This window comes from Oncorhynchus kisutch, linkage group LG12 (genome assembly GCF_002021735.2).
Source record: "Oncorhynchus kisutch isolate 150728-3 linkage group LG12, Okis_V2, whole genome shotgun sequence".
Taxonomy (NCBI): domain Eukaryota; kingdom Metazoa; phylum Chordata; class Actinopteri; order Salmoniformes; family Salmonidae; genus Oncorhynchus; species Oncorhynchus kisutch.
Window position 1 is genome coordinate 14,864,388 of NC_034185.2, and position 101,330 is coordinate 14,965,717.

At 43.1% G+C, this 101,330-nt stretch overlaps 4 protein-coding genes across 11 annotated transcripts; 3 read left to right on the plus strand and 1 right to left on the minus strand.

The window, feature by feature from the left end:
* Window positions 1-1,660: 1,660 nt before the first annotated feature.
* Window positions 1,661-8,509, plus strand: LOC109900572 (T-cell activation Rho GTPase-activating protein). Its single transcript, XM_020496246.2, has 10 exons — window positions 1,661-1,822; window positions 2,667-2,751; window positions 3,725-3,778; window positions 4,327-4,390; window positions 4,519-4,688; window positions 5,423-5,584; window positions 5,714-5,823; window positions 6,305-6,485; window positions 6,722-6,818; window positions 6,990-8,509. Exons 2-10 carry the CDS (start codon window positions 2,725-2,727, stop codon window positions 8,144-8,146), a joined length of 2,022 nt encoding a protein of 673 aa, XP_020351835.1. The 5' UTR covers window positions 1,661-1,822; window positions 2,667-2,724; the 3' UTR covers window positions 8,147-8,509.
* A 12,040-nt stretch (window positions 8,510-20,549) lies between these two features.
* rsph3 (radial spoke head 3) lies at window positions 20,550-26,887 on the plus strand. Its single transcript, XM_020496247.2, has 9 exons — window positions 20,550-20,812; window positions 21,201-21,288; window positions 21,383-21,524; window positions 21,646-21,791; window positions 22,222-22,425; window positions 23,063-23,225; window positions 23,701-23,787; window positions 24,201-24,307; window positions 25,510-26,887. Exons 1-8 carry the CDS (start codon window positions 20,700-20,702, stop codon window positions 24,275-24,277), a joined length of 1,020 nt encoding a protein of 339 aa, XP_020351836.1. The 5' UTR covers window positions 20,550-20,699; the 3' UTR covers window positions 24,278-24,307; window positions 25,510-26,887.
* A 949-nt stretch (window positions 26,888-27,836) lies between these two features.
* On the plus strand, window positions 27,837-79,151 carry ezrb (ezrin b). 3 transcript variants are annotated; one of them, XM_031836958.1, is made up of 15 exons: window positions 27,837-27,966; window positions 29,084-29,193; window positions 37,066-37,149; window positions 49,775-49,870; window positions 51,679-51,801; window positions 51,913-52,064; window positions 52,577-52,660; window positions 52,875-53,021; window positions 58,481-58,577; window positions 62,559-62,722; window positions 64,343-64,473; window positions 67,753-67,913; window positions 74,269-74,361; window positions 75,075-75,347; window positions 77,315-79,151. In XM_031836958.1, exons 2-15 carry the CDS (start codon window positions 29,182-29,184, stop codon window positions 77,477-77,479), a joined length of 1,782 nt encoding a protein of 593 aa, XP_031692818.1. In that variant the 5' UTR covers window positions 27,837-27,966; window positions 29,084-29,181; the 3' UTR covers window positions 77,480-79,151. The 3 variants fall into 3 exon arrangements, with proteins under 3 accessions (XP_031692818.1, XP_031692819.1, XP_031692820.1); XM_031836959.1 differs by having other exon boundaries at window positions 29,088-29,193; XM_031836960.1 differs by lacking the exons at window positions 27,837-27,966; window positions 29,084-29,193; window positions 37,066-37,149; ... (6 more) ...; window positions 62,559-62,722; window positions 64,343-64,473 and adding an exon at window positions 65,096-65,217.
* Window positions 79,152-79,854: 703 nt separating this feature from the next.
* Window positions 79,855-94,639, minus strand: sytl3 (synaptotagmin-like 3). 6 transcript variants are annotated; one of them, XM_020496253.2, is made up of 17 exons: window positions 94,516-94,639; window positions 88,354-88,409; window positions 87,883-88,156; window positions 87,193-87,408; window positions 86,271-86,338; window positions 85,832-85,883; window positions 85,188-85,254; window positions 84,365-84,443; window positions 83,614-83,735; window positions 83,125-83,247; window positions 82,639-82,811; window positions 82,342-82,444; window positions 81,966-82,136; window positions 81,706-81,814; window positions 81,374-81,479; window positions 80,463-80,665; window positions 79,855-79,962 (listed from the first exon to the last, which is right to left on the minus strand). In XM_020496253.2, exons 3-17 carry the CDS (start codon window positions 87,978-87,980, stop codon window positions 79,871-79,873), a joined length of 1,782 nt encoding a protein of 593 aa, XP_020351842.1. In that variant the 5' UTR covers window positions 87,981-88,156; window positions 88,354-88,409; window positions 94,516-94,639; the 3' UTR covers window positions 79,855-79,870. The 6 variants fall into 6 exon arrangements, with proteins under 6 accessions (XP_020351842.1, XP_020351841.1, XP_031692824.1 ...); XM_020496252.2 differs by having other exon boundaries at window positions 88,261-88,409; XM_031836964.1 differs by having other exon boundaries at window positions 88,024-88,156; window positions 88,261-88,409; window positions 94,516-94,638.
* Between the last annotated feature and the right edge of the window lie 6,691 nt (window positions 94,640-101,330).

Sequence of the window (101,330 nt, forward strand, 5' to 3'; positions counted from 1 at the left end):
TGGTGAGCAACAGCCATCCTCCGTGTCCATACATGAGTGCCCACTCATACTCACACATGTGCAAACACACACAGACGCGTAAGCAGACAGGCGCACATGCACACACACACACACACACACACACACAGAGAGAGAGACATATGAACTGGCAGGCACACTCTCAGATGGAAACACGTCTCTTTTAACTCAGTGAAAAACATTTCTCACTCATCGTTCTCAACATAGACATAACAAATAACAAGTGATGTTTCTCTGTTTTTTCTCACTACTGACATTACATGACAATGACTAATTCTCTGAACTCCCAAGGTTTAAAGGTTAGAAAACTACACAATGAGCCATTACTGAGCAGTAAGTTCAGCTTGCTGGCATTTCAAAGTACAACTATTACAATAAGAGGATAATAGAGTCAACTCTATCATTCATAAGTTCAAATTCAAGATTCAAATGAACAGTTCCTTTAAGTTAAGTTTGACCCTTTTGGTTTTCCTGGGAGATATACTGTGCACAAGCAGCACAAAAATCCAGTATCCTTGGATTGACCTAAAAACATATTGAGGTTCTTCAGAGATGCTTTCCATAAGGTCTTGAATGAAATAGGGAAGTTAGACAAATCTACACCATCACAAGATAATGGCTGGTGAAACAGGAAGTGTGAAGCTGACCATCAGACCTCAGGTCACATGTCAGAGGCTTTACAGCAATGGACTTTATCAGGAAACCTGGGTCTTTCAAATAAATATAGAGGTTGGAAATTGCATGGTCACAAATGGAGACAAACAGACATAACATTGAATGGAACAAAATTGAAGGGTATTGAAAAGTTATTTAGTTATTAATGTTATAAATGGCTAATAACAATCAGTGCCTGTTTTGATCAGGAATGATAGCTATCCCTTGTTGGTGTAGATATGGGTAATTTAGTCATGTTATTGGGGTCTGAGTCATAGACTCCCACGGTTTCTTGTCATACAAACTAGTCAAATAAGTGTGACCGTTGTTGACTAGAGTCTGGGGTTCACCAGTTCATCAGCCTACTGTTTACCAGTAAGCACCAACTGTACATGAGCTGGTCTTTTGGGAAAGGGTATGTAAAAGCCTCTTTTACAGCTCTCTTTTACAGTAATCCAAAAGTATGGTCCCTAGTGTAGGCCCTAATGTGGGCCAAAGTGTAGACCCTAGTGTGGGCCCTGATGTAGGCCCTAGTGTGGGCCCTAGTGTGGGCCCTGATGTAGGCCCTAGTCTGGGCCCTGATGTAGGCCCTAGTGTGGGCCCTGGTGTGGGCCCTAGTGTGGGCCCTGGTGTGGGTCCTAATGTGGCCCTAATGTACTCCCTAGTGTAGGCCCTAATGTGGCCCTAATGTACTCCCTAGTGTAGGCCAAAGGTGAAGGAAAACAAAGACACCAAAAGAAAACATAATTTCTAAAGGCCTCACTCAGACATCCAGGCTTCCCCAGAGTGAAGTGATCCCCTTTTACAAATAAAAGTATTCCTATCATCTATACAGGTGATTGAGGCTTAGTCTCCACGTGTCTCTTTCCACATGGCGATGACAGCAGGCAGCCCCAACCCAAGAGGAAGTGGTGTCTTTGGTCGGGGGCCGCCATGACGCTGCTTCCTGTCCCCATGACTGAGTTAGAGTTTCCAACGGGCTGTAGTTAAAAGAGCCAGAGGGCGTGCTGTGTCTCTTCAGTCTGTTAGTCTGTCTGTCCGTGCGTTTGGTTTGTTCCTCTTTCACTGTGGATTAGTAACTCACGCCACGCTGTTATTTTGCCTGCAGCTTGCCTGAGGTGAAAGAACGCTGGTTGGATACACTTCACAGGTAAGCACTACTATTTTGTTAGTTTTTATTGGACCTTTATTTAAACAGGGAGTCACCATTGAGACCAAGGTCTCTTTCGCAAGGGAGCCCTGCACATACAATGCATAAACAAAAAAAACACAGAAAAATAAAGAACTAACTAAAACACAGCACTATTACCTCTATAGATACTGTAAATGTCCCTTGATTGTGCCGTAAATGGCTAACCTGGTTACTGGGTTATACTATACAATTATTTATAATAACCCTTTTATTTTATTTTTGGGGGTCTCTGCTTACGTATTATAGAAACATTGTGGGATCTATCAATGTATTTGCAGTAACTTGCAGTATCAATGGGACTGTACTGTCTATGTCATTCAATTACATACAGTATAAGATATAAAATGCTTGACTGTAAGTCTCTTTAGATAAAAGCGTCTGCTAAATGGCACATATGATTATATTAATTAGTATTGGGCTAAGTGTAGAATTAGTATTGAAAGGTAGTATAAAGACATCTGTGATGGAGATAGGAACTGTATTTTAGTTAATATTACCATTCTTCATGATATCACAACTTATCGTATATAGTTAAACATTTTCTGTCATACAATTATTAGTGGTAATCATCCTTTTCACTCATAATCACTCATACATTTTCACTCATAAATAATAATAAAGATTTTATCATATTGACAATATCCATTTGACCATCTTTTTGATGGTCCCCCCCCCCCCACCCATCTAAACAGGGACTAGTCTCTATCCATCTTTCTCCATTATGGCTCACCAGAATAACTAGGGATTTACTTGAGGTCAATCAAATATTAATATTTGTATGTACGTCTTTTAATCTTTCCAGGAAAATTAAAGCAGCAACAGAGAGGGCAGGTTCTATCACACCCCTCCCAAGTGTTCTGATGAAGGTGCTGAGCAACAGTATCACAGTAAGTTTCTCACTTAGGGTCCCATCCCAAATGGCACCCTATTCTGTATACAGTATAGTACTGAACAAAACTATACGGAACAGGGTGCCATTTGGGATGAAGCTTTAGCTTACTCTCCAGTGTGCTAAATATACAATAACAGCAATTAGAACAGCTGAAACAGAGAAGAGCTGTGTGATTTATTACCACATACTGTGTCGTATGTAGACCTATTCCCTGATACCTCACTCAGATTCTCCTTACCAAAGGGGGTGATGGCAGATACTGTAGAAAAGATGGATCTGCTTTCGCCTGTCTGCAGTCGGTCATTGATATCGAGATACCGTTGTATTGCTCGGCTATTGATTTCAAGATATCATTGTGTTGCCACTTCATAATATTCACTCTTATTCAATCTATTTCTCTTATGTTGATGGGCTTTGATGGCTCTGAAGAGGAATATACTGTAACCTCTAGAAAGGGCCATTATCAGTAAGGTTATAACCTCTAGAAAGGGCCATTATTAGTAAGGTTATAACCTCTAGAAAGGGCCATTATCAGTAAGGTTATAACCTCTAGAAAGGGCCATTATCAGTAAGGTTATAACCTCTAGAAAGGGCCATTATCAGTAAGGTTATAACCTCTAGAAAGGGCCATTATCAGCAAGGTTATAACCTCTAGAAAGGGCCATTATCAGTAAGGACGGAGTATTGGACATTCTTAGAAAAGCACTCAATGCAGACACACATTGCAGTACGTCAAAACATGATCTATGGTCATTCAGACATATATAGGCCTTTGTTTGACACCATGTAAATATAGAATTAGAATGAGCATACATTGACCTTTACCGAAATATTATAATTGCTTCTGGAAGGAGTCAACTTTATCTTCAACAACTTTAATCTGCATTATAGATAATTATCTCTCTCTCTCTCTCTCTCTCTCTCTCTCTCTCTCTCTCTCTCTCTTTCTCTCTCTCTGTGTGTTTAAGGCTAAAACTCTAACAGGAAGTGGCATGGACCCGTTTATCGAGTTTCCCCTTGATGTGAGTACCGTACAGTACAGACCCTGCTTCTGCTTCTCTCATCCATGTGTCAACTGTTCTGGAAACACCTTTGGTTTCCCTAGACCTCAGGGGGAAAATATCAAGTTTATTTTTAGGTTTAATGGGGGGAATTCTAACTACTGCAATCTGTTGCTCAGATAATAAGCACTTACATAACACAAGTGTATTCGTTGTAACAGTTGATTGATACTGTACAGTTATGATGCTTTTTGGAGGGTTTGTGTTGTTTCGTTCAAATGGAGAACCTAGTGTTGATCTTGAGTACATATTGGTGTGAAAGTGGTGGGTGTTTTGAGGGGGGTTTCTGGGGGGGTAAATTCTGAGGGGTAAATTGTTTGTGATGGAGGAGTTTAAGGAGGGTGTGTGGGCGAGTAACACTCTTACCACCCTGCACCCTCACATGGAAACAGGCGTGCAGACACAGGGGGTGTGGTTTAGGGGCATAGAGCAGAGGCTCCTCCCCTCCCTCCCCTGCCACACGTTCCTCACACATTCTCATGACAACATCTCCTGTTTTGTGTTTCCAGGGCGGCACAAAGATCCCCACCCTGCCCAGGGAGTTGTGTAACGCAAAAGCAACGCAGCCCATTGGTGAGTTTGAACATCGCTGAAAAACAACGTCATGGTATCAGTTAGCATTACTGTATACTGTGCCCAATACTGCACACTACATCTATACCTACTCAAGTTCTCTAATCATTTGGCTTCTTTCATAACAGAAAAGGGCGGCAACAGTAAGAGAAGCATCAGCATCTTGAGGAAATTGAAGAGGAGTTCCACCCTCAACAGCATGTCCTCCTGTCCAGACACAGACTCCAAGAGCCAACTGTTTGGACAGCCTCTCTCCAAGATCTGCCCAGAGGATGGGATGCTTCCCAAGCCCATCACAGTACGTCACTCTACCACAACTATCTTGGTTCTGTACTATCTTTGTATGTCAGCATTGAGTGAGAAAGATTTGATTGATTGTGCGATATAACATAACACTTTCAATTCATGAACTGAACTGCCATAATGAACTGCCATAATGAGTTGTAGTGAGAGCAATTGATTTGACCCGCACCTCATTCTACCAAGTGTCTGTTAGGTAGTGCCCACTAGGTAGTGCCCACTAGGTAGTGCCCACAAGGTAGCGTCCTCTAAAATAAATAAACCCTTTTAACTAAACACCTTTGTAGAATGAGGTGCATGTCAATTCAATAGTTAGGAATCACTAGGAATCATTATGGTAGTTCAGTTTATGAAGTGATTTATTGATTAGGGCACTTGATTAATCAGGTCACTAATAAGTGCAGTTAACAAAGCATTTGAAAATGGTTGCTAAGAACCTGCCTGTCTGCAACCCAACCATTGATTTGATTTACATGTGATGTTCCAGCTGATGAACACGCACAATGCACCAACCTCCTGTCTCACTCTGACCCTGCCCTCCCCCTCACAGAACACACACACACCCACACACACACACCCACACACACACACCCACACACACACACACACACACACACACACACACACACACACACACACACACACACACACACACACAGCAGGTTGTTTGATTTGTTCATGCCTTTTCTCAGCCTGGTCTGACCTCTGCTTGTTCTTCTCTCTCCCCACCAGGAGATATTGGTGCTTCTATGGAAGAAAGGCCCCTCCACAGAGGGGGTGTTCAGGACAACATGCAACAATAAGACCCTAAAGGCCATCAGGGAGCAGCTCAACAGTGGGACGGAGGTGGAGATGGATGCCCTGCCCGTGGTTCTCCTGGTGGGTCTACTCAAGGTAAAGAGTCATCCATCTGTTCACTCATCTGTCCCATCTGTCTGTCCATCCATCCATTGGACACTCTCGCTACTTATCAGCAGTCTTCCATTGTGTTCTAACCACCAACACCTTCCCTCCTAATTACAGAGTTTTCTGAACGAGCTCCCGGGACGTCTGCTAGTGTCGGAGCTGTTTGAGACCTGGATGAAGGCCCTCGAGAGTGAGGATGTCCACCAGAGAGGCTTGCAGCTCAAGAGGTAAGCTACCAAACACTGATGCTAGGCTAAAAGTAGCATTAGCTAGCCACTACAAGGACCAACTGTTAATGCTATGCTAAATGTGGCATTAGCACTAGCTACTATAGCTACTAGCTACTATACCACCTGTCCAGTCACCCCCATTGGTGATCTATAAAACTGTAAGCTATGCTAATGTAAGACTAATGTAGGCGTTTGGTTGAATACAAAAATCCCTGAACTTTTCCATTGCTATTGTAGGTGTGGCAAAGTATATATTCAAGGGGCTTTTGAATGGGGTTTTTCAGAGATTCAGATAAAGAGGAAGTAGTGTCTCTCCCCTCAATGTGTATATTTCAGACAAGGCACTTCTCTATTTTCGTTGAATTCCCCTCTCAAAAAGAGAAGCTTAAAATAATAATTTTAAAAAAGAGCGGCAAACTGATCTACATTTTCTTCCTGTTCTTTCTCTCCTCCCTTCTCTCTTCCCTCCTCCTCTCAGGGTGGTTGACAAGCTACCAGGGCCCAACATCCTGCTGCTGCGGAACCTTCTGTGTGTGTTCCACCACATCACGAAGAGCGGGCACGCCAACATGATGGACGCCAATAATTTGGCAGTGTGCATCGCTCCCACTCTGCTGCGGAAGGACGACATGTCCTTAGACGTGCAGACCGTGGACAAGGTGAGAATACGGTTTTAACTGGACTCTTTGAAGCTGCCAATGTGGTTTTCATGCACTGAAAACCACAGTGTGTGTATGTGTGTTTTGTGTGTCTGTGTATAGGCCTGTGGTTTCGCAAGAACTTTACCCTACAGTAGTCTGCACTGAAACAGGACTGAGTTGTTCAGTGAAAGGAGATGCCAACCCTCTTTCTAAGTAATGTTGACCTTTTATGTTCTTTGTGATGTTTCCTTTAGGTGGTAGAGCTGACAAAGTTCCTGATAGAGCATTGCAGTGAGATCTTTGGAAAAGACATCCTGAGCCTTTTGGGAGATCCTGATGAAGATAGCTCAGGTAAGAGAACTGGGCTGCTTTAGGCACCACTCTTTGCAGTGCTACACATTGTATCACAGAAAATGAAAACATTCTGTGAACACAGATTTCTGGGAACATATATCAAAGTAGAACGATGGGAATAGGAATCATACACTGCAACTGATCAACATTCTGCCTCTTTCTCCTCAGAATCTGTGTTGTCACAGCGGCACGACTCTGCCTATGACAGCACTGACCCGGACTCTGAGGGGGACAGCATGGGGTCCATGCAGGGAGAGGGGGAAAGTGGCAGCTCGTCCCCATCTCTCCTCTCCGCGTGCGGGATGGAACATGGCACTGTCCCCTCCTGCCCTACCAATGCCATCTTCCACACCTTCACCAACAAGACACCCTTTAACCGCCGCTGCTCAGAGCCAATCATCTTCCCCTCTGCTGTGAAAAGGAACCTGGCCCGTAGCCATGACGACTTCTCCGTGGAGGGCCGGGACTTTGAAGAGCAGCCACTCAAAAAGCAGATCTCTAATGACTCCTTCCTGCTCCCGGGGCATGGTGCCGCTACCAGGCCTGCCGCCACGCTGTCCCTTCCCAAACTCGGCGGCAGCCATCCGTCATGCTCGTCATCCTGCTCCCTGGAGAGCACCACCTCCAATGCATCGGAGGGTTCTGTGTTTACCAGCTCGCCGCTGGCCTCCCCGGGCTGCCCACACAGGGCCCAGTCCACACATCCGAGGGCGGACACGGTGGAAGTGGCCAAGCGACGCACCCAGTCCATGAAGGTGAACAGCAAAGCCCCGATGACGACCAAGAACCTGGGAACCTTCGCCCGAATCAGTCTGAAGAAAGGCCACCTCCAGAAGGAGAAACCTTTCCCCTGTGGAACCCTCCAGGAGGACTCCCAGAGTGAGGCCGAGGCTCTTCTCAGGCAGAAGCATCCCCTGTCTGCCATGGAGGCCTTCCAGCAGGTGGATAGCAGACTGCCATTGCAGCCCCCCTCGTACGAGCAGGCAGTCCAGAGTGTGGCTCAGCTCACCCTGTCACATTACGGCTCCATGACTGTCAAGGCCGCAGCCGCCACTCTTAGCAGGAATTCCCGCCCAGCTTCTATGAACGCAAACTTCATGTACTCCTGTACCGTCAATCAATACACAGACTGCTTCTTTCAGGGGACAGACAGTGATGATGTCACCGCAGTCCAACAACATTCCGGAGGGTTCCGCCAGCGAGCGATGTCTGAGTCTGTGTCGAGAGCACGCCATGAGACCATGTCACACCATGAGACTGTGTCACGGAGGTGCAGCCAGCCTGTATTCGAGGAGTATTCTTACGCCAAGGAGTCCTACGTTTAATGACCTTTTTCTGACATTATATCTCACTTTTCACTTTGAATGTACACAAACTATAATGTACAACTGCTAGGTTGAACTTGCTGAGTAGTACTGTTTAGAGTACAGAATGAAAGATATTTCACCTGAAAAGCTATTAATGAAGGTAGATACTCCTCTAGTGTATCTACAGAAAAGCTATGTAAATAATCACAATCTGAATCTGCAGGTATTTTGGATATATCTCCTCCAGTTTTACTTTTGTTAATATACTGATATGTACTGTACATAAATGTGTAACTTTGTAAAAATGTGTGTATTTTTGTGTCTTGACTCTACAACATATTTCTTTCCACTACAATAAAGCACCTTTATGTTACAATGTTACTTTGTTCTCCAGTTATTCAAGTCTGTACACTTTTTGGGGGATTTTTGGGGGGGAGGGAAGCCCTAGGAGCATTCAAGTCCTGTGACTTTGCAGCTTTGGCTAGAATCGATTAGCCATTGCAACCCCAAGCACGCAGTTCCACTCAAAAACAACCTTGTGTGCATGCAAGTACAAGAGATGAGCTCCCATACATACATAAGCCATACTGCTTTCTCAGTTCATCCCATGGGCTCCAGCAACATTAACACAGCCATTTTAGAAGGATTGTAGGCTTGTAGATGTTTGCGTTGTCTTACTATTGTCACACCAAGAACACACAAACCAATCTGGAACCAGGCTAGGTTAGATGGACTTCCTCTCACCATTCAACTATGCCATTAGCAAATGCATTAATGAGGAACTAATATGGGCCATGCGGGGTCGGGGCTGTGAGTATTAGATCAGTTAGGCCCGGCTTTCTTCTCCTTTTTAGGCCAGTTATGTAACACAATCTAACAGCCTTCATTAAGAGAACAGCATGTTCTGGCTGGTGGCTCGCAGAAGAGGAAACCAGACACTGATCACGTGGACGGATTTGGTTTTTCTCTGAATTGCTTGTTGTCGTGGCTGCCTTGATGAGCCAATCCGATGCCATGGCTTCCCTTTCCTCTCTCAACTTTTTAGTTAGATGTTTCCTCTCTTAGCGTTGGTCTCTAATTCATTAATGGTGTTCAGTTCTAGTAGGCTTTCATTTTCCTGCAGGGCAAACACCCTTAATGGACTAAAGTATTCATTTAACTGTGATTATTAAGGCCTTACCTACTCATGACTATTCTCACCAAGAAGGATTAATTTCCTAGAATCTTTCCTAGATGAATATACTAGGAGCATGATTAATTTCCTAAAATCCAAGATGCCTGTTAGGCCAGTAGCCATGATGAGAAAGAGAGTAACCGACCAAGTGCAACGTGACCGTCCATAAAAATCTGTTGATGTACCCTTGAGCAATGCACTTAACACTAATTGCTCCAGGGTCATGCGTATTAATACACACTTGCACATGTGTGAAAGAGGACAAATATAAGCACCCACCATATTATTATTTTGGCAAATGTCGTTACAATACTTAAACAATGGGAAAGAGAGAGGTGAAGAGAGCTGGGTTAACACACAAAGCATGCTGTTGGTTTTCTGAACACATTCTGGGGACTGTGTGAAGAGAATATGAAGTTATAGTCAAAAGGCTATGTGATGTTTTTCAGGTCCTGTAGACCAGGGCTGCCCAACCCTCTTCCTGGAGATCTACCGTCCTTTTTCAGTCCAACCCTAATTCAACACACCTGATTTGACTAATTAGCTGCTCAACAAGACCTTAACCAGCTGAATCAGATATGCTCAATTAGGGTTGGACTGAAAACCTACAGGAGAGTAGATCTGGGGCTGTCCTGCTCTAACCGCTAGCCTAACTGCCACTATACATCTGCATTTGACAGTTGAGGCACTAGCATCATGCAGGCGTTGCACAACCTGACTTTAGAAAAATGTTCTTATGTCCTGATGTTACCACAAGCCCGTCCTCCCCATTTAAGGTGCCACCAACCACCTGTGATTACAGTATATCTATTTATTTTTTTATTTTTTTTACAGCACATGAAGATCCAATGTTTTATGTTGAACCTAACCATTATGAGCCTTACTGACCATAGATAACAATGGAATAAAGCATGATGGGGACTGAGGCTGAGATTGAGACTACAGAGAAAGGGGTCAGCCAGGTTACTGTACCTGCACACATTACCTCTATACCTACAACTACAAAAGGTTAAAAAAAAGAAAAATATATCATGTGAAAAGATCTGATTTTATTGGTCAAAATACCAATTAGTAGAAAAAATATCAAAATTGGGCTGCCTGTGTAAACGCAGCCATTGAGCCTTGTAAAGTAAAGGGCTGGACTGAGTGATTGACAGAATTTATGGAAGTTTCTACGTCAGTATAAGAACATGGTGTCTACAGAAATGACTAATGAGCAGAGGCGCTAGGCCAATTGTGCGTCGCCCCATGGACCTCCCGGTTGCGACCGGTTACGAAAGAGCCTGGGCGCGAATCCAGAGTCTCTGATGGCACAGCTGGCGCTGCAGTACAGCGCCCTTAACCACTGCGCCACCCCGTAGGCTAAACTTTTATTAAAGTGTCCATGTGCTATATTGGGCTCTTGTCAGAATTGGGCTGCCTGTGTAAACGTGGCCTAAGGCATGTCTCATGCGTTCCAGTTGAAGCAGTTTGCACATATATTATGATGTTTTCTTTCGTTTTGGTGTTCGGCAGGTTTTCTTTCCCACTAATCATGTAAATGTTGACCCCATGACCCCCACAACTGATGTAGCCTAATTAATTTGCTTAGTGTTGTAACAGCTAATAACACACAAAAGAAAAAACAAGCTATTATGTTTGCTTTGCCATAGCGTATAAATTTAACACAGAAGGGATAGTGTGACAAAGCTGGCCGATGTTTCTCACATTAAAGAGTTTTACAATATGACTGGAACAGGATTTACTCAAAAATATCCATTTTAATTTTCCATAAATATAATAAATACACAGACTTAAAAAACAAGGATAGAAGTCACGATCCATGTCATCCATCCTTGCCTGAACTGAGAACCATGTGCTTCTCCCACACATAATTAGCAGGCCAAATCGGTGGGAGGGCTATTAATTATCAATGAACCAATAACTGTTCAAACATACATGAACAACAATTACACAATAAAGAATAGACTGAATGAGATGAAATGGTTGGAAATATATAAACTATGGTTTGAATATGAATAATGGAATATAGGCATGTACACTACATCATGTAAATAAACATTCACAAATACAATTAAATATGGAGAAAATGTTGGTGTGTGAGTGGTGAGGATCAGAGAACCTAATTTAAAAGATAACAGAGTGTAACCATAAATATCAGATCATTACTGTTTGTACAAACGTGCATAGTTGCAGCTAACCACTGGCATAGAACAAAGGCATAGAAATGCAATGTTTACCTTTACCACAGTGGTTTCACCTCTGTCACTACATAGATCTAGCCTGCGTCTACTTCCTGTGGCATATATTCCATTCTTTCACTTTTGGGGTTATTTAGGCTGCGTTTATACAGGCAGCCCAATTCAGATATTTGTTTCCACCAATTGGTCTTTTGACCAATCAGATCATCTCTGAAAATTGGTCAAAAGACCAATTAGTGGAAAGAAATATCAAAATTGGGCTGCCTGTGTAAACGCAGATTAGGTTTGTCTCATGCTTTCCATTCGAAACAGCTATCTTGAAAGGATTGACACAGAAGATGAGAAGTAGGTACAGGGAGTGAAGGTTTAATAACTGACAGACACAAAACAGAACAGGAACAGTGTCTGGACAGGAACACATAATAACAATTCATGTTGACACAGGGAACACCACCTAGGAACAGACAGAGGAACAGACAGATATACAGGGGCAATCAACCACGTGAAGAGCGTGCTGCGCGTAATGATAGTGACAAGTGCGTATAAAGACGGGCAGAGAGGGGCAGCGGGAGCATGCGTGACATAGCTCATATATTATGAACTTTCTTGACATATTTGTTTGTGGCAAGTCGAAGTGCGATAGCCGAAGTCTACGCCCCTTTTTCTGTGATTGGTCAACAGTACTACTAGTAGGAGTGGGAACTATGGACGGATTCTTGAATTAAGTGTTTGTTATTCAATGAGAGACGACTAATACTGTACCAAACAGCTTAGATGTAAAATTGCGCAACTAGTCGTAGTTGTAGATATTCCATTAAAAAAAGCTGCCGTTTCCAGCTACAATAGTCATGTTATAACATTAACAATATCTACACTCTGCAAAAACATCTAAATGAATTACATATTTACAGATTCATACAGACTATTCTGAGGTGTTATGGCTATGTTGTTGCTACGGTGGCTGAGGAGGGAACTACAACAGAAGTATTTTTTTTCCCCTTCAAATTTTTCAAGCAAATGTCTTTAGGGAGTATGCGAGCACAGACGTTCCTTTGCCTAGCCGAGTTCTGCTAGGAGCAAGCCAAACCTGCATGCGGACACCTTTAGAGAACTGATAATGCTGTTTGTGGTTGACATGCACATTTTGTTACAGTTTCATATAGTTTTGTTAAGCCTTTTTTTAAAGCCATATAAGCAGAGCAAAATAAAAACATTTCAAATGTGGTTTAATTTCACTCATGCATGACTAGTGTTCTCTCTGTTTACTATGAGACCACAACTGCTTCCTGGGGCCTGTTGCACAAAACTAGGATAAGGGATTAAGCCAGGATATCTTGGTGATCCTGGCTCAATTGATCCGTAATCCGGTTGCACTAAAGATGGATAGGGGGCAGGAGGATATGTTATGGTATAAATTACCATGGAGATTTATTCTGTGGAGCTAGCCTGCTCCAGACCAGGCTAAATTCCAGGATCTATTTAATCTCATCCCTAATGTCAGTCAGCAGTCACCACAAATGGAAACCAATAGTTATTTCACTGCTCACTATACATTGTTATCACATATAACTAGACCCACTGTTATTATTTAAACGTTTGTGATCATTAATTTCAATGATTTTGGATAAAAAATGATTTTTAGATGATGTTGCTATCATTAGATAATTTACAGTTTCCCATAGACTATAAGGCTATATATAAAATGATAGAATATTAGGGCCACAGAGGGGAAAAAAAACACAAGTCATAATATTGTAACCAGTTGTTTTAAAGGAGGACAGTTGTTAAAATGACAGATGTGGGGCATTTCGTGAAATTGTACTTCAGTATGGTTTCATAAACAAAGACATGCTGATGTGCCAGAATATTAAGTATCACATTGTCATAAGTATCAAAACTGTAAAAACAATATGTAGCTTTTCTGCAGAAAGAACCAGCCTCATAAATTTATGACTTTATCCTTTTTCTTCAGTGTGGCCCTAGTACTCTGTCATATAAACAAATACACATTCCATATGAATATAAAAACACAATGTGTAACATTATGTTCCTTTATTGAATAAGGACAAAACAAAGCAGGTAAACCATCAGCTCCTTTCGAAACTGAAGTCACAGTGACTCTACAAGATGGAAAGCACAGAATCCAAGCATATTATACAAAATGATACATACACATTCAAAGGTCTGTATATAACACACCCTGCATGTCTGCACACTAAAATAAATGCAGGACAAATCCATACACATCAACTGAACAGACAAATGAATGGATGCAGTAGCCTCCCTGCAGCCTTGTATTACACACAGTATACCGCACAAACATCATAAGAGGCCAAATTCGTCAAAAAACGAACCCAAAAAAACCCAAATTCCTCTGCCACCGCAGGACATATTTAACCAAAATTGAAAGCACACATACTAACTAAAATAATTCAACACATATTGGTCCCTCAGCAGCCGACCACTGTCGTCATCAGGGAAGATTGCCGGATTGTCCCAGTCCATGGCTGGTGGCACTCTGGGGGCCCTCTCCTTCCTCAGGCAGGCCACATTGTGGAGGACAGCACAAGCCACAGTAATATCACATGCCCTAACAGGGCTGACCCTTAATTTGTGAAGGCAGTGAAAGCGTGCCTTCAGGAGGCCAAAGGTCATTTCAACTCTGGCCCTGGTCCTGGCATGGGCATGGTTGTAGGCCTGCTGTGCTTCCTGGGGGTCTGTGAAAGCCATACCCCCTGTCTCCCAGCAACACACCAGAGAATTCACCTGTCATTACTACCTCATAAACACAGTGATATTCTTGACACAGCCATGATGGTTATAAATAGGGGTTGTGTGGCTTACCTTGTGATAGGCACTGATAGATTTCAGAGGCCCGAAAGATTCTGGAGTCATGGACTGAGCCAGGCCATTTTGCCACAACATTGCTGATCACACAGTCAGCATTGCAGACCATCTGAAATCATAAGATGAGGAATATTACACCAATCAATGCACATCACTGGCAATGCAGAGTGTTCGTCAATGGACAATATCAAAAAGTTATGTTCACCTGAACATTAATGCTGTGAAAGGATTTCCTATTCACAAAATCGGCCTCATGGGCACCTGAGGGGGCTTTTATCCTTATGTGTGTGCAGTCCACTGCACCAATGACATTGGGGAAACCTGTCACACAAAGTAATGAGTATCCTACTATGTGTTAACAGTTGTCCTGTAATTTGTAGATCCTCTTACCTGCAATCCTATAGAACTCCTCTTTGATGTCACAGAGTCTTCTGTGGCCAGGGAAGGAGATGAAGACATCTGCTAATGCTTTGATAGCCAGACACACACACTCCTTATTGTGCGGCAAATTGTGGCCTTGTACAGCTGTTCTGCATCCCCCACTGAGTACAGGAAGGCTCCACTAGCAAAAAAGCACAAGGCCACACAAACCATTTGCTCCACACTCAGTGCATGGCTCCGTGCAGTGCGGTGCTTAATCCTGGGACCCAGTAGTCTGCATAGATACCTGATGCCATCTGCAGAAAACCTGTATCTTTCATATAGATGGTCATCAGGGAAGGCCAGTGCGTCCAACCGGTCCCTGAAGACCCTTTCTCGCCTGAAGGCTCTCCTCAGCACAAGTGCTTCTTCATCCACCACATCTCACACGAATGGGCATGCCATTGTCAGAGCAGAAAGGAACACACAATTTTGGGCCTTCATATAGGCTAGTGGCCACACCTGGTGCTGGGGGGGTGGGCAAAAGAGGGCGATGCCTTATAACGATGACTTGGTTGTACTGATTGCTGGGAAAATAAAAAAAAACTTAGAAAGATGCCACCGTCCTGTGTGCTCACAATAAGAGCTCATATGTCATGGCTCACTTGACTTTACGAGAATATACCTAATTTTTATTTTAAGCTGTGTCATCTTCTTGGAGCTGGGGGAGGAAAGAAAAATAATGATTAATACATTTGTGTTACAGTTAGCATACAGTGTACATTGAAGGCATATCTCACCTCCCTCTCAAGTTTTTTTATTTCAAGGTCCAGTTTCCTAATTGTCCTCTTTTTTATTTCGAACTCCAGTGCAAGATTTTCCATCTTTTTCTTCTTGTACTGAATGTCTATGTCTGCCAGTTCTATTTGGCGCCGGAGGTGGTTGCCATACAACTTTCTGATAGCTTGTGAGCTCTGTGAACACAATACAATTAGCGCAGCTGGAATTTGGCAGGATGTGGTGTCCTTTTATTAATACGCACTATGTTGCCAGGCTGGTTTTCCCACTGTATAGCATCTGGGTCCTGTAAAAGAAATTAGATTTTTTGATTTTGATGAGGACTCCTCACCATTGTAGAGTAAATAGTACTTTCACAGTCTTAACATGATACCTCATGCCTTCTGGAATCCAGAGAGATGGTCTCCTCCTCATCATCGTCTCCATCATGTGCTGTTGCTGCTGCACTGGGGCCTTCACCCTATCACATTTAATCGGATTCATATTGAAGCTAGTAGACAAGACATGCCAGGCATAGTCTGGTGCTTGTGCTGGTGGCTCTAACAGGAACACAGTGCTGCCAGACACTGCAAGGCAATAGGTAAACCAAAGTCAGACAGTCCAAATTGATTCAATATGAATGTGGTTGTATCCCATGTAGAGATGGAAGGACATACCTTGAATGAAGCGGGTGGCATCTTGGGAGGAACCTATGCTCGTCTCTTTCCCCCCAGGGATCCCCTCTAAGACGGGCCTGCCTTTATTTAGCTCCAAGGCCATGTCCTCTGCTGGGGTAAGGTCAGCCTTTGGTGACCCACCACCCGTGCCTTGTCTGTGGGTATTCTTTTTCACTGCTAAAACAGTACAGACAATGTGTGAGCAGGCACCTTCTGGGTACAATATATGCTTGTGCTTTGTTAAATATTAGTCAGGGACCATACCATTCTGCAGAATGTTCTTGTATTTGATTTTGACCTGCTGCCATGTCCGTTTTGGCCCGTTCATGTTTAATCTACACACACACACACACACACACACATTTAATGGAGTCACACTGCAAAAAATTACTTGGTATTTTTGTCTTGTTTTCAGTAAAAATATCAAAAAATTTATCATAGCTTTATACAGTGTGATGGAGTTACTTTACACAATTTCACTCATATCTGCAGTGCATTTCAATAAAAAATTTAACCGTTTCATAATTACAGTACAACTGCATTTTTGGAGATGTGAATTAAATATTTGAATTGTAATTGTGATGTTTCAGCGGAGCGGTGAGTGTGTATTTGTGCACTACTTACGCATTCAGGCGGTCTGCAATACTTTGCCACGCTTTTTCTCTTTGCTTTATCACTGTGGCGGTGTTGCCTTTCTTCTTAATTATATATTTTACCTCCTCGTATGCCTCCATGAGGATTTGTGCTTCCGACGGGGAAAAGTACGCGGCTCTAGTTGCCATGGTAAATCAGTTAATCTGTGATCTGTGGCGGGGTCTATTTGAGTGAGCCGTGAGCGCGCACCTATCCAGGATTGGTTTCACCTGGCTTAATGAATCCGTGTCTGCTCATCCTGGCTTGGTCTTTGTGCAACCAATTAAGCCTGGACGCACATGTTTTGGCTTCATTGAGCTCAGCTGAGTCATTTATCCCGGATGTCTTAATTCTACTTTTGTGCAACAGGCCCCTGGTGTCAGTGAGAATGTTTCAAATGCTAAACAAAGTGTCAATTCAGGATACAGTATACCACTTATGTACATACAGTGCCATCAGAAAGTTTTCACAGTCGTTGAATTTTTCCACATTTTGTTATATAGTGGGATTCAAATAGATTTAAATTTCTTCAGGATTGGTGGGTCCCCTGCAGGACGGTTGGGCTAACGTAGGCTAATGCGATTAGCATGAGGTTGTAAGTAACAAGGATTTCCCAGGACATAGACATATCTGATATTGGCAGAAAACTTAAATTCTTATTAATCTAACTGCACTGTCCAATTTACAGTAACTAGTGAAATACCATGCTATTGTTTGAGGAGAGTGCACAGTTTTACATAATTTATTCATAAACAAATTAGGCACATCTGAGCAGTCTTCATACAACATTTTGAACAGAAATGGAATGGTTCATTGGAAGTCTAAAACTTTGCACATACACTTCTGCCATCTAGTGGTCAAAATCTAAACTGCACTTGGGCTGGAATACATTATGGCCTTTCTCTTGCATTTCAAAGATGGTACACAAAAAAACGTTTGTTTTTTTCTTCGTATTATCTTTTACCAGATGTAATGTGTTCTCCTACATTCCTTCCACATTTTCACAAACTTCAAAGTGTTTCCTTTTGAATAGTACCAAGAAAATGCATATCCTTGCTTCAGTGCCTGAGCATTTCGGCAGTTATATTTGGGTATGATAATTTGGGGGGGTGAATCAAATCAAATGTTATTTGTCACATACAACAAGTGTAGACCTTACTGTAAAATGCTTATTTACAAGCCCTTAACCAACAGTGCAGTTCAAGAAGAGTTAAGAAAATATGGGTCCCTCTGCTCTCTTGGCCGCCTTACTAGCAGACTCTGTTGCCCCAGCTGCAGGAGGGCACAGAGGAACTCCTCCGGGAAGCGATGGAGGTGTCTTGCATGCTTTCCCTGCTCCAGAGGGATGTGGCCTGCGGCAACAATAGCGGTTAACTCCCGGAATTATCCATGGCTGACCCAATCCCATCTGCCAGCTGCTCTCCAGAGCACATTTGCCACTCTCCCTATTACCCCATGGCTGACGTTTGGCGCCGGGGTTGATGACATTCTGAAGCAGACCGATAACGTTTGTAGGGACCGGCGAAACCCTGTGGTGGTTCATGCTGCCTCCTCAGGTCCCGGGTTCAAGGCAGACGGACCATCGCCACCCACCTACACCAGAACTATGCTGGGGTCCCTCTCCTGCCCCATCACCTCGTGCTCAGGGACGACAGCAGGGAGGGCACAGCGTGCGGTGGAGCAACAACCTATAAAACGTCACTGCCTTAGGGACATGCCTGGTGGACCCAGGAGCTCGGTGCGCCAGAGGAGAGGCGGGCCCCGGCAGGACCCCTGACACACCCTTACACGGCCTCAGCCACTTCTCCCGTTCTCCAAGGGAAAAGTGGGAGGAGGGTGTGGAGTCCCCCTGGGTGTTGTCCAAAATGCTTGAGGGGTACCGACTCCAAATCCGGTGCTGGCCCCCGTCCTTCAGGGGCCTTCGTGTCACAGAGGGTGGCCTTCATTGGCATGGAACTTGACTCAGTCCTAATGAGAGTACACCTGCCCACCAGGAGAGTTCAGGCAATCTTATCTTGTCACGACCACTTTCGGCAGGGGCCGCCCTGACCTGCCAACACCCGTTGCTGATTTCCCCGGGCCTGCTCCATCTCCGGCCTCTTCAACGGTGGTTCAACTCCCACCGGCTGCACCCGAAGCGCCAATGTCACCGTGCTGTCGCTCCTTTCTCTCAGGTGGGGTGTAGATGCTGAGGATGTGCCGCCGGGAGCTGGTCAGCACAGGCATCCCAGATTGGCTGGGGGGTGTGACCTAGGGCAGGTTGGTCAGTGGCTGTTGGCTACCCCCTTGGAGCGGCCGGCACATCAATACACTAGAGCCCCGAGCTGTACTGCTGGCCCTGCGGTCTTTCCTTCCACATCTGAAGGGAAGACATGTCCTGGTGAGAATGGACAACACCGCAGAGGTGTACCTGGCATCCTGAATGTGGCAGAGGATATGCTCTCGAAAGAGGGCCCGCCGCCTTGAGACTGGAGCCTACATCCCCAGGTGGTGCAGCACCCATGGGAAAAGTTCAGGAGAGCGCAGGTGGACCTGTTTGCCTACCTGGACAATGCACACTCACTGCCCCCTGTGGTACTGCATGTCGGAGCCACCAGGGCCTCTGGCCTTGGATGCTCTGGCTCATTGGCCAGGTCAGGAGCTTTACGCATTCCCCCCTTTTCCCCTGATCAGCCTTCTCCTGTCCCTGTTGTCTGGGACACCTTGGCATCTGCCCCTGAGACCCAACCTACTGTCTCAGACCGGTGGAACTCTATGGCATCTGAGACCGCACCGCCTCAGTGTGTGGGCTTGGTTTCCTGAACGGCACCAATGGTCCATGTTAGGACTACAGGAGGGCGTAATGAAACATCTGCTTCCGCAAGCTCAAGCTCCCCACGCCCACCTACGGAGACCTCATTACCACCTGGTGTCGGCTACCATGAGCGGGGTGACCACCTGCCTTCGCTTCCGAGAACAGTTCAACGCCGACCTCCACAAGCTAGCCATCAACATGGTACCCTTCCCGAGTCTGCACTTCGTGCCCAACAACTTCAAGACTGCTGCCTGTAACACCACACCCCCTGGACTCAAGATGTCCGCCACCTTCATAGGCAACAATACAGCCATCCAAGAGCTGTTTAAGTGTCTCTGAGCAGTTCACTGCCATGTTCCGTCGCAAGGCCTTCCTACTGGTACACCGGGGAGGGCATGGATGAGATAGAGTTCACAGAGGCAGAGAGCAATTTGAACGACTTGGTATTGGAGTACCAGGATGCCATCGCAGAGGGGGAGGTATATGAGGATGAAGAGGAAGAGTCTGAAATCCAGAGCCAAAATGTAACTTTCTTAAACCATCAAATAATGGGTCGTTCCAAAACCAACAAAACAGTAACAAAGAGCAGATGCATCCCATTACATTTACACAACTACGGTACCACTTGAATAACATTTATAAAATAATAATTGTTGCTTTTTCTGTATATAAACTATATTGAAGCCACGTTATAATGAGCTTTTTCTCCTATATGCATTTTATTAGGCAATATTTGAATTAAAGTAAAGATTTTGTTTTTCCATACTGCACAGTGCATAGGATTCTATTTATTATTGAACTGTACATTAGGGTCTATAAGAGTGGAGTGGAAGACCATCATATTCAAATTAAATTACTTGAGCTGAATATATGTCAGTCCTGCATAAAATGTAAATGCCTTGCTTTGCTAGCCCCCCCAAACAAAAAGCCAAAACTACTAGCAGGCAACCAAGGAAGTGATGTAACAGCAAAGTTACACTTCCTGGAAATCGTTGCTATGACAAACGTCAACAACTAGACACTCTTCTTCACTTTAATTTAGCTTCCAGTTTGAATGTTTTTATCAAATAATACGGGTTGTTTTCATTAGAATAATTTAAGTCAAAGAATGACATCCGTTTTACAGCCTCAAAAGGAGGCTCCAAACGGGACTTACACATTCGCCAGTCGCCCAAGACCTGTTCAAAACCGCACCAAATACAGAGAGCCCGCCGCGGAGCAGTAAGTTTGATAGACAACGACATATGCTGTCAGTAACTGATAGCTTAGCCAAAAGCTCACTTCGGCAGCGTAAACAACTAGACTTTTTGCATAATGAAATGGGTAGCTAGATTATTGCCAGTATAGCAGAGTTGGGGTCAGTTCCATTTCGATTCCTGCCAGTTGTTGCACTGTATATTTTGCAGGGTCAGGCAACTGAAATGGTGCTAGCAATTGTTCAGGTTTTCAATAAGTACGCTATCCAGTCTTGATTGATTAAAAAACAGGTGCAAAACCTGGTTCATTAATGTAACTGCGTTAGTGCACGGCTGTGGATAAGTGTATGCTAATTCGTTTTTATCAAGATTGTACATAGAAAAAAAAGAGCACCTGTTTCCTTGTCATGCAGAAGTGATGGACAGAGCAATTATGGAAACATCATGTATGACCGACGTGTTGTCAGGGGAAACACATATGCCCAGCACATCCTACCAGTGGTGAGTTTCCAGCTCACCAAGTCAGATATTGAAAGTGATAACCACATTGGTAAAAATGTTTCCATCACGTCTTGTATAATTATGTATTGGCCAGGCAGCTCAACCTGACCCTATTGAGGTCCAGAGACAGCAGGAGTCCAGAAGGAGATCGGTCGCTCGGAAGCGTGCCATGGAGCAGTTCAGGCCCAGGACTCCAGAGGCTCTGGAGGGAAGGAAGCACATAGATGTACAGACAGGTACAACTTAAATCTATGGGTAAAACAACATCTCAGCTGCCTACTGTCATTGTTGATTGATAGGACAACACAGAGGTTGGACTATTTCCAGAGCTGGAAATAATTACATGGATTATTTCAGAGCTTTATCTTGAGGAGCTGAATGACCGCATAGAGGACACCAGTGTCGAGTGCCAGACCGATGCCTTCCTGGACAAACCGGCCACCCCCCTCTTCATTCCTGCCAAGTCCGGAAAAGATGTGGCCACACAGATAGAGGAGGGAGAGGTATTACATATTTTTATTTTTCCTCTTCTTCATTGCTGTGCAATGAAAACAATTCAACATTTTGTGAAGGAGCTTCCTTCAAATGGATTGGCAACAGGTTGAAAACACGTTAGGCATATCTTTGTATTTATTATGGATCCCCATACTCTTCTTGGGGTCCAAACAAGATTAAGGCGATTACATCAGAAAAAATATAAACGAAACAGTACATCATTCAACACATTATTACACCACTACTCATCTACAATACAACATGTATAATATAACAATGTGTGTGTGGGTGTCTCTTCACAGTCCGCATTGTTCTAAAAGGTGTAGTTTCATCTGTTGAAACAGTATATTTGAAAATGTATTCAACACACTTTTAACCCTTTATTTATTTTTTACCCACTTTTTAACCCCTGCCCATGTCCCCTGCCTTGCCCTGCAGCTGTTTGACTTTGACATGGAGGTGCACCCGGTGCTGGAGGTGCTGGTGGGGAAGACTGTGGAGCAGGCCCTGCTGGAGGTCATGGAGGAGGAGGAGCTGGCCAGCCTGCGGGCACAGCAGCGGGCCTTCGAGGAGCTCCGCAACGCTGAGCTGGTGGAGGTGCAGCGGCTGGAGGAGCAAGAGAGACGCCACCGTGAGGAGAAGGTACAGGAACAGGACCACCAGACATGGCTGCTGCCACACGGATACATGTAACCAATTCTCAGGCCATAGATAAATGACTGGATAGATTAGTTTCAAAAAGTTAATGTGCATTACTCTCAATAGTGCAACAGAGGTGGTTTGTTAGGGTGCTGAGTGGTGGTCTGCTTGCCTGAGACCTGAAAATATTTGCTTCCTGAGTGAATGCATAGGCTTTCACTAGGGAAGACAGTGCCAATTAATCAGCCTGCAGGGATTGACATTAAGGTCTGAAAGGCAATCGCCCATTGGGCAAGTCAGCAGTATTTTGGGGTTCCCCAAAATTATGATAACTTGCCAGAACATTTAAAGTAGCTATTTTTACCAACACACAAGGGAGGAACCAGAAAGACCAGACTATTGGAATTCTTTGCATTTTGGTTATTATCAGTCAAGTAAAATAAAACAACTGACGAATGGAGCAGCCTCAGAGCATGCTTAACTTGAGCGACTGCTCAGGGCACTTTCCCCAGGCAATAAGGCAACCCTCAATCCCTGACCTGGGTTTGATACCTGCTCAGGCACCATAGCATGAGGTTCCAGACAGACTCTTTGGAGGGAAACAGACCCATGACTTTCATTGTCTCTCTTCTCTGAACAGGAGCGTCGGATCACCCAGCAGCGAGAGGTGCTGAAGAAGGAGATGGAGACTGCGGACAAGATTGCGGCGCGAGCGTTTGCCCAGCACTACCTGGCCGACCTGCTCCCCTCGGTCTACACCACGCTGAGGGAACACGGCTACTTCTACGACCCTGTGGAGAGAGGTCAGTCTTCCCCCAGGGCCCTGCTGACTGTACCTTGACCCTTTCCTCCAACAGTTACATAAGCGGTCGTGCTACATGAGATGTTCAATGCACAAGAGAGGACTGCCAAGACTGGTATTAGTTTGGTATTTTATTAGAATTCCCATTAGCTGTTGCGATGGCAGCATCTGGTCTTCCTCGGATACACGTGAAGATCCATGGAAGAATCTCACTGCATAGTCCTCGCATCCTTGCTCCTTGCCTCCTGGAGGTGAAGGTCAGAGGGGAGGGACATCTGGCTTTCTCATCAAATGGGTTTTGAGGAGGCGATGAGAGAGGACTCAAGGAGTATGCAATTAAGATTCTCACTATGTATAGTTTGAGTACCAACATATTAAGTATTTGGTTCTAAAGATGCATGCATATTTACAGTATTTAACATTCAATGTGTATTTTTTTTTTTTGCGTGTGTGCTCTGGTCTTCTCTAATGTCCAGATATTGAGACTGGCTTCCTCCCGTGGCTGATGGCTCATGTCAGTAACACTTTGGAGAAGAGATACGTGGCAAGAGCAGTGTTGGACAGTAAGTGGATGAATGCACTTCTGAGATTTTTCAAATAGCAATACTTTAAATCTTAGTGTCTGTGCAGTTAACATATTCCCATAAGCCTTCCACAGAAGTGCATTTCCTGTGAGGCCCTCTTGAGATTTAACTGGTCATAAACATTGTTTTGGCTCCATCTAGTGGCTATTATTTAATACTACAGAAGCGATTGTAATTTAGAGAACCACCGCCCTAGCATTTACAGTGCTGCAGTTCTGAACTCAAATATCCTACAAAGACCATTGATGCAACAGCAACCTATAAAATGCCATTTCAAAGACACGTGTTATATCTGTGTTATGTCCACAAGGGGTACTAGAACCATGAGGGTTAAACCCACCAGGGTACTCCGACACAGACCAAAGAGTTATAGCATACCGTATTTGTTTTAGTGCTTATCCATGATGTCACCCAGAAGAGGCTGGAGCTGTTCCAACAGATGCAGCCCCACGACCACTCCACCCAATGAGGGCCTGTACCACTATGGGGGGACATACAGGTAACATCAGCCAATTTGAAAGAACCAGCATTTGTTAATGGTATAAACAAATGAATAATCCCACTGCCTGTATGCTTCTTAAGGCTAGTTATTTGATATTGGAGCCAGAACCATTGATGCTGTGAATGTGTTTGTTTGAATGAAAGAGACCTCCCCATTCTGTCAGGCCTGAATCCAAAACCGTTATTGGGTAGTCCCCATAGGAGAACCCTTTTGGATTCCGTGTTGAACCCTCTGTCGAAAGGGTTCTATCTGGAACGAAAAGGATTCTTCAAATGGTTCTCCTCTGGGGACAGCCAAAGAACCCTTTAAGCGTGTAGCTTGAAATCCATGCCTGCATAACTCAAGTTTTCATACAAATCTTTCATCCATGTTACACACAAGTCAGACTTAAAAGGCGCACTTAAGTCTGACTTTTGTCAAACCTTAAGTGCGTCAGACTTAACATGCATGAATGATTTGTATGACAACTTGAGTTATACAGGCATGGATTTCAAACTACACGCTTAAAGGGTTCTTCGGCTGTCCCCAGAGGAGAGCCCTCTGAAGAAACCTTTCTGGTTGCAGGTAGAATCCTTTTGGTTCCAGATAGAACCCTTTCAAATTATGATTCGGTCCTTAGAGAGATGTACTACATGTTCCTCATGCTGGCCAACACCACTTAACAGCTCCTCCCTTGAGTTACAATCAAAATCAGGATGGTAGAGTGACTGATAAAGCAGGTTGATGTTAATGTTTTTAACCACACATCTGTAAGAATAGAAGAGGCTTAGAGCACTGTTTTTACACCTGACGACTCATTGCTATTGCATATACAGTAAATAACCCATACTATTATAGCCGGTCTGGTCCCAGATCTGATTGTGCTGTCTAAAGCCACAGTGTTTAAAAATAAAAATATTTGCATCAGCATGTTGTTAATCCAGCGGTCCTGGCTAAATGCAAAAATCCATCAAGATTACGTATAGGGCATTCCTCTCCATTCAGACACTTCTGTCTTTCCCCAAACAGAATCCAATCACATTATTGGTTGATATTCTGAACGAACACCAATTTGATTATTTTAAAGTGTTTAATCTAGCCCAGGCAGCACAGCACCTTTAATCATATGTAATGTAATCCATTACAAAATTCATCTCTGCTGCTACTGTGTCCAGGAAGTTAACACAAACCATGCTTTTTTTGGTCTATTTTCTTTACAGGGAATGCATTTCAAATGAAAAGTTGAGGAGCTGAATGGCGAAAGGAAAATCTCTACATATCTGTGCAGTACATTAAATGGTTATTAAAAAATATTTATTCTACTTATATTCATGATTTGAAAATATCGAACAACTGTCTCCAATAAAGACTATAGATTTAACTCTTAGCATTTTCCACAAATCACATTAGTCTCTGGTTTCATGGACAGTGCATTTATAGCCTATTAGTTTCCTATCCTTACCCTTAGTGTTGTAGACAGAGTTTACTGACTTTTGATGTAATGTGTTGGAGGCTTGTTTCAGTAGCTCATAATCTGCAATTGGTGACTTGTCTTATTTTCCCTGCTGGTACAGTCATTTTCCCAAAATTGTATGTCTCTTGAAATTATACTAGTGTTCAATCACTAAATTCCGGTTTACAAAAAGTCACATCCCTCAACAACAATCCTATAGTATTTGTGCCCGTGCCTTAATTTGAAAGTAATCTGCTAAACCAAAAATATTGCCTACTTGAAAATGGTTACCAAACATTAGCTCCTGCGGTCATACCATTATGCTATTTATTATTATTATTTTTTTTTTACAAATAAGACTTGCTGGAAAGTACAGTACATCTGTGTTTCAGGACACATGTATACGATCCTTGTTGTTTATAAATAGATTGTAAACTATTTCCTCTTTACAAGTGGCTGTTTCGGTCCAATAGAATGCATGCGTTGTGACCTATAGCGCGCATTTTAGTGCACGCACTTCAGCGTTTATCTCTGATATATACCGTTCTATTTTAATCCTACTCAACTATTGGTCCGTTAACATTTATGAAACCTCCCCAACCCGTTCACAGCGTTTCCTAGGTTGAGTTTTAGAGGGTGTACTTCTGACGCGCACTATTACTCAACTATACAAATAGAAACACAATCATGGTAATCCAAACAAATATACACGTGCATCTAATATCTTGCTTTTGTTTGTTTATGACGCCATAGTTATTTTGTTAGCATGAATGTGTGGTATTAAATTACCACTTCCCATAATAGACTTAATCTACAGTAGGCCTATTTTATGTAGCAACAGCAATTCGTAAAATGTTCAGATTATGGGGTGTCTTTATAAAGGACTTTTAAAAAAAAATGTAATTTTGCACTTTTTTTGTAGTTGTATGTCAAAACCCTAAACCCAATGAATCATGTCAAAGCTACTCTGATAATAAACTTATGGCACATAATGCTCTCATTTGAATACTCTTATGATGTGGCCTCTTGGTTATCTCAAGGTCTTCCCTTCTGTACAATGACACAACTATTCCATCTGGTCTGTTTTATCCTCAAGGTCATGGAGTGAAGCCATTGCATTGGTGAAATAAATATGCTGTTTAGTGCCTGTCTTTTTATAATTAGCCAAATATAACAATTGTATAATTGTTTGCTAGATCTAGTCAACAATGAGCAATATGTACTATTAAGAAAATTTGCTTTGACTGTAGCCAAAGTTATATTCTGCCTGGTTGATATAGCGAGACTCAGATTATAAATGATTATACTGTTCTGCCTGCGGCTATGGAATCCTGACCTGTTCACCGGACGTGCTACCTGTCCCAGACCTATTATTTGACCATGCTGGTCATTTATGAACATTTGAACATCTTGGTCATGTTCTGTTATAATCTCCAACCGGGACACAGAAGAGGACTGGCCACCCCTCATAGCCTGGTTCCTCTCTCGGTTTCTTCCTAGGTTTTGGCCTTTCTAGGGAGTTTTTCCTAGCCAATGTGCTTCAACACCTGCATTGCTTGCTGTTTGGGGTTTTAGGCTGGGTTTCTGTACAGCACTTCGAGATATCAGCTGATGTACGAAGGGCTATATAAATACATTTGATTTGATATAAATGTAGGCCTACTGAGTGGTTTCAACTGTGATAAATGACATACTGTAGGTGCCCCATAAAGGGTTGTCAGGGTACCGGAAACAATGTGCCCATAAAGAGTTATTGACCACAGAATTGGGTGCCACATTGAATCACTGATCCTTCAATGGCCAACATTTTGCTATGATAATTTTAAAGCTTTGCCATATATTTTCACCCCAAATTCATTTTAATTACTTATCACAAATTAGGTTACTAATTTTAAAATAATGTTTCTCCATAATAAACATACCATTTTAATCCTACAGTAGATCAGTTGTAGGGTTTTGCCCTTATTTTGCATTTTTCTACAAGCTTGCTTGAGTTCAAACAGTTTTCAGTATAAACTACGTGTCATTAATGGGAGTCGCTGTTGTACGAATGACGGTTCCCTCTTGCCTGGCACCGGTGACAAACAGGAACTCATGCAAGCAAGCGGCAATAGTCGGAGCGCTGAAGTAGCGGAGGGTCAGCCATATTGCCGCGCTGTTAGTTCTGCAGAGGAGTGTCCGAGGCTGCCCTGCGGTAGAACCATCTTAAATCACACCTGCTCTGGTAAGCCATTGTACCTATTAATGAATAGGCGATCGAATATTTATGTGAACGTGAGACTGTTGAACAGAATAGGGATGCTCACTACTTTGTTTCCGCACTTGTTGCACCACTTCTGCCGCCGCTTCCCACAAAGGGGAGAAATATAACAACAGGTGTCTGGGATAATTGTAGTGGGTTGTGGCTTGGTAAAATGCTAGAAATGGAAGAGTATGTAGCTTGCAAGTGTAAAAATGTATCCATGATGCAACGGCAATTTTATTCGAATGTTTGCTCCAAAATGCACAATTAAAGCCTATTCGAGTAGGTCAAATAATTATCTTGGATAATAATATAATGACATTTGACAACAAAGAATATTCACTGATTAGCCTAGTAGCCTATGCTAGGTAACTACAGATTTAGGTTGGTAACGTTAGGTGGACTCAACTTGTTTCCTTTGTAGGTCTGTCTACTTCTACACACGTCGTGTAACCTAATAGGTTTTGTTCTTTTTGAAATAAACAGTGTTGGCCTAATGTGTATTTTCTTCAGAAGTTAATGAAGCTCGTGGCTATTTTGTGATCCAACTGCCCTGTTAAAGGATATAGACAATGTGTTACATTGTAACAGACGGCAGACCCTAAGCGCAACAGTATATTTGATACTCAACAGTATATTTGATGTCCCTGTGATGGATAGGCTACTTTGTATTGGCTTTCACATCACCCAGTAGTAGCCAATATTCATTGATTCTGAAGGAAAATGTATCTGCAGTACACCGTGTATCATATACTGTAGGCTATATCGAACGTCCCCTCATAATTTTATCCGAGCAAGGATCACACCTAGATACCACAGTAGTGGTGCTGAAGTAAGATGTTTACCTATAAGGGTGGAGACTCCTAATTTATTTCGGTGTTAAAGCTCGACTCTCCTTTTTGTGGCTGTTATGGGTGAGGCTCGTTTAATCTGAATTTCCATAGACTATTTATAAAAAATGATTCATACGGCTGTACGAGGGCTGAGTCAACCAATCTCTATTTCGCACCAGCGTTTAAAGAAGGAAGGGTAGTCCCGTCTGACTGGTTATCACCGGAGTGGCTGAAACGCGTTTATCCTCTTTCGCTCTCTCTGACAGGAAGGCACTGACTGTGGAGACGTCATTTAGTAGACTATCCGAAGTATTTGGAAACCAACTTCACAGCTCCGCGCACGGACCCAGGAAAAGGACACAAAATGCCTAAAGCTGTAAGTATTGCAGTGATTTTATATATTTCAAAGATGTTAAGGTAGTCAGAGTTCTACTGAGTTGTCTAAACATATGCTTGGTAACTAAAGAGGATACGTTGGCAGTCCTGAGTCGAGATCCAAGTAGCCCCGGCAGGCCCGAGACACGATGTCTGCTCATGATAAGAGGAGATACTATAAGCTATTTGTGTTGTAATGACTATCTTACACCAAATATATATTATTTTTCTATGGTTTAATTTGTAGTTTCACTTGTAGATGAAAATACAAACATCCTCACTTATATCAATACATTCTCTTGAAGATGAGAATAAGAAGTTGGCCTCTTGTAAGTGGTCACACTGTCTGAATATATGTGCTTCCTCACATGAAGTTTAGTCATCTTCATTAGTCTTACTCTCAGAACCTTTTTGTTTGACTTAATGTAATATCCTAGGTGAGGCCTACCTAGGTTTAAAGCTGGTCATTTTTTTTGGTGACATTTGTCTTTGACAGCACTTCCCCAAAAAACTATGGACTTTCATTAACCCCCCCAGTCTCTCATCCGAGACACTAGAAGACTAGGAGTCATAAAGTGTTAAGAGCATCACTGGAAAGTGACATCATTGTGGTGCTGGCTACATGACACAGTAGCACTCTTAGCACTCTCTGGTACTCCACATTTAGGCACACAACCTGCCCTTTTTGGTAATATAATGGCAGACCGTTTTATTTTCTCTCCACGATATCAATGATGAGGCATAAGCATTGATTTACTGCCACTTACTGGCTTCTCTCTATATACCGTGAGTTAAGAAAGACATTAAATATTGCCAATGTTTTTTTGATGATCTTGTTCCTATTTATAGCATTGGTTGGTCAACATTTTTTGTTAGGCTGTGGCTGCTACGCTCACTACTGACTAGAAGGGCTTTCTATAACACAAACTGAGTTTCACTGACATGATGATCAGCCCATATTGAGATTCAGTATCGTGAGTTGTGATGCAATACTATCAACCATTTAAGCCAATGGTGAAAAACACATCAAACCTGGTAGAATGTATCTATCATATAGAGAAATACAACTAGAGTAGATTTCATTGGTTTAGAAGAGAAAGTAATCTGACAAGAGAAAGTTGAGATTTGAGCAGCTGAGATTGAGATCCTGGTTTGGTGTTCTCTCTCTCTCAATTTACACTTGTCAGAATGACACATTGTCAGCAGGTTGACCTTTAATAGGATACATCTTGTCCTGGAGGCAGAGCCGAGTGATTTCCACTAGATGGGCCAGCTGCAAAGTCAAAATTGGCTATATATCGTAAGAATTCACAAAAACAAAAAATTGCTTAAATTTGTCTTAAATTAAGGTTAGGCATAAGGTAAACAGTGTGGTAAAGATTAGGTTTAGATTTCAGATTGTATTACTTTGTGGCTACGCCAGCTATTGACTATCCTGCAGAGCTGCCTCCAGTACATGAGTCATCCCAATAAATGCCAACCTGCACATTGTCATCAAGTGAATCATGTTCCCTCCTTGGCTCTCCCTGAATCCTGTTTCACGGCCCCTTGAACATCCATTTGACAGTCTGACACACACACACACACACAGATGTGGGTGTTTCCTTCTCTTGTCTGAAACCCATTGTTAATAATTTGTTCTCGTGTATAATTGATAACTCAATAATATGACGATGCCTGCTGTTACGCCCTCTGGGCATGTCACTCCGAAGAGTCATCATGTTGGCACTTATCACATCATTATATATTTAGACATCATTATATAGTCTTTAGTTGTTAACAAAAGTTAATACACTATGTTCAGTCAACAAGTTGGCCAAGCTGAGGTGCCCCAGTTTGCAAAACTAACCCACTATTAGAGGTCTCAGTCCTAAATATCTTATTGAAAGGGATGCAGCAGGGGTGTATTCTACCCCCACTCCAGTCTCCATGGGACCTTCAGCTGGTCAGCAGGTAGGACCCAGCCCAGTGGGAGTTTATGGCTATATGGTTCTGTGGGGCATTGCAGACATGTTCCCATGACAACCCCACATTGCAACAGACTCCATTAAAGCCACACCGTTGTTAAATATTGAATGGGAATGCAGCATGTAGCCCATTCTGTTGAGCCACTGTGGTGAGATGATGATCACCATCGGTCAACCAACTCATTAACCAGTGAAGGGTGTTGCATACTAGACTAGATGTTTTCAAATGGTTTTGCCTCGGGACCCAGAATTAACCAGGTTGTCTCAGTCGTGACCCAATATTCATATCTTTAATTAAGGCTGAAATGCAATCTGGAAAACTAGTTTTAATGCTATATTGACTGTAAATGTAGCAATTACATTACACAAGTGAACAACATTCCTAACTTTTTCATTGTCAATAATTCCATATTGATCATATTCTTGATGAAGAATGTTTTCAAGCTCACATGTTTGAAACCACAAAATCTGCTAATTGGCGCTAATAACTACATATTGAAAATATATTTATTAAAGCTTTTTTTTTCAAAGAATACATTTCTACACACTTTCTACCTGGTATGTTGTTTAAATTCAGACTGCAGTATTTTTTCACCCCCCAAAAATGTATTATATTTAAAAAAATCTATTTATATATTTTTTTACTTAGACACCTGCGATCCACTCAACCTCAATTTGGTTACGACTAGGGATGTAATGATTCACAGATAAACATCGGTCCCCGGTTCAAATGTTTAATAAGATGTGAGTGCAATGGTCCGCGGGACCCCAAAAGATCCAAATGTAGCATGCATCGGTCAGAAAATGTATTCAAGTGTATTTAATCGGAGTTGACTTTTTTAAATATATTTTTTGTATTATTTTCTTTATACCTTCCGAAAATACCTCTCATCTTTTGTGACAACCGCATCCTCGCCTTCAGTGTCGAACTTAGCATGTAATTGTGTTGACAGTCATTGATCTACAAGTCATTTTGCATTCCCAACAACCCTAGGCACTCTCTTTAGCATAGTCAAACTGCGTGCTATGCAGCTTTGCACGATGACCAACTAGAGCTATTCTGTTCGGTTTCTGTTAGATTATAAAAATAATAATCTCTGTTTTCTATTATTATTTTAAACATTAAACGCACTATGCATTATGAGGGTTGAATGCCTTAAGAACACAGAATAAAACTATTAATAAAAGTATCATGATGGTAGTGACGGCCCATTACACTTATTAACCATAATTTATTCACATGACTTTAATAAAATATTTCAGTTGTTGTGTATATTACATTTGTTTTATTTGATGACTTTATTTCGTTCCAAGTCATCATCTCATCTCTATAGAGGGGCTGCCTATGCAGCCTGACAAAATCACAATTTTTGTAGTCTGGATTTGATTTATCTCTAGATAAACTGTGCGATGTGCGCACTGAGCTCACAAGAAAAACCCACATGAAATGGAATTCAAATTATTGAACCAATGTTGGTCAATTAGTTGTTTAAAAAATGGAAAATAACCAACATTTGGGTTAATCGCTCAGCACTAGTGATCTGGCACAGCTGCGCATCACCTTCAGCATTCAAATGTTTGTAAAATGGCTTGCGCTTTCTAATTTTGGTAATTTTGCTTGAAATTTTTGGATATACAGGGTAAAGTTGATAATTTCATAACGAGGACAGTAATCACTTTTGCTACACGCACTGCATGGTAGAAGCAACTCACTCCGAGTCTGTCAACACATCCAAACAGTCTAAACTATTCGATTGAGATGAGACGGGGGCGATTTTAAAAGATAAATATAGAGCCAGTAATGTATCAAACACGTTTAATCTGCAGTTGGTGATGGAGATTTCAGATTGAAAGTGTGGGGGGGATTGCCCCCCCCCCCCTGTTGAATTGTTCTTTCTATGGAATAATTATCTACTGCCATCGTGGTGGTAGATGCTCAGTTTCCCTTATGGCTCAGCTCAGGTGCCCACATACACCATAGACATATACATCATTTACAGGCCCCTTTCCTGTGACTGACTGACTGACAGACTGACAGACAGACAGACAGACAGACAGACAGACAGACAGACAGACAGACAGACAGACAGACAGACAGACAGACAGACAGACAGACAGACAGACAGACAGACAGACAGACAGACAGACAGACAGACAGACAGACAGACAGACAGACAGACAGACAGACAGACAGACAGACAGACAGACAGACAGACAGACAGACAGACAGACAGACAGACAGACAGACAGACAGACAGACAGACAGACAGACAGACAGACAGACAGACAGACAGACAGACAGACAGACAGACAGACAGACAGACAGACAGACAGACAGACAGACAGACAGACAGACAGACAGACAGACAGACAGACAGACAGACAGACAGACAGACAGACAGACAGACAGACAGACAGACAGACAGACAGTCAGTCAGTCAGTCAGTCAGTCAGTCAGTCAGTCAGTCAGTCAGTCAGTCAGTCAGTCAGTCAGTCAGTCAGTCAGTCAGTCAGTCAGTCAGTCAGTCAGTCAGTCAGTCAGTCAGTCAGTCAGTCAGTCAGTCAGTCAGTCAGTCAGTCAGTCAGTCAGTCAGTCAGTCAGTCAGTCAGTCAGTCAGTCAGTCAGTCAGTCAGTCAGTCAGTTAGTTCAGCGACAAGTGTTATTGTATCGCATTGAGTCAAATCACATTTGGTTTGTTGTTTAATATACAAAGGATCATTTTGACTCAGTTGGAAAGTTTGCTGTCATAAACATACGTGTACTTCTCTTATGGTTTCAGAATAATAATTATAGTCATTCTCACCAGAGTTGCACTTTCTGGAAATGTAGGTCTTTGCCCAGTGTATTTTTTATCATTAATGTCATGTTTTCTGGTAATGTTCTGACTGAATGGCTTCAGTGACTTACCGTTAGTCGAATTGCATGAGATCAGATGTCACTCACCCACTGGTTTTGTGTGTGTGGCGGTGCCCACTCACTTGTTCCTCTCTCTGTTGGTCTGGGTGTGTTGACTTAGGGTGCCCCGATTTAGTCATTACTCTAGGTATATTATACAACGATGTGGAGGGATAATGTTGAGCACGTTTCCTGTCCATTTCCTCCACTTAGCTGATCCGGAGTCAGTTTAACTGTGTCGTCACAGGGAAAAGGCCTGTCTGTCTCCCTCACACAGCTGATCTGGAGTCAGTTTGACTGTGTGCAGTCTGGGACCTAAGGTCTGTTTAGAAGGCATATAGTGGTATAGGAGAGGAACCACTGGGGAGGCCCAGCTGAAAGGGGATCTTTGTGTTGCTGTTTAATGGAGTATTCTTCTCTCTCTCTCTCTCTCTCTTTTTTTACCTCTGTTTTGGATGCTGTTTCCCACAGTGTGAGCTAGGAGCCCCTCACCTCCAGGTTTAGTGATGATACTGTCAGTCTCTGGTTGTGTTCAATAGAGAGAAAGCATTTTGAATTGGAGTCAAACAAGTAGGTACTTGCTAAATTTGTCCAATAAGAACACATTTTCATTTTTCTGTTGGAAAATGTTTTGCTATGGTGTGCCATGCTGAATTCCTGTTGAACTACCCCCCCTCCTCCAACTGGACTCCCAGACTCAGACTGACCCAGTCACAGCTGACCACAACATTCAATATGTCCATTATGAGGCTTTTCCAATGCAAAAAATAAACAACCTTTCATGCTACCTTACCTACCTGTACCTTTTCATCTACCTTACCTACCTTACTTTTTATCTATCTATCTTTCCTACCTTACCTAAACTTACTTACCTACCTTACCTTTAATCTACCTTACCTACACTACCTTACCTACCTTACTTTTTATCTACCTTACTTTTTATCTACCTTACCTAAATTTACCTACCTTACTTTTTATCTACCTTGCCTACCTTTTATTTACATTTCTACCTTACCTGAATATACCTACCGTATCTTTTATCTACCTTGCCTACCTTTTATTTACATTTCCTACCTTACCTGAACTTACCTACCGTACCTTTTCATCTACCTTACATTTTCATCTACCTTTTATCTACATTACATACCATACCTACATTACCTAACTTACCTAAACTTACCTACCTTACATTTTCATCTACCTTTTATCTACATTACATACCATACTACATTACCTAACTTACCTAAACTTACCTACCTTGCCTTTCATCTACATTACCTACCTTACCTTTTATCTACATTACCTACCTTACCTTTCATCTACATTACCTACCTTACATTTCATCTACATTACCTACCTTACCTTTCATCTACATTACCTACCTTACCTTTCATCTACATTACCTACCTTACCTTGTATCTACATTACCTACCTTACCTTTCATCTACATTACCTACCTTGCATTTCATCTACATTACCTACCTTACCTTTCATCTACATTACCTACCTTACCTTTCAGTTACATTACCTACCTTACCTTTTATCTACATTACCTACCTTACCTTTTATCTACATTACCTACCTTACCTTTTATCTACCGTAGTTGAATGTGCTGACTGTAAGTCACTCTGGATAAGAGCATCTGCTAAATGACCTAAATGTAAATATAGATGCAATTTTCTCTTTGTAGTCCATTCACATTCACTTTGTTCTGAAAGGGTTGAATTGTTCTTTCTATGGAATAATTGTCTACTGCCATCGTCACGTCAGTTATTCTGTGTAGGCTCAGTATGTAGCCTACGAGGCAGCTAGGGAGCATGGCTGTGAGTCAACAGTCAGTCAGTAAGAGCCCAGGGCCCAGCCCAGCAGACGTCCCGTTTGGCCGTTTCCATTAGGCACCATTGAGTTTGCTCACTACAGAGCCTCAATGTCATTCACAATGGCCAGGAGATGACAGATTACACCAAAGGCTCTGCTAACAGCAGGCTTCCGCTCCCTCATCTCTAAGTCCACACACATCTTTATACGGTTGTCAGTCAGTGCTAACCAATAACCTGGGTAAATACTGTACTGTAGAACCGAATCATAACTGAAACAACATCTGACCTAGAAGAGAGAGTTGAAGGACTGGTGTGTGTTAGAGAGCTCACAATGCTGACATTGTAATGAATATGATGTATTTTAGCAGGACTTTAGTCACTGAAGTGGTGATATCCTATCACGGGTCTCTATTGTGAAAGCCTTACACAGTTGATGTCATGTCTCATTCATGGAAATTGGGAAGATGCTCTCATTGCAACTCACAAGGCTGTTTTTCCCCCCTACGTTTTTCTCCGTTTCAACGTTTTAGTTGTTTGAATCATTTGATTACCTCAGTGGACCTCCGTAAGCAGGCCAAAACTAGAAGGACTGTTTGTGCAGCATAGGTCAGCCTTATCAATCATTAACCGAAGAATGGAAACGCATGCCTTTTCTCTCAAAACTGCAGTGAAAGGACATGTATTGACAAACTTCCCTGCCCACCCACGCTATCCTGATAGGCTGGTCTGTGTCAAGGGGTGATGACACTATCGCCCTCACCACCTATGGCTATCTCCGACAGGGGCCACCTCTGAAGTCAACCATGTGCCTTTACTGTAACTAGCTAACTGCAGCTGGTAGCTACAAAAGGCTGACGTGCTTCACAACCACACACCATTTACTTTATAGTCAAACAGAGAAGTTTACCAGACTAGCTTGGTATGAAATCTGAAACGAGAGCTCAGGAGTAAATATTTGAGGTAAAACACATCGTGATTTTCCCACTCAGTTCCCTCCGATCAGTCTTTCTGTCTGTTACAAAGCATAGATAAACAAACACATGCTCTGTTGTGTTTATTCTGTCTTTACATACAGTATCATCCCCTTTGAAGTACACGTCTGTGTGACATGTAGATTGCTCCTGACTAGATAGTAAATAGTCATGTTTTTGTGTTACTAATGTCTTTCTGTCATGTCTCTCCCTCCACAGGTCAATGTTCGTGTCACCACCATGGACGCTGAGCTGGAGTTTGCCGTCCAGCCCAGCACCACTGGTAAACAGCTCTTTGACCAGGTCAGTGTTTACAGTATCCTTCTTGCTGTTATATTCATAGGGTTGGTCCTGTTATTACCAGCAACAACAGAGCACCTAGAGTATTTACAATATATTTTTGCAGACATTTTTATTAAATATATTTTGAATCCATCCTCTCGTGTGTGTGTGTGTGTGTGTGTGTGTGTGCGTGCGTGCGTGCGCACGCTTATCAGTTGCCCTGCTCTAGTGACCCGGCCCCAAGCCCACTCCCCCACCTCTCCATACCTCCAGGCCTGTCCTGTACCCACTCACAGCCATTGCTCTGTTATCTAAGGCAGGGTTTCAAGAGATTTGAACTGGAATTGTTCTTATCAGACCCTCTCTCCTCACGTACTCTAGCAACCATTTCCCGAGAGGGGTGTTGTGCTTAGAGCCAAGAGGTTACTGAAACTGATTACCAGTAGGGTGATGTTACTGAAACTGATTACTGGTAGTGTGAGGCTACTGAAACTGATTACTGGTAGTGTGAGGCTACTGAAACGGATTACCGGTAGTGTGAGGCTACTGAAACTGATTACCGGTAGTGTGAGGCTACTGAAACTGATTACCGGTAGTGTTAGAAGAGAGAGCATGATAAAAGCCTTTTCCTTTTTATCAGATTACAATATATATAACAATCTAGATGTAAAATTGACATTATTTATGGAAGTGAATAGAGGTCGACCGATTATTCGGAATGGCCGATTAATTAGGGCCGATTTCAAGTTTTCATAAAACCGGTAATCGGCATTTTTGGACACCGATCATGGCCGATTGATTACATTATACACTCCACGAGGAGACTGCGTGGCAGGCTGACTACCTGTTATGCGAGTGCAGCAAGGAGTCAAGGTAAGGTGCTAGCTAGCATTAAACGTATCTTATAAAAACAATCCATCTTAACATAATCACTAGTTAACTACACATAGTTGATGATATTACTAGTTTATCTAGCTTGTCCTGCGTTGCATATAATCGACGCGGTGCCTGTTAATTTATCATTGAATCATAGCCTACTTCGCCAAACAGGTGATTTAACAAGCGCATTCGCGAAGAAAGCACTGTCGTTGCACCAATGTGTACCTAACCATCAACACCTTTCTTAAAATCATTACACAAGTATATATTTCTAAACTTGCATATTTAGTTAATATTGCCTGCTAACATGAATTTCTTTTAACTAGGGAAATTGTGTCACTTCTCTTGCGTTCTGTGCAACAGAGTCAGGCTATATTCAGCAGTTTGGGCCGCCTGGCTCGTTGCGAACTGTGTGAAGACTATTTCTTCTTAACAAAGACAGCCAACTTCGCCAAACGGGGGATGATTTAACAAAAGTGCATTTGTGAAAAAGCACAATCGTTGCACGAATGTACCTAACCATAAACATCAATACCTTTCTTAACATCAATACACAAAGTATATATTTTTTAAACCTGCATATTTAGTTAAAATAAATTCATGTTAGCAGGCAATACTAAAATAGGGAAATTGCTTCACTTCTCTTGTGTTCATTGCGCGCAGAGTCCGGGTATATGCAACAGTTTGGGACCCCTGGCTTGTTGCGAACTAATTGGCCAGAATTGTACATAATTATGACATAACATTGAAGGTTGTGCAATGTAACAGCAATATTTAGACTTATGGATGCCACCCATTAGATAAAATATGAAACGGTTCTGTATTTCACTGAAATAATAAACTTTTTGTTTTCTAAATTATAGTTTCCGGATTTAACCATATTAATGACCTAGGGCTCGTATTTCTGTGTGTTATTATATTATAATTAAGTCTATGATTTGATAGAGCAGTCTGACTGAGCGATGGTAGGCACCAGCAGGCTCGTAAGCATTCATTCAAACAGCACTTTACTGCTTTTGCCAGCAGCTCTTTGCAATGCTTCAAGCATTGCTCTGTTTATGACTTCAAGCCAATCAACTCCTGAGATTAGGCTGGCAATACTAAAGTATGTATTAGAACATCCAATAGTCAAAGGTATATGAAATACAAATGGTATAGAGGGAAATAGTCCTACAATAACTACAACCTAAAACTTCTTACCTGGGAATATTGAAGACTCATGTTAAAAGGAACCACCAGCTTTCATATGTTCTCATGTTCTGAGCAAGGAACTTAAACGTTAGCTTTTTTACATGGCACATATCGAACTTTTACTTTCTTCTCCAACACTTTATTTTTGCATTCTTTAAACCAAATTGAACATGTTTCATTATTTATTTGAGATTAAATTTATTTTATTGATGTATTATATTAAGTTAAAATAATTGTTCATTCAGTATTGTTGTAATTGTCATTATTACAAATATATATATATATATATATATATATATATATATATATATATATAATTAATCAGTATCGTCTTTTTTTGTCCTCCAATAATCGGTATCGGCGTTGAAAAATCATAATCGGTCGACCTCTAGAAGTGAATCATCCCAACCATTGTCCTTCCCATGGAACCCAGAAATACATGTGTTTGAGCCGGTTCCTGACATCAATGTTTTCTGTACAACATCTTTGAATACAGCATGTTTGTATAGTAAGTATAGAGGGACACTAAGACAATAACGTATTGTTCTCAGATTACCTTACATTGACGAGCTTGTAGTAAGTTGCTGCCGTAACCTCTTGTTGGTTGGTACTTCAGTGTAATGTACTGGATGTGAGGAGACGGCAGCTATCTTAGTGGTTAGAGCAAAAGTTGCTGGCTCGAATACCCAAGGTGAAAAATCTGTCTATGTGCCGTTGAGCAAGGCACTTAGCTCTTATGTGCTCCAGGGGCGCCATACTACCATGTCTGACCTTGTAAAACAACACATTTCACTGCACCTTTCTGGTGTATTTGACAAATAAAAAAATATTAAAAATGATGTGCTTATGTAATGGTTGAGTCCCATGGTGTCACGTCTGTAGCCACAGTATGGACTCGATTCCAAATGCATCATGGGATGTACAGATGTAGGATCTTAATTTTCTCACTCTTTTGTTGCTGATCATTTTCCTGCACTGTAAGAAATGCAAACTTGTAGTATATTCAAGGTTTAAAAATGGCTTCTAAATGTTGTAATTTCCACACAAAAAAATGTCAGACTTGATTTGCCCTAACAAAAAATGTATCAACCCCTACAATGTCCAATAATTATGATCTACATAATAACTCACATTTCCTGTTGCTGCAGGAATATTTTCCTGCTGTACAGTTCAAACTGGCTCAAATTAAGATCCTACATCTGTAGCAGGCCTCTATTCCACCACGCCATGGGGAGAGGAAAGGCCTTATCTTGGCTTGGCATAGCCCCTTCCTGAATAACGTGTGTGTGTGGATACATGTCTAGGGAATTTTACCTTCAGGCTCTCTGCAGAGATATCAGCATTAGGTGTGTGACATTAGGGGTGTGCCAGACATTGTGTTGGAAACAGTTTGTCGACGCTCACAATACAGGTGCACGTAATGGGTTTGTCTTGTGAACTGTCCATCTGATAACCACCAGCAGCCAAAGTTGAAGTCTACTGACGTTGAACTACTGCTTCCTCTGGTTAGAAATGTGTCTGTCCAAAGCCTGTGACCTAATTGAATTAGAAACTTGGCATGAGCGGGTGAAGTCAGTAGCAGGAAGAACACAGACAGTGAGACAGAAGCGTACACACACACACACACACACACACATTTTAAATACTTTATTTGAATCCACCAATCAAATGTACAAACATTTCAAAGGTCCCTGTATGCGTGGCACTCAAGTGTACAGAAGGCACCTCCTTCTCCTAACAGCTAGGCTGCCCACGACAGCTGAAACAGACCCGTACCTAGCCAACTGGTCTCCTTCTCCTAACAGCTAGGCTGCCCTCGACAGCTGAAACAGACCCGTACCTAGCCAACTGGTCTCCTTCTCCTAACAGCTAGGCTGCCCTCGACAGCTGAAACAGACCAGTACCTAGCTAACTGGTCTCCTTCTCCTAACAGCTAGGGTGCCCACGACAGCTGAAACAGACCAGTACCTAGTCAATTGCTTTGCCCTAGTTTTTGTGAGGCCCATAATCTGGAGGCCACGCAAGCCTGTGTACATGGCTGAGACTGCTGAATATCAGAGCCACCAGCTTGCACCTTCATGTGAGGCTGTCCCAGCATGCCACGAGGGGCTGTTTATTTAAGCAGCTTCTCGGCAAAGGCCTGCTCCATAATGTATAGACGTCAAATTAGCAGCCCAGTCCCCCCCCCCCCCCCCCCTCACTCACACACACACACACACACACACACACACACACACACACACACACACACACACACACACACACACACACACACACACACACACACACACACACACACACACACACACAGAGTGACCCCCCCACACACACTGGTATTACTCAGCATCAGTGGTGAGCCCATCCCCTGTTAAAGTGGCCTGGAGTGGGCCCCTCTCTGTGGTGGGCCCTGATCATATCCTCCTCTCTGTGGTGGGCCCTGATCATATCCTCCTCTCTGTGGAGGGCCCTGATCATATCCTCCTCTCTGTGGTGGGCCCTGATCATATCCTCCTCTCTGTGGTGGGCCGTGATCATATCCTCCTCTCTGTGGTGGGCCCGGATCATATCCTCCTCTCTGTGGTGGGCCCTGATCATATCCTCCTCTCTGTGGTGGGCCGTGATCATATCCTCCTCTCTGTGGTGGGCCCGGATCATATCCTCCTCTCTGTGGTGGGCCCGGATCATAGCCTCCTCTCTGTGGTGGGCCCTGATCATATCCTCCTCTCTGTGGTGGGCCCTGATCATAGGACCATTGACGTGCAGCCCTGCTGCCTCTTCAACACACTCACTTTGATTTTTCCATAGAACTGCTTAAAGCCTTTTCCCCCACAGTTTTTCTTAGATACTGTGAATGTATACGTTCAGGACAGGCCACCTAAACAGATGACTCTCTCTCTGGGCTTTTGCCCTCATAAACACTGCTGAGAGAAACGTTCACTGTGAAGTTTGACTGGAGTGACCGTGCAAGGTGGCATTCGTGCTCCTGTCTCACTGTTCAGACTGCATATGATGCAGAGTGGGAGATTCTCTAAAGTTGTCCAAAGGTGGTTCAAGCTGCTTCTCAATAGTTTTTTCCCCTCCAGTTTTATATACGGGATGTAGATTGTGTATATTATACATTGTTAATCCTTTGAATAATACTGCATATTTAACAATCTGCGCCCCAAAGATAAAGAATGAGAGAATCTTTTGATGTCATGCATGGCACAATTCTTGAATCCATTGTGGGACTAAACTAGGTCTTTTGTGTTGGGTGAGAACAGCTAACATGTAATCTACAGTTTGAGCTTCATTGATTCAACTGCAAATGTTTGTCTTAGAGCTGTTTAATGATTGGCTGATGGCCTGGCAGTGAGTGTCACACCCAGTTTGTAACTCTTTGGTCAAGTACTTTGCAGCCTTTTAACTCCTGGAAGGTTGATTAGTTCATTCCAGTACTTACGGTGGGGTTTTGTCTTTAATACAGGTACTATTGTTATTTGATAAAAATCTGTTTGACCCATCCCTAGACGGACATGTTCTGCTTTTGCAGACGGACAAAGGCCTCTAGTTGTACTTATTCCCCTGGGGAAAAGGAATCCTTCATTTAGATGACTCAATACCCTCTCTCTCTCTACCTCCTCTCTGTGTGGTTCCCGGTCCCAAAGACCCATGAAAGGGGCTGTTTGTGTCCTGAAACCCTCAGGACTTTCATTCCAGGGGAGACAACACAGTCAGATGCACTCTCTCATTTCAGGCCTGACTAGTCAGTGCTTGTTGTGCTAAAATACAATTTGGAGAGAAAAAACTTAACCTGAATCAAAGTCATTCATCTCCTGCAACTCTGGCACGTTAGCCCAGATCCATATTTGGTGGCAGCTAAGTAAGTACTGGGCGCTTGATTTTATGTTAACCTTGGCCACTGCTTATCGGATAGGAATGGGTTTGGTGTGTGTGTGTGTTCACTCAAGCTGCTTCACCCAACCAGCTAAGCACCCCACATGATGATTGGGTGGGGAATCTGGCAGCGGCACAAACAGAACATGGCCTGGCGACTGGTGAGAGTTTCTCATCCTAATTGAAATGCCTGGTCTATAGACTCTCCATAACCCATAATATATAACTATAGGGTGCCATTTCAGCCTATACATATATCTATGTTGCAGTCATTTTGGAAAATAATAAAAAATACCTAGAGATCAAAGAATTATCTGGTCTATCACAGTTGAGCTCCGAAGTCAGCGGAAAAGAGCACCTCTCCTTACAGCAACAAGTGATTTCCCAGATCTGTAATTGACTACTCTTCCCTCTCACTACGCTAATCCCTGATTAATGGGAGAATAAAATCGATATAGTTACATATCAGGGTATAGTCTTTTACGATATATGTTATCTTATCATTTTGACAATAGCGTAATATTATTTTTGTGCTTGTTGGCTGTACCTGCACCAAAACTCGAGTATTTTTCCTTCATAGCTTGATCTCCATCTTCTTTTTAATTAGGGAGCCAATTAGTTTTCAGCCCTTTTATTTCCATGACTGATCAGAACTGGTTTTCTCATGGCTCTCTTGTCCCTCTGCTGCAGCAAACATATGGTGAGCAATATGTTTGTGACACCGAATCGCAATAGAATGATAGTATCGAATTGCAATACATATCGTATCAGCACCTATCATAATATTACTGGTTCGTGAGGTCCCTGGCAATTCCCAGCCCATCATTTCCTAATGTTCCAGTGTGTTGTAAAGAAACCAGTCATACAGACAGTACACACTAGTCATTCACTATTAGGGTTCCTCAGAAGTCAAACAATAGAGGCATAGTGTTGGGGAGTAGACCAGTGTAGTAGACCAGTAGTGAACTATAAGTAGTCATTTAATTACATTTTGCTGTAGCTTGGTGGTAGTTGAACTAAATTCAGATCTTGGTAGTGTTTTCAGTAGTTATTTACTTTTTTGACATGTAGTGGTGTAGCTAAATACTAGAACTACACACTAACATCACTTTTTTGTTGTTGCAAAAAGAAGACAAAATATTGGTAGGATGCAGTTCAAGAGTATGCGATGCTTGAGACATCCAGCCCTGAGAGGGTGGAGAGGAGAATCTGATGCTTCATGGTGCGGAAGGCAGAGATCTAGGAGGATGAGAACAGAGGAGATGAGTCAGCTTTGGCAGTGAGGACAGCCTCTGTGACACATAGAAGAGCAGTCTCGGTTGAGTGACCCGTCTTGAAGCCTGACTGGTTAGGGTCAAGAAGATCATTCTGAGAGAGATAGCGAGAGAGTTGGTCAAAGACTCAAGTGTTTTGGAAAGATGATACATAAGGGAGACCAGTGAGAGTGTTGGTTTTTGAGGAGGGGAGAGACTCTAGCCATTTTGAAGTCAGAGGGGATGCAGCCAGTGGTCGAGGATGATTTTATGAGGGAAGTGAGGAATGGGAAAAGGTCTCCAGAGCTGACTGGAGAAGGGAGGAGGGGGGTTTGGAGTCAAGTGGGCAGGTTGTCAGGCGGCCGGACCTCACTTAGAATTTCAACTGGAGAGCGAGGGGAGAATGAGGTCAAGGCGTAGGATAGTTATGTGTGAGTGGGACCAGTGGACTCAATAGGCTAATTGAATGAGGAGCGGATGTCGTCAACCATCTTTTCAAAGTGGTTAACAAAGTCGTCCTCAGAGAGGAAGGAGGGGGGGGAGGGGTGGACGATTAAGGAGGGAGGAGAAGGTGGAAAAGAGTTTCCTAGGGTTAGATGCAGAAGCTTGAAATTTAGAGTGATAAAATGCAAAAGCAGCAGCTACTCTTCCTGTGGTCCAACACAAAACATAAAACATGACATAATACAGAACATTAATAGACAACAACAGCTCAAGGACAGAACTACATACATTTAAAACATCTGACATAGCCTACATATGAGTATGTACACAAACTATCTAAACCAAGTTTGTTGTTGCCTTGAGCAATCTGAAATGGGAGGTCCATACAATCATGGCTCTATATAGTACTGTAAGTTTTCTTGAATTTGTTCTGGATTTGGGGACTGTGAAAATACCCCTGGTGGCAGATCTGCTGGGTTAAGTGTGTGTGTCAGAGCTGTGTGTAAGTTGACTATACATATAAAATATAAAAACAAGAAGTGATGCAGTCAGTCTCTCCTCAACTTTTAACCTAGAGAAACTGCTATGCATATTATTGATATTAGCCTTCTGATTACAGGGAAGAGCAAGATGTGCCACTCTGTTCTGGGCCAGCTGCAGTTTTTCTAGGTCCTTCTTTGCAGCACTTAACCACAAGACTGGGCAAGAATCAAGATAAGATTAAACTAGACCCTGCAGGACTTGCTTTGTGGAGTGTGGTGTCAAAAAAAGCAGAGCATCTCTTTATCATGGACCTCTCCCCATCTTTACAACCATTGAATAAATATGTTTTGACCATGACAACTTACTCAACAGCCACATTATTCATTATCAGATTCAGCCGAGGTCCAGGATTTAGGGAATGATTTGTACCAAATACAATGCTCTTAGTTATAGAGATGTTCGGGACTAGTTTATTACTGGCCACCCATTCTAAAACTTACTGCAACTCTTTGTTTAGGGTTGCAGGGATTTCACTTGCTGTGGTTGCTGACACATATAGGGTTGAATCATCAGCATACATAGACAGACAGGCTTTGTTTAATGCCAGTGCCATGTCATTAGTAAAAATAGTAAGTAGCTTTAGCAGAGGATACAGAGGAAGAGAAGGTAGGGAGGAGGGAGTGAAAGGATGATAGGTCCTCCGTAAGTTTAGTTCCCCTTGATTTTCGCACAGCTGCCTGCAGCACTGTTCTTTAAGCTTGCAATGAGTCACTCAGCCACGTTGCAGGAGGGAAGGGCTGAGCCAGCCGGGGGGAAAGGGGGCAGTGTGAGTCAAAGGATGTGGAAAGGGAGGATAGTAAGGTCGAAGAGGCAGAATCAGGAGACAGGAGGGAGAAGGATTTAGAGCGAGATGATTGGATAGAAGAGAGAGATGGTGGGAGAGAGAGAATGAATATTCCGATGGCGGATGTCCATCTGGGTAGGGGATGAGTTGGTAGGGTTGGAGGAGAGGGAAACTACTAAAGAAACAAAGTAGTGATCAAAGACTTAGAATGGGGTTGCAGTGAGATTAGTAGGCAAATAGCATCTAGTAAAGATGAGGTCAAGTGCATTGCCTGCCTTGTGAGTGGGAGGGGACTGGGAAAAGAGGAAATGAGTGGAAAGAAAGAGGTGGAAAGAAATTAATCGGAGGCAGATGCCAGGAGGTTGAAGTCGCCCAGTACAATGAGTGTTGAGCCATTGTCAGGAAATTAGATTATCAAGGTGTCAAGCTCATTGAAGAACTCGATGGTTACCTGGTGGGCAGTAGATGGCAATGATGTTAAGCTTGAGTGGACAAGTGACAGTGACAGCATGTAAAGCAAATGAGGAGATGGATAGGGTGAGTGAGGGAGAAAAGAGAAAAACCTCCACTTAAGAGAAATGAGTATCCCTGTGCCACCACCACGACAACCTGATGAACTGCAACAACCAGATGCTCAAGAATCAGCTGCAAGTTATGAGCAGCCAACAGTTCACACACCAAGTAGGATACTGGACAACATTTAAAGTAGATGGCACTAGCTAAAAAAAAGACAGTACTAGACAACAACAGATTAGGATAAAACTGTACTTATCACTCCTGGAGATATCAGGAGTCCTCTAGCTATAGATTGAAGCACAACAACTGAATATATATGACGTTGTTGTGGCTAGCTACTCGCTGCTTTCAGTCAGTGCAGATTTGATCTTACTGCTTTTTCCAGTCAAAGTCTCCTGTGGAGAAGGAGCCGAGTCTGGTCCCAGATCTGTATGTGCTGTTTTATCAACTCTGGCAAGACGGCACAATCAGATCTGGGACCAATACGAGTTGGAAAAACATAAGAAACAGATCTGGGACCAATAGGAGTTGGCAAAATAGCACAAACGGATCTGGAACCAATAGGAGTTGGCAAGACAGCACAAGCGGATCTGGCTCCAGGCTAGAAGGAGCTAACCCGTATGTCCGGGGCTGGGAAAAGCGTAATCCTATGAGGCCTGGCCAGATTAAGCCTGGTACCTGAGTATGTCATTTTAAGGGCAAGCGCTCCGGGCCGTGCCAACATAATGCCACAGGGCTCAAAGGCCTGTTTATACAAGACGCTCTGCTTGTGATCATGCAGCACTGGTGGTACAATCTAGTTTATTTTACAAATCAAATCAAAGTTTATTTGTCACGTGCGCCGAATACACCTTACAGTGAAATGCTTACTTACAGGCTCTAACCAATTGTGTGTGTGTGTGTGTGTGTGTGTGTGTGTGTGTGTGTGTGTGTGTGTAGGTGAGTAAAGAAATAAAACAACCGTAAAAAGACATTTGAAAAAGGAGTAGCAAGGCTCTATACAGACACCTGTTAGTCAGGCTTATTGAGGTAGTATGTACATGTAGGTATCGTTAAAGTGACTATGCATATATGATGAACAGAGAGTAGCAGAAGCGTAAAAAGAGGGGTTGGCGGGTGGTGGGACACAATGCAGATAGCCCGGTTAGCAAATTTGGTTACCTGTTCAGGAGTCTTATGGCTTGGGGGTAAAAACTGTTGAGAAGCCTTTTTGTCCTAGACTTGGCACTCCGGTACTGCTTGCCATGAGGTAGTAGAGAGAACAGTCTATGACTGGGGTGGCTGGGGTCTTTGACAATTTTTAGAGCCTTCCTCTGACACCGCCTGGTGTAGACGTCCTGGATGGCAGGCAGCTTTGCCCCAGTGATGTACTGGGCCGTACGCACTACCCTCTGTAGTGCCTTGCGGTCGGAGGCCGAGCAATTGTCATACCAGGCAGTGATCAAGTTTTTAATCGATTATACAGTACCAGTCCAGTTTTGACACACGTACTAATTCAAGGGGTTTCTATATTTTTATTATTTTCTACATTGTAGAATAATAGTGAAGACATCAAAACTCTGAAATAACACACACAGCTTCACCTGGAATGCGTTTCCAACAGTCTTGAAGGAGTTCCCACATATCCTGAGCACTTGTTGGCTGCTTTTCTTTCACTCTGCGGTTCAACTCATCCCAAACCGTCTCAATTGGGTTGAGGTCGGGGGATTGTGGAAGCCAGGTCATCTGATGCAGCTCTCCATCCCTCTCCTTCTTGGTCAAATAGCCCTTACACAGCCTGGAGGTGTGTTGGTCCTGTTGATAGTCCCACTAATGATAGTCCCACTAAGTGCAAACCAGATGGGAGGGCGTATCGCTGCAGAATGCTGTGGTAGCCATGCTGGTTAAGTGTACCTTGAATTCTAAATAAATCACAGACAGTGTCACCAACAGAGCACCGTCACACCTCCTTCTCCATGCTTTATGGTGGGAACCACACATGCAGAGATCATCCGTTCACCTACTCTGCGTCTCACAAAGACATGGCGGTTGGAACCAAAGGACAGATTTCCTTCCACTGGTCTAATGTCCATTGCTCGTGTTTCTTGGCACAAGCAAGTCTCTTCTTATTATTGGTTTCCTTTAGTAGTAGTTTCTTTGCAGCAATTCAACCTTTAAGGCCTGATTTCACACAGTCTCCTCTGAACAGTTGATGTTGAGATGTGTCTGTTACTTGAACTCTGTGAAACATTTATTTGGACTGCAATCTGAGGTGCAGTTAAATCTAAGGAACTTATCCTCTGCAGCTGAGGTAACTCTGGGTCTTCCTTTCCTGTGGCGGTCCTCATATGAGAGCCAGTTTCATCATAGCGCTTGATGGTTTTTGCAACTGCACTTGAAGAAACTTTCAAAGTTCTTGAAACTTTCCGTATTGACTGACCTTCGTGTCTTAAAGTAATGATGAACTGTCGTTTCTCTTTGCTTATTTGAGCTGTTCTTGCCATAATATGGACTTGGTCTTTTACCATATAGGGCTATCTTCTGTATACCGCAACTGATTGTCTCAAACGCATTAAGAAGGAAATCAATTCCACAAATTAACTTTTAACAAGGCACACCTGTTAATTGAAATTCATTCCAGGTGACTACCTCATGAAGCTGGTTGAGAGAATGCCAGGAGTGTGCAAAGGGTGGCTACTTTGAAGAATCTCAAATATATTTAGATGTAACACTTTTTGGGTTACTACATGATTCCATATGTGTTATTTCATAGTTTTGATGTCTTCTCTATTATTGTACGATGTAGAAAATAGTCCAAATAAAGAAAAACCCTTGGAGTAGGTTTGGCCAGTACTGTATATATTTTGACCAGTACTGTATATACTACTGCTGTGTGGCAGCACAGCTAGTGGATTTAATATATAGAAGTACTATACATTGTTTACTTATATCCATTAATTTTGGCCTGGAGATCTGTGCATGTAACTTAAGTTTTCACTCAAATCTTCCATTGACATCAATGCATGATTTATGCAATTATCAAGAAGTGCTCAGATCTCAATTCAGGTTCCTGCCTTCACAGTGTATCCTATTTATTTTGTGTTTGGTATGTACAGTTTGTCTCTAGTAACTGTCTTACTGACAGTGTTGATTCATGGTACTGTCTCTTTCTCGTTCACAGGTGGTGAAGACCATCGGCTTGAGGGAGGTCTGGTACTCTGGTCTTCAGTATGTAGACGGTAAAGGATACCTAACCTGGCTGAAGCTTGACAAAAAGGTAAGGTTAATCTAGGACTAAAAATGTTACAAGTCCCCTGTATTTTGCCTGATGTAGTACTGTACAAATATTTGTTGATATCTGCTCAGGCATTCTCAAACCATTTCCCGCTGTATTCTTAAACCGCTGGACTCCATAACCATTCTATGGTAAACAATATAAAATAGGCCATACAAAAAGAGCACATTCTTTTAAAGGCGGGGTCAAATCACTCCACACTACATTTGCTTGCCACTCACTCACTGCATTATTGAATTCACATAATGCATTGCGGCTGCCCAATGGCCACCCTCTCTCACTCCTGTGCAGGCCAGTGGCTAATTCTTAATCTCTCTTCTTTTATTTTCACATCCTGTCAGGCACTCTGTCAAATGGCACCCTATTCCCTATTTAGTGCACTACTTTTGACCAGGGCCCATAAGGATCCCCACGGGGCTCTGGTCAAAAGTAGTGCACTCTATAGGGAATATGGCGCCATTTGTGACGTAAGCAATTTCCAGTGAATCCACTGCAATGAAATTCCTGTGCAGTCGGTAGTGTGAACTCTTAGTGAACTGCTAGAAACTAAAATACTAGTTCTACTTCACTCTTGCTGTTGTTCCTGAGCAAACAGAAATCTCACACTGCTCTGTCTTCATTCACTTGTAGATCATGTAGACTCTGTACTGACAGTATAGCGACGGTATAGCTACAGTATATCTACAGTATATTTACATTATAGGTAAAACACTTCCACCTGTGTTTGTGGAATTTAGTTGAGCCTGTGTCAATGTGCAGCATTTCCAAATAGGTCAGATGGTTATCACTAGAGCTGTATATACAGGATATGTACTGTATGTATCAAATGGCTCTGGTATCACATCAGAGGTCACACAAATGGTTATAGGGGTAGTAGAGTAACTTTACTTAGTTTACAGTGAAAGGTGTATAAATGGTTATAGGGGTAGTAGAGTAACTTTACTTAGTTTACAGTGAAAGGTGTATAAATGGTTATAGGGGTATTAGAGTAACTTTACTTAGTTTACAGTGAAAGGTATATAAATGGTTATAGGGGTAGTAGAGTAACTTTACTTAGTTTACAGTGAAAGGTGTATAAATGGTTATAGAGGTAGTAGAGTATCTTTACTTAGTTTACAGTGAAAGGTGTATAAATGGTTATAGGGGTAGTAGAGTAACTTTACTTAGTTTACAGTGAAAGGTGTATAAATGGTTATAGGGGTAGTAGAGTAACTTTACTTAGTTTACAGTGAAAAGTGTATAAGTGGTTATAGGCGTAGTAGAGTAACTTTACTTAGTTTACAGTGAAATGTGTATAAGTGGTTATAGGGGTAGTAGAGTAACTTTACTGAGTTACTTAGGAACATTCCAGTGATTTCACACAGCCACCCCATTCGCCTCATCAATACCTTATGGTTCCTGTTTCGGAGCCAACACAGAAGAAGAGACCAATGCCAGTAAACAAACAACGTTACAGAGGATCATTCAAGTTTATCAGTACCATTTTACCCATCCCTTTTTTAAAGAGGAATATAACAGTGCATTTTTTGAATGCAGCACCGTGCGTCCAAGATAATTTAACCCTCCGGGAACAATACAGTTGATCCAATCCCATCATTCTTTGCTACTCATGAAACTAGTAGACATAGGGCTACATCCCAAATGGCACACTATTCCCTTATAGTAGTGCACTACAGGGCTCTGGTCAAAAGTAGTGCACTATATAGAGAATAGGGTGCCATTTGGGACGCAGATCATTCTTGAAGGACATATATCAATCAATGATCAATAAATCATCTCTCTCCAACCAGGTGTCTTCCCAGGACGTGAAGAAGGAGAACCCGCTGCAGTTCAAGTTCCGCGCCAAGTTCTTCCCCGAGGATGTGTCTGAGGAGCTCATCCAGGACATCACCCAGAAGCTGTTCTTCATGCAGGTAACACACACACACATACACACACACACTGTTATACTATTCTTTGTACTCACAATGCTTCATTGCTGATACAAACAAAGTTGTTAAGTGTGTGTGTGTGTGTGTGTCCAGGTGAAGGAGGGCATCCTGAGCGATGAGGTGTACTGTCCCCCAGAAACGGCCGTGCTGCTGGCCTCCTACTCTGTCCAGGCCAAGTTCGGAGACTATACCCGGGACCTCCACCGGCCCGGCTACCTCACCTCAGACCGTCTGCTGCCCCAGCGGTGAGCGTCAATCCACTCCCAGCCCACACTAGGGCTGCGTCCCAAATGGCACCCTATTCCCTATCCAGGCCCTGGGCAAAAGTTGTGCACTACATAGGGAATAGGGTGCCATTTAGGACACATCCGAGAGCTGCTATTTTAGCACAGTAGCATGAAGCATACTCTTTGCTTCATTCATATCAATGTATTGTGGGTGCATTCTAAGTGGTATGCTAGTATCGACATTGGAACATAGGAAGCCAGGAGTACAGATACTAGACAATAGCTCAGTGTGCTGCTGTTATAAATCAGAACAGGATGAAGTTTTGTGTTCACATACATACATAGACACAAAGGAATCCAGATATTGATCATAACATGAGTACCCTTTATTCAGTGTACTCTCTGTTTACCCCCTCTTCTGTTCCTCCTCCTTCTTCCTCTCTTCCTTTCTGTCCTCCCTCCTTCTCCTCCCTCTTTCCCCTCTTTCTCCTCCTTTTCCTCCTCTTCTTTCTCCTCCTCCTCCTCTGTAGGGTTCTTGAGCAGCACAAGCTGTCCAGGGAGCAGTGGGAGGAGAGGATCCAGGTGTGGCATGAGGAACACTGTGGAATGCTCAAGTGAGTTTCGGTCTGTTTTGGTTTGTATGAATATCTATGTTGGTGTCCCTGTCATAAGGAAACAGGTCAATTGCATTATTTGTTGTACCTCAAAAAGCAGTGAATAGTTTCTTGTAGAGCAGTTGAATGAATAGTACAGCAGCGTTGTGTGTGTATGTGTGGAGTCAAATCAATTCCAAACCATTCCTTAATTTGGTCATGTTTGATTGTGCAGGGAGGATGCCATGCTGGAGTACCTGAAGATAGCTCAGGACCTGGAGATGTACGGAGTCAACTACTTTGACATCAAGAACAAGAAGGGGACCGAGCTGTGGCTGGGAGTAGACGCCCTGGGACTCAACATCTACGAGAAGGAGGACAAGTAAGAAACAGGGTCCTGTTCAGTAGGTCACACCGTAGCAAAATGTTTTGCAAAGAAACATTTAAATGTCCAGGTAGTCCCTCCCAGTTTCAGTCTGTTTCAAAACATTTATTCCCTACTGGACACCACCCATGTTCCCTCTCTGAACTGACCACTAGGGGGTCAATTCATGAAAAACTTGATTTGGGTTTGCTTGATAATGCCTTGTGTGCCAGTTGGGCAAGGTTTACACTTCTGGGTCTATCCCAATGCTTCCATTGAGCCAGACAAGCTTAATCAAACACATCTGAAAGATTTCAAATACTATTTGAACCCAGGTCTAAAGTAATGTAGCCTATCTACCCATTCGGGTTCTGCTTGTCAATGATACCGGTGTGTTTTCCGGCCTTAGCCACAGTTCTGTGTCAGACATTGAAGCCTAATTCCAATGGATTTGACTATTGGAGCCGTACAGGTTAACCCACGTCTTTACTTAATCAGTACCAATGAAGATGATTCTCACCAGACAGTTACCACAACTCTCTTCCCTTCCACTCTCTCTATCTTTTGATGAGCTTTTACTGTGTCTTCCTACCCAAGATTGCTCTGTGAATCTGCGATCCACCAAACACTTTGCTGAAGCTCAAAAGTACGATATTTTACGAGATTGCTTGAGCGACACATGCGGTAACTGCGTGATTATGTGTTTACTACTTGTTCCCTTTGAGGTCACTAAAGGTAATGTGTTAACTACTTGTTCCCTTTGAGGTCACGAAAGGTAATGTGTTAACTACTTGTTCCTTTTGAGGTCACTAAAGGTAATGTGTTAAAGTAGATTGTGACGTAATGTTCCAGATGACAGACATGGCAGCTCTGCTTCTAGCTCCTAAGCAACTTTGCGCTCGTCCTAATATTTCTATAAATATATATTTTATTTTTAGATTTGTGTGTATTGTTGTGAATTGTTATATTCTACTGCCCTATTGGAACTAGGAACACAAGCATTTCGCTACACCCGCAATAACATCTGCTAAATATGTGTGTGACCAATAAAATGTGATTTGATTTGTCCCCAGCTTCTCTATACAGCCGATGGCCCTGCAGTCACTGACCCTCTGGCAGAGGAGTCAAGTAGTATTTGTTTATTTTCAAATACTTTGAGCGTTTGAGTGAACCTGTCAGAGTGCTAGATGATTGGGGTTTACACTTTGCACTTTTGGGACTACTCCACTCAATCAAGCACAGATAAAAGCACAGAAAAGTATGTCAGGAAGACATGCCAAAGTAGTGTTTTGGGTGCAGTGGACTAACCTCTTGCTGGATTGTGTTGTTAACGGCCGTTACTCCCTCCCTACAGCTCCATGCACCGTTTAAACCCTCCATGCCAAAGGTCTCTTGAAAGCTGTCTGATCCAAGAGCCCCTAGAAGACTCTGTCTGGCCACAGATGGTAACTCTTTAACTTGAGTGGCCACAGATGGCAATGCTGTATCTCTGTAACTTGAGTGGCCACAGATGGCAATGCTGTATCTCTGTAACTTGAGTGGCCACAGATGGCAATGCTGTAACTCTGTAACTTGAGTGGCCACAGATGGCAATGCTGTAACTCTGTAACTTGAGTGGCCACAGATGGCAATGCTGTAACTCTGTAACTTGAGTGGCCACAGATGGCAATGCTGTAACTCTGTAACTTGAGTGGCCACAGATGGCAATGCTGTAACTCTGTAACTTGAGTGGCCACAGATGGCAATGCTGTAACTCTGTAACTTGAGTGGCCACAGATGGCAATGCTGTAACTCTGTAACTTGAGTGGCCACAGATGGCAATGCTGTAACTCTGTAACTTGAGTGGCCACAGATGGCAATGCTGTAACTCTGTAACTTGAGTGGCCACAGATGGTATGCTGTAACTCTGTAACTTGAGTGGCCACAGATGGTATGCTGTAACTTGGATTGTTTGGGATTCCCCATTGTCTTACTCTCCACCCACATTATTGTGGCTTGTGTCCAAATTGTCTGGAGGTTTTATGTTTTGCTTTAAATCCACACAAAGCACACATTGATGGGTGTTAGAGTTCCATCAAAGTGTTTATTTACAGAAACTTTTGTACCATAGAATGGCTTTAAAATGAATCTAACGCTCTTATTTTAAGTTAGTAGTCTGATACCTGTAAATCTGGCTAACCATAAAGAATAGTGAGACACTCAAACACAGGGCTCTGTGTGTGTATGTAGGGTTCTTAGTGTCCTTAAGTGTGTGTGTGTTTGTGCATTCTGGGGCTCGGCTGTAACCATGGCAACGCTGACTGGTTTTTCAAGCTGTGCCTTAAGAATCCGAGACTAACTTAGAGCGCAGGCCCCGCAATGAGGGTTCCAGGCCATAGACAATATGTAGCACCATTACTGCCAAGAACTCACACACACACACACACTAGCGTAGCATTGCTCCTTTTTGTGTCAGATATTGCCATTCTGCCAAGGTTTTAGTCCTTAGGCCCTTTGTCAAACAAACACACACCCTCATTTAGCAGAAGACATATAGCTAGCTATCAGGACAGGATTCCATTTGAACCCTATATCACACCACTGGGACCTTTTAGTTTGTAGAAAATAAGGTCTATTTTGTGTTTTTTGTCCTATATTGTCCCTGATTGCTGGATAACGTCATCCACATACATGTTCACATTTCTATGAGATTCTATATAACGCAGAACACACCATATATTCTCTATGGAACACATCTCTGTTCAACCTCTGTGGGTACTGTGGATAACAGTTGTTAGGGGTCATTGGAAGGGGTTACCTTATCTTCTTGACGCACCCATCCCGTTAGCGGGATCATTTTCATCAACACCCGCTGAATTGCAGCGCGCAAAATTCAAATTAAATGACTAAAAATATTTAATTTTCATGAAATCACAAGTGCAATATAGCAAAACACAGCTTAGCTTGTTGTTATTCCACCTGGCGTGTCAGATTTCAATACAGCTTTTCAGCGAAAGCATAACAAGCGTTTATGTTAGAACATCTCTCTCAGTAGACAAAATATTACAAATAGCTAGCAGCCAAGTAGATTGGTCTCGAAAGTCAGAAAAGCAATAAATTAAATTGCTTACCTTTGATGATCTTCGGATGTTTGCACTCACGAGACTCCCAGTTACACAATACATTTTCCTTTTGTTCCATAAAGATTATTTTCATATCCAAAATACCTCCATTTGTTTGGCGCTTATGTTCAGAAATCCACAGGCTCGAGCGGTCAGGACATCAGAGACAAAAATTCCAAATAATATCCGTAATGTCCACAGAAACATGTCAAACGTTTTTTTAGAATCAATCCTCAGGTTGTTTTTAAAATATATAATCGATAATATATCAACCGGGACTGTAGCTTTTTCAATAGGAGAGGGAGAGACAATGGCTGCCCCACTCTGTTGCAAAACTCTGCGAACACCCAGCTATCCACTGACGCGATGTGATCTTTCTCGCTCATTTTTCAAAATAAAAGCCTGAAACTATGTCTAAAGACTATTGACACCTTGAGGAAGCCATAGGAAAAGGAATCTGGTTGATATCCCTTTAAATGGAGGCAAGGCATCCAATGGAACAGAGAGCTTTCAGGGAAAAAAGCACTTCCTTGTTGGATTTTCCTCAGGTTTTCGCCTGCAATATCAGTTCTGTTATACTCACAGACAATATTTTGACCGTTTTGGAACCTTTAGTGTTTTCTATCCTAATCTGACAATTATATGCATATTCTAGTTTCTGGGCCTGAGAAATAGGCAGTTTCAAATGGGTACATTTTTTTGCCAAAAACGAAAATCCTGCCCCCTACACACAAGAAGTTATACAACGTCTAATCTAACACTTAGCCATGCCTCTAGGACCTTGATCATCATTATGTCTCAGTCCTCCTCTATGTCTCTAAATAAGACCTTGATCAGTGTTATGTCTCAGTCCTCCACTATGTCTCTAGATAAGACCTTGATCAGTGGTATGTCTCAGTCCTCTATGTCTCTAGATAAGACCTTGATCAGTGTTATGTCTCAGTCCTCCTCTCTGTCTCTAGATAAGACCTTGATCAGTAGTATGTCTCAGTCTTCCTCTACCTGATCCACATCTACCACAAACAGGATAACCAGGTTCCTAGAGTTAATGCCCAGAGAGACAGACAACTACTGGAGATCCCAGTACTGGAGATCTGGAGCATGTCAGCAGTTATGTTTTCAAGATGGAGCACTTTCAGTACAGAGCAAAAAATGATCTATCCCTTTAACTTAACAGTGTTCACTAACATTGATGCTAAAATACCCTGTAGAGTTCAGTTTTGGAACTCCATGGAAAGCTTGTTGAAGAGAGAACTGCTCAAATAACCTCTAGTCTGGTATCAGATCTGTTTGTACAAAAGGTGACAAAAGGTGACGTAGGTGTTAACTATACAGCACAAACAGATCTGGGATTCGTTAGGTGTATGTCACCCAGGAATTGAAATACCAGTTCAGGCAGCAGCAGGGTTTCGCTATGTCTCACTGGGTGTCACTGCAAGGCGGATCAAACAACTGTGTGTGTGTGCTCTCGCGTGTGTGTGTCCGTAAATTGCCAAATGAGATTGGCATCCAGTCAATGTGTCTCTCTCTAGTACACAATGGACGAGCCCCACCCCAGATTCCTCCCACCTAGCCCTATTGATACAGAGGCCAACATGTACAACACAGTAGTACAACACACAGTCCTGCCTCACACATGGATGAATCATATCCTATTTGCAATTGTTTCCTACCACATCCCAGGCTGCGTAACCAATGGCACCCTTTTCCATATGTAGTGCATAGCCCTATGGGGCCCTGGTCAAAAGTAGTGCACTATATTTAAGCAATAAGGCCCAACGAAGTGTAGTATATGACAAATATATCACTGCTAAGGGCTGTTCCATGCACCATGCAACGTGGAGTGCCTGGATACAGCCATTAGCCTTGGTATATTGGCCATATACCACAAACCCCAGGGGGTGGGGCGGGCCCAGCCACCTAGCTCTGTTCCGCCTGCCTAAAATAATTTCAATTGAAAGATTTGGCTACAAAAACCCTGGATTGTGAGTTGGGAAATAATCTGGAATAAATCTATGGAAAATGTACACTGTAATGTCCACTATTTAGCCATGTAAAGACGCTTGTCCTTGAGGCAGTGATTTCCACTAGATGGGCTAGCTGCAAAGTCATATATATCGTAAGAATTCATGAAAACCAAAATATGCTTTTTGGTTTTAATTTAGGGTTAGGGTTAGGCATAAGGTTAGAAGTGTGGTTAAGGGTTAAGGTGAGGGTTAGGTTTAAAATGAGATTTTATGACTTTGTGGCTGTGTCAGCTAGTGACCACCCTGCAGAGCTGCCTCCAGTACATGAGTCATCCCAATAAATGACAACCTGTTTAAAGCACATGCGGCCTACACAATACTTACACTGGTTTGCCTCCTCCCCCACCAGACTGACCCCAAAGATCGGCTTCCCCTGGAGCGAGATCAGGAACATCTCCTTCAATGACAAGAAGTTCATCATCAAACCCATCGACAAGAAGGCCCCGGTGAGTTACACATTATAAACTGAGTCTACAAACATTAGGAACACCTGCTTTTTCCATGACACAGACTGATCAGGTGGATCCAGGTTAAAGCTATGATCCCTTATTGATGTCACTTGCTAAATCCACTTCAATCAGTGTAGATGAAGGGGAGAAGACAGGTTATTAAAGGATTTTTAAGCCTTGAGACAATTGAGACATGGATTGTGTATGTGTGCCATTAAGAGGGTGAATGGGCAAGACAAAATATTTAAGTGCCATTGAACGGGGTATGGTAGTAGGTGCCAGGCACACCAGTTTGAGTGTGTCAAGAAATGCAACGCTGCTGGGTTTTTCATGCTCAACAGTTTCCTGTGTGTATCAAGAATGGTCCACCACACAAAGGACATCCAGCCAACTTGACACTGTGGGAAGCATTGGAGTCAACATGGGCCAGTATCCCTGTGGAACGTTTTTGAAACAGTCCATGCCTTTACGACTTAAGGCTGTTCTGAGGGCAAAGTGGGGGGAAATTCAATATTAGGAAGGTGTTCCTAATGTTTTGTACACTCAGTTTAGATCCACACTACAGGGCCAAACCAAGAAGGCTCCAGTGAGTTACACTATATTTCCACACTACAGGGCCAAACCAAAACGGCTCCAGTGAGTTACACTATATTTCCACACTACAGGGCCAAACCAAAACGGCTCCAGTGAGTTACACTATATTTCCACACTACATGGCCAAACCAAGTAACGTGAACTCACCCCGTTCCATACAAATGTGCGCAACCGCGACATTCAAACGAGGCTACAAAGAAAACTAATGGGATTGTAGCGACTGTGTTGACTTCAAAATCTGGGGTGTGAACTCCGTTTCTATTCAAGCGTTGATTGACATGGTAATGGCTCTATAGTATTGGAGAAAAGTTGAGAAAACTGACCCTCCATTACATGGGGCGCTAAAATAAAGTAAATTGTACGGACCAAGGCGATGTACAAAAGTGAGTGAGTTTACGTTAGGTTCCAGTGAGTTACACTATAATTCCACACTACAGGGCCAAACCAAGAAGGCTCCAGTGAGTTACACTATAGTTCCACACTACAGGGCCAAACCAAGAAGACTCCAGTGAGTTACACTATAGTTCCACACTACAGGGCCAAAGCAAGAAGGCTCCAGTGAGTTACACTATAGTTCCACACTACAGGGCCAAACCAAGAAGACTCCAGTGAGTTACACTATAGTTCCACACTACAGGGCCAAAGCAAGAAGACTCCAGTGAGTTACACTATAGTTCCACACTACAGAGCCAAACCAAGCCAAGCTGTTCTGGCCTGGTTACGCATCTACCATAGTTGCTGGAACTGTGCTGTATAGGACAATGTGAAAATAAACTTATTAGAGCCAACACATTACAGTTTGGGTCAGCCCTACAGTCTGAATCAGGCATCATATGCAGGTCACCATGATCCTGAATCACAATGACACTGTTTTGATGATGGATGGCATTCACCACATCACACACTGTCTCCACACACCACACTTAACATCACAATGAAACCAATCTGAAAGCATCAGCAAACAGCTGCAGCAGCTGTCCTGATGGGCCAATTTAAAACACAGTAAGCCTGGTCCCAGATCTGTTTGTGTTTGGCCAAACAACAACCATAGGAGTTGGCTATACAGCACAAACAAATCAATGCAGTGTAAGTATGAGGTACAGGAAGATGTTTACTGTAAGTTCAATTACACTATGTGGGTGTTGGCTCGCTCACCTCCCATATTGCCAGTTCTACCTGCCTGCCTACCTGCCTCCTATCTCCTCTCCTCTCCTTCATTAACCCTATCCTAACCTCTCAGCCCTATCCTAACCTCTCAGCCCTATCCTAACCTCTCTCCTCCTCTGTCTCCTTCATTAGCCCTATCCTAACCTCTCTCCTCCTCTGTCTCCTTCATTAGCCCTATCCTAACCTCTCTCCTCCTCTGTCTCCTTCATTAGCCCTATCCTAACATCTCTCCTCCTCTGTCTCCTTCATTAGCCCTATCCTAACCTCTCTCCTCCTCTGTCTCCTTCATTAGCCCTATCCTAACCTCTCTCCTCCTCTGTCTCCTTCATTAGCCCTATCCTAACCTCTCTCCTCCTCTGTCTCCTTCATTAGCCCTATCCTAACCTCTCAGCCCTATCCTAACCTCTCAGCCTTATCCTATCCTCTCTTCTCCTCCTCTGTCTCCTTGGGAGCAGCAGGTCCATTAGCCCTATCCTCTCCTCTCCTCCTCTGTCTCCTTGGGAGCAGCAGGTCCATTAGCCCTATCCTCAATCCCATCTTCCATTGTCAACAGAACCCTGGCTCCAGCCCCTGTGGCACAGATAGGGAGCAATACAGACACACATGCACACAAACGTGCATGAGGATGCACACACACACATGTGCATCCATACACACACGTGCACACACCCTGAGTGCTCTTCTAATGTCCTAATGTCCATCAAGCCTCGACGCTCAAGGTACCTTATCTCTTCTGCTCAAGCCAGTGTGCGTGTGTGTGTGTGTATGTGCGCGCCAGGGTTTCCGTTAGCCGGTATTTGCCAGCCTTTTGGCAGATATAAACAATTAAAAGCCAATAAATAGAGTTATTGCCGGCCAAATTGACCGAAAAAACTATCCCAAACCAAGAAGGGCCCACGTTTCCCATGCATACCGTTGCATAGGCAACAGTATGCAGGCAGGTGGAAGCAGTATGCATTTTGAAAACATGTACTTGAAACATGGAGGCAATTATTTTATTTCAACTTTATTTTGTTGTCCGGAATTAGGTTCTAATGTAAGTATATTTGGGGTCATTGTCCATTTGGAAGACCCATTTGCGACCAAGCTTTAACTTCTTGACTGATGTCTTGAGATGTTGCTTCAATATATCCCCTCCTCATGATGCCATCTATTTTGTAAAGTGACCAGTCTCTCCTGCAGCAAAGCACCCCCACAACATGATGCTGCCACCCCCGTGTTTCACGTTTGGGAGGGTGTTCTTTGGCTTGCAAGCCTCCCCCTTTTCCTCCAAACATAATGATAGTCATTATGGCGAAACAGTTCTGTTTTTGTTTTATCAGACCAGAGGACATTTCTCCAAAAAGTACGATCTATGTCCCCATGTGCAGTTGCAAACCATAGTCTGGCATTTTTATAGCGGTTTTGGACCAGTGGCTTCTTCCTTGCTGAGCAGCCTTTCAGGTTATGTCAATATAGGACTCGTTTTTACTGTGGATATAGATACTTTTGTACCCGTTTCCTCCAGCATCTTCACAAGGTCCTTTGCTGTTGTTCTGGGATTGATTTGCACTTTTCATACAAAAGTACGTTCATCTCTAGCAGACATAACGCTTCTCCTTCCTGAGCGGTATGACAGCTGCGTGGTCCCATGGTGTTTATACTTGCGTACTATTTTTGTAGAGATGAATATGGTACCTTCAGGCTTTTGGAAATTGCTCCCAACGATGAACCGGACTTGTGGAGGTCTACAATTTTTTTCTGAGGTATTTTGATTTTCCCATGATGTCAAGCAAAGAGGCACTGAGTTTGAAGGTAGGCCTTGATATACATCCACAGGTGTCGGTCAGCCTAACTGTGTTCAGTAACCGCAGATGGGAAGTGTCTCCTTCAAATTAAAGGTTTGGTTTAGTCATCCCTAGTGTTCCTTTCAGCTGCCATTTTAACTTTCCATTCCAAACTAAATGGTCGCTATGGGTGTTGTCGAGTTTCGGACTGTTAGTAGAGCCTTTGTCATTACAACGTTATGGAAACACTAAAGATGGCTGTTTGCAAAACCATTTAGTCTGACCTGAGTTTTGTTCTTTTCTCCACCCTCCTTCACCTTTCTCTCACCCACCACTCTCCCCTGCCCTCCCTCTCTCTCTCTCTCTCTCTCTACTCCCCCCTCCCCCTTTCTCTCTACCCATTCTCTCTCTTTTCCTACCCCCCTCTCTTTCTAATCTCTTCCTCTCTCAGGACTTTGTGTTCTTTGCCCCTCGCCTGCGCATCAACAAGCGTATCCTGCAGCTGTGCATGGGCAACCATGAGCTGTACATGCGCCGCCGCAAGCCAGACACGATCGAGGTGCAGCAGATGAAGGCCCAGGCCCGCGAGGAGAAACACCAGAAACAGATGGAGAGGTGTGTGTGTGTGTGTGTGTGTGTGTGTGTGTGTGAGTTTAGAATTAGGGTGGCCAACTTTCCTCCTGGAGAACTACTGTATGTGCATGCTTTTGCTCCATCCCTACACAAACACACATAATCAGATTCAGAATATCAACTCACGAAAAGGGATATATTGTATCCCATGATCGGAGTTGGCCAAAGTTACAAAAATATGCCATGAATCATATCCTAGCATGTATCTCTTGCTCCAAAGCATAGCATGCTCTTCATTATAGCAAGACATGCTCAGCACCTTTGCAGGCTTCACAGGTACATGAAGTACTGCAGAGATAGGCCACTAGCATAACTAGAGTAATCCCAGCGTAGCACTGATGATTCAGTAGCATGACCTCATTCTGGGATGAGTGACGCGACCTAAAGACAAGGTTGTGGGAGCTGGCTGCTGTATCTTCTAGTGTTAGCGGGACAGGATGGCCTTCGCACAGCTCTTCAACATGATTTTAGATGGCCAGGGTCCGTCACAATCACCTGTAGGACTTTCCCTACACTAGAACCTAACCCTACACTAGAACCTAACCCTACACTAGAACCTAACCCTACACTAGAACCTAACCCTAACCCCACACTAGAACCTAAACGTAAACCTACACTAGAACCTAACCCTAACCCTACACTAGAACCCAAACGTAAACCTACACTAGAACCTAACCCTACACTAGAACCTAACCTTAACCCTACACTAGAACCTAACCCTAAACCTAACCCTATACTAGAACCTAACCCTAACCCTAACCCTATACTGGAACCTAACCCTACCCTGGAACCTAACCCTAAACCTAACCCTACACTAGAACCTAACCCTACACTGGAACCTAACCCTAAACCTAACCCTACACTGGAACCTAACCCTACACTAGAACCTAACCCTACACTGGAACCTAACCCCAAACCTAACCCTACACTAGAACCTAAACCTAACCCTAAACCTAACCCTACACTGGAACCTAACCCCAAACCTAACCCTACACTAGAACCTGACCCCAAACCTAACCCTACACTAGAACCTAACCCCAAACCTAACCCTACACTGGAACCTAACCCTAAACCTAACGCTACACTGGAACCTAACCCTAAACCTAACCCTACACAGGAGCCTAACCCTAAACCTAACCCTACACTAGAACCTAACCCCAAACCTAACCCTACACTAGAACCTAACGCTACACAGGAGCCTAACCCTAAACCTAACGCTACACAGGAGCCTAACCCTACGCTGCCAACCATCAACAATAAAGGGGAAAGGGTGTTTTGTGTCATTAGTCTAGATTGTCTAACCAGCTTATTTAACATCACTGAACAAACTACGAAGGGTATCTGTAGAATGACAGTTTATGCCTGCTACTGTGTGTGTGTGTGTGTGTGTGTGTGTGTGTGTGTGTGTGTGTGTGTGTGTGTGTGTGTGTGTGTGTGTGTGTGTGTGTGTGTGTGTGTGTGTGTGTACAAAGTGTGTCTCTACTCAATGTGTGTAATATCACACAGCGAGAGGGGCCAATGACCCCAGGGTGATTATTACTTAATTAGCCAGCACACGTCAGCCTCTCTTTGTGTCTCACACCGGCCCTCTCTTATCTGCAGGGCCCAGCTGGAGAACGAGAAGAAGAAGAGGGAGGCCATAGAGAGAGAGAAGGAGCAGATGGAGAGAGAGAAGCAGGATCTGATGATGAGACTCTACCAGTTTGAGGAGAAGACCAAGAAGGCAGAGAAAGGTATGCCCGGGGAGAACAGGGTCTGACTGGTGAGGACACTAGGGTCAACCAGAGCACATTTATCACCTAAATGTAGGGAGATGTGTGAGTAAGAGAGACAGAGAATGTGTGTGTACATGCGTTTGTTGGTGTGTGTGCTGCATTTTCATGCCGCATTAAATAGCTTAAATCAGTAATGATATTTGAGAAAATTACTCTGTTGACAACAATTTGCATTTAAATAGTTTGAAAATTTCTATTGAAGTTCTATTTTACTGGAAGTAGTAGTATACAGCTATACCTTGTGCTATGTGTGACTTTATGTCCCGGTGAACCTTAGATAGCCCGGCGGTATTGTTTCTGCATGGTTAGATATCAGTTATCAGGTTGATAAGGCATTTACTGACTGTCAATGCTTCCTCATCGACCTTTGTTTGTAACCTTATATATTATTATACTATACATGGGTCGTATTCATTAGGCATCAAATGGAAGAAAAGCTACTAAAACAGGAAGGGACTACCTGAACGTGTCCAATAAGAAATGCTTGCTTTTGTTTTCCGTTGCAAAACATTTCTGCAATGTTTTGCTACGGTGAGCCCTAATGAATATGACCATGGTTTATCTCCATATTCAGTCTAGCAGACAGCGTATACCTTCTGTCGGATTTACTTAACCGGATTATTATTGTATTATTATTTCCATGAATAGCTGTGGAGAGGGTTTAGGATTACATCATGGAAGTAGAACAACCCTGTAACTACAGTAAGTGCCTGGTGGTTCCATACTATCCATAATGCAATCATACATTTCTAAGATTTTGTACTTCATTTTGAAGGTCTGCTTCAGAGGTCGGTCCTTTGTCCTTACTAACATTTTAAGTGTAATGTTAGAGAGTTGTTAGGGTGGTTCTGATTGTAATGTTAGAGAGTTGTTAGGGTGGTTCTGATTGTAATGTTAGAGAGTTGTTAGGGTGGTTCTGATTGTAATGTTAGAGAGTTGTTAGGGTGGTTCTGATTGTAATGTTAGAGTTGTTAGGGTGGTTCTGATTGTAATGTTAGAGAGTTGTTAGGGTGGTTCTGATTGTAATGTTAGAGTTGTTAGGGTGGTTCTGATTGTAATGTTAGAGAGTTGTTAGGGTGGTTCTGATTGTAATGTTAGAGTTGTTAGGGTGGTTCTGATTGTAATGTTAGAGTTGTTAGGGTGGTTCTGATTGTAATGTTAGAGAGTTGTTAGGGTGGTTCTGATTGTAATGTTAGAGTTGTTAGGGTGGTTCTGATTGTAATGTTAGAGAGTTGTTAGGGTGGTTCTGATTGTAATGTTAGAGAGTTGTTAGGGTGGTTCTGATTGTAATGTTAGAGAGTTGTTAGGGTGGTTCTGATTGTAATGTTAGAGAGTTGTTAGGGTGGTTCTGATTGTAATGTTAGTTTGTTTTTGACCTTATGTTTACTATGTGGTTGTAGTGTTTGTCTAAAACTATATGCATTCCTTAGTGTAGTTCTGTTCTATGTCTAGTACTATGTGCTTCTTCGTGCAGTTCTGTACTATATGTGTTCCTTAGTGTAGTTCTGTACTATAACTAGTACTATATGTGTTCCTTAGTGTAGTTCTGCACTATATGTGTTCCTTAGTGCAGTTCTGTGCTATGTCTAGTACTATATGTGTTCCTTAGTGTAGTTCTGTGCTATAACTAGTACTATATGTGTTCCTTAGTGTAGTTCTGTACTATAACTAGTACTATATGTTTTCCTTAGTGTAGTTCTGTACTATAACTAGTACTATATGTTTTCCTTAGTGTAGTTCTGTACTATAACTAGTACTATATGTGTTCCTTAGTGTAGTTCTGTACTATAACTAGTACTATATGTTTTCCTTAGTGTAGTTCTGTACTATAACTAGTACTATATGTGTTCCTTAGTGTAGTTCTGTACTATGTCTAGTACTATGTGCTTCTTAGTGCAGTTCTGTACTATATGTGCTTCTTAGTGTAGTTCTGTACTATAACTAGTACTATATGTGTTCCTTAGTGCAGTTCTGTACTATGTCTAGTACTATGTGTTCCTTAGTGTAGTTCTGTACTATATGTGTTCCTTAGTGCAGTTCTGTGCTATGTCTAGTACTATATGTGTTCCTTAGTGTAGTTCTGTACTATAACTAGTACTATATGTTTTCCTTAGTGTAGTTCTGTACTATAACTAGTACTATATGTGTTCCTTAGTGTAGTTATGTACTATAACTAGTACTATATGTGTTCCTTAGTGTAGTTATGTACTATATGTGTTCCTTAGTGTAGTTATGTACTATAACTAGTACTATATGTGTTCCTTAGTGTAGTTATGTACTATATGTGTTCCTTAGTGTAGTTATGTACTATAACTAGTACTATATGTGTTCCTTAGTGTAGTTCTGTACTATATGTGTTCCTTAGTGTAGTTCTGTGCTATAACTAGTACTATATGTGTTCCTTAGTGTAGTTCTGTGCTATGTCTAGTACTATGTGCTTCTTAGTGTAGTTCTGTACTATAACTAGTACTATGTGCTTCTTAGTGTAGTTCTGTAGTATGTCTAGTACTATGTGTTCCTTAGTGTAGTTCTGTACTATATGTGTTCCTTAGTGTAGTTATGTACTATAACTAGTACTATGTGCTTCTTAGTGTAGTTCTGTAGTATGTCTAGTACTATGTGTTCCTTAGTGTAGTTCTGTGCTATGTCTAGTACTATGTGCTTCTTAGTGTAGTTCTGTACTATATGTGTTCCTTAGTGTAGTTATGTACTATAACTAGTACTATATGTGTTCCTTAGTGTAGTTCTGTAGTATAACTAGTACTATGTGCTTCTTAGTGTAGTTCTGTAGTATGTCTGGTACTATTTACTATATGTGTTTATGAATATCTCTGTCTTGCAGAAGTGTATTTGTCTTTTATCTGTCAGTGTCTCTCTGAGTCTGACCTGCATGAGGAGCATGTGTTTGGGTGTTTTAGGTGTTTTCCAGGTCGTCTTTGATGCCTTACTAGTCTGTGTATCGTGTTAGGCTACTATCAGATCTCACAACGCCTGAAAAAGTGTTAAACCAGCATCTCTGAAACCACATTAGTTTCAAGTTTCACGTTTTATTTGTCACATGCACAAGTGCAGTGGAATGCTTAACTTGCAAGCCCTTCACAACAGTGCAGTATTCAATATTAAATATATATTCTGTACTCTCTTCCCCTCTCTCTCTCTCTCTCTCTCTCTCTCTCTCTCTCTCTCTCTCACTCTCTCTCTCACTCTCTCTCACTCCCACTCCCACTCCCACTCCAGACCTGCAGGAGCAGATGCAGCGTGCCATGCAGCTGGAGGTGGAGAGGAGGATGGCGGAGGACGAGGCTGCCCGCCTGGAGGCTGAGCGTCAGGCCGCCCTGCTGGCCAAGGAGGAGCTGGCCCGCCACGCCCAGGACCAGATGCACAACCAGGAGCAGCTGGTGAGAACCACCACACAAACATCATACGACCATGTTATAACATCATACAACAATGTTACAACCATCTTACAACTATGTTATAACCATGTCAGAATCATGTTACAACCATGTTATAACATCTTACAACCATGTTATAACCATGTCAGAATCATGTTACAACCATGTCACAACCCCCCTATAACCTTACTGCACTGTACCATAACGCTACCATGTCACAACCCCCTTATAACCTTACCTCACTGTACCATAACGCTACCATGTCACAACCCCCCTATAACCTTACCTCACTGTACCATAACGCTACCATGTCACAACCCCCCTATAACCTTACTGCACTGTACCATAACGCTACCATGTCACAACCCCCTTATAACCTTACTGCACTGTACCATAACGCTACCATGTCACAACCCCCTTATAACCTTACTGCACTGTACCATAACGCTACCATGTCACAACCCCCTTATAACCTTACTGCACTGTACCATAACGCTACCATGTCACAACCCCCCTATAACCTTACCTCACTGTACCATAACGCTACCATGTCACAACCCCCTTATAACCTTACTGCACTGTACCATAACGCTACCATGTCACAACCCCCCTATAACCTTACTGCACTGTACCATAACGCTACCATGTAACAACCCCCCTATAACCTTACCTCACTGTACCATAACGCTACCATGTCACAACCCCCCTATAACCTTACTGCACTGTACCATAACGCTACCATGTCACAACCCCCCTATAACCTTACCTCACTGTACCATAACGCTACCATGTCACAACCCCCCCTATAACCTTACCTCACTGTACCATAACGCTACCATGTCACAACCCCCCTATAACCTTACCTCACTGTACCATAACGCTACCATGTCACAACCCCCCTATAACCTTACCTCACTGTACCATAACGCTACCATGTCACAACCCCCCTATAACCTTACCTCACTGTACCATAACGCTACCATGTCACAACCCCCCTATAACCTTACTGCACTGTACCATAACGCTACCATGTCACAACCCCCCTATAACCTTACCTCACTGTACCATAACGCTACCATGTCACAACCCCCCTATAACCTTACCTCACTGTACCATAACGCTACCATGTCACAACCCCCCTATAACCTTACTGCACTGTACCATAACGCTACCATGTCACAACCCCCCTATAACCTTACCTCACTGTACCATAACGCTACCATGTCACAACCCCCCTATAACCTTACCTCACTGTACCATAACGCTACCATGTCACAACCCCCCTATAACCTTACCTCACTGTACCATAACGCTACCATGTAACAACCCCCCTATAACCTTACCTCACTGTACCGTAACGCTACCATGTCACAACCCCCCTATAACCTTACCTCACTGTACCATAACGCTACCATGTCACAACCCCCCTATAACCTTACCTCACTGTACCATAACGCTACCATGTCACAACCCCCCTATAACCTTACCTCACTGTACCATAACGCTACCATGTCACAACCCCCCTATAACCTTACTGCACTGTACCATAACGCTACCATGTCACAACCCCCCTATAACCTTACCTCACTGTACCATAACGCTACCATGTCACAACCCCCCTATAACCTTACTGCACTGTACCATAACGCTACCATGTCACAACCCCCCTATAACCTTACCTCACTGTACCATAACGCTACCATGTCACAACCCCCTTATAACCTTACTGCACTGTACCATAACGCTACCATGTCACAACCCCCCTATAACCTTACTGCACTGTACCATAACGCTACCATGTCACACCCCCCTATAACCTTACCTCACTGTACCATAACGCTACCATGTCACAGCAAATTGAAACCCTGCTATAACCCTACTATACTGTACAATTCTGAAATTGACCTATCTGTGACACAAGACTGTGTTAGCCTGCTGAGCTTAAGCCTAAACACCACCTCTTCAACATGTAAAACTCCAAACCTCACCTCACTAGTGCACTGTGCAGAGCTGAAATGAACTCCTCCATGCAGCACTGAAGACTGCGCCTCTGTACCTTACTGTAATTAATGTCCTTCACCACAGTAAAAGTGGACTACATCCTTTTATGCCAGACAGTGTCCACCCCACCCTGCTCTGCACCAGACCACACACAGGGTCACTGTAACAGACCTGACAGTAAACCTGTAGTCTAGGGAGAAGACTATTGACAGTGGAACACTGAGGCTGTTTTTACAGGGAAAAGATGGGACAACAGCCACTCTGAACCAACCCCATAACAGAGCAATGTGTCATGATAAACAGATAAAGACACAAGACAATAAGCCACTATAAAACACCAAAATGGTCCGTCTCTGTGAAGAAACAGAATGTAGGATACGCTACAGGGTTTGCTCTAATGGGGCTTTCCTCAAACATGTAATGCCTCGCTATGAACCCATATATACAACAGGCACCACTAGGATGAACATTACAACACAATCTACGGTTTCTCTCAACATCTCCTCAGCTTTAACTAGGTAGACTGGAATCTCCAGTGACTAAGCAGCAGTCTAGCCTAGCAACCTGTTGACTGTTTTCAATAGAGGCTGTGTTTGCCCTTTTTGGGCCAGACACCAATTTTACAGCTGAACACAATTGGCAGAGGTGTTTTATGGTCAAGTGTGTGTGTGTGTGTGTGTGTGTGTGTGTGTGTGTGTGTGTGTGTGTGTGTGTGTGTGTGTGTGTGTGTGTGTGTGTGAACAACAAAGCAGCGTACTGAGCCCTACAATAAGCACTAAGCACTGTACTCTACTCGAATGATCATATAGTTAGATAGAGGACTCCAGATGAATATAACCCGTTTTAATGGCGCTGCCCATGCTGTCAGAGATGCCAGGTTGGCACAGATACAAATATGAGTCTTCTATCTAACTCTATGGCCCACACTGACGTCATTATACCTCATCACCAGTTTATTAGCCCCAGCACTTGAGACAGACTGGACTCTGGCCAGCCCCAGCACTTGTTTAGTGAGACTGGACTCTGGCCAGCCCCAGCACATGTTGAGACAGATTGGACTCTGGCCAGCCCCAGCACATGTTGAGACAGATTGGACTCTGGCCAGTCCCAGCACATGTTGAGACAGATTGGACTCTGGCCAGCCCCAGCACATGTTGAGACAGATTGTAGTCTGGCCAGCCCCAGCACATGTTGAGACAGATTGGACTCTGGCCAGCCCCAGCACATGTTGAGACAGATTGGACTCTGGCCAGCCCCAGCACATGTTAAGTCAGATTGGACTCTGGCCAGCCCCAGCACATGTTGAGACAGATTGGACTCTGGCCAGCCCCAGCACATGTTGAGACAGATTGTAGTCTGGCCAGCCCCAGCACATGTTGAGACAGATTGGGCTCTGGCCAGCCCCAGCACATGTTGAGTCAGATTGGACTCTGGCCAGCCCCAACACATGTTGAGACAGATTGGACTCTGGCCAGCCCCAGCACATGTTGAGTCAGATTGGACTCTGGCCAGCCCCAGCACATGTTGAGACAGATTGGACTCTGGCCAGCCCCAGCACATGTTGAGTCAGATTGGACTCTGGCCAGCCCCAGCACATGTTGAGACAGATTGGACTCTGGCCAGCCCCAGCACATGTTGAGTCAGATTGGACTCTGGCCAGCCCCAGCACATGTTGAGACAGATTGGACTCTGGCCAGCCCCAGCACATGTTGAGACAGATTGGACTCTGGCCAGCCCCAGCACATGTTGAGACAGATTGGACTCTGGCCAGCCCCAGCACATGTTGAGACAGATTGGACTCTGGCCAGCCCCAGCACATGTTGAGACAGATTGGACTCTGGCCAGCCCCAGCACATGTTGAGACAGATTGTAGTCTGGCCAGCCCCAGCACATGTTGAGACAGATTGGACTCTGGCCAGCCCCAGCACATGTTGAGACAGATTGTAGTCTGGCCAGCCCCAGCACATGTTGAGTCAGATTGTAGTCTGGCGTGCCCCAGCATATGTTGAGTCAGATTGGACTCTGGCCAGCCCCAGCACATGTTGAGACAGATTGGACTCTGGCCAGCCCCAGCACATGTTGAGTCAGATTGGACTCTGGCCAGCCCCAGCACATGTTGAGACAGATTGGACTCTGGCCAGCCCCAGCACATGTTGAGTCAGATTGGACTCTGGCCAGCCCCAGCACATGTTGAGACAGATTGGACTCTGGCCAGCCCCAGCACATGTTGAGTCAGATTGGACTCTGGCCAGCCCCAGCACATGTTGAGACAGATTGGACTCTGGCCAGCCCCAGCACATGTTGAGACAGATTGGACTCTGGCCAGCCCCAGCACATGTTGAGACAGATTGGACTCTGGCCAGCCCCAGCACATGTTGAGACAGATTGGACTCTGGCCAGCCCCAGCACATGTTGAGACAGATTGTAGTCTGGCCAGCCCCAGCACATGTTGAGACAGATTGGACTCTGGCCAGCCCCAGCACATGTTGAGACAGATTGTAGTCTGGCCAGCCCCAGCACATGTTGAGTCAGATTGGACTCTGGCCAGCCCCAGCACATGTTGAGTCAGATTGGACTCTGGCCAGCCCCAGCACATGTTGAGACAGATTGGACTCTGGCCAGCCCCAGCACATGTTGAGACAGATTGGACTCTGGCCAGCCCCAGCACATGTTGAGACAGATTGGACTCTGGCCAGCCCCAGCACATGTTGAGACAGATTGGACTCTGGCCAGCCCCAGCACATGTTGAGACAGATTGGACTCTGGCCAGCCCCAGCACATGTTGAGACAGATTGTAGTCTGGCCAGCCCCAGCACATGTTGAGACAGATTGGACTCTGGCCAGCCCCAGCACATGTTGAGACAGATTGTAGTCTGGCCAGCCCCAGCACATGTTGAGTCAGATTGTAGTCTGGCGTGCCCCAGCATATGTTGAGTCAGATTGGACTCTGGCCAGCCCCAGCACATGTTGAGACAGATTGGACTCTGGCCAGCCCCAGCACATGTTGAGTCAGATTGGACTCTGGCCAGCCCCAGCACATGTTGAGACAGATTGGACTCTGGCCAGCCCCAGCACATGTTGAGTCAGATTGGACTCTGGCCAGCCCCAGCACATGTTGAGACAGATTGGACTCTGGCCAGCCCCAGCACATGTTGAGTCAGATTGGACTCTGGCCAGCCCCAGCACATGTTGAGACAGATTGGACTCTGGCCAGCCCCAGCACATGTTGAGACAGATTGGACTCTGGCCAGCCCCAGCACATGTTGAGACAGATTGGACTCTGGCCAGCCCCAGCACATGTTGAGACAGATTGGACTCTGGCCAGCCCCAGCACATGTTGAGACAGATTGTAGTCTGGCCAGCCCCAGCACATGTTGAGACAGATTGGACTCTGGCCAGCCCCAGCACATGTTGAGACAGATTGTAGTCTGGCCAGCCCCAGCACATGTTGAGTCAGATTGTAGTCTGGCGTGCCCCAGCATATGTTGAGTCAGATTGGACTCTGGCCAGCCCCAGCACATGTTGAGACAGATTGGACTCTGGCCAGCCCCAGCACATGTTGAGTCAGATTGGACTCTGGCCAGCCCCAGCACATGTTGAGACAGATTGGACTCTGGCCAGCCCCAGCACATGTTGAGTCAGATTGGACTCTGGCCAGCCCCAGCACATGTTGAGACAGATTGGACTCTGGCCAGCCCCAGCACATGTTGAGACAGATTGGACTCTGGCCAGCCCCAGCACATGTTGAGACAGATTGGACTCTGGTCAGCCCCAGCACATGTTGAGACAGATTGGACTCTGGCCAGCCCCAGCACATGTTGAGACAGATTGGACTCTGGCCAGCCCCAGCACATGTTGAGACAGATTGGACTCTGGCCAGCCCCAGCACATGTTGAGACAGATTGTAGTCTGGCCAGCCCCAGCACATGTTGAGACAGATTGGACTCTGGCCAGCCCCAGCACATGTTGAGACAGATTGTAGTCTGGCCAGCCCCAGCACATGTTGAGTCAGATTGTAGTCTGGCGTGCCCCAGCATATGTTGAGTCAGATTGGACTCTGGCCAGCCCCAGCACATGTTGAGACAGATTGGACTCTGGCCAGCCCCAGCACATGTTGAGACAGATTGGACTACTCTGCCCTGTAATGCTCTCAGCCTTGAATTAAAACCTGTAGGCCTCCACACTATCCCCTCCACCCCTCGCTGTCTCTCCATCCCTTCCCACAGACATGTAGTCTTTTGTGTACTGTACCCAACTGTCTGTGACCTGTCGCCCTCCTCCTCTGTCTTCCTCCTTGTCTCTCCCAAATGTGTAAGTCCTCACCTCTTTCCCTTCTCTCCTCTGTTGTCTCTCTCAGGCCGCAGAGCTGGCAGAGCACACAGCTAGGATCGCCCTGCTGGAGGAGGCCAAGAGGCGCAAGGAGGAGGAGGCTGACACATGGCAACACAGGGTGAGTCGGCCACACACAGACATGAACAAATGCATGCACGCATTTGTACGCATGCACAAGCACGCACAGTTGGATGCGCACACACACGCACACACACGATCGGGGCTCTATTAAATCAGATCCGCTTTAGCCGGTATCGGAGGTGAAACTGCATTAGAGCTGTTAAATCCACAAGCGGCTCCCGGCACTATACCTAAAGCGGATATTGCCATTGGCTGCATGGAGTCGCATTAACATAAATCCCATGCAGCCTTGTTTACAAGTTTGAACACTGGAATGTGAGATGTAATCTACACCACCGTTAGGCTGATAGAAATCCTAATTAATCAAATTTTTCAATTTGAGCGCTATTATTTCTTGATAGCCTACATTTTCTCGCTCTGAACTTCTAACGAGAATGGGACGGCTGGGGCTTCGTGACATTGAACAAGGTCAGCTGCTCACCGATTTGACAGCACCAACGTAGTTACACCTCCGACAACGCCAATATATCAACTATGCGGGTGTCGGCTATCGCCGGTTAACGCTTGATCTGATTGAGTCTAAGCCTATGTCACACAGTCAAGTAACTGTAGTTACTCTACCTTTCATATGGAATCACTTTTTGCTGTGGCTCAAGATGAGAACTGGTTGTATTGTAATGTGGGGAATTCCAGAGTGTTCTCTAGTAATAACCCTCTCTCTCTCCCTGTCCTCCCACCCCACCCCCCCAGGCTCAGGAGGCCCAGGACGACCTGCTGAAGACCAAGGAGGAGCTGCAAATGGTGATGACGGCCCCCACTCAGGCGCCCCCTCCCCCCATGTTCGTGGAGGTGCCCATGTTTGTGGACAACCAGGACTTTTTGATGGTGGAGGAGCAGAACGACAGCGAGAACAACAGCACGTACAGTGCCGACCTGCAGAACGAGGGCTTCAACGACCACCGCCTGGAAGAGGAGCGCCTCACCGAGGCCGAGAAGAACGAGCGTGTGCAGAGGCAGCTCATGGTAAGAGCAATTAGTTTGCAGCAAGACGTGCGAATTTGCAGGGATTGGTTGGTTGCTTAATGGGTTGAGTATCACTTGATTGATCACTTGATTTGATTGTTTAAATCATTAATTCATTAAATCACTCAGTCTTGAATCATATATTACTGGTTGAAAATCAACCTACAGTTGAAGTCGGAAGTTTGCATGCACCTTAGACAAATACATTTAAACTCAGTTTTTCACAATTTCTGACATTTAATCCTAGTAAAAATTCCCTGTCTTATGTCAGTTAGGATCACCACTATATTTTACGAATGTAAAAGGTCAGAATAATAGTAGAGAGAATTATTTATTTCAGCCTTCATTTCTTTCATCACAGTCCCAGTGGGTCAGAAGTTTACACACACTCAATTAGTATTTGGTAGCATTGCCTTTAAATTGTTTAATTTGGATCAAACGTTTCATGTAGCCTTCCACAATCTTCCCACAATAAGTTGGGTGAATTTTGGCCCATTCCTTCTGACAGAGCTGGTGTAACTGAGTCAGGTTTGTAGGCCTCCTTGTTCGCCCACGCTTTTTCTATAGGATTGAGGTCAAACATCATCATGAAGGGACAATTTTAAATGAAACAAATAGCTAATGCAACAGTGATGTTAGTTAGTAGGAGATATGAGTCTTTGAAATTACTTACCACGGATATAAAGCGCTCCACACGTCATCGTGTGGAAAAACGGCCTAGAAAGGCAAGCGACAGCAGCGAACAGCCTACTCTGCCCCGCTTTTAGCTGATCCAACGTTACAACATGGCAATTGGTGCTTTGGAAACATGCTAAAGTACAGAATGACTGCTGGGAACATGTCTACAACTTCATCAGCAAGCTGTCAAACTATTGTAATTAAGTGCCAAGCTACACACTGTTTATCAGTAGTGCCCAACATCCTTAGCTAGTTAGCTAAAATTCCATCCCTGCGTTTGTCAGTGAAGCTAGTTAGCAGCAGGCAGGCTACAACAAGCTAAATCAGCTGATGAGTTCACTGGCAACCAATATACTTGCACATATTTTGTGCAGGAGTAGAGAGATGTAATTTTGTTTTTACAACTTTCTCACTGTTTCATGGCGAGTGAGTCATGCACAAGACAGGTCGCGGGAGACAAAGCTCGCAAAAAAAGTGATGAGTGGACATCGTCTCAATGCTCATTTAGCCCAAAACACTTACAAATTTGTGATCACTATCGAACACAACAGCAAGTGGCCATGTGATAAAGGGCTTAGGGTTCAAGTGTTAGGTTTGAGGTTCAACCTATGGCTGAGATAGATAGATAGAACGTCATTGCGCCCTAGCAGTCACATACTCAATAGAACTACCATGCGAAATAGGACCATATTGTGCATTTTTTTATTCACGTGGAATTAAATGAATTTGTCTTGTTGTTTTAACAGAAAACAGATAAAAATGCAGTTTAAAACGTTTAGAACATTTTTCCATTTGTCACATCGCTAATTCTGATTGGATGGTACAGAATTACATATATTCGTATATTTACTTGGTAGTCCACTACAACAGATAATTATAGACTAATAGGTGAAAACTACTTAGCCAAATATGGCATTCAAATTATGTTACCAGGGAGCTAAAATGGTAGGTGAAAATATATGGTTAACAACTCGAGTTTCCCTTCCAGGAGAATGTGTCATTGTCAGTCTGGAATAAGCAGCTCTAGCAGAGGAATTTCTCTGTCAGCATTGTGGTAGTTTCTCAGAATAGCGCGGCTTCTGAGCAGAAGTGAAGCGTTTAACACTGCATACGTACTATTTGTGTCTAAATATAATATATAGAATATTCTGGATATATTTATTGGATTATTATAAAGATCTGGTTCAAATCCGGATCTTCAACAGCTTGTTGTCCTGTTGTTCACTCATGTCCTTGGCATGTTCCTCCCTGGTTGACTTCTTCTTGACTCATCGTGTTCCTCCTTGCAGGCCCTGAGCTCGGAGCTGGCCCAGGCCCGCGACGACACTAAGCATACCCAGAACGATCTGCTCCACACGGAGAACGTGCGCGCCGGCCGGGACAAGTACAAGACCCTGCGGCAGATCCGATCGGGCAACACCAAGCAGAGGATTGATGAGTTTGAGGCCTTATAAGAAGGCCCCTCCCCAGAGGCCATGAGGGCCACACAGCCACGTACCCTTTCTGAATGGTCACTGAACTAATCCCTGCACTGCCACACACACACACACACACACACACACACACACACACACACACACACACACACACACACACACACACACACACAGGAGCAGTATAAAGAGAGTGAGTGATACACACATCTGCCTCACCACTTTTACCAGTTCCTCCTTAGTGAGAACTTACTCCTGTAAAAAGGCTTTTCAAATTCTTGTCAGAAAACTTACTAGTGCCAAAATATATATTATTTTCTTTTAGCATAACAAATCTTCTTTCTGTTTTGGTTATATGTAATTTGATGCGATCAAACAAAATCACTCACCATTATTTTTAACCAGAGGTGTGATTATGAGTTGTGGGACTACACAGTAATAGTACGCCATGATGTGCACCTGATAGACATCAAGTACAGCCAATCAGAGCCTTGCTTTTTGGTGTTTTCTTAAATGTGGTGTCAATTTTGAAAAAGGGTAATATTTATTTTTTTCTGACAGGGACCACTCAGAAAGGGGAACATACAGTATATTAACTTCATACTCTTACTTGCAGAAAAGTTTCCTATGTTCTGTTTCATTCTGTTTTTCCATAATATTTGAACACTTTCATTTATGTTTCATATTGCTCCACAGTATCTGGGAAATCATGAATAGTTTCATATTTATACGATAAATGGTTCATTTAAAAAAGGGTTATTTCCTCTTGGTTTGTATATTTCTGCTATTCTACTAATGATCACAAGAACATTTAAAATGCATCAGGTTCTATATCAACCAAAATAATGATAGTTTTGTGTTCCATAAGGTTTTCTTTTAGATCAGTAAATTAAAGAGATTTATTTGTAAATTATAACTTTCTTTTTTACTTTAGAACATATTCCACTGTTTGTCATCAAATCAACATAAGGAGACCATGCAGTTCACGGTAGCTAGCAGCATTTTGCCATGCAGTTCACGGTAGCTAGCAGCATTTTGCCATGCAGTTCACGGTAGCTAGCAGCATTTTGCCATGCAGTTCACGGTAGCTAGCAGCATTTTGCCATGCAGTTCACGGTAGCTAGCAGCATTTTGCCATGCAGTTCACGGTAGCTAGCAGCATTTTGCCATGCAGTTCACGGTAGCTAGCAGCATTTTGCCATGCAGTTCACGGTAGCTAGCAGCATTTTGCCATGCAGTTCACGGTAGCTAGCAGCATTTTGCCATGCAGTTCACGGTAGCTAGCAGCATTTTGCCATGAAGTTCACAGTAGCTAGCAGCATTTTGCCATGCAGTTCACTGTAGCTAGCAGCATTTTGCCATGCAGTTCACGGTAGCTAGCAGCATTTCCAAGGCATACGTGCATATTCTCCAGGAGAAAAATGCTTATACAAAAACACTTAGGACTCTATTCAGTCTGCATCACTGAAGCGTTACAGATTGCGTTTTAGAAATGTAAAGGTAATTTCCGATTGAGCCGACACATGCAGCGTTTACCGGGAATACAGTCTCACCGTTCCCTCTCTGTGGATGTGTGCTAGACTCGGTTATTACTGACACTATAACCAAAAGACACAGTGCTGCCGCTGGCCCGCTGTTCTTTATAATGAGGTGTTTAGCATATTGGCAATAAAGATCTATGATTACAGCTTCATACTGTGTTTTTTTTTCTCACTTTTTGATCTTCTGACTTGAGGTAAAAATGTTAGCTAGGGGTTAACTACAGGTTACAGAAACTCATGAATAGAAAGGACAAGAAGAAACTAAAAGAACGAGACAACCACATGTTTTCTTATGTTGTAGACAGTCACTTTCTCAGACGTTTAATGACTTTCATTCATTCAATGTTATCAAGGTGAGCATGCTTAAAGCACAAGGAATATTCCCCTCAAAATACAACTTAACGTGATTTTCCACTTGAACACCTCAGTTGTAGGCCATTTTCCAAGGAAAGTAGAAAAATCATGTTGGGTTGTATTTGAGTGGAACGTCCCTTTAAAAACAGTAATAAAGAACAATAGGGTTCCTTTTGAGTAGAACATCCTTTTAATACATAAAAGGTCATCAATTGAACATAAATAGTTCATAGGAGGGACTTTCACTAAGCAAGGGCCTGACAGTTAGTGCAAATAGAGGTAAAGGTAGAGTAGGGGCTCTATTCAGTCTATTGCAGAAATGTAAAAGTAATTTCATATTGAGCCGACATCAGCAACGTTTACCGTAAATACAGACTCCGCTAATGTGGGAGCATTGCCTTTAAATTACGCTGAATTTCTGCGATACGGATTGAATAGAGGCCTTAAAGTACCACGGTTTTTCTTGTGGGGAGACCGTGTCCAGTCCAGGTGCTTTTTTTCCCTGTTGACTCTGACATCATGTTCTCCTGCTGTTGATGTTGGCTTGCATGGGTAAACTGAAGTCATGCCACATGTTGGGTGTTTGCAGCACCAGTTGCCATGATGACCCTAAGAAACACGTGGTTAACAGAGAGTGCCAGGTCAGTGACATCATCAGTCCTTCCTTGCTTCCTCTCACAAATATTTTTTCAATGTTTTATAGTTCTGTGAAACCAGAGACGGCACTAAGCTGAGTCCATCACACAGAGAGGGAGAGCACGAGAGAATGAAAAGAGAGAAATTATATGCTAAGGAGAGAGAGTCCTCAATACCCTGTAAGGTGAAATCTGTTTCCTCAGATGGCCCTCTAAATTCCATTTGTGTGAAATAGGACATTGGTGCTCTTGTTAATTCAATTATCATTGACGTTTGACTCAGTCTGGGATTTTAGACAACTGGAGTTGGTATTAGATGAAGTAAACCCAGTTGAAGAATTTAAAAACAAATAATGTATCTCAGCCCCCTTGGATGGGCCTGGTCAAACTTTTCTATTTACGCCATTTCATTTTCATGCAAACTGATTCAAATCTACTGTATGATTGTAAAGGTATGACAGACAGCCATATTACCGGCTTCCATTCTGACCCAGCCCAGGAGGCGGTCTGAGAAGGTAAAGGGGGCGTGGTCCCAGAGGTCAAGCTCCAGAGTGCAGATCTGGAGGTCATAGGGCGTGACTCTGCTGAAGAGCAGCTGGTGAGACCACGCCGGACTGGGCTTCTTCAGGACAGGGGTCCTCTGGACCAGCTCTCTGGGCCCGTGAAGAGTCAAGCACCTAAAATACAAACATGTAAAGATAAACTGTTATGGGATTTTTTATGAATAATTACTAAATTATGTATACATTTAGCTTAGAATTATAACTAAACAGAATACTACTCTGTTACTGTATGAATGTATGAATCTTATTATAATCATAATACTGAATATAATGTAGCTTGTGTCAAGAATTAGAACAAGGACTTTCTGTTCCTCGTTAGAACCGAATGGAGCTGTCGTCAGACCGGCTGGAATACTGTGTTCCTTACAGGACATTCTGTCCCTACCCAGGGAGGGGAGAGACCTTGGGCTTGTAGTAGATTGTTTAACAGGTGGCAGACAATGTGAGAAGGCTTGTGAACTATATTGCCATTGTATCTGAGAGGAGGAGAGACATTTATGACAAAATGTGAGGTATATAAACCAATGTAGATGGTATTATGACCAGAGCTCTACACTATTGATTAATTTTGAGACTGGTCTCTGTCCATTTTATACAAATAAGAATCTTACAAATTCTTAGAAACGGACAGAGTGTTTTAATGGAATTGGTTAATGAACACAATAATTAAATTCCTCTAACATAAACATATAGTTGATAAAACACACACGTACTGTATGTATGCATGAAACACGTACTCATAGATACATAAACACACAACACACCTAGAACAGACACACAATATCACACCCCAGCAAACACACACGCTAATCATACATTTACCCTTTCACATAGGTGTTCTGACTGTTGTTTGCTTTAGTGGGCAGATTTTTGGCACCAGTGACAAGAACAGTCAGTTGACCAACATCATGTGGTCCAATATGAACCGCTGTGAGGAGGAACAAAAGAAATCAAGGTCATTTCAAACCAATATAAGGATCTTTTGACCACTGGTGCTGTAAAAACACACTGTAAACTGTTTCAAAATTAGGTCTTATTCATTAGACACCAAACAGGTGAAAACAGAATGAAACAGGGAGGGACTAACTGAGATATAAACATTTGTTTTCTGTAGCAAAACATTTCGGTGCGTGAACGGTAGAGAGTCAACTTACCATCTGTGTGGCAAACCCAGGACGGCTGGGACAAGGAGGTGAACTTCATTCTGACCAGCAGTTCTCCTGCTGTATCCTGCTCTACTGCATTCCCTTCTGGACTCTCAGGCTATTGACCGAGAGAGAAATAAGAGTGCGATAGAGAGAGGACAGAGGAGACACACCAGCAAGTTGAACAAAAGTTTTTCCCCAAAATATTGTTTTATAAAGATAAAGGGTATTGTGTGAACATTTCTTCATGGTCAGCAGTTATACCCTACCTTTGGACACAGGGGGTACCAGTTGGAGCCCTGGGTGGTGCTGTCCTTAAATATACAGCCCTCCAGCGGGACGAGGACCTCTCCCAGAAACACCTTCTTCTTCAGGGTCGCAGAGTGCCACACAGACACCTGCAGAGTACTCCTGGACAACAAGGGGCTCTCCATCTGGCACTGTGCATCAGGGAATACAACATGTAGATGGGTGAAAAACAGGAGATTTCATTGCCATGTAGCCTATTCCACTCACTACTTTTAAGCCAGTTTAGGGTATTCTTTAGAAACTAAATTGAAGCTTGTTTTGATTTACAGTTGAACCAGTTTTTACTATGTTTTGTAGTGTCCAAATGAATATGACCCATAATATTTGTCTCCTTACCTGTAAAATTTCATTATAAATGGGATCCGTTGTGTTCCTCTTGATAGTTGTCTTCAGTTTGCTGCTCTGAGACTTCTCCGGCAGTAGGAAGATTTTGACGTACCTGCCCATGATGTTGACACATACAGTACAGCGTGAGGAGATCTAGTTTGCAAATGGATATATCAGTACAACAGAGAGTAATAATCTGTTATGAAAGACATAGAATTACTAGAATGGGCCTCCCCAATCAAGTCAGCATTCAATGATGGGTAGGGCCTATTTCTATAATCTGGTGTATTGAGTAATAATGCTTACGGGTGACACTTCTTCCTCTTGATATCTCCGTACGCCAGGTTTCTGCAGCCGTTTATTGTGATCTCCAGGCAGGAAGTGATGTGGTTGAAGGCGATGGCGAGCTTTAGCTCCCCTGTCACTCTGTTGATCTCCAAGAGACCACAGTCTGTACCAGTGCTACTAGCACTACTGCCCTGTAATATTAATATGTATTTTTATATACAGATCAACATGTCACATTGCCTCTTTAAAAGGATGTTATGACAACATAATGCAGGTCTATTCCGTAATGTATTCAGAGGATTTGGATGCATTCCTTTCTAGCTTCTCCGCCAGCGACAAGACTATGCAGCTATGCGAGACATGAAAAAGACACGAAAACCACATAACAACAATCCTTATCTGATAAAATGTCAAATAGATTGTGAAGTTTGGCACGAGCTGCTGTTGCACAAGTCCCTGTGTTCTTTATGTCTCTTTTCTTCATCATCAGGGCACTCAACTCACCCTCTTTCCCCATGAGTACTCTGAACCCAGGGAAAGGTCCTCATCCGCCCCTGACGAAGAACTGCTCTGGTCATCATTCCGGCTCTTCTTGAACAGGTTGGTAAGACTGGGGCCTTTGGTAAGCTGTGAGGAGAGAGGTTGTGTCTGTTGAAATATAGTATACTTTTGTTCATTTTCTAGTGAATTTCCAGGGAAGCGCAACTGGTACTTGAATCCGGGTCCCTGTGTCTGTCAGTCCAACATCTTAGCCATTCCACTGAGAGGCTTGAACCTCCTGACAAGATGGAAATGTGTATCATTATTAAAGGTTGTTCCAATAGCTGTTTCTAAAGTCTCCCTCTTTCCTATCTGAAATAGTTGTCAGTGTCATACGTGTCATATGTAGGTGGGGTCTCTTTGATTTTACCCCAGGGGTTTGATGAAATATATGTGGTCTGTGACTTGATAGTGTAATACTTGAGGGGTTGATATGTATTTGGTTTCTCTTACATTGTTGTATTTGTTGATGTTTGTGTCAGAGAGGCTTTTCCAGCCAGTGCTCTGTCCCCGCCTGTTGTCCACTGTAAGAAGATCCTGTTCCACTCGTACATCCTGTTGCGACCTGGAGAACCCTGCAACCCGAACGGTAGGGCGGATAACACACACAGACCGTCTCCATCCATAACATAGCACTTCTGACGTGCTGCTTGCGAACAAGCTTCAATATAGATACAGTATCATATCTTATCTTATTTCCTAGGTGCGGTTTCCTTAACACCGACAACTGATCGCAAGGATATCTTATCGACAAATTACATTAAGGTTTGCGATAACGCTCAGAGGAAATGTGTCACTGTTTTGATTTTCTTGGATCCTAGTTCTCACCAAGATGTACATAAAATTACTTCACATTGAAAGATCATACAGTTTTTTTTTTTTTACAGAGACCTTGGCTGCGTTTCAAAATCATAAAAGACACACCCTAGTCCACTTACCTTCTCCTTATGCCCTTGGGGGAATCCCTGTAGCCATATTTGTCTTCGGTCCAAATGACTAGCCAAGCAAGGGAAGTTTGCAACGAAAACTTCTGCGACAGAAGTTTCCTGGACTCGAACTCAGGATTTCTAGTGGCACAGCTAGCACAGTGATGCAGTGCCTTAGACCACTGCACCACTCGGGAGGCCCAGGGTGTGTCTTTTAAGTGTTTGGAATGCAGCCTTTTTCTTCGTAAATACCAAAATGGCTCAAAAGAGTCACTTACTTCTCATGTGGCTTGTGAGGGAAACCATCAGGTCCTCCATAGACTTGGTGAATGGTTTTTTAAAGGAATTGTTCAGTCCCTAGAGATGATGGACAATACATCTGACAGACCAAGTCATAATTGTGCTTCATGAAACTGTGAAGGAGTGAGCCCTTCACAACTTATTTATTGGATAAAATAAGTTGTATGCAGAATCCCTTTCAATTCATAATTCCAGGCAATTCTATAGCTGCAATGTCAATTGCACCTCTTGGATTTTTTGGACATCATGTTCAAATCATCTATAAGTGACTTTGTTGAGCTTCAATCAATTTGAGATACTTTTGGATGATTTGGACATGATGCGCGAAAAATGCTAATATCAGGCCCATGACTTGAGTGGGATTTGTGCCACAAACGCTAAAATGTTAGCATGTGGAAACAGTGCTAGGGAAACATAACCAAAGCATGGATTGCTGCCAGACCATGTCCATAGACTGCTTACAGAGGAAGGAAACTAATGCCATTTTGTAATTTGGGTGAACTATCCCTTTAATTGGGTCTGTATCCTGATTAGCTAGTAAATTGAGTGGCTGTTTTAACACAGGTGTGGTCCCGCTGACCTAATTATTGAAGGAATTGCCTTTAACAGCAGGTGTGTCATTGTTTGAGAGATTATTTTGTGTGTAAAGTGAGACAGTTTTAGCCATACATTGTGTACCTTTTTACTTGGTTTATCCTGCCCTTTTACAATAAGTTAAGCATTTTTGCACATGTTACTTCTCAGATGGTTTTTAAAGCCTTTTAAGTGGTAGGTCATTTGGATATCTTTATTTCACCTTACCCCTGATCTGCTGAAGGATGGACCATCGTAATAGGGTGGAGCGGTTGGCGGAACGACTGTTATATGACTGGAAAGTGAAACACACACACAGAGAATGCTATTTCTATATTTCTATTAAACATGACCTATAATTCAACACAATATAAGTTAAATAGTTTTTCTTCCCCCCAAAAATGTAATTAAGTAGTTAAATAAGCAGTTTTTCTGTGTTTGAATGGTGTGGGTGTATACATACTGGTTGCTAAAAATAGTAATAACAAGTAAACAGCTGATTGGCCAGGCCAGCCAATGAGACGTCTCGGCCAAAAACGTGACATCACGTTATATGAGGAAATGCCAAACATTTTTCAAACAGTCAGATAGTTTGAAGTGTTTTTTTTCCACTCACAAATGTATGCTTTGGCCACACATGTATAGGATAAGTCAACCATTATTTGGGCATGACTTAACAGAATGAGCTTTTAAAAGTGATATTTTCACTGAACAGTGTTTTGCCCACCAATTTCTGATGAAATTACATGTTTTTAAATATTGATAAAGTACATACCTGCATCCGTCTGTGTCTAATATCTCTATCAGACACTATGGTCACATAATACAGTAGTATACAATACATTTATAAATTATGACTGCCATTGACTCACCTCAACCTCTGGTAAGACTTTAGTAGCTTCTCCCCAACAGTCTCATGCCTTTCTGTAAATTAAAAGAGTATTGCTATAGCTGCCAACACCAGTACACATACACTATTAAATATTACTGTTATGGACTCTATCCCACTCTCCCGGGCAATGTCCTAGCAGACAGCAACAATGCATTATTCAGTCAAAGCAGTTCTCTAAACCATACACACATCAGAAGATTATGTAGAAGACCACTTTTCAATACCATGCAAAACAACTGAAACACATCTAGCTGTATGATGTATTACTTGACTAGTCCTGTACTGTACAGCTGTGTTTTTAGACATACAAGGCATTTTTACATTTTTGTAATTTCATGAGTGCATATGGGTTCTTACTTTTTCATACTGGCATTTTACTTATGAGAGAATTAGGCATGTGAGGGGTAAAGAAAACAAACCCGAGTCAGGTGGAAATTTCTTGTCCCTTTCTTCCAAAAACCACTCCCCGGACCTGATCTTAACCTTCCTAAGAAGTGTGAAGAAATAGATTTAAGATAAATTATCCTTTGTTTACCAGGGCTGTTAAATTCTGGTCCTGGAAGGCCGAAACACTTCTGGTTTTTGTTTCTACTTGCTAGAAAATTACACTCACCTGTTGTCCCAGGTTGGAATTAGTCCCTTATAAGAAGGACAGGATGAAACCCAGAAGTGTTTTAGCCCTCCAGGACCGATATTGAACAGCCCTGGTTTAGATTACAAAGGAAATACTGTACATTTTGTCAGTTCATTCTCTCAACATGTTAACACGCCTTAAAATATTGAATAAAGGATAGAGGATACCAATAATAAAGAGGTTAGAGCATACAGTTAGAGGTTAGAGGTTAGAGGTTAGAGCATACAGTTAGAGGTTAGAGCATACAGTTAGAGGTTAGAGCATACAGTTAGAGGTTAGAGCATACAGTTAGAGGTTAGAGCATACAGTTAGAGGTTAGAGCATACAGTTAGAGGTTAGAGGTTAGAGGTTAGAGCATACAGTTAGAGGTTAGAGCATACAGTTAGAGGTTAGAGGTTAGAGGTTAGAGCATACAGTTAGAGGTTAGAGCATACAGTTAGAGGTTAGAGCATACAGTTAGAGGTTAGAGGTTAGAGGTTAGAGGTTAGAGCATACATTTAGAGGTTCGAGCATACATTCTATGTTACGGCACTGACATGACAATATGTTATTGCACTAACATAAAAGTATATGTTATAGCAATTACATAACATTCTATGTTACAGTGCTGACATGTGAGTCTATGTTACAGTTTTGGTATTGACATAACTTCCTATGTTACGGTTCTGACATCTAAGTCTATGTTACGGCACTGACATGCCTCCTACCTGTAGGCGTGGCAGACGGTACACTTCCAGTCCAGGGCGGACACGCCCACACGACACTTGTTGCAGACGCGGTGGCTGCAGCCTCGGCACACGGCGCCCGAGTTCCAGAACATTCCCAGCGGCCTCTGACAGCGGGCGCAAGTCCTTTTGCTGTACTGCCGGGCAAAACTCTTGGCACCTTTCCTTCGGATCTCCTGTAGCTCCGTCTTCAGCCTCCTGTAACAGTAGATGGTCGCAGGTGGGGGTTACAGCACAGGAGGTTGGTGGCAACTTAATTGGGGAGGACAAGCTCGTGGTAATGGCTGGAGTGGAATTAGTGGAATGGTATTAAACACATGGTTTCTATGTGTCTGATGCCATTCCATTTGCTCCGTTCTGGCCATTATTATGAGCCGTCCTCCCCTAAGCTGCCTGAGGTACAGTAATGATGGCAGTGCTTTAACTGTACTGATCATCTCTTCGCATCCACTTTTCCTGTCAGTCAGCCACTGGCAATTCATTCTAATTAAATGCATTATAGTATTAATGATACATTTTACACCAACGATTGTGAATACTATTTTGAGGAGCATCAGTTAAGCGTTGTCATTGTCTCCACAGATCCTGAAGTACCCTCTGAGTGTTGTTGTTATACAGTGTGTCCATGCAGTAAATGTGAAAAGCTTGGCTGAAGTAAATTATGTTGTCTACCTTATCCTGTCGTCATCTGTGCTGCGTAAAAGTTTGTCTCTCTGAAGAACCTCCAGAACCTTCTCTCTCTCCAGAGCCTTGAGCACGCCCAGATCCATCTGTAAAAATGTGAGTTTCTTTCTTCTCTCGTCCCCACTTTACCTCTCTAGTCTCTCCTTCTCTCTCTCTCTCGCTTCTTCTTCTTCTGTCTCCTCCCTTTGTTCCACCCTCTTTCTCTTTTTATTGGGTGCCCGATGTTTCTTCAAGCTGGACGACGTCTTCACTTGTTACCAGACTGAGGGCAGAATGAAAGTCATGTTGATTTCGCTGCACAGTAAGAGACATCCCATGTCCCTGTCACGATATTCACAGAAGCTCTCTCCGCTTCGCATCACAGACCTTGATGTGTTTCTGCTCTGGTGACCAGCACTACCTCTTACGCTCTGCTCTCTAACCCATTCATAGTGCTGCATCCAAGAAGCAAACTCTGACCTATAGTCGCAGGGATCCTCTTCACAAAGTCCGATGACTGATGTTCACTTTGTTCACTAGGACAAGAAAAGAGCAACCAGTCATTTAGTCATTGTAGCCCTCACAGTAACATCCCACTCACTAAGGCAGAACAGGGAAAGACCAACAGAATGACAATGCCGCATGCTGTGCACAGGAGGTTGGTGGCCACTTAATTGGGGAGGACGGGCTCGTGGTAATGGCTGGAGCGGAATAGGTAGAATGGTATCAAATATATGGTTTCCATTAACTCAATTGCAGCCATTATTATGTTCTGTCCTCTCCTCAGCAGCCTCCACTGGTGCTGTGTATAATGCTAAAGTATCAGAGCCATCTGATATCCCATTGAACGTATCTCGCCCTTCCTCCCGACTCCTGTATTGTACACTTGCCCTTAATGTCACAGTGCTTTGCTCAGAATAGTAAATCCCATTTGGTCCTGCCACAGCTCCCACATGCACCGATCCTCTCACAGCAAGCGGACTACTCTGCCAGTATTGTAGTGATGCTCCAGTGAAGGCATCACACACATAGACACACACACACGTTATCCAAATGCCAACCACTGCATTATTAATGTCTCTGTTTTTCTTTTTTTAGTTTGGGAGGCGGGATGTGAAGTATGGTGAGAAAGAGCGTCATCAGAGTGTATTTTGGTTTGGGAGAGGAGATGTAATCTGAAGCATGGTGAGAAAGGGGGAAAGAGCCTCATTAGTGACTGGATGCCATCATGTGTTGTCTCTGCCTTTCTCCAAGACAGCAGAGGGCCACTGTAAACAATCAGTGTCAAAATTAATGTGATCAATCCCCCATGGCGAAGCAGCAGCATCTTTATGGTTCTGTCCCAAATGACACCCTATTCCCTACAGCCCTATGGGTACTGGTCAAACGTAGTGCACTAGATAGGGAATAGGGTGTCATTTGGGATGTATTTTCTGCATTTCTAATAAAGAGAGTGGACAGGAGACACTGAGCAGAAAGAGTGCAACAAGTGTAACAAGTTTTCTTCTATTAAATGAACTGCTATCTTTTGATAATATACTGTTGTTATACAATACAATATTATAATATATTAATATTCCATGTATAACTAAAAGTAGCTCTTCCACTTGTTTCTCAACTGTGTGCGGGGGTTGAAATTATGCTTATAAAAAATACGAGGTATTTTCAGGAGCTGTTTTTCAAATGCAGCATCAGACTTTAGCCTAACTTCAATACCATTTACAGCACTACATTTCAATGGCAAATGTCAGTCCGTTTCTGACCGTCATATTAAACCGTTAAACTGTCATGGTGAAATGCACTAATTTAATGATTACCGGCGCTAGCAAACCACCATGACAGCATAAGTGTAGATAATGGGGATGAGGGCTATGCTTGGTTAATGAGGATGATGAATTCCCAGACGTGACGGTGACCTGATTCAATCCACCACAGTAATGACAGTAGGACACCTCACTGTGTGTGTGTGTGTGTGTGTGTGTGTGTGTGTGTGTGTGTGTGTGTGTGTGTGTGTGTGTGTGTGTGTGTGTGTGTGTGTGTGTGTGTGTGTGTGTGTGTGTGTGTGTGTGTGTGTGTGTGTGTGTGTGCACGTGCGCACACACACACTTGCTTAGGTCCTTCTGGGGGTCCTAAGCAAGATTTGGTTGGGGGGGGGGCCCCACCTCATGGATGGCATAACAATTTAGTGGCCCTTCTCTTGACAGCAGAGAGAAAATGTACGTTTGAAAGTTTATTTCTTGCAATTTTACCATGGGGCGGAGAGAACAGTTTGACATTTTAAACAGCCAAAATTATTACTTTTTGGCTGAAAGACAATGTCCATAATTTACACAACAATTTAAGTCAATAAATCATTGTATTATATATTTCAGGTTGATGTGGAAATCCAATGTGATAACTTCAGATATTTTCAGTGCGTTTGCCCTATTTTTGTTTTAGCAGTAAATTGACTGATACAACCTGGGGAATAGTTACTGGGGAGAGGAGGGAATGAGCCAATTGGAAGCTGGGGATGATTAGGTAGCCAGCATGGTATTTGGGCCAGGACACCAGGGTTAACACCCCTACTCTTACAATAAGTGCCATGGAATCTTAAGCAACCACAGAGAGTCAGGACAACTGTTTAACATCCCATCTGAAAGACAGCACCCTACACAGGGAAATGACCCCAATCACTGCCCTGGAGAATTGGGATATTTTTTTTTAGACCAGAGGAAAGAGTTCCTCCTACTGGCCCACCAAAACACCACTTTTAGCAGCATCTGGTCTCCCATCCAGGACCAACCCTGCTTAGCTTCAGAGGCAAGCCAGCAGTCGGTTGCAGTGTGGTATGCTACAGGCCTTGTGATATGACAAGCTAATAATTTCCAGTCTACGTATCTTTTCAGGGCTGGGTTTTATTTTAATGTTACCACCAACCAGCATGGCATTTATTAATCAGAAACACTTGCAAAGTTCTTGTTCTTTGCGAATCGCCAGTGAGCTGAGCAATATAATCGATGATCTTTAGTTGAGCCAAACAGCTTTTCGCCTGAGCTATGAAGCAAATGTCTTGTTTTGCACCTCCACTTTTCTTTACCAGCAAATTATCATAATCCATTAGATAATTTGTCAAGTTTCACTTATTTTTGAGCCAGTCTGTATTTTGTAAATGGTGAAATTGATTGCATTTTGGAATCCCGCTTCCCCCGTCGCTCCGAGATGAATGGTTTGACCATGCTCCACTGCTTTGATAGCCTTATACGAACCACCCTGATCTCGCCACCTTACATTCTGGTTCGGTTTCAAACTCAAAGTATACGGCCCTAAACCCTCAGCCCATTTGGGAATTCCCTCGGTCATATTTGTCGTCAGTCCAAATAATTAGCCAAGCCAAGGAAGTTTGCAACGTCAGCCCTCGTTTTTAATTGAGTTTGCGAGTGTACAAATATGTTCACTTCGAAGCCTGAAACGCCCAATAATTCAATTCGCAATGATTGTACATCGCTAAGAAAAGTCCGCCAAAGCATGGAACCTCATCGTCAATATGGAGTCAACATACAAATGTAAGTAAAAACGAATTTGAATAAGTTAGAAATTGTGCTACTAATCTATATACATGTAATTTCTGTATTGATTTGTTGTTAATAAAAAAAATGGTGTCCACTTAATTTGAGGGTGTGTGTATTTTAAGTGTTTAATGGAGACTGTGTTTCGTGAAGAGAAACAGAATGTGAGCTCGCGAGATCAGCATGGTTCGTACGAGGCTACTGCTTTGATTAGTGCATCTAGAAATCACAAGTGTCTATCCGATAATGAAAAGGCATCCGCACATTTATTTTTTACGGATGTATCTATTTTGTGCTGTTACAGTTCTATTGTTTCGTATCAGATGCGTTCAGGTTGTTGATACATAATAGTATAATTTGCGGCGTGCATCATGATCAAAGTCATTGTACTTTGTATCATTTCACTTCCCCCTAGTTGTGAGAACCATGTCATGTGCACCGGCCAGTGTAGTAAACTATATGTAATTACATTTCTAGTTTAATAAAATTTTACAGTAGCTTGGTGGTATCCTAACTAAATTCAAATCTTGGTAGTGTTTTCAGTTGTTCATTACTTTTTGACATGTGGTATAGCTAACTACTGGAACTACACAATCCTTTTTTTGCTAAATGAAAACCAAATATGGGTGAATTTGGCAAGACTTTACAGATTTGTTTCACATAAAACCTGCCTAATTTTAGCTTGAAACACTTTTTGTGTGCCTAATTATTTTTGTGTTTCGGCTAAATGACACATTCTGTTGACATCGGACTCCAGAGTGATCCGTTTTTTCAATTTATGGTCTATGACATTTCAGATTTAGATATGATAATTATCTAGCAGTTTGGATGTAGTGAACTACTTTTTCTAACTTCAGCTTTAATGTAACTGAAGTTCCAGTGTGAAGTAATTGATAGCTAAGTAAACTATATTTTCAGTGTAGCTTCTCCAAGACTGGCAAGGGCTGATTTGACATTGCTGTAGCTAAGCCAAATAGCCTGCAGCAGAATACTAAAGGTTGCACCATGTCCATCATAATGTAGTCTAAACCATTCAATAGTTAGGCTAGCCATATTACTGGAGCTTCATGTTATTCTTTCTATGGCCCATTCGTGCCGCAATATATAGAATATGCCAAAGCTTTAGAGATAACAATAGATGGCAAAGTCAAAGATACTTCCTATCTATCTGTGGCAAAGTTTTCCCTAACTACTTCTGACAAATCCAGAACCAGCCATAGCCTAGCCATCTGGCTAATCTTTTGAATACAGTGTAGCAACAACATATAACTTTAGCTATCTAGATAAAGTTAGCATGCTAGCTAGCTACACTGACAGTTTCTTGTTTTTATTTCTCCACTCCACGTGGAAATCACCACAATATTCCCATCCCCAATTAGTGAATACGCATTATCAGCCTGTGTCATTCTTCGGAGGTGAAACATAAACGAGAATTTCCGCAATAGGACAGAAAGCAAAATTCCTACAATTCTACACAATTTGTCTTATGCCATGTTAATATGATATGAGTGAGAATGACTAACAAGATCAATGTGGTCAGGCCCCCTAGTCATGTGCGCTATGTGCCTGGTTGGTATTCGGACATGATTAACACAAGTTTAGATAGCTGACCAATTGTCAGCTAATTGAGTGACTGACATAATAAGAGAGAAACTGCTGATGCACAACCAAGTTTTGAAATTGAATTTGACTATTCTTACTCTCAATAGTAAATTGAGACCCCGACTGAGTTAATAAAAAAAAAAGTGGGCACCATGAGAGTATAGTGCGTTCTCACAGCAGCCGGGGGTCCTAAGTGACCACTTATGTCGCTTATGCCTGGAGCCGGCCCGGTGTATGTGTGTGGGACCACATACGTGTCTGTCTGCTGTGAGAACTCATGGGGCCCACAGACACGTTACCCAAGCATATAAACGTTTCCTGGAAGAAGTTATCTCGCTGCTAACCGATACTTACTTACTCCTTACTTACTCCTCGTCCGAAGAGATGTACATAGCAACAGGAGACACCACCATTTCTTCAGTGGTGTAAAGTAATGAAGTAAAAATACTTGAAAGTACTACTTTAGTAGTTTTTTAGGGTATCTGTATTTTACTTTACTATATTTTTTACTACTTTTACTTCACTACATTCCTTATAAAAATTACTATTTTTACTCCATACATTTTCCCGACACCCCAACAAATGACTATTTACATTTTGAATCCTAGCAGGACAAGAAATGGGCTAATTCACACACTTCTCAAGAGAACATTCCTGGTCATCCCTAATAACTCTGATCTGGCGGACTCACTAAACACGTGCTTAGTTTGTAAATGATGTCTGAGTGTTGGAGTCTTTTTCCACCATTGCATTTCTGTATCCTCACAGTTCAACGCAGATACCAAATAAAGCTCCTCTGAAATAGGTTGCATTTCTCACCAGGGTTGAGATCAATTTAATTTAAATTCAGTCAATCTAGGAAATGATACGCAATGAGTTTCTCCCTGAATTGACTCAATTGAAATGGAATTGACATGTGGTGACTCCAACAGTGTTTCTCACAGAAGAGATCTAGCGCCCATCGGCTGCCGAGCCATGGCTATGCAGACAACTAAAAGAGAGCACAGATGAAACAACCACAGAATAGAAACCTATGCATTGCTTTGCAGCAGATTCAGAATGAGAGCAATTTCAAACACCTACAGTACCACTCACAGTCATAAAGATAAATCCTAAATGCTCTGTAGAGGCTGTAGATCACTTCTAAAAGTAATTTACCTCATTAGTATACTGCTGAGCATTGCAGTACCGGAATATGCAATAGTCCTATACTGTGGATGGCAACTGGAAGGACTAAATCCTAATAATCATCCAACAATGCCAGGGTTAGGTAGAGGCCACCAAGCTGACAAGGCCTTGAGGCATTGACCTCATGGAATACCTAGTTTCTTATCTTATCCTTAAAATTGCCTCATGTGCAAACCAATCAAACAAAGAAAAAGCAATTGTGGCACTTACTGAAGAACAGCTACTGTATCAGCTGCATGAGCCGTTTCTTCTCAAAGCCCCCCAGCAAAAAAAGTAAAACAGTCAGATGAAGACAGGATCTTACCTCTTGAGCTGAGGCCTCAGTGCAGTGCTGTTTGTATGACTCGTGGTCACCCTGAGAGAGGCAGATTCTTATGTGCAGCCAAGGTAACAAGGAAAACACTTCACTTTCTGTTTCCTTCCTTCCTGCTGTCACACAACTGCTGCTTGACAGAGCTGAGGTGAATGAGGTTGGTAGAAGTGCAGTTTCTTCTTTCTTTGGTTTTCTTTGTTGAGGGCCCGGTTTAGGGTGTGTGTGGCAGGGGAGGAAGTATTTTTGTAAAATTAGCCATTGTTAATGGAACCCCATTGTGAGAGGTTTTGTTGTTGTCTTGTAGGCTCTGCCTTAATTTGTGCTGTCTGACACCTGGAGTTGCAAGGAAAACGGTCAAGGAACAAAGGACCATTTTTTATTTAAGAGCACTGAATGTGGTAGAATACTACTATAGTATCCATGTCTGGTTTCTGTCTGAATGTAATGCGATGCTACTGGCGGCAGAGAAGTCAGGAGCTGGAGAGCAGAAACTGATTTACAACGGTTGTGTTTAATAACCATAAACCACCGTCAACAGAATAATTCAATAAATGGGTCAAACAAAACCCGGTAACTGACAGCATACCGTGCACAAGCACAACAACAAACAATTACGGACATGGGGGGGGGGAACAGAGGGTTAAATACTCAACATGTAATTGATGGAATTGGAACCAGGTGTGATGGAAGACAAGACAAAAGGAATGGAAAATGAAAAGTGGATCGGCGATAGCTAGAAGGTCGGTGACGTCGACCGCCGCCCGAACAAACCAGCTTCGTCGGAAGTCGTGACACTGAAACTTGTTTACTGAGGATAACTCTGATGCTATCTATATGGATGTATGATCTCAGTGGTAACTTGTATCTATCTGTACAGGGTGAACTCTGAATTACTATATGCAAAATCTTTTTATGGTCCTCTCAGGCAGTGGCGATTTTAGCATGTCAATCTTGGTGTGGAAAACTCTAAGCCACAACACAACACTAAGCAATGCATTAATTGCACTATGAAGCTGACAAATGGTGCCCACAAATGGTTAGTACCTACATAAAGCTGTCTCAACAGCAGAGATTTCTTTTCAGCACCATGGAGTGAATCCTTATCATTGCTACATCTGGCTATCAGCAGAGCCTTGTCTGGCAGCAAAACAGTTAATTCAGCTTAATTTACTGCCTTTAAAAAAACATAGATGATATGGCTGACTTGCTGAAGCAAATGTGTTTTCTACTGACAATTGAGATGTACAAACTATGGCATAAGGGGACGACGAGCAGATAAGAGGCAATCCGTAATTTCGATTAAGACATTGAGCGGGTTAGGATGGATGTAGTCAATATAACTATGTGTTCAGCACTTTTGAACTGTACAGCGACAGAATTCAGAACATTGGCTTACAGTATTCTCCCTGTACACCAAGACAGAACTGTAGGATAAATAAAGGGGGCATATAAGCAGACAATGAAAGCTCTTACAATATTTGATGGTGACATTTCTCTAAAACAGGCTATAGACTACATGTGCACCACCAAGTCAGAACAGTAGGCTAAGTTATGAGGGGGAAAGGGACCTACTTATTAGGGTGAGGCACATGGGCTATGAACAGATTACTAAACAACATACACTTAGCATTACTTTCTTAGCTACAGTATACATATCTCCCTGGCATATTATATCATTTATGCAGCAGCATAAATTCACCTTGTTGTGCTGTGCTCACTTGAACAGGAAGGCACGGTGGTCCTTAGTGGGCAAATCTTGACATCAAACTTTGTCATCAAAATCTGGCATTCTCCAGATTTAAGGTGCTTTCAAGACAACTGTGAACTCTGGAAAAAACGATGTCTAGGCCCAAGTTCCTGACTTGGAATTCCAAGTTAGATGCCTGTTCAAAATGTATTTTCCCAGTCGGAGCTAGTGCCCAGTTGTCTTGAACTGTCTGAAGTCAGAGATTTCCCAGTGCCGAGTTTCTAGTTGTTTTGAACACGGCAGAAGTCATGCTGGATTGACAGCATGGCCAATGTAGACTGTTTATAATTTTAAGTTTGGAAAAGAGACCCTTAAACCCAGACTTGGACCACATACCCACTCCACTGAATAGCCGGCAAGTGATTGCTTTGCAAAGCTTGCAGTTAGCCACTGATCCCTTCCAAACCACTCATTGTTGAATTTGCGATTTTCAACTTGTGTAATGTTTATGTCCAATGGCTAATGAGCACCGATACGTTTTATCTATAATTTCTCTCCATAATTTCTCTTCATATGACAAGGATTGAAATGGATTTACAAGTAGATTGTCGACTTGATTCATGATGATGACTGCTACCTAAGATTTTAAGTCTGTTGGCATGATCAGTCATTTTATCTGTGGTCAATGACCTTGAGTCTTCTTGGATGGGCACTTCTAATGTAACTCAATGGCAGCACCAAAGGGGCTTGAATTTTCTAGTTCTCCCTGTAGATTTTGCAGTGACGTAGTGTCCCTATGAGTGACAGAACACTGAGCCAATCACAGTGCAACTAGAGAACATTACCAACCCCATATGCTCCTTATTTTCCACTGGCTGCCCCACCACCACAGAAAGCACTGAGCTAGGCTGAAACACCTGCATTTCGGAGCTGCCTTACTCAAGAAAGCAAAAAATAGACTGTTTGTATGCTGCTTTATTAACTCAATGATTATACACTGCTCAAAAAAAGGGAACACTTAAACAACACAATGTAACTCCAAGTCAATCACACTTCTGTGAAATCAAACTGTCCACTTAGGAAGCAACACTGATTGACAATACATTTCACATGCTGTTGTGCAAATGGAATAGACAACAGGTGGAAATTATAGGCAATTAGAAAGACACACCCAATAAAGGAGTGGTTCTGCAGGTGGTGACCACAGACCAATTCTCAGTTCCTATGCTTCCTGGCTGATGTTTTGGTCACTTTTGAATGCTGACGGTGCTTTCACTCTAGTGGTAGCATGAGACGGAGTCTACAACCCACCCAAGTGGCTCAGGTAGTGCAGCTCATCCACAATGGCACATCAATGCGAGCTGTGGCAAGAAGGTTTGCTGTGTCTGTCAGCGTAGTGTCCAGAGCATGGAGGCGCTACCAGGAGACAGGCCAGTACATCAGGAGACGTGGAGGAGGCCGTAGGAGGGCAACAACCCAGCAGCAGGACCGCTACCTCTGCCTTTGTGCAAGGAGGAGCAGGAGGAGCACTGCCAGAGCCCTGCAAAATGACCTCCAGCAGACCACAAATGTGCATGTGTCTGCTCAAACGGTCAGAAACAGACTCCATGAGGGTGGTATGAGGGCCGACGTCCACAGGTGGGGGTTGTGCTTACAGCCCAACACCGTGCAGGACGTTTGGCATTTGCCAGAGAACACCAAGATTGGCAAATTCGCCACTGGCGCCCTGTGCTCTTCACAGATGAAAGCAGGTTCACACTGAGCACATGTGACAGACGTGACAGAGTCTGGAGACGCTGTGGAGAACGTTCTGCTGCCTGCAACATCCTCCAGTATGACCGGTTTGGCGGTGGGTCAGTCATGGTGTGGGGTGGCATTTCTTTGGGAGGCCGCACAGCCCTCCATGTGCTCACCAGAGGTAGCCTGACTGCCATTAGGTACAGAGATGAGATCCTCAGACCCCTTGTGAGACCATATGCTGGTGCGGTTGGCCCTGGGTTCCTCCTAATGCAAGACAATGCTAGACCTCATGTGGCTGGAGTGTGTCAGCAGTTCCTGCAAGAGGAAGGCATTGATGCTATGGACTGGCCCGCCCGTTCCCCAGACCTGAATCCAATTGAGCACATCTGGGACATCATGTCTCGCTCCATCTACCCACAGACTGTCCAGGAGTTGGCGGATGCTTTAGTCCAGGTCTGGGAGGAGATCCCTCAGGAGACCATCCGCCACCTCATCAGGAGCATGCCCAGGTGTTGGAGGGAGGTCATACAGGCACGTGGAGGCCACACACACTACTGAGCCTCAGTTTGACTTGTTTTAAGGACATTACATCAAAGTTGGATCCGCCTGTAGTGTGGTTTTCCACTTTAATTTTGAGTGTGACTCCAAATCCAGACCTCCATGGGTTGATAAATTTGATTTCCATTGATAATTTTTGTGTGATTTTGTGTCAGCACATTCAACTATGTAAAGAAAAGAAAGTATTTAATAAGAATATTTAATTCATTCAGATCTAGGATGTGTTATTTTATTGTTCCCTTTATTTTTTTGAGCAGTGTGTGTATATATATATATATATATATTTTTACATTGTTAGCAAACTGGTATGTGACACGTATTAATGCCAAAATAACATATAGAACAGGTGGCCAACGTTTCCCAGGAATTCAGTCTTATTTACTTTGGTTTGCTCACCCACACAAGCCTTTAAATGCCGTGACACCCTGTGGAGATTGGATCTGGGAGTGTTTTGGTCACTGTACATTTGGTATTGTTTGATTGGTCAATGGTGGTTGGTTTGGTGTTGAAAGGTTACACCTTCAGATGTTATAAATGGAATGAAATGCTTTTGTTTTCTCTCTAATCCTGCATTCAGTCCACAGAGGAAGGTTGTTTGATCAGTTCTCATTTCCTAGACTTCTAGGCCTCTGCCCTAGTAAACATCTCTTTGTTCATGCTTTGTCCTATGAGTTAACCTTAGGATCTATATTCTTGGAATAATGCCTTTTAATGCTTGTTATTGATTTGTAACTTAAGCTTAATGCCTTTTATATGAATCCATTCATTGTACAATGTTAATTGTCTATATCAAAGGAAGATGTTTCATTCTCAGACCAATTCTTGTTAGTCAACGTCAACTCATTGCCTAATGTATCTTTATGGAGTCAGAGAACCATTTTAATAGGCTAACTGCTAGGTCTTATTACAGGTTGCCTGTAAGGTATTTATAATATCATACATGACAAATATTAGTGTCCACTACAGTCTTGCTGTGTTAAACAAGGCTTTATGAGTCCCCAAGGTCGTTCCTGCCCATCCTTTGCAGAGATTTTTGTACACTGTCGCTATAGCTGTCATTACTTATGGGCAGATGTGTGAGGAAAATGCTAACTTTTAATTGTTTTACATAATGGGAAAATAATGTAGGTATTCAATGTTTTAGTTTAACTCATGTCAAAATGCTCTTGACTTCTCAGTTGCTTGTTGTGGATAAATTGGTGCACACTGCTGAAAGACTGACAACCTACATAACGCCAGTAGAAGACCAACTAAAAGTGGGAGCTTTTCACTGAGCCAGTGTTGACCCCCTGTGGCAGTTGTTAATATGTATATTATTACTTTTGAGTTTTTATTTCACTCAGTGGTCATGCTGCTGCTCGCCCTATGATCATTCCACCCCACACCCTCAAGCCTTTACTCTGCCTCCATCCCAATGGACATGTATATATTCATCACTGCTACAGTTATGATGTACATAGTTCTGTTTCGATTATTTTCATGACCACTTTCATTATTTTATTTCACTAGTCCTGCATGTTGGAGCTCCAAGCCTTTGATGTTCACTGTACCCTGCAATCACACCTGCAACCCTGTACATGTGACTATTAAACAATCTGAATCTCTGAATGTTAGGTAACTACTCAGTTTTTCACAATTCTTGACATTTAATCTGAGCAAAAATTCCATCTTAGGTCAGTTAGGATCACCATTTTATTTTAAGAATGTCAGAATAATAGTAGAGTGATTGATTTCAGCTTTTATTTCTTTCATCACATTCCCAGAGGGTCAGAAGATTACATACACTCCATCAGTATTTGGTATCTTTGCCTTTAAATTGTTTAACTTAGGTCAAATGTTTCAGGGATCCTTCTACAAGCTTCCCACAATAAATTGGGTGAATTTTGGCCCATTCCTCCTGACAGAGCTGGTGTAACTGAGTCAGGTTTGTAGGCTTCCTTGCTCGCACACGCTTTTTCAGTTCTGCTCACAAATTTTCTATAGGATTGAGGTCAGGGTTTTGTGATGGCCACTCCAATACCTTGACTTTGTTGTCCTTAAGCCATTTTGCCACAACTTTGGAAGTATGCTGGGGTCATTGTCCATTTGGAAGACCCATTTGCGACCAAGCTTTAACTTCCTGACTGATGTCTTGAGATGTTGCTTCAATATATCCACATACTTTTCCTACCTCATGATGCCAATGATTTTGGGAAGTGCACCAGTCCCTCCTGCAGCAAAGAACCCCTACAACATGATCCTGCCACCTCCGTGGTTCACGGTTGGGATGGTATTCTTTGGCTTGCAAGCCTCTCCCTTTTTCCTCCAAACATAACAATGGCCATTATGGCGAAACAGTTCTATTTTTGTTTCATCAGACCAGAGGACATTTCTCCAAAAAGTACCATCTTTGTCCCCATGTGCAGTTGCAAACCGTAGTCTGGCTTTTTTATGTCGGTTTTGGAGCAGTGGCTTCTTCCTTGCTGAGCGGCCTTTCAGGTTATGTCGATATAGGACTCGTTTTACTGTGGATATGGATACTTTTGTACCTGTTTCCTCCAGCATCTTCACAAGGTCCATTGCTGCTGTTCTGGGATTGATTTGTACTTTTCGCAACAAAGTACATTCATCTCTAGGAGATAGAGCGCGTCTCCTTCCTGTGCGGTATGACATCTATGTGGTACCATGGTGTTTGTACTTGTGTACTATTGTTTGTACAGATAAACGTGGTACCTTCAGGTGTTTGGAAATTGCTCCCAGGGATGAGACTTGAGTTCTACAATTGTTTTTCTGAAGTCTTGGCTGATTTCCCCATGATGTCAAACAAAGAGGCACTGAGTTT

Excerpts from the sequence above, each read along its gene's own strand:
- sytl3 (XM_020496253.2), bottom strand. The coding sequence starts at position 87,980 with ATGGATCTGGGCGTGCTCAAGGCTCTGGAGAGAGAGAAGGTTCTGGAG. Across the intron at positions 83,248-83,613 it reads ACATCAACAAATACAACAAT|CTTACCAAAGGCCCCAGTCT; the intron begins GTAAGAGAAACC and ends CTCTCCTCACAG. Across the intron at positions 80,666-81,373 it reads CAGAACACCTATGTGAAAGG|GTGCTTGACTCTTCACGGGC; the intron begins GTAAATGTATGA and ends TTTGTATTTTAG.
- LOC109900572 (XM_020496246.2), top strand. The coding sequence starts at position 2,725 with ATGAAGGTGCTGAGCAACAGTATCACA. Across the intron at positions 6,486-6,721 it reads ACGTGCAGACCGTGGACAAG|GTGGTAGAGCTGACAAAGTT; the intron begins GTGAGAATACGG and ends TGTTTCCTTTAG. Across the intron at positions 6,819-6,989 it reads TCCTGATGAAGATAGCTCAG|AATCTGTGTTGTCACAGCGG; the intron begins GTAAGAGAACTG and ends CTTTCTCCTCAG.
- rsph3 (XM_020496247.2), top strand. The coding sequence starts at position 20,700 with ATGACATCCGTTTTACAGCCTCAAAAGGAGGCTCCAAACGGGACTTAC. Across the intron at positions 20,813-21,200 it reads AGAGAGCCCGCCGCGGAGCA|AAGTGATGGACAGAGCAATT; the intron begins GTAAGTTTGATA and ends CTTGTCATGCAG. Across the intron at positions 21,525-21,645 it reads GCACATAGATGTACAGACAG|AGCTTTATCTTGAGGAGCTG; the intron begins GTACAACTTAAA and ends GGATTATTTCAG.
- ezrb (XM_031836958.1), top strand. Across the intron at positions 53,022-58,480 it reads ATCTACGAGAAGGAGGACAA|ACTGACCCCAAAGATCGGCT; the intron begins GTAAGAAACAGG and ends CTCCCCCACCAG. Across the intron at positions 62,723-64,342 it reads CACCAGAAACAGATGGAGAG|GGCCCAGCTGGAGAACGAGA; the intron begins GTGTGTGTGTGT and ends TCTTATCTGCAG.